The sequence below is a fragment of the Urocitellus parryii genome, unplaced genomic scaffold, assembly GCF_045843805.1.
Source record: "Urocitellus parryii isolate mUroPar1 unplaced genomic scaffold, mUroPar1.hap1 Scaffold_59, whole genome shotgun sequence".
NCBI lineage: Eukaryota > Metazoa > Chordata > Mammalia > Rodentia > Sciuridae > Urocitellus > Urocitellus parryii.
In genome coordinates this window covers 2,104,725-2,248,903 of record NW_027554094.1, presented here as the reverse complement: position 1 = coordinate 2,248,903, position 144,179 = coordinate 2,104,725, and the positions used below count along the sequence as shown (strand labels likewise).

General features: G+C 35.5%; 2 protein-coding genes and 1 pseudogene across 4 annotated transcripts; 2 read left to right on the top strand and 1 right to left on the bottom strand.

Annotated features, from left to right (window-relative positions):
- The first annotated feature begins 24,089 nt into the window (after positions 1-24,089).
- LOC144252775 (lysosomal cholesterol signaling protein-like) lies at positions 24,090-72,428 on the top strand. Its single transcript, XM_077794886.1, has 16 exons — positions 24,090-24,151; positions 34,751-35,247; positions 43,051-43,450; positions 45,158-45,323; positions 46,162-46,317; positions 48,074-48,157; positions 48,774-48,891; positions 52,490-52,574; positions 52,668-52,758; positions 53,735-53,945; positions 60,125-60,229; positions 63,109-63,245; positions 65,118-65,213; positions 67,310-67,374; positions 68,981-69,118; positions 71,668-72,428. Exons 2-16 carry the CDS (start codon positions 34,782-34,784, stop codon positions 71,963-71,965), a joined length of 2,616 nt encoding a protein of 871 aa, XP_077651012.1. The 5' UTR covers positions 24,090-24,151; positions 34,751-34,781; the 3' UTR covers positions 71,966-72,428.
- LOC144252774 (secernin-3-like) lies at positions 70,455-104,510 on the bottom strand. Of its 3 annotated transcripts, none has more exons than XM_077794885.1 (8): positions 104,433-104,510; positions 102,518-102,684; positions 99,309-99,490; positions 98,631-98,830; positions 92,779-92,991; positions 81,196-81,358; positions 80,072-80,252; positions 70,455-70,532 (listed from the first exon to the last, which is right to left on the bottom strand). In XM_077794885.1, the coding sequence occupies exons 2-8, from the start codon at positions 102,671-102,673 to the stop codon at positions 70,527-70,529; spliced, it is 1,101 nt and encodes a 366-aa protein (XP_077651011.1). In that variant the 5' UTR covers positions 102,674-102,684; positions 104,433-104,510; the 3' UTR covers positions 70,455-70,526. The 3 variants fall into 3 exon arrangements, with proteins under 3 accessions (XP_077651011.1, XP_077651009.1, XP_077651010.1); XM_077794883.1 differs by lacking the exon at positions 70,455-70,532 and adding an exon at positions 74,997-77,247; XM_077794884.1 differs by lacking the exon at positions 70,455-70,532 and adding an exon at positions 74,997-77,247 and having other exon boundaries at positions 92,779-92,988.
- A 52-nt stretch (positions 104,511-104,562) lies between these two features.
- Positions 104,563-140,618, top strand: LOC144252768 (corepressor interacting with RBPJ 1-like; annotated as a pseudogene).
- Positions 140,619-144,179: the final 3,561 nt, after the last annotated feature.

Genomic DNA, 144,179 nt, shown 5'->3' with positions numbered 1-144,179 from the left:
TTTTTTCCCAACCTGTGTGTCTCTACTCAAGATGAAGAGTTCCAAGCAGCTAGACTGCCTAATGTGTTCTGTGCACTCATAGATCTATGGAACCTTGAAAGTTTGCAAAGTATAAAGTAATACAGTTTGGAAAAAAAAGAAAACATTCCAGAAGTCTAGTTGTCTTACCTTGGGTCACATGTGGCTCCTTGGTTTCAATGGGATGAGATATATTGATTTACACCCCTAACAAGACTGCCCACAAAGGGTAAGAGGAAATTGAGTGTTCCTAGGAAGGGAGAATGGTTGCTGGCTGACCCCCCCAAAAAAAAATCAACCATGTGTATTACTAGGTGAGTGCTCTACCACTGAGCCACATCCCCAGCCCAACCATGTGTATTACTACTATAGCAAGAACAGACTGAGTTTCTGTATTGCACTGTAAAGCTCTATATGTGATTGAGTAGTGCCCCTCCCACCTCAAATGCAAAACCTCAGTAGGTGGCCTTATTTGGAAATAGAATTATTACATGTAATTAGTTATGGTTCAAGATAAGATCTCACTGGATTAGGGTGGAGTGTAAATCTGATAAGTATCCTTATAAAAGACAAAACAGGACACCCACAAAGACACACAGAGAAGAAGGAGATATGTAGATGGAGGCAGAGATTAGAGTGATACATCTACAAGCCAAGAGATCTGTGGAACAAGGAATGCTGGCAGCCACCAGAAGCTAAGAGAGAGGCATGGAATGTTTTCTCCCTCAGAGCATCCAGAAGTAACTTACCTTGTCCACACTTTCATTTTGGACTTCTGGCCTTCTAAGTGGTGAGAGAATACTTATCTGTTGTTTTAGGCCATTCTGTTTGTACTTTTTTTATGGTAGCCTTTGGAAACTAATACAACTCCTAAGAGCAATTTCTTTATTGCAGAACCCTAAGAGGTAAGATTATGGAAGTGAACGCTTATACCTTAGTATGTTTTATGTTATTATAACAAAATATACCTGTCACTTGATACTTTACAAATTAAAGAGGTTGATTTGGCTCTTGAATCTGGTGCCTGGAAGGTCCAAAGAGCAAGATGCTAGTATCTGGTGAGGACACCCACCAGCCTCACCCCCAGCCTATATCACAACATGGTGAATATGTAGAAAGGGAAAGAGCTGCATGCAGAAGGGCCAGTCTTGTGGGGTGGCCTCACTTTATAGCAACCTGTTCTGGAGAGACTTATTCAGTCACATGAGACCCAACCCACTCCTGCAGATGGTATTAATCCATCATGAGTGGTCATAAGGGTAAAACCCCTCTGGGTAACAAGCTTACAGCATAAGAACTTTTTTGGAAAAATATCACATCCAAATTATAGCACTTAGTGAATATATATATAGTGTTTGTGTGTGTGTGCGCGCGCACGCACATGCATGCGCTGCACTGAAGACTGAATCCAAGGCCTCATCCTTGCTAGGCAAGCACTTTTACCACTGAGGTATATCCCCAAACCCAGCAAATGTGTTTTTATAACATTGAATGAACGTTTCCTTAATGTATGAATGCTTTAGTGTATTTATTCCATAAGAGCCTCTATGCACTGGCATCTTTGAGGACCCGGAAAGACAGTGCGAACAATTTAGACTGAGTCACTGCTCATCACAGAGCTCACATTCAGAGGGGAAGCCACAAACAAGACATATCAGGATTGAGATCAAGGCTATGAAGAAAGCGAAACTAGATGATGTGATTTAGTGATGGACCGGGAGCAAAGAGCCAGTTTAGATTGGGTGGAGAGACAAGGAAGAGAGAGCTAAAATCTGAATCATTAGAAGTAGCATTCATGACCTGGGGTAAGAGCATTCCAGGCAGAGTGACCACTGATGAGTAAAAGGAACTAAACTAGGAGACTTAGGTAGAGACAGATCACTGTCTTTTCTAAAACATAAGGAAATGAAGGATAATAAGTAGGAGAGTAACATTTTCTGATTTAAACATGTAAAGTCAATCTGATGCTGTGTAGGAAAAGGGTCAGTGGGGTGCAAGGAGAAGGAGGTGCCTGGGAGACTGCAGCCATAGGCTAGGTGAGAGTTAAGTGGAGCTAAGAGCAGAGTTTACTGGGGTTGTAGAGAAGTGGACTCATTCTACATATTGGGAGGTAGAGTTTCATGGGACTAGCAAAGTATAACTTAAGTGGCTTCTCTGGGCTTACTGTTACTTGAAATTCTATTAAGGGTGAAAAAGAAATTACCAAGTCTTATATCTAGTAACTTTGCATGTAATTAGAGATAAGATGTATACCTATGACATATTTATAAAACACACACAGACTCAACGTGCCTTCTAGCGTGACAGAGGCAATAATGTAGGAAAGAAGGCTCCAGTGTGGGTAAAGTTAATAAGGAAAGCTCCATGAACTTGAGAATGGTCTTTAAAGACTCAGAAGATTTTAAAAATCAAAAGATAAAAAAATTTTTAAAAAAAGAAGATAAATAAAATTGAAGGAGAGCATTCCAGGTTGGATAGGGTATGAACAGAAGAGTGGAGGATTGTACAATACTTAGGGTGGGTGAATAAACTGATCTGATGGGAGTAGGGTACTAGTGTAAAGTGAAGAATGCCACCAAAGTTAGGTCAGCCAAGTAACCATAGATGACAGAGGGCTTTAAAATCTAGGACAAGTTTAGATTTGACCTTCCAAGTCAGAAGTCAGCAAACTGTTTCTGAGAGGGCCACACAGTAAATAGTTTGAGTCTTGCAGGCCATACAACAACTCAAATCTTCCTTGCAGTGTGAAGGCAGCCTTAGACAATACTTCAAAAATGAGTGTGGCTGTGTTTCATTAAAACTTTATGAAAACAGGCGGCAAACTAGTATTGGCCCTTAGGCTAGAGAGGTAGTGTCATAAAATAAAGCAGGGTTTTATTAGAATTTTTTAAGTGACCACGTACAAGCATAGTATACATTTTACAGTTACTGAGTCAGCATCTATTTCCCCATTCTCCTTCCTCGTGGTTTCCAGGCTTCCAGTCAGATGTCTGCTTCTCTCATGTGTAGGACGGAGCTGATGCACTTGCCGCAGAGGAGGAATCTCCGACTGTAAATCTCTCAGGTTATCCCATCCCTCTTTCACAATGTTGGCCCCTGCATCCTAGACCTAAGCCAACTAGTGCTTTCATTTGTCAGTCACAGATGTTGGTTCATGGAGAGCAGCTGGTTTAGTTTGGCCCAGTAAGTTTACTAGGCCTTCTGGGAGAAAAGCTTTCTCACATTGTGGAGGGAGCCACCAAATGGGACTCTCTTGCTCCTTCAGGAGAGTTCTATTGGTGCATACATCACTTTCATTATTGAAATCCATCTGAGTTCCCCATTAGTTGAAATTCAAGGATTCTACTGTCACAGCAAAATAACATGGAATGGGTAAATACTGAAGGGCTCCAGATCAGAGGAAGACCAGGACTGATGTGATAAGGAACAAGGTAGTGATGAGAAGGGGCAAAGGGACACTCTGGGCCACTGAAGAGGGAGAGTTAATGTGGGCTAATCTATATTAACATGGCCAGCATTTCCACAGTGGATATATGAGACAAAGGAAAATTTTAAGGAAGACAGAGAATGAGGGAACTTGAGACTACTCACAAGGAAATACATATAAAACAGAATTGAAATGTTGAAGATGAAAGAGACACTTATTTGAAAGCTTAGCCAATACTAATTCAACAGATGATCTCACCCTGGCAACAAAAGCTCACTATAAAAGCTTCAACTAGCCTGGCCCTGGGGGCACAGGCCTGTAATCCCAGTGCCTCGGGAGGCAGAGGCAGGAGGATCCGTAGATCAAAGCCAGCATTAGCAATTTAGCAAGGTGCTAAGCAACTCAGCAAGACCCTGTCTCTAAATAAAATATAAAAAAGGGCTGGTGATGTGAGTCTGTGATTAAGTACCCTTGGGTTCAATCCTCAGTACCAAAAAAACAAACAAAAAAACTTCAACCAGAGTTCATAAAACACTATGTAAAACCGTAAAACAAACATCTGTAAAGATAGAATAACTACCTAACTTTACAGAACTTTACAGAATTTTCGGGTTATGTCTTGGCATGGAAGATGCATCACATTAAGAACAAAAAGAATTGTGATTGTGTGTGTGTGTGTGTGTGTGTTTTGGGATCAAACCCAGGGCTTCACACATTCTAGAAAGTGCTCTACCACTAGGCTGCATCTCCAGCTTAAGAACAAAAAGGAAGAGAGGGAGGGTGGCCAGATGGCAGATTGTGAAACTAACTAGAGGTCAGTGTAGGACTGACCGATCTATTTCAGTTACACACATTTTAATATTTTGAGTTAGGAGACATGAAGTCCATTTACATATATCTTCCGGAAGCCCCAGTAGAACAACAGGACAAGTTAGAGAAACAGCTGAGAGAGACCCAGCCCCAGTTCACACAAAATCATTGAGCCTTCTCATGTTTCAGTGATGAAAAGGTAGATGGGAACAACTGAAAGGACTAATGGAAGGGCGCCCTGTGCTTAAAAGAAATAGTATTCAAAGGACAGAGGCAACTGTGAAAAGAATGATAAAGTAGAGGATGAAGCATGGCGTTGTAAAAAGAAAGACACGGAAAGTTTTCAAAAGAAGTAATGAAGATGTTACTTCATTACTTCATAGGAAGACCATTTCTTGGGGATGCAGGGTTCAGTGGCACAAAATAATAGTGAGAAACGAATTTTGTTGGGTGTCTGTAGTATGACAAATTGAATAAGATGTCATTTTTAATTCATGTCATTTAATCATGCAATAGGGCTTTATTGTTCCTATGTTAAAGTTAAGAAAGCATGAGGTAAGGTGTAGATTCACACCTATTGCATTAGTTTCCTTAGAGAGTACCTTAAACTCATTCTGAATTTTTTTTTTCAAGAGTGAAAGGAGTAGAATTTATTTACATGAGAAGAAAAGAAGTAGAGCTCTTATTGGGTGAGAAGGAACGTGAGAGCAGTTTACCCTAAACTCGTCTAATTTAAGAGTAGGGATTAACATATTTGAAAGGTCAGTATGAAAAGAGAATCCACAGGAATAAATGAACTTTGAAAGTGCCATAATGAAAACCTTTGGGGAGTAACAGGTTAAAATCATGGGAAATTTTAGTTTGTTTTAATTTTAAATTTATTCTAATTAGCTAAACATGACAGTAGAATACATTTTGACATTGTACACAAATGGAGCACTTCTCCTTCCTCTGGCTGAACATGGTGCAGAGTCACACTGGTTGTATAATCACACATATATATAGGGTAATAATGTCTGTTTTATTCCACTGTCCTTCCCATACCCAAACCCCCTCCCCTCCCCTCAGTCTCCTCTGCACAATCCAAAGTCCCTTCATTCCTGACCCCTTCCCCCATGAAGGATTAGCATCACTTATCAGAGAAAACATTTAACCTTTGGTTTTTTGGGTTTGGCTTATTTCATTTAGCATGATATTCTCCAGCTTCATCCATTTACCTGCAAATGCCATAATTTCATTCTTCTTTAAGACTGAGTAATATTCTACTGTGTATCTGTATCACATTTTTCTTTATCCATTCATCTGTTGAAGGGCATCTAGGTTGGTTCCACAATTTAGCTATTGTGAATTGAACTGCTATAAACATTGACATGGCTGCCTCACTGTCGAATGCTGACTTTAAGTCTTTGAGGTATAAACTGAGGAATGGGATAGCTAGGTCAAATAATGGTTTTATTCCAAGTTTTCTGAGGAATATCTATACTGATTTCCATAGTGGTTGCACCAATTTGCAATCCCACCAGCAACGTATGAGTGTACTTTTTTCTCATGGGAAAGTTTTAAATGTGCTAAAGCTATAAAGACAAAATATACATGGCATATAGTAAGGCTAACATGTACATTCATACTTTGAGCTCCTAAACACTTACCAATGACCGATGAAACATATAAAAGAGGAAATTTAAAAAATAAGTGGAGTCTTTTGGTTTCAGTTTTCACCTCTAAAAAGCTTGGAAATCACCACTCCATTCTAACAAGTAAAAAGCTGAATAAATTGAAAAATCAAAACTCTTCTTAGATCAATCAGAGTAGAATTACAGGTAAACTGCTACTTCCCAAATTGGAGAGACAGACAGATGGATATAGAAACAATTTACTAGAGCAGAAAGGTTTGCAAGAGCTAGCATTTAGGTAGGAATATCTGAGCTTTAACTGACAAATCACTGAAGGCAAGGAGTGGACAAAACTAAGAGCTAAAGACTCCAGAGGGACACAGTCATGGAGAGCCTCCATGCTTTTGTGAGTTTTTACCTCCAGGTGCCCACAGTAAATGTTGGAAAAATTCCCCTAGGGCTCCGGTGGGAGAAGAGAAAAGGTCCTATTTTGAATATGGCAGAACCCTCAGTTGGTACCAAGGTCTGCCCTCAGGAAAAGCTAGTTTACCAGAACCTAACCTGCTGGAGTTTTACTAGCACTTAACTAACCTGGAGGAAGGGAAAAACCCAAATCCAACCTACTCTAGTCATTCCATCCCACCTAAGTGGGGAGAAAAAAAGCTGAGGAAACACTTCTGAAGTTCATAGTTAAGAGGCATAGGCTCATGAAATAATGAGACTTCATCACAGGACCATGAGTGCCTCCTACCTACTTCCACCTTACCACACATTCCTAAAGGTCTACTTAGTCTATTCTTTTTACCCAATACATCATGTTTGGCTACCAATTAAAAAAAATTACAAGGCATACTAAAAGGCAAAAAACACAGTTTGAAAGACAGAGCAAGCATCAGAACCAAATGTGGCAAGAACACTGACATTATCAAAGAGGGAATTTCAAATATCTACGACAAATATACTAAGAGCTCTGATTGGTTAGCAGACAACATTGCAAGAACAGATGGGCAATGTAAGCAAAGATAGAGAGGTAGAAATCCTTAAAAATCAAAACATACTAGGGACTTTAAAAAGCAACAACACGCTATGTGCTGTGGCACACACCAGTAATCTCAGCAACTTGGGAGGCTGAGGCAGGAGGCTGGCCTCAGCAATTTAGCAAGCTCTTAAGCAACTTAATGAGTCCCCATCTGAAAATAAAATGGGCTGGGGCTGTAGTTCAGCAGTTAGGTGCACCTTGGTTCAATCCCCAAATCCCCAGTGGAAAAAACAAAAAGGAACAACATTGTTTTAGAAATGAAGAATGCCTTTGATAGACTTAATGAACAACATGACTAAGGAAAGAAATCTCTAAAATTGAGGATATGAGGATATGTAAATAGAAACCTCTGAGACTTAAAGAGAACAAAGAATAAACAATGACAACAAAATATAACAGACTATCCAGAAACGATGGGACAACTTCAAAAGGTGTAAATACATATAATGGGAGTGCCAGAATTAGAAGAAAAGATGAAAAGAATAGAAGAATTATTTGAAGCAATAATGACTGAGAAATTCCTAAATTAAGATCAGCTACCAAACCACAGAACCAGGAAGCTCAGACCACACCAAACAGGATAAATATCCATCTAAATACACCTAAATATATCATTTTTATACTACAGAAAAATCAAAGATAAAGCCCTGAATAAGCTTGGGGGTGGGATGAGAGTGGGACACGGGGAGGGATTACCACCCTGTCAAAAGAAGAGCAAAGATAAGATACATATTACTTTCCCCAGAAGCTACACCAGCAAAATAAAACTGAATGTTTAAAGTATTGAGAGAAAAAGACTACAATTTAGAAAAAAGACAACAATCTAGAATTCTGTGAAACTATCCTTAGAAAGTGAAAAAGAAATAAAGACTTTCTTGGATAAACAAAATCGGGGAATTTGTTGCCAGTAGATCAACTTGTAAAAAAAAAAAAAAATTAAAAGAAGTCCATCTACACCTAAAAAATAAATATTTAAAAAATTTTAAAAAAGAAATTAATATAGTTAGAAACTCAGATCTACAAACATATATATTTATAAATATTTATTTTTAAATATTTATTTTTTGGCTTTGGAGAACACAATATCCTTATTTTATTTTTATGTAGTGCTGAGGATCAAACCCAATGCTTCACGCATGCCAGGTGAGCACGCTACTACTTGAGCCATATCCCCAGCCCCAATAAGGACATTTTTAAAGGAAGTAAAATAAAAACTTTTATTTTAAAAAAATCTTTTCTTTTGAGATGGAGTCCCACTGTATTGCTCAGTGTGGCTTCGACTTCTGGGCTCAAGCAATCCTTCTGCCTCAGTCTCCCAACTAGTGTTTTGGATGTGAGGTATCCCCCAAAAGTTCATGTGTGAGACAATGCAAGAAGGTTCTAAGGAGAAATGATTGGGTGTAAGAGTCTTAATCAAATCAGTGATATAATCCCCTGCTAGGGATTAACTGAGTGGTAACTGAAGTGTTAGGGTGTGGCTGGAGGAGGTGGGAATTAGGCTGTGGCTTGGTGTATATATTTGTATCTGGAAAGTGAAGTCTATTTCCTGATCACGGTGATGTGAGCTGCTTCACTCAACCACACTCTTCCTCTGTGTTCAGCCTCACCTTGAGCCATGAGGAATGGAGCCAGCCTTCTATGAATTAAGATCTTTGAAACCGTGAGCCCTCAAATAAACTTTTCCTCCTCTATAGTTGTTCTGGTCAAATCCTTTGGTCACAGAAATGAAAAAGCTGACTAAAACATAGACTATTGGTGTGTGCTACCATGCACAGTTTTATTTTTCTTATTCTTAATTGACTTAGACAGCAAATAACATCACTAATGCATTTGATTATGTATAATTTATGTATATATCATATAAACATATGCTTATATATAAATGAAACAAATAACAGTCCATGATATAAGGGATAGAAGGGAGAAATTATTTTGCTATTGTACTTATACTATTTCATGGGTACCATAGTGTTATAGAAAAGTAAGTTTGGATTAGTTGTTAATGAATATTGCAAACTCTTGGGCAACCACTTTAAAAAGTTTTTTAAAGTATAACTTGAAGCCAGGAGTGTTGGCGCATACCTATTATTCCAGCTACTCAGGATGCTGAGGCAGAAGGATGGCAAATTGGAGGCTAGTCTCAGTAACTTAGTGAGGCTTTTCCTCAAAATTAAAAATAAGAAGGACTGAGGATGTATCTCAGGGGTAAAGCACCACTGTGTTCAATTTCCAGTGCTTCCCCCCAAAAGTACAATGGATATACTAAAAAAAAAAAATGCAGAGAAAATCGAATCATATAAAAAGGCTTGATTAAAACCACAAAAAACAAACAAAAAAAGAATTAAAGGCAAAAACATAAACAAAAAACAAGGACAACAAATAGAAAACAGTAACAGATTATTGATATAGTTAGTAGATTTAATCCAACTATATCAATAATCTCTGAATATCAGTCTACCAATTAAAAGACAGTGTACCAATTAAAAGACAAAATTGTCAAAGTAGATCAAACAACAAGACCCAGGGAGCTGACTTTAAATGTAAATATGCATATAATTTGAAAGTAACAATTAGGGAAAGATTTACCATTCTAACACTAATAAAAAGAAAGAGGAGTTGGGCATGGTGGCACAGTCCTGTAATCCCAACAGCTCAGGAGGCTGAAGCAGGAGGATGGCAAGTTCAAAGCCAGCATCAGCAACTTAGCAAGACCTTGTTTCAAAATAAAAATAAAAGGGGGTGGGCTGGGGATGTGGCTTAGCGGTGGAGCACTTGCCTCGCTCGTGTGCAGGCCTGGTTCCATCCTCAGCGCCACACAAAAATAAATAAATAAAATGAAGGTATTGTGTCCAGATACAACTAAAAAATAAATATTTAAAATAAAATAAATAAAAAGGGGTGGTGATGTCTCAGTGGTAAAGCACCCCCCCAGGGGGGTTAATCCCCAGTACCAAAAAAAGAAAAGGAAAAAAGAGGAAGTGGGTATAGCTATACTGGTTTCAGACAGAGCACTTCAAAGCAAGGAAAGCTATCAGGGATTAGAAAATGCATTCTCTAAGAAGACAGAATAATTTTTAATGGGCATGCCTCTAGCAACAAAGCATCAAAATACATGTGTCAAAAGCTGATAGAACTGCAAGGAGAAACAGATGAATCTTCTTTTATAGTTGGTGACTTCAACAACACGGTGTCAGAAATGGACAGATTTGACAGGCAGAAAATCAGTGGGATAAGAACAGCTTTCTAGGATTAGAAGTTCTGACCAGATGGAGGTCCCACTCTTCAGGCATGCTTTAGCAGCAAAGCTGCTCTCTCAGCACCTTAGCCATGGAATCCTCATCTTTCCCCGTTATTCCACTTTCCACACATTAGTTCAGGGCATCTCTATCAGAGGTCATGCCCAATCAGACCAGATCCTCCAGTGATAACTGACAATTGATCACAGTCTGTGCTATCTTCTCTGTTCTTTTTTTTAATTTTAATTTGTTATATATGACACCAGAATGCATTACAATTCATATTACATACATAGAGCACAATTTTTCATATCTCTGGTGTACACAAAGTAGAGTCATATCCTTCGCGTCTTCATACATGCACTTAGGGTAATGATGACCATAACATTCCACCGACTTTCCTACTCCTATGTTCCCTCTCTTCCCTTCCCTCCCCTTTTCCCCTTTGCCCTATCTAGAATTCATTTAATCCTCCCATCACCCCTCCACCCCCAGCAGCATATTATAAATCAACATCCTTAAATCAGAGAAATCATTCGGTGTTCGATTTGGGGGGATTGGCTAATTTCACTTAGCATTATATTCTCTAGCTCCATCCATTTACCTGCAAATGCCATGATTTTATTCTCTTTTAATGCTGAATAATATTCCATTGTGTATATATACCACATTTTTTTTTATCCATTCATCCACTGAAGGGCATCAAGCTTGGCTCCACAGTTTAGCAATTGTGGATTATGCTGATATAAACATTGATGTGGCTGTGTCCCTATAGTATGCTGTTTTTAAGTCCTGTGGGTATAGTCTGAGGAGTGGGATAGCTGGGTCCTTGATCCACTTTAAGTTGAGTTTTGTGCATGGTGGGAGACAGGGGTTTAATTTCATTTTGTTGCATATGGATTTCCAATTTTCCCAGCACCATTTGTTAAAGAGGCTATCTTTTCTCCAATGTACATTTTTGGATAGGTAAAGAAGAACTCAAATTAGCACTATTTGCTGATGATATGATTCTTTTAACTAGAAAACCCAGAAAATTCCACCACAAAACTTCCAGAACTAGTAAACGAATTCAGCAAAGTAGCAGGATACAAAATCAACACCAATAAATCAAAGGCATTTGTGTATATCAGTGACAAATCCTCTGAAAGGGAAACAAGGAAAACTACCCCATTTACAATAGCATTAAAAAATAAAATAAAATACTTAGGAATAAACTTAACAAAAGAGGTGAAAGACCTCCACAATGAAAACTACAGAATGCTAAAGAAAGAAATTAAAGAAGATCCTAGAAGATGGAAAGATCTACCTTGTTCTTGGATAGGCAGAATTAATATTGTCAAAATGACCACACTACCAAAAGCACCATACAGATTTAATGCAATTCCAATCAAAATCCCAGTAACATTCCTCATAGAAATAGAAAAAGGAGTCATGAAATTCATCTGGAAAATAAGAGACCCAGAATAGCTAAAGCAAGTTCCATTACTATACTAGATCTTAAATTATACTACAGAGCAATAGTAACAAAAACAGCATGGTATTGACACCAAAATAGACTGGTAAACCAATGGTACAGAATAGAGAAAACAGAGACTAACCCACATAATTACAGTTATCTTCTCTGTTCTTATGAAACTTCCACATCCCCAGCACACACACAAACAGAACTGTGTCTCTCCCCATAAGACCAGGGTATCTTTATTCTTGAAACAAAGCCTTTGAGTGATTTCAGTATGCAGGGTACAAAGCTAAATAGTAGAGGACAAAAACAGGGTTTATAATCTGCTCAGGAATACGTGCACGAGGGAAAATTATCCTTTTACAGGATGGAATTTGTGAGTAATCTGGCTTGTTGTATTCTTACGAAAATATATGTGGTAGGCTAAATCATAGCACTCCAAAGATGTCCATGTTCTTATCTTCAGAATCTGTTACATTACACAACAAAAGGGACTTGGAAAAAAGTACTCAAAGAAAATTCCTGATCAAATTAAGGACCTTGAGATGGAGAGATTATTCTGAATTTTCCAGGTGGACCTAATCGTATAATCGTTAAAAGCAGAAAACTTTTCTAGATTGTAGTCACAGGGAAATGAGATCATGGAAGAAAGGTCATGGGGAGGCAACATTGCTGGTTTTGAGAGTGCAGGAAGTGGGTCACAAGCCAAGCAATGGGAGTAGCCTCTAGAACCTAGGAAATAATTTTTCTTTAGAGCCTCCTGAAGAAACTGGCTCTGCTGATGCCTTGACTTTAACCCAGTGGAACAGATTTTGGACTTCTGACCTGCAGAACTGCAAAATAATAACTGTGTATGGTTTTAAGTCATTAAGTTCATTATAATTTATTATATCAACAATTGAAAACAAATATGCATAATATGCATGTTTTCCCAGATAGTGTATTCAGTGGTTCTGAAGAGTACACAGAACCTAACACCAAGTTCCTCTTAGGAGGAAGATCATGTAGGGAGCCTCAGTGAAAACCTTTCTGCTAGAATTGGGGTATTTTCTGGGGAGGCAGAAGAACAATTTACCTGGGTCACAGGCACATGTTGGCTCTAGCACAAGATACATAAAGCTACTGAGGCTGTCCCCATGGTGTGAAGGTGCCACTCCTCATTGATCTAGTCTGAATACCCAGTACAGAAATGCAAACTGTAAATGACTGGAATGTCTCATGGGGCTTGCAAAGAAGCTATCCCTTAGGGATGCCGGGGAGGTTGATAGGGACAGAGAAGGAACACTGAGAGTGGCAATAGCCCACCTAAGACTTTGAAGAAAGCAGAAGAGAATTCCAGACCTACAATTCATGAATTGTAGCTAAGCTTATGAGGCTTCTGTGATGGCCAGGGCTCTGCTACTGCAAGAACTCTGGTGACAGATGAGATCTATACACACTGAGAGGCACAAAATTGCCTCCATGTAGAATGCTAACCACTGGAGGTCATAGCACAGCATAGATGACAGCCAATGATTTGAGGGGTGGGGGTCTAAGATATCAGAGCCTCATATTCCTGGGCTGTTAAGGGGTATTGAACATGGAAGTAGTAGAAATGTGACAGTGTCAGTCCATGCCTTTTTACTGAGGAAGCTGACTTGCGGGGTGCGGGGCGGAGTGGGGGGGAGAGTACACAGAGTAGTGAGAAAGAAAAGTGCCATCACCTAGCCAGCCAAGGCAGCCGGTTCAACCCCCTCATTCACCCTCACACCCAGAGACCCACCCTAACCTGCTCAGAGTTTCAGTAACAGCAGTGATACTTGTTCTGGTGAACAGTGGGGAACGCTGCTGCCTGGGAGGAGAGGAATCTTCCCTTGGGCCCACCCAAATATTGGAGTTACTTGCTAAGAGGAAAACAGGTCTTTCCACAAAGGGTGTGGCTACTTAGCCCATTGCAGCCTCATACAAGTTACAGCTTTGAAAACAGATAATTCCATGTCCATGGAGATGCCGCCTTTGCTAGGATGATTTTCAATCTTATCCTATGAGTAAGTGGAAAGTATCATCAAGATTTGGTTATGCTAATATAAACCATAGTTTCAGAAGGTAACAGCTGGCCAGTTACGGTTGAGAAAGCTTATGCTCATCTTGAGAGAGTATGGAGGATTCTGCATGGAGGCCCTCTGATTCTGATGGGACACAGGACAGTACACAAGTAAGCAACTGGGTACCTAAGGCAATCCTGGGAGCATGTAGAAGACAGTAGGGGATAAATATTCACAACGCAGTGCAAGAGCAGGAGCTGGAAATCAACAATCAATTCCAAAGTTGAGTCAAGGACTCTAGGGAAATGGTGGGTGTGAGTATCAAAGCAGGAAAACAACTCTTCCTAATCATCTGTGGGAACATCTTCTAGAAATTGTTCAAATATTGCTTTCTTTGAAATGATCGGTTTTTTTTAATTTGACCTCACATGGAGCTGTGAAGTGACTTTTGCTCAAGGGCATCTTCAAGGCCTTGACAGATATTACTATATGATAAGCATATCCCAGTTAGACATTAAACAAACATGTAATATGCCTACCTACAGTGGGAGTGATAACTAGCCCTTAGGCCACGTGTGCTATAGGCCTTATCTCTTCAGTATGGAAAAATTTATATTTCCATTAGCTAATCCCACTGTGCTATCTTCTCTGAATACATTTTATAGATGTTTACATCTCTTTGTACATTCTAATTTTATTTCATTTTACATTAAGGGTTTTTTATCTAGATTATAGCAGAAACTACAAAAGCATTTTTCTCTGTGTTGGGCAGGAACTTTCTGCATTTTTGAGTGTATGTAGAGTGGGGTTCTAATAACAAATGGAAATTTGAAAGATGGTACCAAGAATAACAATTTTAAAAGTCATTTAACTCTTAGAAGAAAATGTAGGTGAATATCATTATCACCTTGATGCAGGGAGGAATTTTTTTATTCTAATTTGTTATATATGACAGCAGACTGCATTACAATTCATATTACACATATAGAGCACAACTTCTCATATCTGGTTGTATACAAAGTATATTCATATCATTCGTGTCTTCATACACGTACTTGGGGTTATGATGTCTATCACATCCCACCATCTTTTCTAGCCCCATGCCCCCTTCCTTACCCTCCCCTCCCTTTGCCCTATCTAGAGTTCATCTAATCCTCACATGCTCCCCCTCCCAACCCCACTATGAATTAGCTTCCTTATATCAGAGAAAACATTCAGCATTTGGTTTTTTGGGATTGGCTAACTTCACTTAGCATTATATTCCCCAACTCCATCCATTTACCTGCAAATGCCATGATTTTACTCTCTTTTATTGCTGAGTAATAGTCTATTGTGTATATATACCACATTTTCTTTATCTATTCATCTACTGAAGGGCATCTAGGTTGGTTTCACAGTTTAGCTATTGTGAATTATGCTGCTATAAACATTTAGTATGCTGTTTTTAAGTCCTTTGGGTATAGAGTGAGGAGTGGGATTGCTGGGTCAAATAGAAGTCCCATTCCCAGTTTTCCAAGGATTCTCCATACTGCTTTCATTTTGGCTGTACCAATTTGTAGTCCCATCAGCAGTATATGAGTGTGCCTTTTCCCCCACATCCTTGATGCAGGGAAAAAATTTTTAAATAAGATGCCACATGCACAAATATTAAAGAAAAGATTATTTAAAAGCTATATTTTATAAATAGAAACTCAGGAAAAATGGGAGGAATTTTGATTGTTTCTCAAAAACTTTAGTTTTAAGAGATGGTGAAATGACTGCACTGATATTCTGTTACATGATTCATAATATGCTCAACGTATTGACAGAAAACTAGTTCTCCCTTGATGTGAACTTTGTGTCTGGGATTTGAAAAATGGCACTATAGTGAAGATGTGGTATATATCCACAAGACATAAAGAGAGTGGTTTGTTGTGCTTTGTTTTGCTCTTCTCCACAAAGGACAAACCAAACAAATGGAAAAAGTTACCGAAATGGTTTTCTGAAGGAAGATGCCAGATTCAATGTGACTTTTTTCCTATAATGAGAATACATTTATCCCCAGAGAGTACTAAGACTCTAGTAAAACTTTCTGTGCTCCTCTCATACAAATACTACTTGCTTTTAAGATTTATTTCTACTTTTCAGTTTGTTACCTAGATGAGTAGCTCTTGACCAAGAATTTATATTAGAAACATCTGAGAATATGAAAAAATAAAATACAGACCATGGACCCAACTGCAGTGATATTGATTTAGAAAGTCTGCGTGGGGTTCTGGCATCTATATTTTTAAACATTATATTCCCCCAAAGAGGCTGAAGCAGGAGGATTGTAAGTTTGAGAATAGCTTGGGCAACTTAGTATACCCTGTTAAAAATAGAAAGGGCCGAGGAAGTAGCCAAGTGGTACACTTAGCACCTGCCTAGCAAGCGTGAGACCCTGGGTTCAACCAGTAATACACACACACACACACACAAACACGTTTTCCCCAGATGATTCTAGTTGAAAACTGTTGTGACAGACCTTTGGATTCCTGACTGTGATTAAGAATATTGCTTAAATCCTCAATCTTTATGACTGATCTTCACCCCATGTTCTTCCATGTTCTTCCCATTTTGGCCTCCCGAGGCTCTTGTCCAGTAGCCACACATGCAAGTCATACTGAACAAATAATGTGTAGAACAAGCAGTAGCCTGGTAGCACCAAATCACTAGCATGTAATAACAAGATGAGATCACTAAAAAGATGAGAAAATGCTGAGAAAGTACAAGAATGATAGAGTGCCTGGAAGCACATTAAGACTGAGGCCTGAAGAAAAAAGAACAGAACAGCTATCGTTCTGTTGGGAGGAAAGGTCTAAACTCTAACCCCCTGTTGTTTCGGGAAACATTCCTCATATAATATAATCCCTGTCCCTGCTGTCTCTTTACAGGAGTTTTCCATTGGTCACCTATCCTCAGTGGATTGTTGCAACACTGCTCTTATTTCCAAGATCTGGGGAGACAAATTTCCCTTCTTCACTTACTTTGCAGTTATGTTCACTAATGTTCTACATCATTTGAAATGAAGGCTTTCTCTTCTCCAACCTTCATATACAAGCTAACTTCCACGTAACAGAGGTCACACTCGTTCCCTGCTTACCACCTTCCATAGTAAGGAAAGGATTTTGGACAAACATAATTCTCCAATTTTTAACACTTGCAGCTGGATGGGTGAAATTCCAATGGTTGAGAAGAGATTCAGAGAGGGTCTTCTCAATTTTATTGGGGTCTTTGTATGTAGTTCAAAGATTTCTTAAAATGTTCCTATTGCCCTCAGGGATGATCTAATTTTGTCACTAAAACAAACAAATCAATTCACTATGGTAAATATTGGGTGTGATTTTTTTTTTTCCTGTTGAGGATTGAACCCAGGGCTCTATCATTGAGCCTTAGCCCCAGCCTTGGGCCTCAACTTTTTATACTAGACCTAGGTGGGTTAAAAAAAAAAGGAAAATTGTTGATCAGTTATTGAGGCAACATATGAAATGAATTTTTTAAAGTGTTTTCTAGGAATTTAACCAAATTTTAACATCACCATAAATATCATCTCCATAATGAATGCATATAATAAACCTATGTGGGAGGGTCTGGGATAGGCCTTTAGGACTAATAATAAGCCAGACTTGAGGATATAGTTAACCAGGCTACTACTAGCTATATAGTACAGAAACCTCAATTAACACTGCATGAGAAACTCACTTTTATCCACTTTATTCTCCAACAATAATGACTGCCAAACTAGTGACTAGGCCTCTTTGTGACAAGGTCTGGGTAATTTTCTTGCAGCTCAGAAGCTGTAAATTTTCTTTCTAGTTTCAATGTTTTGGAAAGGGTTAGGGAAAGCATGCATAAGAGAGTAAAGGAAATATACATAACCTTTGGACTTATAGAGACATTTAAATATTTGTACAATTAATTATAGAAACACTTTATCATATTTAGTCTATATTACAACCAATGATGATTCCTCAACATTTATTCTGTTTCAACTACTGATCTGGTTCCTCTGTTGCCACACAGATAATTGAGTTCTGATTCTTCTTTTCCATCAGTTACTTTTACCAAAAGTGAAAGAAACAGGCCAAGAAAGAGCAGGTGTTTCCGTTTTTTAAGTGATTCTCTAAATACAGAAAACTTCACAAACCTTTTTTGGCTTGTATTCCAAGAGTTAGGAAGTCAACAAGTGCCTACTATGTGACAAGCACTGTTATAGGCACTTAGAATACTATGGAAATCAACAGATAGAGGACCTGCCCCTTCAAGGAGGGAAGAAGACTGGAACCCTTGAAATATATACTCTACAAAAAGAATGTTTCTGACGTACTGGGCTTAATTGTTGGACTGCGCATGTGAGAGCTTTCTTTTCTCTCCCTCTTAGCTAACTATTCATTCACTAGCTCTACACATATTCTAACTAGAAGTGGCTAAAAGCCTACTTATTCCAAATCAACGTTAAAATCTGAGGTTTTTTCCACTTCCTCTTTCTAATGTACAAAATTGGTTATTTTAAGTATTTTGTTTTTTTTTTTTTCTTTTTCTTTTTTTGGCGCTAGGGATTGAACCCAGAGTTGCTTTACTACTGAACTACACCTCGCCCTTCTTATTTTTTGAGACAGGGTTACTAAGTTGCCTGGGGCCTCATTAAGTTGCTGGGACTGGTTTTGATTTTGCAATCCTCTTATTTCAGCCTCCCAAGGGGCTGGGATTACAGGCCTGCACCATCACATCCAGCAATATTTCATTTTAGACACTATTCACATTAGAAAATGCTCTGCAGTTACAAGGTCACTTCACTAAAGAATGCTTATTAAATTTGTCAGTGAGCCCACTTTTTCATGAACAAGCTAGAAGAAACAAGTGTATTTTTTGTCTTTCATTTCCTATTTCAGATCTCTGACCTTAAAAAAAAATGTGGTATTAAGAAACTAAGTCTTGAAAGAGACTGGCTGAGCCCCCAAACTTACCATGCTTCTATTGAATAGTTTCTACTCTTTGTCTTATCTAAGTAACTGAATTAGCTTATAATTTCATCACATAATTCTGTTTTGTTTCTCTTCTTAATGTCTTAAGTGCTGGCCCAGTTAAAAGCCTCTGCCTATTTACCCATATTCAAACATTACCTAAGTCGATAAAAAGATCAAAGTCAGAAGCAGTGGCACATTCCCATAATCCCAGCTACTCCAGAGGCTGAGGCAGGAGGGTTACAAATTCAAAGCCTGCATCAACAATTAAGTGAGACCCTGTCTTGAAATAAAAATTAAAAGGGCTGGGATGTAGCTCAGTGGTAGTGTTCCTGGATTCAATGGCCAGTAATACAAAACAACATCAAAAACATAAAAGGCCAGGAACAGTGGCACACACCTGTAATCCCAGCAGCTTGGGAGGCTGAGACAGGAGGATCACAAGTTCAAAGCCAGCTTCAGCAACAGTGAGGTGCTAAGCAACTCAGTGAAACCCTGTCTCTAAATAAAATACAAAAATAGGGTTGGGGATATGGCTCAATGGTTGAGTGCCCCTAAGATTAATCCACAGTGCAAATAATAATAATAATAATAATGAGGTGAGATGGTTAGGCTCCACTTTCTTTCATTGCTTTTGTGAGAATATTTCAGTAATAAAATTGAAAGGAAAGAAAAAACTAGTAGGCATTTCTTCAAACACACATATTATTACAAATATTAAGTTAAAAGAAAATTTTCAGGGTGTTACCCTGACAGATGAGAAACCAAATTATTAAATTAAAGCATTTATAATAACAAAAAGAAGTCAGAAATTTGGAAGAATATTTAAATAAGGCTATAAACAAAAAGCACAAGTGAAAGCTAGGAAAAAATAAGAAATCCACTTATTGTAAAAGAGCTATATCTCCACTGCTTATATCAAATAGCTCCCACTAAATAGAAGTACACTTCAACTTCCTAGATATCTAGTGGAAATCAGTTTTATTCAATCATTCAAAAACATTTCTGAATGTCTATCATATGTCAGAGAAAGCACTAGTCTAAGTGCTAAGGGTACAAAAATTAACAAACACAAAGCCTTTGTATAATATAAGTTTATGCACTTCACTGTATCAGTGCTCTTAAATTGTTCTGTTTTATGGGTGAATTTAGTTTACCTACCTGTTTTAGTACTTGGTAGTGATTTAGAAGAATTTTTATTAAGTATTGTTTAACATTTCCATATAACCAAAATATATCCTTTATGACTTACTTCAGACTTTTTCCTGATAAAATTAATACACATTTTTGATAGAAATTTTGAGAACTTTTCTACACAGAAAAAAAATCATATGTACTCTTGTCATACAGAGATAATTACTATAGGTATTTTCTTTTAGAATTTTTTCCATGAATTGATTTCAGGTAACAGAAAATTCAACTCAAACTTGTTTAAATAATGAAAATAAAAAATGACTGGTTCACACAAACGAAAGATCCCCAGGTAAACTTGTGAGGCTACTTCACATGTATAGTATGTCATCAAGTTCCCTATTACTTCCTTCTCTCTGTTGTGCCAAACTTGGTATCTGCATCATTTTGAGGATGATTTCTTTCACGGTCCCAAGAAGGCTGTCAGCATCTTCCTCTTGTCCAGCAAAAAAGAACATCAATATTTTCTGCAAAAGTCTTAAGAGTCATTATGTTGAAGTACATTAGGGTAAATGCCCACTCTGACTTAAATCACTAAGTTCAAAAGCATGCCATGTACTGATTGGATAGGCAAGGTTACATTACCACTTAAGGTGGAAGGATGTCAACTTCTCTGGGAACATATAGATACCTAGAGAAAAATGGTACTGTTGTAAGGAGGAGGAGAGTTTTCCAGAAACTAAATATTTCAGGATGAAATTGACCAAAAGTAAACTGTTACATTGTGTACATGTACAAATAAATAACAATGAGTTCCACTAATTTGTGTAAATATAATAGTCCAATAAAAAGTTAAAAACACACAAACACACAAGAAGCTGTTTTAAAAGAAACTTACATCATATTAGATATATTCAAACAACACATTTTAAGACATTCTTTTACATTTCTATTCTTCAATTACACTTAATTGCCACTTTTTCATGGAAGATCATCCTCAAATTTTCATTAGGTAGGGCTGGGGTTATGGCTCAGCAGTAGAGCACTCAACTAGCATGTGCAAGGCGCTGGATTCCATCCTCAGCATCACATAAAAATAAATAAATAAAATAAAGATATTGTGTCCAACTACAACTAAAAGTATATTTAAAATTTTTTTTCATTAGGTAATACTTAATTTTCACCATTTCATTAGAAATGCTGAAAATATCTATGGGTTAAAATGTTAATATTATTAAAGGAAAAAGGTACTAAAATCTCATATGTATTATAATCCCATTTTCCTTAAATAAGCTGCATGTGCACAGAAAGTGATATAATATCATTTATAATATTAACAGGTTATTTATAGGTATGATTTCACTTCCTTCATTCCATTCTGTATTATCTGAATATTTTATAATGGTTATTTACACTTTAAAAATCAGAGAAAAATCAGAACTACTTCATTTTGGAAAAAGCAAAATTTTATCAGGAATCTATATGCACATCACATTGTCTCAACATATACCTACATGACACTTATCATTGAGTCAAAACACTTGTTTTATTTCTCCTCTCAATCAGCTGGAGTTGAAGGCAACGGGTTCAATGGCTACAAATAACTTATTTGTAAGTAGTGGAAGTTAAGATAAATTTATAGTTCCTATTCATTGGTCTGCATAACTTTGAGCTTTTCCTCACTCAGTTAACATTATAATTAATAGAGATCTGCATTACACAGAATGATTAGTAGATTTGATAATAAAATCAAATGATTTTCTTATGGCTTTCACCACTAATTGCTTACATAAACATGACTTTTCACTGAAGTCTGTCATCTTTTTCTTCACTTTGTTCCTACAGTTTCCCTCCACAAGATATTCTTGGAAAACTCAATCAGTCCACACAGATGTCTCTTCAAACCACACCTTTAGTGCTATTCTATCTCTTGAGCTTCTCTTTTTTCTCTCTGGGTATCTACCAGAAATGTTTATGCACATACACCAATGCCTTCATAAGTAGTTAGCTCACAAGACAGTGAGGTCTTTCATTCTAATTCTCACCCCTAGTCAGTTGGGTGTTCTAATCCCATAAGGCCTCAGATGGAGCAAATAACTTCGTCAAGAAAAAAGACGACACAAGATTGCTTCCCAAAGTTTTAGATTTTAGGTCTAAAACCAAATTCACCCTCCTTGTAACTGTTTTAGGAATATTTCTTCCTTTCATCTTCAGATAAAAGAATTACAGAAAACAATGGATTTTAAAACTGGAAGAGATATTAAAAGCTCACTACACCAATATCTTCTCTTCATTGCAATACATGAGGAAATACATAGTTTAATTAACGCCTTCTTCTTTGTTAGCCCTATTAGTCACATCAGTTCTCATTTTAGAATATTTCTTAAGCCAATTCCATTCTTTTCACTGCCATCATCCTAGAGTAGGCCTTCATTTCCTTATGTCTTGGGTTTTCCCCAAATCACCCTACTGCTTTTCTTGCCTTCAGTCTTTCAACTAATCCTGGGAAAGCTTCCAGATCACACATCCAAAAGTAGTGTGATCATGTTTCTGTGGGGGAAAAATTTGATGGTTTCACTGTGGTCAAAGAATGAAATTCAAATTCTAAGGCTAATCTAAGGAACCTCCTACAGGTTGATGCTAACTTTCTAGGCCTATCTTCTTAGTAGTCCCCTAATATTCAAAGCTTAGTAAGTATTTATTTAATTGAATTAATCTCCAAACTTTCTAAATAGAGATAACTGTGGTATTAAGAAGATTTTTTTATTTTAAGTAGCCAGGTTCAAGGGAAACATAAAAGGATGTTAAAATGAAAAACACAACGAACAAAGAAGTGTAAGAAAGTAGGAGCAGGATGCATGCCTTTTCTATAGTTTCAATAATGTTCATTTTCTCGAAGTTTCATACCCTTTAACCTATGATCAACTTACTGAGTCATTTCTCGGAAGCCACAGAGTTTTATATCTTTACACTGAAACTGCAGAGATGACAGGATGACAAGAATGTCCTTAAGTTGCCAGACAGAACAGTTTTTAAAAATGCAAAGATTAAAAAAAAATGCTGTGGAGATATTAAGTGGGATCAGGTTATAAATCTTTTAAAATATGAAATAATTTTGATTCTCATGGCATTAGCCAAGTACTGGGCTTCTTCAGTTTTCAAAATGGCACACTGTATCTGAGGACCTTGACTTCAGGCTCAGAGGTTAGCCTCCGATACAGGCAGATTCTTCTCAGTATATTGAGGGAATACTGCCTTTATGTTTCCCCCAAATTAGAAATACAAGCAGTTACTAATAAGGCCCTTATTCTAAAATCAAACACAATGCTAAAGCTTTACACTTTAATCTGATTTCGAAGGTCAAGGTCACACTTCCTTAGGAAAGATGGGAGGCAGGATTCGACACTGATCGGAGTCTCAGTCCTTGCTTTTATGTTCTGTGCTATGCAAAGACTACACTAACCAAGAGGGGAACTAGCAGATCTCAATACACGAGACTGACGTTAGCCAGAAAGACGAGACAGCTCCGCAGTCGACCAGAGGAGAGACCAGCAACCCCTGGAAATCCCCCGCGGCGACCGCCATCTTCTAGGGGCCGGGCCGGAAGTCGCGCGGCTGCAGACTGTGGTGGCCGGGCGGGGCCTAGCGCGGGGGCGGTGTGGCCCTGAATGAAGCTGGAGACTGGGGCGGGGCCTGAAGCGGGGGCGGGCTGTGCGGTTAGTCTAGGGACCCGGGGCGGGCCTGAGGAAGGGGCGGGGGCTGTGCGACTGGAGGCTGGGGCGGGCCTGCAGGCGAGGCGCGCGCCAGGTTGCTCGAAGCTGGAGGCCGGGGCGGGGGCTGAAGGCGGGACGGGGGCGGGGCCAAAAGCCGGCACCGGGAGGGGCTGACCCGGCCACAGTGGCTTACCCCACCTCACTTTCTCGAAACGTGCGGCCGCACTCTGCCGAGGAGGGCTTGGGGCGGGAGATGACGGTGATTTCCTCGCTGCTTGGCCCTCGGCAAGCACCGACTCCCTTCTCGCGGCCGCAGGGCTGCAGACGCAGCAGGTGAGCTAGGGCCCCTGGGCGCGGACCCGCCTAGCCCTGACTCTGCCTAGCGGGCACCCGATGCTCCCGCCCCCGCCCTTCGGGGCTGGGCTGGTGGACGGCGCCCGGCCCTCCCTCTGCAATCGGGCCCCGCGGCCAGCTGCCTGCGTCTGCTCGCCTCTGCCTCTCAGCGCCTGCCTTTGGCCCGAGTGGGACCACCTGGGAAGGCTTGCGCAGGAAGGGCGGCTTGTTCCCTCCCGTGGCAGAACAACCATTCCCAGTGTGGACAGCTCCTCACTGCACGTGTATCCACCCTGTCATTCTCCGACTCTTCCTTTTATCCCGCGGGTGGCCACAGTATCTGCCCTCCTGAAAGCATCTGCTCAGGTACCTAGAGCATTTTAGTTAACCATGACCTTGTGACTTCCATGCCCTGCAAAGTTGAGCGACCACCTTTTTCTTACCCGTTTGCCTTTTCCATTTCCACTGCTTTCCCAGGCGTTGGGTGGCAACTGCCCTCTGGACAGTATTTAGTTAGGGACTCTCCGCACTCCTTATCTGGAAGGGCTAAAGTCTGTCCCTGAAGATAAAGGAAGATGGAAATGCTCAGCGCTCCACACCATGGGTTCCCTAGGGAGGATATTTGGTCCCCAGCAAGTAGGTGGGAGTGGATGAATGGTATGACTGTTCGTATTGTAGAATTCTTTAGTAGTTTCTCACTGTATTGGGCTTTTCCCATGGGATAAAGGATGTCCGTGTTTGAGAAATAGCCTAAGAGTTTACAGCTTTATCTTTGATGTTAACACACACCGTTTTCACTTAATAATTATTTGCAATTTATGTGGTTTGCAGAAGTTTTCTAAGTCAAATATGAAGGAGCCAGACGCAGTTTGTATACATAATTTCTCCAGTACCTGGTCCGGTGAACCGTCTTGTACTGTGACAGGTCAACTTGTTTGTTCTGTAACAAGCCTTATTTTTATAGATGAAAAGACTGGGTGTAATTTTTAAAAACTTCCCTTGCTATGGTTTCTGTTCATTTTTAAAATATGCTTTTGGAAACATATTTTCTTCACGTTTAAAATAGATTTAAGATGAGCCAGGAGTGGTGGCACAAGCCTGTAATCTCCCTGCTACACGACAGGCTGAGGCAGGAAGATTACAAGTTTAAGGCCAGCGATTTAGAGAAACCCTGTCTCAAAATAAGAAATAAAAAGGACTGGGATGTAACTCAGTGGTGGAGCAATCCTAGGTTCAATCCCTAGCACCTCTAAAAGAAAAAAAAAAGATTAGGATGGATAAAACTTTTAAATCCTTTTGATTGTTTTGACTTTTCCCTCAGCAGGTGTTGCTTTTATAATACTGGAAAACATTAAAAGAAACCTCATAGGAAGGAAGAAGTTACTTTTCAAAGTTTTTTCTTTTAATTTTCAATTAATTGAAAGTTAACTCTGGACATTGCTACAATTTTTTGACCATCAGAGAGAAAAATGAAGAGCTCCCTTTACTGTTAGCAGCTATTTAAGATCAAACTAAATTAAATTCAACCTCCCTTAATTTGATTATAAAACAGAAGCTGATAACTTCATGACATATGCTATCCTCTAGTTTAGTTGTAGGATCTTTAATACCTAGTATGTTTGGAGAACCAGGAATACATTTTATTAACTTTGTTACCATTCTTATTAGGACTATAGCTTCTAATAGCAATTGCTACCATTTCTTAAAGGCCTACTTTGTGATAAGCTGTGCATAAAATAGCCCATCTACCCAATATCCCTCTGAGAGGGTTTTTACTGTCATTTTACAGTTGAGGAAACTGAAATTCTGGGAGGTAGAGTCACTGACCCAAGGTGTTGGTAACTGTTATGGTCCAGAATCTGTTAGATTCTTTTCACTGAACTACTGTTAGTTACAATTGTTTTCAAAAAATATTGGACTACATTGATGTTTTTGTGGTCCAAATAAGAGGTTGTGGAGCAGTATGACTTATTAATGCTCCAAACAAAGAGAACTTTTGAAAAACATCAGAAGACTGGAATAGTTTATCACCTTCTTTACAACTGCCTTTCCAAGTCCACGTTTCTTAATGGCTCCAAATGTTTAACATCTTTGTTTACCAGCTGCTTCAAGTATGGGTATTTGTACCAATGAATAACTTTCCCAGGATATAATTTGATGCTCATTTGGTAAACTTCAAGTACGTGAGTGTTGTCAGGTTTGTTTATATTGAACCACTCCTGTCTAATCCTGGTAGAAAAATACTTGTCCTAATCCAGATTGAATGTAAGATTTTAAAGTGGTTTGGTTTATACAAGGATAGGATAGAGAAAACTCTCTTAACACATCCCCATATATCACCTGGTGATCTCTGGCCTGCCATGTGAGTCTTTTAATGTGCTAAGGATATTTGATAACTTAACCATGCAGGGTATTATAAATTTCAGGAAGCATGAGCCGTTTTACTTTCTGCCTTATATAAGGCCACTTTAGATGGTAAACCCAGAATAATTACTTAGAAATTGGCAATAATTATCAATTAACTTCAAATTACTAATAAAATTACTAATAAAAGCTGTTTAACTTGAGTCATCCAAACCTCTTCTTCATTGTGTCCCTGGCAGCAAGAGGAGAGTCTGATAATTTTTTGTCATATTAACATACAGAATTTGTTCTTTGTTGAGCATTTTTGGAACATCTTCATAAAGTTTTACAACATATTTGTGTTCTTTAACATTTTATGAACATCTTTAGAACATTTTAGAGCACATTTTGTGTTCTAGGGCCTGTTGCTATAGTGAAAAAAAATTAGAATATTTTATTATTCAGAAAAAAATTCCAGGGGGGGACTCAAGATGGCGGCGAAGGGAAGGCATCACCGCAGTGAGCTGCGTAACTAATCGGGAGAAAGTCGATGTGAAACGGCTAAAGGATATCTTGCTGGGAATTTCAAGTGAAATTGAGGTGCTCCAGAATCTAGTTGACAGATTTCCACCGGGTGAAGTTCGGCTGTGAGAGCTCTATTTCTCCGCACGGAGGGCCGCATAGCCTGACAGGCGTTCGCCCCGCGGCTGAAGTCCGTGGCGGCAGGGGGCCGGAGCGGCGGAGCAGCGATACGGATTCCGGGGGCCACCGCCAGTGGTACATTGGCAGCCCCTAGTGCTGAGTTCCGGCTTTGAGACAGAGGAGAGAAGCGGTCCAGCTTGGTTCCAGATACCGGTGGTCAGACCACAAAGGAGGACAGCAGCCGCCATTTCGGAGAGATGATGTAATCAACTCCATGTTCTACTGATCGCAGCCCATTCAACCACGGAACAGGTGACATAAGGCTGGTATTTGCCTGCGTCTAGCAGACAGAGTTCTTGCTCAGGCTTGGGACTGGGGATCTTGTGGAGAATACTACTAGGGGCTCGTGCCAGGCAAGGCGTGCGCCAGGCACTGAGCAGCTAGAGGCTGGTTTCCGGGACTAACCGAGCCCAGGTCTGAGGAAACTGCGGGGTCGGCCTGCGGAGGCCAGCTCCAAGTGGAGTGTGCGCTGAGCTTGGGCCGACTGAGTTCTGACTCCCGGAACAGTTTTGGCCTGGGGCTGGGGAACCCGCGCGGCTCGCTGGAGCCAGCTCCCAGCGGAGAGTGTATCGGGATCGGAGAGGCGGGGTTCCGGCTACCTAAGCTGCATTGGCCCAAGGCTAGGGAACCGGCGGTGATTGCTTCTCAATCAGGGTCCTGCTGGGAGCGGTGGGGGCAGAGTGGAACTTCCACCTGTGCCCAGAGTAGAACAAGTGACCCGCCGGCGTGGTATCATGACACCCCAAACGCAGCTGGGGCTGAAGAGAGTTGCTGCCCACGCCTAGAATAGGACCAGCGACTTCGCGGCGCGGTAGTCAAGTAACCTCATTTGGAGTAGGGGCTGTGCAGACCTGCCATCTGAGCAAGTAGTGCAGGCAGGCAGACCTGCCGCCCAATGGCAAGTCAGGCCAGGTAGCTTGCCAGCGTGGTGGACACGTAACACCCAGGCAGTCGCGTCACACTGGTCGGAGTGGGGGCGCAGCAGGGTTGCCGCCCGAGTCCGGAGGGGGCTCAGCGAATCGCTGGAGAGGTAGTCAGATACCCCCCATTGGGAGTGGGGGCTGTGCAGAACTACGACCCACCGGCCTAGAGGTCTGCCAGCGTGGTAGATGCGTCACACCAATTGGAGTAGGGACCCACCAGAGTCGCCACCCACATCCAGATCTGGACAAACGACCCCAGGGTGTGGTAGTTACGTTACCACAATTGGAGTGGGGGTAAAGTAAAGCCGCCTCCCGGGCCCGAGGGGGGGGGGCAGACCTGCGACCGATCAGCGAGGTAGACAGACCACCATAATTAGAGGAGGAGCACAGCTACTACCAGCCCAGCAAGGGAGGCTTCCCAACTATACAAGAGCAACGTAAATAAATAGGGGGTAAATTTCAAAAACACATCAGTTGCACCAAGCAGAAAGAAACGCCAGCAGTATGAAAAGACAAGGAAAGAAGGGACCACAAGCAATGCAGGTCAACTCAACTTTAGAAGAGGTAATAGCTGCAACAGATGGAATGTCAGATAAAGAGTTCAGGATATATATGCTTCAGATGATCTGGAGTCTCAAGGAAGACATGAGACAGCAAAATCAGTCAATGAAAGATCATATTGACAAACAAATCCAGGAAGTAAAAGATCAACTTCACAGGGAGATAGAGGAAATAAAAAATAAACAAATAGAAATACTAGAAATGCAGGAAAAAATAAACCAACTTAAAAACTCAATTGAGAATACTACCAGCAGAGTAGATCACTTAGAAGAGAGAACATCAGACAATGAAGACAAAGTATTTCAACTGGAAAAGAACATAGACAGCTCAGCAAGTCTGCTAAGAAACCATGAACAGAACATCCAAGAAATATGGGACAATATCAAAAGACCAAATTTAAGAGTCATTGGGATACAGGAAGGCACAGAGCTCCATACCAGAGGAATACACAGCCTATTCAATGAAATAATACGAGAAAACTTCCCAGACTTGAAGAATGAGACAGAATCCCAAATCCTAGAAGCCTACAGGATGCCGAATGTACAAAACCATAAGAGATCCACACCTAGACACATTATAGTGAAGATGTCCAACATACAGAATAAGGAAAGAATTTTAAAAGCTACAAGGGAAAGGAAGCAGATTACATTTAGGGGTAAACCAATTAGGATAACAGCTGATCTCTCAACACAGACTCTGAAAGCTAGAAGATCCTGGAATAACATATTTCAAACACTGAAAGAAAATGGGTTCCAACCAAGAATCGTGTATCCGGCAAAATTAAGCTTCAGGTTAGAAGATGAAATTAAAACCTTCCACGATAAACAAAAGTTAAAAGAATTCGCAGCTAGAAAACCATCTCTTCAAAAAATCCTTGGCAAAACATTGCAGGAAGAGGAAATGGAAAATAACATTGAAAACCAACAATGGGAGGTAGGACAGTAAAGGGGGAAAAGTAGTCAAAGAGGATAACAAATCAGGTTTAGTAACATCAACAAACAAATATGGATAGAAGTACAAACCATATCTCAATAATAACCCTAAATGTCAATGGCTTAAACTCACCAATTAAGAGACACAGGCTAGTAGAATGGATCACAAAACAAGACCCAACAATATGCTGTCTATAGGAGACGCATCTGATAGGAAAAGATATCCATAGACTGAAGGTGAAAGGTTGGGAAAAATCATACCACTCATATGGACAGCGGAAACAAGCAGGCATGTCCATACTCATATCTAATAAAATAGATTTCAAGCCAAAGCTAATCAAAAGGGATAAAGAAGGACACTTCATACTGTTCAAGGGAACCATAAACCAACAAGACATAACAATCATAAATATATACGCCCCAAATAATGGTGCAGCGGTGTTCATCAAGCAAACTCTTCTCAAGTTCAAGAGTCTAATAGACCACCATACAATCATCATGGGAGACTTCAACACACCTCTCTCACCACTGGACAGATCTTCCAAACAAAAGTTAAACAAGGAAACTATAGAACTCAACAACACAATTAACAACCTAGACTTAATTGACATATATAGACTATACCACCCAACATCAAGTAGTTACACTTTTTTTTCAGCAGCACATGGAACCTTCTCAAAAATAGACCATATATTATGTCACAGGGCAACTCTTAGACAATATAAAGGGGTAGAGATAATACCATGCATCTTATCTGATCATAATGGAATGAAACTGAAAATCAATGATAAAAGAAGAAAGGAAAAATCAAGCATCACTTGGAGAATGAACAACAGGTTGCTGAGTGACCTATGGGTTATTGAAGACATCAAGGAGGAAATTAAAAAATTCCTAGAGTTAAATGAAAACACGGACACAACATATCGGAATCTATGGGACACATTGAAAGCAGTCCTAAGAGGAAAATTCATTGGTTGGAGTTCATTCCTCAAAAAAGAAAAAACCAACAAATAAATGATCTCATACTTCATCTCAAAATCCTAGAAAAAGAGGAGCAAAACAACAGCAAAAGAAGTAGAAGGCAAGAAATAATCAAAATCAGAGCTGAAATTAATGAAATTGAAACAAAAGAAACAATTGAAAAAATTGACAAAACTAAAAGCTGGTTCTTTGAAAAAATAAATAAAATTGACAGACCCTTAGCCATGCTAACGAAGAGAAGAAGAGAGAGAACCCAGATTACTAGCATACGGGATGAAAAAGGCAATATCACAACAGACACTTCAGAAATACAGAAGATAATCAGAGACTATTTTGAAGCCTTATACTCCAATAAAATAGAAGATAGTGAAGGCATAGATAAATTCCTTAAGTCTTACGATCTGCCCAGATTGAACCAGGAGGATATAGACAACCTAAACAGACCAATAACAATAGAAGAAATAGAAGAAACCATCAAAAGACTACCAACTAAGAAAAGCCCAGGACTGGATGGGTATACAGCAGAGTTTTACAAAACCTTTAAAGAGGAACTAACACCAATACTTTTCAAGCTATTTCAGGAAATAGAAAAAGAGGGAGAACTTCCAAATTCATTCTACGAGGCCAACATCACCCTGATTCCGAAACCAGACAAAGACACTTCAAAGAAAGAAAACTACAGACCAATATCTCTAATGAACCTTGACGCAAAAATCCTTAATAAAATTCTGGCGAATTGGATTCAAATACATATCAAAAAAATTATACACCATGATCAAGTAGGATTCATCCCTGGGATGCAAGGCTGGTTCAATATACGGAAATCAATAAATGTTATTCACCACATCAATAGACTTAAAAATAAGAACCATATGATAGTCTCGATAGATGCAGAAAAAGCATTCGACAAAGTACAGCATCCCTTTATGTTCAAAACTCTAGAAAAATTAGGGATAACAGGATCATACCTCAACATTGTAAAAGCAATATATGATAAGCCACAGGCCAGCATCATTCTGAATGGAGAAAAATTGAAGGCATTCCCTCTAAGATCTGGTACAAGACAGGGATGCCCTCTCTCGCCACTTCTGTTCAACATAGTCCTCGAAACACTGGCCAGAGCAATTAGACAGACGAAAGAAATTAAAGGGATAAAAATTGGAAAAGAAGAACTTAAATTATCACTATTTGCAGATGATATGATTCTATACCTAGCAGACCCAAAAGGGTCTACAGAGAAGCTATTAGAGCTAATAAATGAATTCAGCAAAGTGGCAGGATATAAGATCAACACGCATAAATCAAAGGCATTCCTGTATATCAGCGACAAATCCTCTGAAACGGAAATGAGGACAACTACTCCATTCACAATATCCCCCAAAAAAATAAAATACTTGGGAATCAACCTAACAAAAGAGGTGAAAGATTTATACAATGAAAATTACAGAACCCTAAAGAAAGATATAGAAGAAGACCTTAGAAGATGGAAAAATATACCCTGCTCATGGATAGGCAGATCCAACATCATCAAAATGGCGATATTACCAAAAGTTCTCTATAAGTTCAATGCAATGCCAATCAAAATCCCAGCTGCATTTCTTGTAGAAATAGATAAAAGAATCATGAAATTCATATGGAATAATAAAAGACCCAGAATAGCAAAAACAATACTAAGCAGGAAGTGTGAATCAGGCGGTATAGCGATACCAGACTTCAAACTATACTACAGAGCAATAGTAACGAAAACAGCATGGTACTGGTACCAAAACAGGCGGGTGGACCAATGGTACAGAATAGAGGACACAGTAACCAATCCACAAAACTACAACTATCTTATATTTGATAAAGGGGCTAAAAGCATGCAATGGAGGAAGGATAGCATCTTCAACAAATGGTGTTGGGAAAACTGGAAATCCATTTGCACCAAAATGAATCTGAATCCCTATCTCTCGCCATGCACAAAAGTTAACTCAAAATGGATCAAGGAGCTTGATATTAAATCAGAGACATGGCATCTGATAGAAAAAAATGTTGGTTATGATCTTCATTCTGTGGGATTGGGCTCCAAATTCCTCAATAGGACACCCATAGCGCAAGAGTTAACAACTAGAATCAACAAATGGGACTTACTCAAACTAAAAAGTTTTTTCTCAGCAAAAGAAACAATAAGAGAGATAAACAGGGAGCCTACATCCTGGGAACAAATCTTTACTCCACACACTTCAGATAGAGCCCTAATAACCAGAATATACAAAGAACTCAAAAAATTAGACAATAAGATAACAAATAACCCAGTCAATAAATGGGCCAAGGACCTGAACAGACACTTCTCAGAGGAGGACATACAATCAATCAATAAGTACATGAAAAAATGCTCACCATCGCTAGCAGTCAGAGAAATGCAAATCAAAACCACCCTAAGATACCATCTCACCCCAGTAAGATTGGCAGCCATTAGGAAGTCAAACAACAATAAGTGCTGGAGAGGATGCGGGGAAAAGGGTACTCTTGTTCATTGTAGGTGGGACTGCAAATTGGTGCAGCCAATTTGGAAAGCAGTATGGAGATTTCTTGGAAAGCTGGGAATGGAACCACCATTTGACCCAGCTATTCCCCTTCTCGGTCTGTTCCCTAAAGACCTAATAAGAGCATGTTACAGGGACACTGCTACATCGATGTTCATAGCAGCACAATTCACGATAGCAAGATTGTGGAATCAGCCTAGATGCCCTTCAATAGATGAATGGATAAAAAAATGTGGCATTTATACACAATGGAGTATTACTCTGCATTAGAAAATGACAAAATCATAGAATTTGGAGGGAAATGGATGGCATTAGAGCAGATTATGATAAGTGAAGCTAGTCAATCTTTAAAAAACAAATACCAAATGACTCCTTTGATATAAGGGGAGGAAATAAGGACAGGGTAGGGACGAAGAGCTTGAGAAGAAGATGTACATTTACAGGGTTGAGAGGTGGGAGGGAAAGGAAGTGAGAAGGGAAATCGCATGGAAATGGAAGGTGATCCTCAGGGTTATACAAAATGACATATAAGAGGAAAGGAGGGGTAAGACAAGATAATACAAATGGAAGAAATGATTTACAGTAGAAGGGGTAGAGAGAGAAAAGGGGAGGGGAGGGGGGATAGGAGAGAATAGGACAGACAGCAGAATACATCAGACATTAGAAAGGCAATATGTCAATCAATGGAAGGGTAACTGATGTGATACAGCAATCTGTATACGGGGTAAAATTGGGAGTTCATAACCCACTTGAATCAAACTGTGAAATATGATGTATTAAGAACTATGTAATGTTTTGAACGACCAACAATAAAAAAAAAAATTCCACAAACTAGAGAATGCCTGAAAGAGAACATTGATCCATGAAAGGTTAGGGAGCTTATTTAAGTACAAGATACTGTTTTAGTGATTCATTAAACAAGAACTTTTTTTTTCAGTGTTTCTTGTGTGCCAGATACTATGCTAGATGTTAGGGACACAGCAGTGAACAAAGACATGCTTAGTTCTTTCTTCTGTTACACTTAATGTCTGGTGAGGGAGACAGACATAAGTTCTATGTCACTCTAATATATAGTATAATTACAAAATGAGAAAAAAGTGGTTAAAGGTAAGGATAATCATTCCATTTGAAAGAGACTTGACTTGGCTAATTAATTATATGGTTTAGGAGGATCGGTAGGTGTTAATTATGTACAGAGTGGTAGACAGGTAGGTAGGGAATGTTTTAGAGTGGTTTTGCATGTGCAAAGTCGCTGTGGTACAAAGGAACTCTTGGGCCAGTCAGTATGTGTAGGTTGATGGAATGCCATCATTTTTTCATAATTTTGTCTTTCATGCTCTCATATTCAATCTAAAGTTATATTTAGCTTTGTTTAATTCACCAGATGTGATCATAAGGACTTTACTTGAATAGGCTCACGTTTTTGTGAGGTATAGACTGTTATTGCCATTTCACAGATTAAGTGAGGCATACAAAAGTTAAAATTATTGGTTCAAAGTTGATAAGTGATGCTATACTGTATTCTTTTTCCTTATACTCAATTATGATCACACTCTGGAAGGGACTCAGAATGACTCCTTGGTCATCCCCTGATAATTTCTGAAATTTCCAGAGAATCTGGATGCAAGTGGACAACAACAGAGACTCTGTGGATCCCATCTCTTAAATACTAGATACCTCAGTTGTGGATCACTGGAGAGAAGAGCCTCAGGGCATCACTGCAGCTGTAATATTTGTGCATCTTATTTAACATATGTTGGATAGGAATGTAGAGTAGCAATACAAATGTTTGAGCTGATCTACCTTAGAGACTAAAAATGTTAATGTTAGTATCCTCCCCACCTCCACTTTATTTCCATTGTATTTTTCCTTGGTGATCGTTGAAGGAAGTATGTATAATTATTTAACCGTTTAATAAGTAAATAATTCTAAATTTGCAGTATTTCCTTTCACCTAGAATTCTTCATATTGTTACACTGAATTTTCTTTTCTTTTCAGAGATCTGACCAGAGTTGGAGAGTGAGAGAAAATGGATTCCTTTTCTAATTTGCCTACAGAGAACTCAACCATTGCCATCAATGTATCTGAGACTTCATCTACCACAGTAACACATGGATTCAATTCCACTAATGATTCACCTTCAATGTCAATAACAAGGCTTTTTCCAGCCTTACTAGAATGCTTTGGCATAGTCCTTTGTGGCTACATAGCAGGAAGGGCCAATGTCATAACATCAACACAGGCTAAAGGACTGGGAAATTTTGTCTCCAGATTTGCACTTCCGGCTTTATTATTCAAAAACATGGTTGTACTTAACTTTTCCAATGTAGATTGGGCATTCTTATACAGTATCTTAATTGGCAAAGCTTCTGTGTTTTTCATTGTATGTGTATTAACCTTACTGGTTGCCAGTCCTGATAGTCGATTTAGCAAAGCTGGACTCTTCCCTATTTTTGCTACACAAAGTAATGACTTTGCATTGGGATACCCTATAGGTAAGTTCTTTGTTGTTTTTTTTTTCAATTTTTAAAAAATTCAGGTGTTTAAGGAGGTAACAAATATAAGGTTTAAATCTAAACATTTGTTAGTAATAGATTCTTATTCTTGAATTTAAGAAATCTTTCATATTTTTATCTTAAGTATATCATAAATTAGGATGGATTGTAATTTTCCCTCAACATAGGAGTTTAAGGATCCTTTAAACACCTACCTAAAATAAATGGTCATATCCTCATAACCTTTGTAAATATTCTTTCTAGTAGTATTCTATTTCTTCTTAAAAATCACATATGAAAGAAATATAATTTCCCAGAAGGGCTCAAATTCTGATTTAAATCATGTAAAGAAAACTTACATTTATATAAAAATAGTCGTTACTAAGTATTAGCATTAGAAATTTATGCTCATTAAGAGTGATATTTTTCCCTTCTTTATTTTTCTTACTATATATATATGTTTGGTTTTACTTTAAAAATTGTTTTGAAGCTTTTATTTTTTTCAAAATTTCAGAGTATTTTCATTGAAGTTAAATTATTATTTAAGAACAGAAATGGTAAGGGTATTTTTATCTTTCCATCTCTTTAAGCAGCCTAATTTTATGTTTCTATATGTGTATGTTTTCCTGAAAAACAATAAATAAACCAAATTGAGATGTTGGGGTATCTTGGAAGGAAACGTACTCTATTTTTCAGAACACTCGGTCACCAAGAAAAAGTACACCTACTAGCTTCTTTTTTATATTTTAAAATTAAAGTTATGTGTATTTTGATCATGAATCGCAATGTGCAGACATGACTTGTATGGATATAGTCATTCATTCACTCGTAAAGCACTGTTATATACCAGTGACTGTGCCTGCTGCTAAGAATACCCCTGTAAACAAATAAGTAGTGTAGAGGCACAGGAATGAGAAGATGCCATTTGAGACAAGGTGGTCAGTTAAGGTTTATTTGATGACATCTTCTGAGCAGAAATGTGATTGGAATTTTAAAGTATACAACTGAAATCTACCATTAGCTTTTTTAAAAAAAATTATTTTTATGGGTGTAGATGGACACAATACCTTTATTTTTATGTAGTGCTGAGGATCGAACCTGGGTCCCACCCATGTTAGGCAAGCGCTCTACCGCTGAGCCATGATCCCAGCCCCTCTACCATTAACTTTTAAGTTTCTTATCTATTCATTTCATCCTCTCTTCCCACCCCCAATTTATTTCACCACTGGTACCAAAGAGACTCTAGTGAACTATACTTCATACCTTTTTCCACCTTTGACCTTTCTCCATCTCACTTACCCAAAATTTAAAAATACCAAAGAAATCAAATCATGAGTAAAGCAGGAGCCTTAGTAGATGGAAAACTAGAATCTTAGGTAACTGAGCTATAAATAGTAACAAACTAAATAGGTGTTCCTTTAAGGTTATTGAATTTTAAAGGAAAAGATTTTTGGAAATAGAAGATCGAGGAGTTAATGTGTTTGACCATTTCCTTAGAACTAATAACAGATTAGTCAATATATTTATGATATAAGAAATTCAGAAGTGGCTCAGTACCATGGTTTATATATTTAATGAATATTGCTTATCTTACTTTGACATCAATTAGAAGTATATTAGTTTCATATAATCTCATAGATTAGTAAACCCATAACTAAACAAAACTAACATTTGTAACTTTGTAGTTTACAGAGTACTTTCTTACACTTATCTCATTTGAATAGGGCAGATACTATTATCCTCATTTTCAAATAAGGAGATAAGCTTACAGAGATTGTTTTATTCCAGGTCACACAGCTAACAGGTGACTGAGATCCAAACCTAAGTTTTCTGATTCTAAGTCCTGGGCATTCTCTTATGCCACATAGTTATATAACATGCCAAGTTTATCTCAGAACACCCAACCAGCCCTTGTTATACATTATTTTCAGAAAGAATCAAAATTCTTTGTCCCTATAGTATTCCTAAATTTTCCATGAAATGAGCAGTAATGAAAAAAAGATCTATTAGATGAATTAATCAAATTTTTTATCAAGGCAGAATATCTAAATAAAGAATATAACCAGCCATTCTCATCCTGCTCTTCTTGTGTCCCATGTTGTTTTAGTGAATCTTGTAATAATCATGTTGGGCATGTGCTTGCCCAAATTTCTTTGATGTTATGCCAATTTTGGGTTGCAATTTTTGTATTTTATTTTATTTTTTTTACTCCCAAATAATAAGAACTCTTGTAACATTAGGTTGTAGTCTATAATTTTACTAAAACCCAATAACATAGACAACTTTCTCATATGCCTTCAGATTGGAAAATGTGATACTGAACTATATAGACATATATCTGCTCCTGGGTGAGGTTGTTTATTATTTCTGCCTGTGTCCATCTGCCTTTTGGCCTTGTACAGGGTGAACAGAGAAGCCTCTCCAGAGAGAAGACCTTTCTGTTTGTTCTGTAGCCTCTCCCAAGAATTCCCACTCTCTTGTTCACAGAGGAGCATCAATTGGGAGTTCTAAAAAGATGTCCTTTTTAAGACATTTATTCCATATCTGTCCAATTTATAGGTGACTTGAAAAATGCTAGCAAGGAAAAGGCAGATAAGTTAATGAATAAAGAAAAAGGGTAGTCACATTTGCTTTTTTGAATACCATGACATTTATAATGGTCTATAAAATTACATTAAAGTGATTTTTCTTTTTTACTCAAGTGACAGAATAGTGCATTATGACAGACTTTTTAAAAAGCCCACTGTTGTTTATAACAATTATTTTCAAAAGTACTTTAAAAATCCAAGTGTAGAAGAAACCAAGAATCTACCAAGGTGAAATGTTGATTTCAGCAAATCAGAATGGTTCCCTGCCTCTGTCATTAAAAGATACTAATAGGGCATAGTTAAGTCCTATAATTTATTCTTCAAACAATGCTGATAGCATAAGTACCCTGACTAATCATAATTATGCCCTAGTGCTTGAGCTGTAAACAGAAAGGAAATGAAGCATTTAACTATATGCCATTATATAATAGAATGATCTTGTCAGAGTCTTTGTGTTATTTGCTAGAGATTGAAACCCTGCAGGAATCAAAATAGGAGCCACAGTAGGTGGCTAATTTTATCTCTTAGTTCTTCAAAGCTATATAATAAGTCCTCATAATGGGATTCCTCCCTCCCTCCACGAGCCTTATTTATAAGCATTAATTAATTAGAACTTAATAGTTGATATAATGATTATAAATCTAATTTTAGTTACTGTAGGTTTCCATGTTCATATGTAATTTCTTTTCAGATTTAGAAACCATCTTCAGATTGATAACAGAAAAGCAATGCCAATTTATAGATAAAGATATAATGTTAAATAATTATGCAAGTGAATGGCTGACATAGACTAAAATTCCCATGTTGAACCCTATTCTTCTAGTAATTTAATAAGCATCTAATTACAATTTTTGCTCCCCCACTAGACTATACTTCTTTTGCCTTTGAACACTTGTTCAGCTGAGCTTAAAAACCCCAATTGTAACTAGCTTGTAAATATTCATAGTGTTAAAAAATACTTATAGGATTTCAGTTTGGAGGAATAAGTTCAAGAGATGCATTGTAAAACATGGTGACTACAGTTAATGTCTTATATTTTTTAAAATTGCTAAGAGTAGATTATAAGTGTTTTTATAACAAAAATGATAAGTATGTGATTAGCTCCATTTAGCCATTCCCCAATGTATACAAACAACATGTACAAATAATTATGTTTAATTTTTATTTGTCAATTAAAAAATAGATTTTCTAAAAGCAAAAACAGCTGGGCACATTGGCACATGTTCATAACACCAGTTACGTGTGAGTCTAAGGAGGTTTGCAAGTTGAGGCTAGCCTCAATAACTTAATGAGACCCTCTCTCAAAAACAGGCTGGGGAATGTAGGTCAGTGGTAGAATGCCCCTGGGTTCAATCTGCAGAACTCCTCCCAACACACACAAAAGCAAAAAACATGAAAAACTGATCTAAAAAGAAATGGATTAATTGATGTTGATTAGATAAAAAATTATTGTGTGTTACAAAATACATTTTTGCTAGTCTGAAAACTTTAGCATTCATTGATGGGAAGTTAATCCCATTCAGCAAGTATTTTCAGATTTGTTCAGCACTGTGCTGGGGACTGTGGGTCATAAAATGATGCCTTTAAGGAACTTAGAATTTGCCAAGGTGGTACTAATATGGAACAAAATACCATAGCATTCCAGTGGAGAGATTATTGATGTAAACTGAAGACTTGGTGGAAGAAGTAGCATGAGAGACTGGCTTTAAATAGCAGCCAAGACTCAGGACTAAGAAAGGAAAAAGAGGGTGCTGGGTGCAGTTGTATGTAACCCCAGTGACTAAGGAGGCTGAGGTAGGTGAATTCCAAATTCAGTTGTGGCAACTGGGCTGTTTATGTCAAAAGAGGTTTTTTTGTTTTGTTTTGTTTTGTTCTTTAATTATTTATTCTAATTTGTTATACATGGTGGCAGAATACAATTCATTTCATATTACACATATGGCTCAGTTGGTAGAGTGCTTGCCTCGCATGCACAAGGCCCTGGGTTCAATCCCCAGCACCACAAAAAAAAGGCTTTATAGTTGTTGTTTTTTTTAACATTTATTTTTTAGGTGTAGATGGACACAATGCCTTTATTTTTTATGTGGTGCTGAGGATCAAACCCGGGTCCCGTCTGTACTAGGCAAGTTCTCTACCGCTGAGCCACAATCCCAACCCTATAGTTCTTCTTGTGGACAGTGAGAACCGTGGGATAATGTTGACTTTTGACAGTTATGATTTGTTAACAGTAAATAAAATTGATGAAGGGAGTAATTGAAAAAATCCAAAATAATGTATTTTAGTAATACATTAGGTAGTCTAATTTTGAGACTTCTAACTAGTAACAGTAGTAAGAATCAAGCAGAGAAAATAAAGAAGATCCTGCCAAAGAAGAAAGTAAACACGGTGGTTCCTCTAATCTGCCAGGAATATGTTCCAGGACCCCTAGTGGATGCCTGAAACTGAGGGTACCAATGTTTTAATCCTATACACACATACCTACCTAAAAGAAAATTAAATTTATAAATTAGGCACAGTAAGAGATTAACTATAATAACTAACAATAAAGAACAATCATAATAATATTCTTCTGAAATAAAAGTCATGTGAATATAGTCTCTCTTTTCTTTCAGAATATCTCATCCTACCACATACTCACCCTTCTTGTTGTTGACCTCAGGTTACTGAACCTGAGGAAAGCAAAAACACTGTTTGATGATTGGGCAGCCTTAGGTAATAAAACTGGTTGCTCAAAGTTGCATTGAGCTCCTAAAACAATCAGAATCTATTATGTGATGAGGACTACTAATGTACCAGGAAAGTAAATTTCAGAAAAAGGTCATTAATATAAGTGGCTTTGAGTAGATCATACAACTGTAAGTTGTTAGAGGAAACACCTTTGCATTGTAGTGTGCCTGCTTAGGGAAAATTCTTATACTCAGATTTAAAACAAGACATTTCCAAAATATCCACTCAAGTTAAAAACTGAGTGGTGAGCAGGTATCTTTCTCTTAGCGATAGAATGTTTAATTAGAAGTAAAATGAACCTTATGAATCATGAAAGAAAACCACTAAGAGTTATAAAGCTAGCATAATTTAGAATTCAGTGAAAATTATGAAACTTTGTATAATCAAATATCTTTTAACTTCTTCATTTTGGAGATATAATAGAACTTCCTATGTTCTTTGCTGAAAAATGCGGGGTGGGGGTGAATTTTATACAAAGAAGATTTTGGCTAATGAGAGCAAGGTGAACTTCTAAAGGTTATATAATCTAGTTACATAACTTTAACGGGTCATGCACATGATATTAACTGAACTTATGTATCCCGAGTAAGTAAACAACTATGTTTTCCTGCCTGTGTCACTTTATCTTAATATAAACAGAGAAACCTAATCTTTACATTTTTCCACAAGATTGAGTCTCTCCTTGGCGACTGGCTGTCCACGTTTTATCTTTTTCAATTTCAATTCTGTATCAGTTTTTCTATTTGGGACCTACTGCCAAAAATGTGCCCACAGACCAAGTTATTTATTCCATGACTCTAAATTGCCCTAATAATCCCAGACCAGGCCACCAACCCTTAACTCCTCCAGGAAACTGTTAGAAGTCAGATCCAATCCACTTAACTCCCTCCAAGGAAACACATCTTATATAGTATCAGATTCTAAAGTCATCATGGATACTCAAACCCTTGGGAAAATTCCTTAAAATTACCTATAATACACAGCACACATACTTTGTCTTATTCTATTTCCTATAACTCTAACATAGCCAGACTTTTTCTTGAGCCTTATTGTTCTTTAATGAACAAAAGGTGAAATAATTAGTTTGTACTTGAGAACATGCTATATGAGAAAAAAAGATTTTGTTTTCCCAAGAAGGTATAGTTGAATGTGTATTTATCAAATGTACATTTATGTAACTCCACTTCATTACTCTCACAAACGTTTGTTAGATCCAACTTTCTGTCCCTACTTGCTTAGTGTCTTCACAGGTTTTCAGTATTCATTGCCTTTCATTCCCTCTCAAATGGAGGATACTCATTACCCCATAGCCTACATACCACCTGAGCCAGAGGTAGGTGAGACTGGCATCCTCACCTGGCTAGCTGCTGTGAACCACTGCTAATCCATTGCTCCCTACTCTGTTGTTGACAACTATTTTGAAGTTCATGCTATCTGTCCAGTCTGTTCATCCTCATTGCTTTCATCTTCTGACTTCATTCTAGCCATCTCCCCTCATTCATTGAAGACTTTACTGTCCTGCTTGCTGTCATCTTCTTTGTCCTAAGTCCTGCTGTTCTCTTGTTTGACTTTAGCATCCTTGTGAACTTCCCATCAAATTCTCCGCCCTCTAGATCCCTTGGCCTCCTCATCTCTAATGATAACTTTACTCCTTGTCAGTGAACAACTCCCGTGGCCACTTTCTGGACCTAGTGATCTGGAAAATATTAAACTCAACTCACTATCTGACCTATTCTGAATCCTATACTTCCAACTGCACTTAATTCTCGAGCTTCATAAGGGCCTCCAGTCCCTGACCTCTCTACTTTCAGTCAGTCACCTCCCATCTTTACTTCTTTTCCTATACAGTGTGGACTCCATTACTTCAGTGCTCATTTTTAGTTCCTTTTCTCTACACCTTCCTCAGTCCTCTGAAATCTGACTTATGCCTCATGACTCCAATGAAGCTGCTCTCTCCAGGGATACAGTCAATCACTTTGTTGCTATTACTACTTAAACATTTAGTTTGATACTAGATTTTTATTTTTATTGTTTCTTTTAAAACTTTTACAGTTCTGCCTTTTTTATGTTTGTTTTTGAAGACTAATCTTAGATCCTAGATAGTAAAAATTAATTATGTTTTACTAAAAATAATTTTAGGGGGCTGGGGTTGTAGCTCAGCGGTAGAGCACTTGCCTAGCATGTGCGAGGCCCTAGGTTTGATCCTCATAACCACATGAAAATAAATAAATAAAATAAAGGTATTGTGTCCAACTACAACTAAAAAATAAATATTAAAAAAAATTTAGGTTATCATTTTGTAAACTAGATTGCATTTAGTATAATAATTTTTTATTACTAAAATTGACTTTTCAAAAAATAGGATAATGAGGTCATTTGGAACTCTTTAGATAACTTTGCAATATGCTAAAATTAAACAGAAAATGTTATTTGCATGTTTATATATTTCTATGGTAATCATTTTAAGATCAATATTTTTGTTTTGCAGTTGAAGCTTTATATCAAACTACATACCCAGAATATCTTCAGTACATTTATTTGGTGGCACCAATATCTCTTATGATGTTAAACCCAATTGGGTTTATCTTCTGTGAAATCCAGAAGTGGAAAGATTCTCAAAATGCTTCTCAAAACAAAGTAAAAATTGTGGGACTTGGATTCCTGTGTGTATTACAGAACCCAATAGTATTTATGGTCTTCATTGGCATTGCCTTCAATTTTATTCTTGATAAAAAGGTGCCTGTATATATGAAAAATTTTCTTGATGGACTTGCAAATTCTTTTTCTGGAGCAGCCCTATTTTATCTTGGTCTTACAATGGTAGGAAAAATAAGGAGACTGAAGAAGTCAGCATTTGTTGTACTAATTCTTCTCATCACAGCTAAACTGTAAGTTTCACTTATTTAACTTGGGAATTATACTTTGTAAAAACCTTGTTTAACCAATTCATTAGGATGTGTCTGAAATTATTTTTTTCCTTTGACTATTAATCCTTCCTTATAGAATAGTTGTGATTTAAAGGAGAATGGAATATTGGTGCATTTTGAAAAATGGTCTTTCATTTCCTTATTCCATGTAGGCTATTCTTTGCATTTTACTGTCAGATATTAATAACTGTTTCCCTTTAGCTTTTTTATCCTGCTTTTATATAGTTTGTTAATTGTCTCTTAATGTCCTAGTTAGATCTTATTTTTCAAGAAATTTTGCAGGATTTCTGAATCTATTAAAATCCTAAAGGAAGAGGCATCCTAGTTATGTAAGAACAATAATTTTTAACAAATTTTTTTCATGAATTTGGGAAAATATTCTGTAATTCTGAGTTTGAATGAACTTTCTAAATAGAGATGTTGATGAATATTATTGGATATCTGATCCTAACCTGTCAAAAAGTTCTTCTTAGCTTCTTAGTTTTCAATTTATGTGTATCATTAGCCATGGAGTCACACTTCATGGTGCAGGTGACATAATTTGACTACAATATTAACTCAGAGTACTTGAGGCATACTTAACTATGGGACTCAGCTCTTGTATAGGCAGTTAAGTTCATGAAAGTGGTGCAATAAGATATGTATTTATATTTGCAAAGTAAAGTTCTGAAAATCATTTACACTGCTGTTATGCTCCTCAGAAACAAAGTATTAAATAAAATTGTCACAGTAATAAATATTGTTCTAATGATAACAGTATTATCAACTTCAACTTAAAAGTAGAATTTAACTAGTCCAATTAAATTTTTTCTAGTTAAATTCTTATTAAGTATATGTATTTTTTTCAATTAAAAAATTAAATGAGTAGTTCTTTATTTCATCCTGGAGCTTCTCTCTGGGTGCTGCTATAACAATGTTATCAACCTCGGTCTTGCTGTTTTCTTAAAGGAGAACCCAATTATTTTAGTCACTGGTTTTATGCTCTTCAATGAAATCTTAAAAGAATTTGTTTAATAATTTATTCTTCACCAGATCTGTGTTTCATTAATTTTTCTGCTCTACTTCAGTTGTTTGAGTTCCTTTTGCTGAATGTACATAATACACACATACACACACACAATCACACACACACACACAAAGAATTAATTGTAAGATACATATTTTTTCTACTGGTTTTAGAATTTAATCAAGCAGTGTTATTACCATTTAAACTCCCAATCATTTAATAGAATTCAGGTTATTTTCCAAAAAGTAATTTAGTTATTTTCTTAATATTTTGTTTATTTAGTTATTTTCTTAAAAGAAGTTCTTCCCCAAAATGATCAGGTTTTTTTCTTCTAATATTTCAGTGAACCAATAGAGTAAGGAAGATAGCAGCTATAATTGCAAGTTTTACTAATATTTTTTTGGTATAGAAATAATGTTTTCCCCTCATCCCAATGTTTGAAGTATTTACAGAATGTTGTAACTCTTGAAATGGTTCCAATATGAATTCTTAATTCTTTCAATAAAATGTTCATAAGTAGGCATACATAGAATATATGCAAATAGATACAACTCTGGGAAAGAACAGAAAAATAACCTAATGCCAGTTCACTAGCGCAATCTACTATTGAGGGATAAGCATACCTTGATACCAAGTAAATTATGCATTTCTTCTTTCTTCAGCTTGGTGCTGCCACTTCTGTGCAGAGAAATGGTGGAACCCTTGGACAAGGGTGACAGTGTAGTGAATCACACAAGTTTATCAAATTATGCATTTTTGTATGGTGTCTTCCCTGTAGCACCAGGAGTGGCTATCTTTGCTACACAGTTCAACATGGAAGTAGAGATTGTATGTATATACTACTTTCTAAGTTTGATTGAAATCCAGAAAGCAACATTCTTTCTATGATAATTTGATATCTCTAAGCTACCTCATTGTAAATAAGGAGGTATTGTGTAACATTATGTAACAATAGTTATTTAATCCAGGGTCTTTAGTCATCCTTGCTTTCTTACTATTCTTTTTTAGTTTCAAGTATTCTGTTTCCATACTTATACTTAAGCCTGAAAGTTATTTAAAGAAGGGTAGCTTTGGAAATTCTGAGGAAAAAAATATATTATATTCATGATAATTTATCACCAGATACAAAATACCACATAACCTATAGCAGTAAATATCTAAAATTAATTAACATCAAATTATCAGTGTCTAAGAGTATTGTGTCTACAGCATCAAAGATTTTGAAATATGAAAGAACTGAATTATTTATTGAAAGTCAATTCTACTATATAATCTGAAGAATGTATGTGTGGTTATTTTTCTCTTTGCAAATTGCTTTTTTTGTCCTATATTTTATGAAATAGTATGTAAGGAAACTATTCATGAGTTTAATTATATCATTAAAAGGATCACTTTTAGAACCTAAAAATAACAATGGAATTTCTAGTACTTGTGATACAAATATTGATTTAACCTAGGTTAGAAGAGGGACCAAGGGAACTTACCTATGGTTTCTTTTAAAGACTTTCAGAAAGGTAAAATATGTTATTAGACAATATGCTGGATTCTATAATATCTTTTTACTGATTTATTTTTATTTCAGAAACCTTTAGTGTGTTGTGGGTATTTAAAGTTTAAAGTAATTGAATGAGATCATGACTCCTCAATTTGATCTATTTTTTTACAGATAACCTCAGGGATGGTAATAAGCACATTTGTGTCAGCTCCAATTATGTATGTTTCTGCCTGGTTATTGACCTTTCCCACTATGGACCCTAAGCCATTGGCATATGCCATCCAGAATGTTAGTTTCGATATAAGTATTATCAGCCTGGTCTCCTTGGTAAGTATGTTTCAGTGTAAAATTGAATGGAAACCATAGAACAAGTTTGAAAATAGCTTAGTAATAGAAAAAAGATTTAAAAATTAGTTTCTTAGGAAATAAAATAAAGTTAAAGCCTGCCCATAAAATGGAATATCAACCTTTCAATTAAATGAGTTTTGTCTTTTCATTTGGGAGAGTTGTAAGAGTAGACAAGGTGTGAGATTTAGTCAGACCTGGATTTGACTCCTGGCCCTATCACAAATTAGCTGTGTATCCCTGGAAAGTTAACTTAATCTCTCTAAGCTTTAGTTTTCTCAGCTATAAAAGAAAGATAATAATTTCACATATCTCCATGGGTTGTTTAAGGAATAAATGAGATAATAAATGTGATAAACATGCTGTGAATGACGACTTACCATATAAATACTAGCTGTTGTAGAATCATGAGGTCAGAAGAGATCTTTGGGGCCCTGTTCAATTGCCGATTTTATGTTAGTGACAATTTAGATTACTATTCAAATTGGATATATCTAGTTCAACTTAAATAATTAAGCATTTGACAACTACAATATCTTGTAGATCAACTTGCCTCTTAAATTCAAGCAATATTTTCAATGATAAAGGGGGTGGGGTGGGGATGAATATGTATATTGGCAACAAATAAATGTATGGCTAACATAGTTTTTAATAAATTTGACATGTCACATATTGTAAAATCTATGCCCACTGAGAAGAGAATGGTGATATAAAATCTATTGGCAATGATGGGAGAAAGAAGGAAATTGACTAGCCTACTTACTTGGCCACTATGTGGATAGAATAGAAACCCAGACCTGGGACTCAGGGCATAGCCCAGTGGTAGAGCATGTAGTTAGCATGTATAAGGCTCTGGGTCAATCCCCAGAACAACAAAGAAAAGAAACCTAATCCTTTTAAATATGAAAAATGCAAGATGATAATTCTCAGTATAGATAGTCTGTTTAAAGAAAGACAGCTTAGAATTTTGAATTTAGCTACCTTATCAGCCAGTGTGGTAGAAATAAAAAAGGGAAAACTTAGGATCTTATATTATTGTTATTATTATTATTATTATTATTATTATTATTATTACATCTCCACTAAAACTTCTTTCCCAAATAATTGGCTGTGACCCAGTGTCCCCTCTCAGCCATGGAAGATAGGCATAGTTAGAACATGGCTCTAGTCAAAGCATTAGTTTTTAAAGATCACGTAATTTTAAGATGGTTAATTACTATGGGAGATTCCCATGCTTTTCATTTTATTTTTGATGTAGTTATTTACCTTAATACTCTATTTGGTACTAGGTAAAGAAAATAACATTGGAATTTCTTTCTGAACTAAGATAAAGAAGTTTTTGTTTGTTTGTTTGTTTTGTACCAGGGCTTGAATCCAGGGGCACTACCAGTGACTTACATCCCCAGCCCTTTTTCGTTTTGAGACAGGGTCTCACTAAGTTGCTTAGGGCCTCGAAAAATTGCTGAGGCTGGCTTTGAACATGCAATCCTCCTGCCTCAGCCTCATATAACTAGTTGCTGGGATCACAGGTATGCGCCACTGTGCCTTGATAAGAGGATTCTTTAAAGATAATCATCCCAGGGCTGGTGATGTAGCTCAGTGTAATACTTGCCTACTTTGCATGAGGCCCTGGGTTTGAGCCCCAATGCCACCAAAAAAGAGTTAATCAATATGTTATTTAATAAGTAATTTTAAATATTTAGAAACATGAATAACTTTTGAAACTTTTGTCTTCAAGATCTGGTCTCTGGCTATTCTTCTCTTGAGTAAAAAATATAAGCAGCTTCCTCATATACTTACAACCAATTTACTCATTGCTCAGGTTAGTATATCTATAGATATTTAGAATTTTTCAGGGCTATTCTACTGCTCCTGAGAAAATTAATGTTAGGTTTTTCCAGTTATAAAGTCATAAATACTATTAAATATGATCAATTAAATTTGATCATAATTAGTTTATGCCTAATATATTAAATATTGCAATAGGCCTTGAACTTTCAGTTGAGGCTAATAATAGCATTTGATAATAACTTTGAGTTATTAATAGAATCAATTGAATCATTAAAATCTGAACTCTCACAGTCTTATTTTTCTAGTTAGATCTTTGCATGTCACAAATCATAATGGAAAGAAATTTAGCATTTTCTATATAAATCATTACTAAATTTAAGGTTAGTATTTAGAATATATTCATTATCAGTTTCAGTTAAACATGTACATTGTTAAAGGCTCTATATACAGAAGTTTTTATTACAAAGGTTGAATTTTTCATATAACTAGTTGATAATTGGTCAGAAATAATTTACAATGAATAATTATATTTGCTGTGAATAAAACTTATACAAATATAGTTGATTCAATAGCTATTTTCTATAATAATGTTGAATTGTACGATTTGCTTAGCTATTTACAAAGTCTTTTAATAATTCTTTCTTTAGTCTATTGTCTGTGCTGGAATGATGATATGGAATTTCGTTAAAGAAAAAAATTTTGTTGGACAAATTTTGGTGTTTGTTCTATTGTACAGCTCCCTGTATAGCACCTACCTGTGGACAGGTAAGTTGATCATGAATGGATGGATATTGAGGTGTGCTTCCCCTTCCCCCATGTTTAAAAGGCCTCAGCTTCTAGTGATCTACTTGAAGTCTGGTAGCACAGGATCAGGGCGTTCATTCAAGCAGATATGCCCACTAATATGAGCAGTCTACAAAGCTGGTTTCTGTTCCCTAATGTACTCTATTTCTCCCTGGGCTCAGAGCCTTTTCCAATAGCATGGCCCTTTTTCTTGGAGTCTTTGGCTGTATCTAGGCCACTATCAGCACAGCTCCCCTTTGGAGACACCAAGGGGCAGGTGCTGAAGGCAGGTGGAGAAAGTAGAGAAAGAACAGAGGTGTGTGTATCTCAGAGCTTATTACTAGAATCCCATTGACCTGCAAAATTGTGGCTCTGATTTATGCAAATTAATTGCCTTTTGGAGTCTTAGTTTCTTCACCTGTAAATCTGGGTTATAGTATTTTACAATTATTTTGAGGATGAAACAAAAGTATGGATATTTATGTCTGCTGGGTGCTAAGTGCTCAATAAATGGACCTATATTAATTATTAAATAGAAGAACAAGAAAAGTAGGAGAATAAAAGAATGTGGAAATATGAGTCAATAAGACTGTTTCTCATCTCAACTGGCTCCAGAAGGGTATTTAAAGTGTTTAAGCACATTGCTATTCTTAAGTATAACATTTATTTGGATGCCAGCATTTTGGTTGTGTATTAAAAGTTCTGTCTGGCTATTTTGTGTTATTACCACAAATTTGAACCTGTAAAATTGTACATAAAAGGAAATTGCATAATGGTTAAGAAGAAAGTGTCAGAAAGAGGCTTCCAAGGACAGACCTTTGGTTTCATGCCTTCAGGATCAAAAGCAGGTCCCATCCAAGTTAACAGTCTTTTGAAGTGAAGCAACAATGAGGTGAGGAATTGTAGAATGAAAAATTCAGTACAAACAGAAGATAGTTTGTACTTCTTAGAGAGAAGTACACCTTGCATGAGTTTTCATGAAATGTCAAATTAAAAGAGCCTATCGACTATACTTGCAAATATAGAAGCATCAACCTGATCTCTAATACCTAGGTTTATTTAGGTAAAATTTAGGATGAGAATAAGAATAGCAAATAAATCAATATGTTAAAAAATTCCCAATTCTCTCTGAAACCTTCTTCAAGTATGCATGTTAAAATTTATCCCAAGAAATTATTCTGAATTCCCTGACCCTGAAGAGGTGCCCTTTAACCTTCAGATTATTATGATATTAGAGAATTTTAGATCCCAAAGTGTATATTTTACTATATATTTTTTTAGTTGTAGTTGGACACAATACCTTTATTTTATGTGGTGCTAAGGATCGAACCCAGCACCTCACATGTACTAGGCGAGCACTCTACTGCTGAGCCATAACCCCAACCCCCCCAAAGTATATTTTTAAATCTACTGTTCCGTTATTTTCAATTTTATTCATTTGCATACCATTCTCACAATTTTTGCCCTGTCTACATACCACATTTTTTTCTTCTTAAAGTCAACTTATTTTTTTAGTTCAATCAATTGAGCTTTATGTCAATGAAATCTCAGATTTCATATGCTAATTACAATTTTTCAAATGCTCATTAAATGCATAGCTAGTCAAAAAATCTCCATCTTCCTGCTGCTTTAGTTTAAACCCTTCATTTTGCAAATTAGGAAAACAGGCCCAAAGAGTTCAACTGATTTCAGGCAGGGGATCTCACAGCTCCCTCAGTGAGAAGCAGGACTATATTCTGCCTTATTGTGTATGCTTCCTTTCATAAGGCAGAAACGAAAAACAGAATCTTAAGGAGTGCTCTTACATAGTAACACAGCACCATTCGATGATGAATTACTTGTTTCCTTGGCACTTTGAAAACCTAAAACTAGAGAGTATATAGATATATTGATGAGGGAGTAGTGGTAAGAAAAAAAAATTCTCAAAGACCTTTAGGTGGATAAATATTCATTCTAGCAGTGTTATTTAATCTGTATAATTTCAAATCTAGGTATGAATTCTTTGTATACAACTATAAAAGCACAGCAAATTCATAGATTAGAGTCAAGCAAAACTACAAACCCAGTAATCTTTATTAACACATTAAATAACATAACAAAGGAACTTGTGTTACTAATGTAATTAATAACTTGTAATGTAAAATGGAACTCAGTTCCCTGGTATTTTAATTTGGCTTGAATTTATTAGGTCATGACCTGGTTATCTTACTACTTTTCTTTCCTCAAATTACCTCAGAACCTTCATTTGGACTGGATATTGTGATATCATTTGGCTTTCAGTTGTTGCAAACTTTTTGGGAAGGCGGAGGGGTGAGAGGTACTAACCAGGGATTGAACTCTGGGGCACTTAACCACTGAGCCACATCTCTAGCCCTTTTATAAATTATTATTTTTTTAAATTTCCAGACAGAGTCTCAGTCAGGGCCTTACTAAGTTGCTAAGGCTAGTATTGAACTTGTGATCCTCCTGCCTCAGCCTCCAAAGCTGCTGGGATTACAGGTGTATGCCATTACACCCAGCTAACTTGTTACAAACTTAATATAAAACCAAATACAAGCTCTGAAGTCATGAGACTATACTTGATTATAAGGATGGCATACAGATGATTATCACTGAAAATAAGCCAAAAGACTTAAAATTTCTTTTTTTTTAAGTTATAGACACAATACCTTTATTTTATTTATTTTTATATGGTGCTGAGGATTGAACCCAGTGCCCCACACATGTGAGGCAAGTGCTTAACCACTGAGCTACAATCCCATCCCAGGACTTAAAATTTCTAACTGATTTTTTTCCCTCAGATCCTGAAGCATATATGATAGCAACCCCAGGGAGACCTACAGATCTGAGTTTGAGAAACAGGGAATTGAAGAATTTACCTTATGTCAAAAGGCTTAGTTTCTAGACTGGCTCTGCCCTCTGCTGGCTGTCTGACTTGGGCAAACCTTTGTTTCCATGTCTAAAAAATGAAGGTGTTAATTTGAAACAGAGGTCTCTTCTAGCCCTAAAGTCCTAAGATTCTTATAGCTCTGTAGAATTTATTAAGCAAGATGTAACTTGTATAAATGATTGGGTATAAGGTATAAGGAAAGTCTAAAAACTTGAAAACATCCGTGTTTGTATTAAGGTCACACCATGTTTGTATTAAGCTCCATCAGCACACTTAATGTGAAGCATAACTTGTATAAGAATTGCTTATAGTTCTTACCACTGACATAGTATGTTTTCTGTACAGCTAATTTTCTTTCAATCATATTTAGAATGCAATCATATACATCCAAAGAATAAAATGATCAGGGCTTTTGGGGAAAAAAAATCCTACTGGATAAAACAAGATTTGAGTAAAGAAACGATACAGGAGAGAATTCAAATGATTTTTATTATTCATTTTTAGCTGTAGATGGACACTGCACTTTTATTTTATTTATTTATTTTTATGTGGTGCTGAGGATTGAACCTGGTACCTCACATGTGCAAGTGTTCTGTCACTGAGCCACATCCCCAGCCCTCAAATAATTTTTAAATTAGGGAAACATCAAGAATAATGATCTCTCTTTCTATCTTTATTTCTTGTTCTTAGGCCTTCTAGCAATTTCTTTGTTTCTTTTGAAAAAACGAGAAAGTGTACAAATTCCTGTCGGAATCATCATAATATCTGGCTGGGGGTAAGTTGGTAGTTTTTTGTTTGCTTACATGTTTCCATATGCACAGTTACTATTCATTCTCTCTTTCTCTCTCAATTACCCTTGTTATTATAGAATTCCTGCTCTCCTTGTTGGTGTTCTTTTGATAACTGGAAAACACAATGGAGATAGCATTGACTCAGCCTTCTTTTATGGAAAAGAGCAGGTGGGAAGAGTTTATTAGCAGTTCTGTTCTTGAGAACATCTCATTTTAGCTTGTTAATGTACCTAATTATACTTACATTGAAATTAACTTTAAAAATCTATTCTAATTTATTGCAGTTTATACTGGTGATCCTATATCACCTTGTCACACCTCAAATATGATGAACGTTTTGCATGCTAAGTCTGTATTTAGCTGAAGAATGCTTGAGCTTAATTGATTCTTCTTAAAAACTCTTATGAATTATGTTTTCTTTACTGGAGAAAAGAGTGATTAATTTAAAGCCATTTAACAAGCTAGTAGTTATAGTAAATGTCAAACTCTTGATTCTTAATCCTATCAAAAATATAAATTTCAGAAAACAATGTGTCTGGGAAAAAGTGTACTTGAACAGCTATAGAATAGGAGGCTTATGAGCCTGCTGAATTCTTCAGGAAGGCCCCAAGAATGTGTTTTTAAAAACCTCCCTGAAGATTTTCATTTGTTATCCTTTTTTTTTCCTGTTCTGTAATTTTGAATTTGAGTTTTTATGAGAATAAATAAGATATACATGTAAAGAACTTTGACTAGTGCTGGCATATAGTTACTGCTCATAAGTATTAGCTGTACTTATTCATTTTTACTATCATTATCATAAAATTTCTCAACTGAAGTATACTTGAACTACATAAGCAAAAATTCAAAATTAAAGTTATAACAAATTATTCCAATTACTTGTAAAAGAAACCAGTGGCTATGTTAATCAGCTGCTGTACAACAAAGCATCTAGAACACTTACATGATTATAAACAGACTCTGATTTCTCTTCAAGTACATTCCTTATATGCTGTTACCCATTCTTAAGAACCACTGTTCTAGAGTATTTACAACTGTGCAGATGTATTTTCCATCAAAAAATGCTCTTAATGCATTCTGCTAAGATTATCAGATGGGATTATAAAAGTGGCCTAATGTCTTTTTTTTTTTTTAACATCGTCAGATGATCACCACAGCAGTCACCCTGTTCTGCAGCATTCTAATAGCTGGTATATCACTCATGTGCATGAACCGCACCACCCAAGCAGGACACTATGAAGGTTTCAGTCAGTCTCAGAGCCACAAAGCAGTGGAGCCTGGAAACACTGCTTTTGATGAGAGTCCAGCACCAACAAATGAACCAGAACTTTTTACAAGTTCAGTACCAGAAACAAGTATGTTACGTGCCTTTATAGCATACATCCTAATTATTTTGCTTAAGAGAGGATCCCTGAACTATTCTGAAAATCATAGGTATTTGCCAAATTAAGAACCTGAATCACAGTCAATAATCGGAAGAGTTTACAAATTATTTCTGAAAGTATGTTTGTGAGAACAATCTTTTGTTAAAAATGTAGGACTTCCTGAGACCTGAGAGCTTAGAAAGTTTAGAAAAAAGTCACAATGGAAAGGAATATTCTTCCTAGAAATCTACACACATATATATGTTAATTTAACAACATTTTATCAACAAAGTGAGCTAAAGGAGGCCTACTAAGAGGCTGGGTTGATAGTAGAAATTAGGCATCTGCAAACTAGAGCCCAGACCAAATCACACCCACCATATAAAAATGATTTTTACACTTTTAAAAGGTTGAAGAAAAATTAATAAATATTTTGTGACTACTGGAAATTATATGAAACCTAAATTTCATGTCTGTAATTTTATTAAAACAGCCATGCTTATTGATTTACGCATTGTCAATGGCTGCTTTCATGCTGTAATAGCAGAGTTGAGTCATTGCATCAGAGACTGGCTTGTAAAGCCTAAAATATTATCTAACCCTTTATGGAAGATGTTTGCCCATTCTTGGTATAAGTAAAAATATGATCCTAACTAGTATATGTGTTAGTAAGAGTCAACAATTGTTACAGGATTTGTTTCAATTCATGAAGGGAAGTCAACAATAGTGTATGCATTTTGGATGCACTGATGCGTGTGGAAAGTTCACAGATAACGGACATTGTGTTCAGAAGAATAAATGATGGTTTACAATATTTTGTTTAGATAGCTTGTGGAGTAGAAAGATGAGTAAAGTATAAGAAGAAAGAGTGACAACAGAGATAGAAGATAATTTATTCATCTTCAAAAGGAAGAAATGAGAAAGTTTCATTGCACAGCACTTTGTCATGAACTGTGTTAGTGCTAGGAATGTTGCATTTAAAATGCTGCCCACAAATCTCGCCATTTTACATTTCCTTTCTTCCTTCCTCACCCGTTCCAAACTGGAAGTAAATAAAAGAGTGATTAAAAACTTACCCTGGAGCCATATTGCCTATGTTCAAAGCCTGACTTCATGATTTACTACTGTCTGATCTTGGGCAATTTCCCAGTGTTTCACTTTCTTTATCTAGTAACACCTACCTGTAAGAATGTGATTGGAGCCAGGTACAGTGGCAACCTATAATCCTAGCGGCTTGGGAGTCTGAGGCAGGAGGATCCCGAGTTCAAAGCCGGCCTCAGCAACTTAGGAAGGCCCTAAGCAACTCAGTGAGACCCTGTGTCTAAATAAAATGTAAAAAAGGGCTAGGGAAGTGGCACAGTGGTTAAATGCCTCTGCGTTCAATCCCCAATATAAAAAAAAAAAAGAAAGAAAGAAAAAGAATGTTACTGTATAAAATGAGTGAACATGTATAAAGTCCAGCACATAGTAAGTATGAGTAAGTAATAGCTATTATTATAACATTTATTAATTTTTTTACAGAATTTTAAGTGTACTCCAGATATTTTATATGACAAACTATGGCAAATCAACTCAATTGTATTGAAACAAAGAGAGTAACTCAACAAAATTATCAAAATATCCAATAATATGAAACTTTTGCATTTTGAATTAATATGGCTTGATGAAGAGCCTCCCAAGAGGCACACAAGAAAAAACACAAAGATACAGGGCAGATCCTGTTTTCTGAAGACAAGACATCCTTATCCAGGAAAAACAGTTTCCTATAGTTCTCCAATATCGCACCCCTGTACAAAACCCTCTGAGCGGGGTTCAGGCACTTGCATTTCTCCTGTTGGAAAACACTGTGGCTACATCCCTGAATGCCAATAATCCCAAGGGCACCCACATGCAGGTGTAGGGACCCCAAGACTCTGGAGGTATAGGACTAGGTACTGATAACATTTTTTATTATGATTATTACTGTTATTGTTATTTTTGGTACTAGGTATTGAACCCAGGAGGGCTTTACCACTGAACTATATCACCAGCCCTTTTTACTTTTTATTTTGAGTCAGAGTCTCACCAATTTGCTGAAGCTAGCCTCAAACTCGCAATCCTCCTGCCTCACCTTCAGAGTCCCTGAGATTTCAGGTATGCACCATTGCACCCCGCTTATTATAACATTTCATTATAAAAGGAAGACATCAAGGTTCAAGACTAGCCTCAGCACACTAGAGAGCCCCTAAACAACTTAGTGAGACCCTGTCTCAAAATAAAAATGGCTAGGATATAGATCAGTGATAAATTGTCCCTAGTTAAATCCCCAGTACAAAAAAAAAAAAGACATTCATACAGTAAGGAATTCAAATACAATTACAATTATAATTCAAATACAATTAAAAAGGAATTCAAAGACAATTAAAAGAGAAGCTAAACTCTTCCCCTCCCTTGCCCTTGGCTCTACTCCCCAGAGTTATTTTATGGTTTATTTATCACAATTCATAATGTTCCACAACTTCTGCAAAGGTAATGAAATATGAGATAACAATTTTTCTTCTTAGATAACTGTAAGAAATTCAGTAAAGCTTGAACTCAGGGTACATATGGGGAAGAGATCAAAAAAAGTTGGAAAAGTAAGCAGATACAGAGGGCATTCTGTGTCATCGGAAAATATGAAGGTTTTGTCCTACATGTAAAGGGTCCTATTAGTAGTTTTTGCAATAGGCTAGGCCAGATACAGGGCAGAGGGTGGTAGGTGTGGGATGGACCGGATAGGTCAGACTCAGAAGCTGTACTGATGGACTTGCAATCAACTGGACTGGTGAGAGCTAATGGAGGACCTGAGTATAACTTCCAGAAATTTGGTTTTAGTGAATGTGTGATCATCCTTCAGGCCTTCCAGGCACATCTTCTCTTTCCTTCTCAGGTATTTTAGCCTTTCAGAACAGGCAGTTCTCCCTCCGCAGGGTCCTTCATCTACACCTGACCTTTATTCCCCACTGTGGCCTCCAGTCTCTCTGCTAGATTCTTGTAATTCCTTCCAAACTGGGCTGCCTGTCTCCCATCACTCCCTGCTCCAATCTGTTTTATATGAATTGGCAAAACCTTCCTCACAGAGCTCTGGTCACATAGACTCCTGATGCAGGTCTAGGAGGACCCTGCAGTTGGACAAGGTTCACACTCCTGAACATGGTGCTCAAGATCTTCCACAATCCAGACATGCCCTGCTCTGGCCCAGTTCTGCCCCCTCTCCTCTTCAGCTTTCCCCTCTCTCCACTACTGAGCTTTCCATGCTTTTCCCCAAAATGGCATTCATTTTATTACACCTCTTTTCTATTATATTATATTATATTATACCTCCTTTTAAATATATAATATATATTTTATATATATTATACCTCTTTTCTATTATATTCTTTTCTATTATTCTTTTATACTTCATGGCCTTTAAACCCAAGCTCACTAATTTCTTTCTTAGGTAATTCATGATTATATCAGAATTTCATTCAAGTTTCTTGACCACTTTCCTTTTGAAAGCTGAAGTTCAAGGATTGAATATTTAAAAGCTGACTTCCATGGGCCTAGAGTACTGTTCTGATCATGCACAACTTCCTTTCCTACTTTACTTTCTTGAAGAATCTTTCAGGTATCCTACAAACCCATATATTGATTGTTTTCTGACAGAGCTTGAAGACCATCCCACCTACAGCTGGCTGTGTCTTTCTTTTCCACAAGTGTTTTAAAACTGGCTACCAAAGGCCAGACATCTGTGGGAATTGCTGAACTAAGAGTTTTAGGCCCAGAGACTTTTGCTGCTACATCTTTACCTATTATTTAAAAATAGCAGATGAACTGTATAATAGCTTTTCTTTAAATCCATTATTATCATCTCCAGCAAGAAAATAACGTGAACCTATAGTATAAATAAATGGAGAGCAAGATGATAGCTATACCTTATCTAAGAAACCTTCTGTGATGTTTATACTTCCCTCTTATTTCACTATTTTATAATTGCTTTTTAAGTTGTTTATATAGCCCACTAGACTAGACTATAAGTGATTTGTCTATCTGATAGACTGGCTGGATGTGGTGGTGCAATCCCAGCTACTCAGGATGTAGCAGGAGGATTGCAAGTTCAAGGCCAGCCTCAGCAACTTACCAAAACCCTGTCTCAAAATAAAAAATGTTTTGTGGATGTAGTTCAATCCCTAACACTGAAAAGAAAATTAGCTGATTGAAACCTTCAAGTTTCTGAAGAAGTATGGACTAGATAATGTATTTTCTTTTCTATTATCCTTTGGTTCTATTTTAACCTTGAGATAGCATCAATATCTTAAATTTAGCAAGGCCATTTTTGACTGCAGTTTTGTTACTTTTAAATACTTTTAAGAACATCATTGAAGAAATTAAGCATGTTGTCAATGAAAGGTTATTCTTGGGAATTATTCATTTTTCTAGCATATTAAATTTTAATAGTTTATTATTAAAGTTATTATTCAATTATAATTCATGTCAAGGAGCACCATGTCTATGTAAGTGTGAAAGGTTTTAAAGAGCACAGTGGATACAACAATTATTAATTGGGCATTATGTAAAATTGTGGATGTGTAACCGACGTGATTCTGCAATCTGCATTTGGGGTAAAATTGGGAGTTCATAACCCACTTCAATATAATGTATGAAATATGATATGTCAAGAGCTTTGTAATGTTGTGAACAACCAATAAAAAAATAAATAAATAAATAAAATAAAGAGCACAGTGTACAGTTCTATGACTATATGGAAGAAAAAATTACAGCTCTATAACAGATATCTCAGTGTGACTTCTATAAGCCAACCTGCCTATAAACCTGCAAGAGATTTTCAGCAGTATATATTTGAAAGAAAAACATATATCATTGTTTTTACTGCATCATCTAAACTAATAGGAGACAGATTCTTGAAAGAAGTGATTTCAAGCCTAACTTAGAAAGCAGGAGAAGATTTGATCAGCCTAGGTCTTTTATTGTTTGTTTGTTTGTTTGTTTTAATTAGTTACACATGACAGTACAATGATCTTGACATATACAATTGAATCAGATGGGATATAATTTCATTTTTCTAAGTGTACAGGTTGTAGAATTACATTGGTCATGCAGTCACTTATATACCCACAGCAATAATAATGTCTATTTTATTCTGCTGTCCTTCCATTCCCCCCTTCCCCTCCCCTCCCCTCCCTTCTCTCTACCCAATCTAATGTGACACAATTCTTTTTTTTTCCCTCACATCATCATACCTGTATTCTGTATAATGAATATGCAATTCCCTTTCTCCCTACCTTTCCCTTCCACCTCTCTTCCCTAACTAGAGGTAATTTTCTTCTCATGCTCTTCCTCCCTACCCCATTTTGAGTCACCTCCCTTATGTCAGAGAAGACATTCAGCATTTGTTTTTTGGGATTGACTAACTTCACTTAGCATGATCTGCTCTAATTGCCATCTATTTCCTGCAAATGCCATGATCTTGTTATTTTTTAGTGCCGAGTAATATTCCATCGTGTATAAATGCCACATTTTTTCTATCATTCATCCATTGAAGGGCATCTAGGTTGACTCCACAGTCTAGCTATTGTGAATTGTGCTGCTATAATTATTGATGTGGCTGTGTCCCTGTAGTATGCCATATTTAGGTCTTTTGAGTCAGCCTAGGTCTTGATGGGACTTGTGGAGGGTGTGAAGAATTTTCCTGAAAGAAGGAAATGCTTTTTGTTGCTTAGGATGGGTAGCTGGCTAGGAAAAGAGGCCAAGTCATAGGCAGCTATCCATTTAGACTGAGTTTGAATTTTCCACAGTTACCAATAGAACGCTAGTATGTATTTTTGAAAAGTGATGAAATAAAAGCTGTGTTTTAGGAAAGTGAATTTTTAGTTCCCAAAATACAGTAGAATTAAAACAGCAATGAATAAATTTTTTCTTCTCTCATATAAGAAGACAATATATAAAGATGATGATCATTCATCCTACACTTTTTAAAATGTTAATATTGTACAGCACATTTGAATACTTTTGATAATTGTCATGTGAAAATATTTCCATGGAGGCAGCATGAGTAGGTTTTGGGTGGTTTGGTTTTGTTTGGAATTTCTTGAACTTGTCCATTTCTGTTGTGGTTGGGCTCTACTCTCACATTATTTTTCTATATATAGGTTGCTGCTCTTGCTCCATGGGAAATGGTGAATTATGCTACCCATCAATAGAGCCAGCAGCAAACACAAGCACCAGTGGGCCTGTGATTCCTTCATTTGAGAAAAGTAAGTGCCCTGGGATATGAGGAAGGGCATAAGGAACAGAAGAGCCCTTGTCCTTCTGTGTCATGAAACCTCTACATAGTATTTCTTCAGCAGCTGTAATACTACAGAACACTATTTGAGAACAGATTCTCAAATAAAATAGGAAAAAGATGTGAATAGAATAATAATCGTGCAGAGAAAACATTTATTTTAAAAAGATAAAGTTCTTATAGTATCACACGCGTGTATGCATGCACGCATACACGCACACACACACACACATGCACACACACTTTCCAATAAATTTAACTCAAGAGATAAACCCAAGAAATTTGCCCTAAAAGCTATTATTATTTTGGCTTTTTTTCTTATTTTAGAAGCTGAGACTTTCCCCTATCACTAACCCTTATGACCAGGACTAATTAATTAGTGCTTAATTATATTGTGCTTTAAATATAACTTCTTTTAAAAATAAGAAAAACAACTTTAAAAGTAATAAACTTTTGGCATGTAAACTAAGAGACTAAATCACTTTTTTCTGAATTTTAAATTATTTAAAACTGAACATATTTATATAGAATTGGAATTGCAGTGCACTTTCAGTTGATTTTGCTCTTTGTGATGGAGAATCTGTCAATTACATTGTTGCAAAAGGCATTTTTAAAAGTTTTTTAGTTATAGATGGACCCAGTACCTTTATTTTTATTTTTAATGTGGTGCTGAGGATCGAACCCAGTGTCTTCCACATGCAAGGCGAGCACTCTACCACTGAGCTACAACCCCAGCCCATGGCATATGTCTTTATATAATAAATGTTGGGAGGATTATAAGAAATTATGGGTGCAAATCACTTAGCATTGTGTATGGTATACGTGGTAAATGTTCATTAAATGTAATACTGGCAACAGTTGTTATTCAGGTGGCATTTATATTTGTCTGCTATCTGTTGGCTAGGAATGAATCTTAAATAGTAGCAGAACTTCGGTTTCCATAGAAAGAAATATCAGATTATCAGCCTTCATTAAATTTTCTAATAGGACATCCAATCTCGAATTCAGTTAAATTGTCTTAGTTTTTATTTATGTGCTTCTTTTGTAAAGTAGTGTTTCTTTATGTCCCAAGGTTTGCTTTCTTAATTTTTTTCTCTCTACCCAATATCATAGTAAAGTCATTTTCTGCTTCTCAAATTATCCTTAGTCTTTCTTTAACTATCATTTTCTTCATTACTAATACTGATTCATGAAAACTTTTATACTATAGGGACTTTCAAAATTTTCTGATCATGTTTTGTAAAAATCATATTAAAAGAAAGCCATCATATATGGACATCATCTAACCATGTAATTTAGTATCATTCCTAAGCCTGAAATTTTAAAAAAAGCCTAAAGGAAATTAAACCATAGACAAATGAGAATTTCTAGAGCTTTACAATATAATTCGTCCCCCATTCCCTGCTGTTGCACAAAGGCAAAATAAATATTACATTTAGATTGCTATGTGGCAACAATGTGGGAAAAGGCAAATGAAAAACTAATAAGATTTATTTTATGCATTTTAATAATGTGTGTACATAATATTTTAAAACCAGTTTTTTCATAATATATATACACACATATATAAATATAACTCAAATTTTCTACACATAAGTTATTATGTTAGCTTTCTATTACTGTGACAAAATTTCTGAGGTAATCAGCTTAATAAGGAAAAAAGGTTTATTTTGGCTCATAGTTTAGGAGGTTTCAATTCATGGTCAAGTGACCCAGGTGCTTTGGGCCTAAGGCAGCACAGTACATCGTGGTGGGAGCATGTGGCAAAGAAGCTGCTCATCTCATGGCAGCCATGAAGCAAAGAGAGAAAGAAAGGAGGGGCTGGAGTCCCAATATTTTTTCTTCCACTGTGCCTTACCTACCTCCTAAATGTTTCACAACCTCCCAACAGTGCCTCAGACTAGGGACAGCCTTTAATACTGGGTCTTTGGTGGACATTCAAGAGTCAAACTAGAGCAGATATATACAAATAGTTATTATTAAAATAGAATCATACTACAGAGATAGTTTGGTGACCTACTTTCTTTTTACTTAGCAAGACTGTAAACTTTCTCCCTACCATTAACTATTATGCTAGACCACATTTAGTGGTTGTATGTGTCCTTTCCCAAAAAGTGGCCTTAAGAAATAGATTTTTATTTTTAGGGTAAGAGCTATAAAATTGTTTTTTAATCTTTAACTTATATAAGATTGTATGTTAGACTAGGCATGTATTATGTAAAAATTTTTCCTTTTTCTTTAGTACCATATACAAAGTGGAGCTGAAGTGGAAAAACAAGTTTCTTTTGAAAGATCCCTCACCCCTGTTTTAGGACAGAAAAGAGTCAGTTTTGTGATTTGAGTTTGGTCTCATATGTGAACAAAACATAGCATATAGACCTAGTTGGTACCTTGTAAGGCCTTTTGTAAGGCAAATTTTAAACTCAGAAAAGGCAGGAGTTAATTGTAAATTTATTTCACAGTTAGTCAAAATAGTGTATTCATGACTACTATGAAGATTTAATGCAGGTGAAACATGAGTTATTAATTTAGCCTTTTAAAATTTTATGTATAATTATAAAACATATATTAATATATAATTATATAACAAATTATGTAGATAGAAAACATTGGTGAATGGAATAAAAGGGAAATATTACATACTAGTGGTTTTTTTTCAGATAAAAACACTCTCCAACTAAAACTCCTAAAACAACATGACGGAGCTTTCCCCCGATTTCATCGAAAATTACATACTGATTCTTAGCTGAATGTGCTTTTTTGTTGTTTCTCTTAGGAAGTCATTATAAATTTAAAATGCATTCAAATAAAAAGCTCTGATTACAAATTGTTGTGCTTACTGTTTCATAGATGATCACTGTGTGAGTCGCTGTAACTCCCAGAGCTGCATATTAGCCCAGGAAGAAGAACAGTATCTGCAGAGTGGAGACCAGCAACTGACTCGACATGTCTTGCTGTGTTTACTTCTCATTATTGGCCTATTTGCTGTAAATGTTTCTCTGGTTTTGTTTGGGACCTGTTTCTTTAAATGTCTGGCAAAGGTTTTATTTAGGCATCTGGGACCAAAACTTAGTTGCTACTTTTCAAGAGTAGAGTGGCTAGGCTATCTAAATTCTAATCTAGTTTAAGTGTTTTTTGTTTTTTTAGTTTTTTTGGTGGCGAGGGGAGAATCATTCATATTTCTCTGTTGCCTAAGTGTTCCAGTAGCCTATTCTATTAGAATTACTTATTCATTCTGTGCTCTGAACGTAAATTTGGTAAAATCAGATAGATATCTCCATCATGTGTCCAAGGGCCAGTTATCCCTAACATGCTTGACTGACCGAAGTGGACAAATGCCTACATTATCACTCACAAGATATTTCTCATATAAATTAACTTGAAAGAATAAGATTTAATTATGGAAATCAACCTAACTACTTCATGCAGTAGGGAAAAGAGGAAAAATGCCCATCAAATTACTGACATCTGGGGCTGGGGATGTGGCTCAAGCGGTAGCGCGCTCGCCTGGCATGCGTGTGGCCCAGGTTCAATCCTCAGCACCACATACAAACAAAGATGTTGTGTCCACCGGGAACTAAAAAAAAAAAAATATATATATATATATATATATATATATATATTTATATATGTATATATATAAATTCTCTCTCTCTCTCTCTCTCTCTCTCTCTCTCTCTTTAAAAAAAATTACTGACATCTAACATTTTTGTGGGGAAGGGGGTGCTGGAGATTGAACCCAGGGTTATCACACATGCTAAGCACAGGCTCTATCACTGAGCACCACCCCTGGCCCCTGCTTTTGAATTTTTAACACATTTTTCATGGTTCTAATAATACATATATTTATAACCTGGTTTTTCACTTATGTCAAGCATTTTCAAAGTGTCCAAAATTAATACTTTAAATGGCTCCCTAGTAAACAATAGAGAGCTATATAATTTACTCAACCACTTCTTTATGAATTGTTTCTAACTTTTCAAAATACTCTAAAAAACATCTCCATGCATTATATTTTCTAGTGATATATTCCCAAAGTTGAGAAACCTGGATCAAAGAGAATAAATATTTCTGTGATTTTAGACGTATTCTACTAAATTGTTTTTCAAAGGGTCGATAGTATAGATTTATAAAGTGCTCTCACCAATATTGAATATTGTAATTTTGGGGGGAGGGATTTAACCCAGATATGATTTCTACATCTCCACCCTTTTATATTTTATTTGGAGATAGGGTCTAGCTTAGTTGCTGAGGCTTGTCTTGAACTTGTGATCTCCTGTCTCAGCCTCCTGATCCACTGGGATTATAGGCATGCACCACCGGGCCCAGCTAGTTATTATAATTTTTTAAAGGTAGTTTAAGTGTAACCTGCCTAGAGGTGGGAGATAGGCCATATAACCTACGAGCCCTTTTCACACAGAATGCTTGTTACATAGTATGATATCAGCCAGCTACACTTTATCTGCTGTTTAAGGACAAAAATTAAAAAAAAAGAAATGCTTCCAAGAATTCCTGCTTAGTGATATAATTATTTTCATTGTGTAGAACTAATTTTAAAATCAGTCCTGTCTTAGGCTAGTCGGCAGTCCTGGTATATTATGTAAGTCTCTGTATTATGACTCATGTCTTCTTGCTTCAAATCTGATCAGAATAGATGCTGTTTGAAAGACATCTGTCAGAAGAAGTAGTTGAAACCTCTTGTTTGAAAGACAAAGCCTCTGTATTCTCTCAGTGTTTTTCCCTTTAGTCTCTCCCCCCCCCCTAATTATTAGGTAGAAAAGTTATTGTACTGTGCTCTGGATGGAGAGAAATGATTAGCAGGCTTCATTTTAAAATACTCTTTTTTTTTTTCTTTATAGAATCTTTCCAGTTGTTTATGGTGGCTATTCAACCAAGAGCCTGGAAGACTATACGTTGAGTTACAGTTTTTCTGTGCTGTGTTTAACTTTGGCCAGGTACTTATTTACTGAAACTTTGAGGGGTTTTTGTCTTCCTGGATGAGTTGAATGCAGAGAAGGGTATGCGGATGTTGTTGTTTTCTTCTAAATCAATAGGGTTTAGTTTGTTTGCCAGCTGCTGGTATACATGACAGCTGACAGCTGCTGCCTGTCTTCTAGTAGAGATGAATTCTTATATTGGTTAAAGTCATCAGAATGTACATTGAGTGTTTCAACCAGCAATACCAAATAATTTTTTTGCTTTGGTTTTGAGATAAAGAATCATAATTTAAGCAGGGACAAGATGTCCTAAGTTCTTTTTAAACTTTTTGTAATCTTAAAAACTCACTTTGAGAAAAATAATTCACCTTCCTTTAAAGGATTTATCCCCTTAGATGGACAAATATTATTTCATTTACATTTTAAACAACAGATACTTAAATCTTTACTTTAAAATCATGTGGTGTGTAAATAAAACTTTAGTCAGGGGTAATACTTTTCTTTCCTTGATAGTTATTTGTGTGCCAAAAATTGCTAAGCATTTTATATTCATTATCTCATTTAAACATCACAATAATACTTGCAACATAGATGTTATCATCCCCAGTTTAAAACATAGAAAACTAAAATTCCATGAAAAAGTGATGTAAAAGGTACTATTGTCTATGTTCATGACACTATTAAAATACATATTTAACAATACGTTTTACATATTGGAAAATATTTTTAGGTGCAAATTTCAAAATTTGATCTTTTCATTAACTGTGGGTGTCGGGGTGGTGGTGCTGGGGATCAAACCCAGGATATTGCATATGCTAGTCAAGTGCTCTATCACTGAGCCACATCCCCAGCTCAGCCCCTTACTTTTTAATTAGAGAATACTCATCCCTCATCCAGAGATTGAATATCAGTTTGAAAAAATATTGTATTTGAAATCAGTATGTTGCCTACTAAATGTAAAATAATTTGCCAAGAGTTAGTTAAGACTTGTCAATAAATGCTCCTGCAAGATTTTTCCTAACATTAATTTCTTGAAGTATTTCCAGTTTGTTTTGCCATTATTGTGGGAACAAAATGGTTATATCTAAAGGTACAAATTACCTCGGTTATTTGTGTCAGCTTATTACAACAAATATGAACTTCCCAAGATCTACTTGATAACTATATCTTACATTGTGATATTAAGATCTGACTTTGTATCCAAGAATTATAAAATACTAGATTGAAAAATCTCAGTCTTCTGTGGCATTATGCATTCAGAAAGCCAATTCAAGCTTAGCCCTCCTAGTCCTGGGGCTGAGAAAGCTTCATTGCACTGCACTTTGTCATGAACTGAATTAGTGCCAGGAATGCTCCCACACAAGTAGTTCAAGGGAGTGAGAGACACACAAACCTCACTCTCATCCAGTCTTCCTCTTGGAGAGGAGGAGAAAGATATTCCCTTCTGACTGCTTATAGTTTGGGGTAAAGAAAATCGGGCCCTTCATATAATGTTATATTGCCTTCTCCATCCCACCTTCCACCAACCTGCACCTCAGTATGCTTCACAAATGGCAGCTGAGCTCTCTTTCTCCCAGGCAGTCCTAAATTTCCTGATCTGGGGCTTATATCTGGTGCCAGTTTGCCTTATTACTCCAATTCCTTCAAGCCCTTTCCCTAACCACTAGCCAGTACCACTTCACATAAATTCTGTTCAGTTATTATTATTGGATATTGCAGCACTTGTTAATTATGTAATTTATGAAGTTTCAACAAAAAAACAATAAATACCTAAGCACAGTGGGAGATTTTTTTTTCAAAACAAGAAAACAAAGACATATAATTCTTAAATATTTTTATTTTTCTTTAGTAAGAAGTCATAGGAATATGGTTGCTCAGCACTAGTTTTTATCACCCATCATAATTAGAACAGAATGATTGGGAAGAGGCAGCAAACATGTCTGGTTCCAGGTACTGAACTTTAGAGTACCTGCTTTGTATGCTCCATTTGAAATGTTGCTCTAATCACACTATAGGTTTGCCTCCTCAAGCACTAAATTTGGTGACTTCCTTAATTCCTGCTCTTACAATTTTATTGCTGCATTCAGAAAAAATAATTTTGTTTTCTTCCCTAGGGATTTATTTCCTTTGGAATCTTTGGATTGGACAAACATTTAATCATCCTGCCTTTCAAAAGAAGGTAAATTTAGTTTTGAAATAAATCTCTATATTCCTAAATTTGATGACAAAGCCATTATATTAAGATACTGATATTTTTATACCTTTAAACTGTTAGACCACCAATAAACACCATACAAGGGTTATCTGTTGATTCACATAGTTGTAAATAACTGCAGAGAAAATGTTGGAAGAACTATTATAAATGGAGCAATATAATTTGCATTTTAACAAAAACTGATGGACTCTGATTTTGATCTATGCCATTAGCTACATAAAGTTAAATAAAACTTGAACATATCTTTAGAAAGGGTAGTATTAAGTGGTGCCCCCAAAGGAATATATTTGATTGTCTTTCACCTTTGACAACAGGATTCTTCTATCAAACTAACTTATAGAAAACTCAATTTTTCTTTCTAAATTATTTTATTGGCTTAGTAAAGGGCTTCTTTGAATTAAGATCAAGAATTTTAAAAAGTAACAAGTATTGCAACTTGTAGGTGGGAGGAAAAGGCAGAGGGACAAATCTTTGTACTTCATTTGCTTTTAAAGTCAAAATTAGTAGAAATTAGAAGTGCTAACAGAATTCATCCTACCTGCTCTATGAATAGTGCCCCAAAACAGTATCTTTTATTCTTTCTTTCTTCTCCTTCAGCATCAGCATCAGCATCATCTTATTCACTAAGATTTCATTGTTAGGGTCATAATCATTTCATGAAGGAAAAGCGTAGTAAGAAAGTTATTGAACTTAGTTATCAGCTTCATAATGTGAACTACTCAACAGTTCAATTGTGTGAGCTGGCCAAAACAAAACCAGTCTGTACTCCAGAGCCCAGTATTTTCCTCTGTGATACCAAAATTTCAAAATGATTGAGTAAACTATTTGATATCTAAGTTATCTTTATGTTTCAAAAATACAGTATAAGGAATATTTCTTAGTAAAAACTGAAATGAGCCAAAAATGTCTAGAGGATTTATAAAATAATTAGGTCACTCACCCAGCCTTCTGTGAAAAGGAAACTAAATGCAGAATCAGTTGTGTTGTAGATGAGATGGGAAATTTGGTGACTGGCTTTGGAACAGCCATTTTGATAGAGCAGAAGGGATTCTCTCTCCGTGCTTTTCTTTCGTTAAAAATAGCCTCCTTCGGCTGGGGTTGTAGCTCAGTGGTAGAACACTTGTCTAGCACATGTGAAGCACTGGGTTCAATCCTCAGCACTACATAAAAATAAAAGTAAAATAAAGTTTTAGAAAAAAAACTTTAAGAAAGTGAATATTTTTTAAAAAAAAATAGCCTCCTTAGTCAGGCATGGTAATACACATCTATAATCCCAGCTCCTGGGAGGCCTCAAGTTTGAGGCCAGCCTGGGCATATTAGTGAGAATCTGTATCAAGACAAAAACATTTCTTAAAAAGGGGCTGAGGGGCTAGGGATATAGCTCAGTTTGGTAGAGTGCTTGCCTTGCATGTAACAAGACCCTGGGTTCAAGCCCCAGGACCACAAAAAATGGTGGGGGGTGGGGGGACTGAGGATGTCACTCAGCAGTAGAGCATTTGCCTAGGTTTTCACAAAGTTCCAGGTTCAATCTCCAGTAAGAAAAAATAAACTCCTTAAATTTGGTTTTCAGACTTGAATTTCTATGGAACAATAAAGAAACAGCAGAAAACAGAGATTCTCTTGTTTCTGAGGAAATAAAAATGACCTGTCAACAATTTATCCATTATCACCGTGACCTCTGTATCCGTAACATCGTCAAGGAAAGAAGGTAAGCAAATTGCCATTGTAGATCCAAATAATTATATTTTAGATTAACTATTTTTGGATTTTAATAGGCTAATAGTTATGGGTCAATTTTTAGTTTAAGAAGTAGCATATGAAAGAGACATATTACTTTGATTTTACTATTTTAAAATATCATATAACTTCTGATTTCTACATAAAATGTGAGAACTTTAAAACAAACCCGAATGTGGTAGAATATTAACATTCACTTCATGTTGGCCATTAGTGTCTCTCACAAAGCTTTGAAATACATTGGATTCAGAAATGGTTTTATATTCCCATTTTCTAGTGTTATATTATTATATTGTTTCATATTGCCAAGAAAACAAAATGAAGGCAGGAGTGGTGGCACACTCCTGTAAGCCCAGCAATTTGGGAGGCTGAGGCAGGAGGATCGCAAATTCAAGGCCAGCCATGTTAACTTAGTGAGACCCTGTCTCAAAATTTTTTAAAAAAGGATGTAGCTCTGGGGTAAAGTGCCCCAGATTCAATCTCTGGTACCACAAATAATAATAATAATAAAATTTCTGCCTCTTAATTAATTCTGCTGCTTATATTTCACCTCAAGTCCTAATCTTCCTTTGGTATATGACATTATATCTTCAAGGTATGGAATATACTGCAGCAGGAAATGACCAACTTTGAATAAACAAATTTGTAGTGAAAATATTTTTGGTTGTCATGCAAGAAAAATAAAACATAAGGAAAGTAACATGTGTATAACGGAAAATTATATAGGAGAGTTTATTTGCACCTATTATGCCACTATATTTAATATACATGCCATTATAATCAGAAGGTAGCCTAGGTTAGATGGTGGAAAGGGGAAGCATTTGGGTGTAGGTTAATACTAGAATTCAACTCCTGAATTGAAGTTTCTTGGCTGTGTGACAATAGGCAGGTTCAATTCTCTAGCCTTAGTTTTCCTTTTCTTAAAAAATCCGACTCTCAATATTGTTTGAATTAGGTGACAAAATGTCTGTGATATGCCTAGCCTAATGGTAAACTATGGAGAAAAGCTAATGTTCTACCCTTAAAGGGCTGAGCACAATTATTTCAAGATATTATCCGCATCAACAACTTGTTTTTCAACTGCTTTTCAAAATTAAAAAAGAAAACTCTGTTGTTATCTCTGTCAGGCCTGTTGTGATTGCCAACTGTCGGGAAGTGTAGCTCTTACCATTTGCAGGGCTGCCAGGCTGCCTTGGTCCCAGATGGTTGAATGGGCACCAGCTGGTAGTGTTCTGGCCTGTTCCCTGTCCCTTTCCAGGCTCTACTGCCTGTACAGCATCACATTCTCTGACACTCTGTACATCTCCATGGGCTTTTGTTACAGCTGCCTGATCACAGTCTTCAAGAAACTATTCAATTGGTGTCTGGGACAGAAGGCATTAGGACTATAAATTAAAAGCCAACAAACAGGAAGAAGGCTCAGACAGGGGTTGTAACATTCAGGCTTCTGTCAAAATGATGTTTGCAGTTGCAAAGAATTAAGTTAAGAGTTCTTATTACTAAGTTAAAATATTGTAATCTGGGGTTGGGGATGTAGTTCAGCGGTGGAGTGCTTGCCTAACAAGCATGAAGGCCCTGGGTGACATCCCCAGCACCTCAAAACAAAACATACTGTGATTTTTACATACTTGAGAAACATTTTCGTTTATTAACCTTTTTTATAATTCTTATATGATACACATATATTTTATTTATGATAAAATGTTTTTAAATTCTTGTCACCTGTTTCTCATTTCATCTCAGTCTTCATTCGCTATTTCTCATTGTCAAGCACTTTAGGTTTTACAGCTTGACTGATGCTTGTGGACAGATTTTTGTTGTCTATTGCATATTTGTACAGAATTTATGTAATTGGGTTTGGTTGGGTTTTTTTTTTCATTTCTCTTTTCCTTGTTTATTTGAACACATTTGAAGGACCTCATATTTGCATTAAGAAGACAAAATTTAAGTGATCAAGAAGTAGATTTATAAAGCACATTTTAAAAAATCTTAAGATTTGTAGCAAGACAGATCTCACTTATTCTTTCCTTGCTCTTTAATGAAGCAAATCCTGACAAACACAAAAGTGAGGTTGTCTTGGTTGCTGATGGAAAGAAACACTACTTGTGGGCACGATAATAAAGTTTGATTTGAGTAGTTTAATAAAAATAGTCACTTCTTAAGAGCTTACAAAAAATATGTAATGTTCCTGAGACAATTAAAATTACTTAGCACAAATAAGAATATAAGAAATTATAATATATTTAATATTCAGACATTACCTATGTCCATTTTTTGTTGTTGAAGCGTTTCTGTTTTCACAAGCATTATTGGCATATTTTATTTTTCTCCAGGAGTCTTTCTGGGGTCAGGAAAGTTAACAATTCCTTTATATTCAGAACAGTTTCATTCCTGCCATGCTTTTAACTATCGTGCCGTCTTCCCTTGTTTCCTTCTATTTTTTCCTTGCTTGTCCTCTACCATGCAGTGCTGATACCAGGTTTACAGAACATATGGGTGAATCATTCCTTTGACATACAGGTGTGGTGCAAAGACTTCTGCTGGGACCTTCTGTGGCTGTGACCAGGTGAACTGGCTAATTGAAGTTGGCCTTGCCTCTGACCGTGGTGAAGCTGTGATATATGGAGACAGACTGGTGCAAGGGGGAGTCATCCAACATATTACCAATGAATATGAATTTCGGGATGAGTACTTGTTTTACAGATTTCTTCAAAAGAGTCCTGAACAGACTTCTGCTATTAATGCAGACAGCCCCCAACAGGAAAGCTATAAAGAAATTGAGCATTCACCCCCATCTTCACTTTCTCCTAAGTCCTAAATGATAAAGGAGAGAATCCTCCATGGAATCATATTCTAGTCCCAGATCCAGTATTTATCTGTGTGATCTTGGGAAAGTTAGACCCTCTCTGAGCCTTAGTTGCCACTTCTGTAAAATCTGACAAGATGCATTCCCCCCGCCCCGTGCTAACACTGTGGTTTTAGTATGGAAAACACATAGGAAAGTGACCTAGGAAAAAGAAAGAAACAAAAGGAAAAGTTCTGATAGTGAATATAATAATTACTATAAATAATACTAATGTGGCAACATTATAAAATGATTTCTTCCTGCAACTGTTTGCTATAACTTCAAAATCAATATCCAGTTGACAATTCCTTTTAATTGCCAAATTTGACAGATGTTCTGCTGGTGAAATGGACATAAAATTATGGTAACTTTACATTTATTAATGGCACTTCCTAAAAAAAATAATTTTACTGAATCTAATAAGAGGTTCTTATTCCTCCCAGCCCCCGTCCATTTCTTCGAAAAAACTCATTAACAAATTAGAATCACTGCCTTTTTTTTTTAAATAGGCTTGTCTCTTCTTGCTCTTATAACCAAAGTACTAATCTATGTCATTAGGAAAGGAATAAAAACCTCCATAAATATTATCATCAAAATCCAATCTCTAACTTTTGTGCTACAGATAGTAATTTGTGCATATTTATTTAAATATTAAAAAATTATTGTCATGTGATGTATCACTTATTATTTGCACAAAGCAACATAGTACAGAATAATAACCCTACTACTTTTCTCCCTGCAGTGAATAAAAAGGACCATATATATAGGCCAAGTCAAGAATTAAAACTTCTAGACATAGCACCCTATGACTACCTTTAGAATTCAGTCTATGAATTCTATGTATTAAAAAAAAATCTGTTTTTTAAATTTTTAAATTACTAAATGTTGCTATCTTAGTCCATTAAGGCAGCTATAACAAAACACCACAAACTGGATAGCTTATAAACAACAGAAACTTATTTCTTATAAGTCTGGAGGCTGTGTAGTCTAAGATTTAAGACATGGGCAGGCTCAGTGTCTGGTGAAGGCCTGATTTCTGGTTTACAGCTGGTGCCCTTTTGCTGTGACCTCACATGGTAGAAGGGAAAAACTCTTGTCTCTTCAGCCCTGAGAAAGGGACTGATGCCATTCATGAGGGCTCTACCCTCACGACCTAGTCACCTCCCAGTACTATCCCACTGGGGATTACATTTTAACATATGAATTTGAGGGGATGCAAACATTCAGACCATAACAGATAAAGTTCATCTTCAGAAAATTAAAGGGAGTTATTCACATGATTTTTGAACATCTACTTAATTATTAGGTGTCAGTTTAACTTACTTAAAATATGTTGAAATGTTTATCTCATGTTTAGTGTTTTCTATATAAAGCCGTTTAGAAAATTATTGCCCTTTTAATGCAACAGATATATAAATTTTTTAAAAACCTGCATGGAAGCCTAGTGTATTTAACAAGTAAATTTTACTTTAGTATACCATTAACCTATACAAATTTCAAGCTATCATTAGAGAATGGGCGTGTTTTTAAACAGAACTGTCTTGTGGGGGAACTTTTTCTAAAAAAATATGACCACGTTAATACTCTTTGAATGCTCAGGAGTAAGCATAAAGCCTCACTGCTGTTCCAATAGAGATGTAACTCACATGCATGCAGGCAACTCAAACTCAAGTGGAGAAATTTTTTATTTATGAACAAGTCATACAAATAAGTCATACTGCATATGTTCTGTTATTTGCACAAAAGGATTCTGCAACCTCTTTTTCCATGGGAGACACTAAAAGAAAATCCTAGATCAGAATGATCTGCAGTTTCAGATAAAGGATTTTAAGAGATGTTTTTAGATTAAGGATATGTTAATTTTATTAAATGAAAATATTTGTAACTGTTACTTTCTCACTGACAAAGCAAGTTTCTCAATAAACTACCTATTTTAACTTTCACTGCTGTCATCTTTTCTTTGGGCAACTGCAATGATACAGATACTATCAAACGGGTCTTTAATCTAAGTTCTTAATGTTTTCTTAAATGAGTTTCTTAAGACTGTCCCTTTCTTCATGACCCATTAGGTCCTGTGCATAGGAACTTCCCCAATTATGAATTCACTAAACACCTTTTATGAGTGAGTTAATATGAAATTAAGAGTGCCTTACATACATTTCATGATTTTTCTTAAATATTATTTTTAGTTGTGGTTGGACACAATACCTTTATTTTATTTATTTTTATGTGGTTCTGAGGATCAAACCCAGCGCCTTGCACATGCCAGGCAAGCACTCTACTGCTGAGCCACATCTCATGATTTTTCATATGTAGAGTCACAGCTGAGAAAATTATCTGGTACAATTTTGATTAAAATCTACCCCTTTTTACTAATCTTCAGCATAGTCTATTGTTATCTTAACTCTCAATGAACAAGTCCATGCCTAACTTGTGCTTTGCTTTTAATATTTTTAGAATAAGATAAAGTATATTTTGGTACTTGGAGAATAATGATTAGTGACCCAAAAGTTATGCAAAAGAGAAAAATTCACTATGTAGAACTGTTTTTGGAAAATTTTACAAGAAGGAACTAACTTTCCAAAATTCTAGGCTACATATTATTTCTAGGACAACATTCTTTTTTTAACAATAAATATATAAACTGATATTTTCATCAAGATCAAACAATGTAGCTTTCTGTAAAGTACTCAATTTATTAGATGACTCCCTTGGTTTATAACATAATTTAAGGGTTGACCTAATAAAAAGCTTAATTCAGCAACTATATTTTTTACTCTTACAATAGATAAAATTTAATAAAACCTTAAATTTTTTACAATATATCCCAAGGCATTAATCACCCCCACAAGTACTCACAGCCCAATTGCATTTATACAGTAAAAGTCAAGCTATATTATATTAATTTACACTAATAATTACATACATTAATAATACATTAATAATCCTTGTGTTTTTAAACATTTTGTTGTAGATAGACACAATATATTTATTTTTATGTGGTGCTGAGGATTGAACCTAGTGCCTCACACGTGTGAGGCAAGTCCTCTACCACTGAGCCATGGCTCCAGCCCCAATTATCCTTGCTTTCATATGGGGATATATTCCCATTTCTAATATGGAAAGAAGCAACAGCTTGATTTGAAACTTATCAAAAGCTAACAAGTTGTATAGATAAATTATCTAGATAATTTCTGCAACCTTGCTTTTTATAGGCAGAGGACTGTATAAATTTTTCCTGTCAGTATCTGAATATTCATTTTGCAAATATCTATTAATAAGCATTTATTACATGCCAGACACAATACTGAACACTGCACATACAACAGTAAGAACAAATATGATTCCTAGTTTCATAGAGCTTAGTTCTACTGTGTTTAAAGTTCTGTGCAAATGTTTAATGTATAATTAATTTGTGATCAGGATAGCGTGTGGCTCCAAGAGTATTTAAGAGAGACCTGACCTTGTGGTTTGAGGAAAACTTCCTTAAGGAATTCCTGTCTTGGCAAAACCATTAAAAGAACTACAAAAGGTGAGAACACGGAATGAATGTTCCATGAGGAAGGAACTGGGCACATTCCAAGACTTGAAAGGGCAGCATAGGTGAAACATAAAAAACAATGGTGAACGTGTAATAAGATAAAGACAGAGGACAGATTAATTAGCAGGCTCTTGGTGGTATTTGTTAAGAGACTTTAACCCAAGAACAATGTCTTTGAAAGAGTTTTAGACTCAACAATAAGAAAATGAACAAACAACTGATTTCAAAATGGGCAAAAGATCTGAACAGACACCTCACCAAAGAAGATGTACCCAGGTGGCAAATAAGCAATGAAAAGATGTTCAACATTTCATGTCACTAGGGAATTGCAAATTAATACGAGAAACAACTGCACAACTATTAGAATAGTAAAAATTTAAAACACTGACACAAAAAATGCTGGGAAGGATATGGTGCAACATTGCTGGTGGGGATGCAAATGGTAGTGACTCTGGAAGACAGTTTGGCGAATTCTTACAAAAACTGAACATGGTCTTACCATATGACCCAGCAGTTGCACACTTTGTAATTTACCCAATGTAAGTTGAAATTTTACATCCACACAGAAACCTGCATATGGCAGTGTGTAGATTTACTCATAATTGCCAAGACTTAAAAGCAACCAAAATGTCCTTTAGTAATGATACATCCAGACAGTGATACATCCAGACAGTGGGATATTATTCAGGCTAAAAAGAAAGGCATTATCAAGTCATGAAAAACACGGAATAACTTAAGTGTATGTTACTAGTAAGCAAGAGAAATCAATCTGAAAGAATACCTACTGTATGATTCCAACATTATGGGGAAAGCAAAACAGAGAAAACTAAAAACAAAATAGTGGTTTCTAAGAGACAGTGGAAGGCTAAACAATTGGAGCTATAAGTTCACTGGTAAGCCAACTCTTGATACAGAGTGTGTTTAAATGAAAGTGTATTTTCAGAATTAATACAATGACAAAGATTTAGTGTGTAAATCTAGAAAATTCCCATGTTAGCACTGGTTAATATTTGCTTAAAGCGTAAGAAAACTCACCACTTCATATTTTTTCCGTTACTAAAAAAAACTTAAAATAATTGATAAAATGATTTGAGGGTTCTACGAAATTATAAGTATAAATCCATGCATCATATTAATGTCTTATGCTTTATGTAGAATTGAATACTTAATTTTTTTTAGTTGTAGATGGACACAATACTTTTATTTTATTTATTTGCATGTGGTGCAGAGGATCAAATCCAATGCCTCACACATGAGAGGGAAGTGCTGTACCACCGAGCCTCAGCCCCAGCACCTGAGTACTTAATTATTGTGACAAAAAAAAAGTTATTGTGGCTAAAAGAAATAATTGCCTGGAATAACACCTAGCTACCTCATGATATATGTTTGGTTTTCTTTGTCAGTATCTCAGCAAAACTATATGAGTTTTAACAATTGAACTATCACTTGAATGCTATTAAAGAATAATAGCTAAGTAGGTTTACCTCAAGACAATGGATTCTGACTTTGAGGGAGATTTCCACCATTTCTATGATTGCTATGAAGTAATATTTGCCTTATAAATTCTAATTTCATTCTTTGTACTCTGAGGAAAGAGATTAGCAATTTTATCCATATCAAGATGCTTGTTTTGGAGGACTGACTCCATCTTTTTGAATAGTTCTTTCTCCAGCTTCCTCATGTTATCCAGTATTGTTCCTAAACAGTATTTATCCTAAACAATGAAAAGTACACAAATACACATACATGAGTACATGAATCTATCCAAATTCCAACCCACCCTCACAGACAAGATTTGTTCACTGTGGTTTCTACTTCTGGATTAGTTACCCCTCCTAATATGTAAATATAGAAGGAATGAATCTCTATTTTAGACTGAATGAAATCCCTGCGTTCAATTATCAGCATCAAAAACAACAACAACAAGGGCTGGGGTTGTGGCTCAGTGGTAGACATTTGCCTCACATGTGTGAGGCACTGGGTTCATTTCTCAGCACTGCATACAAATAAATGACTAAAGGTCCATCAACAACTAAAATATATATTTTAAAACAGCAACAACAAAATCCCTGCACATAACAAAGTTAACATTCATATTTTTTGCCTCTTTGATGCAAAACACACAAACATAAATGACCCAAAAGTCAACTGAGAGGGGCTGGGGCTGGGGCTCAGCATAGCGAACTTGCCTGACATGTGTGAGACACTGGGTTCAATTCTCAGCACCACATATAAATAAATAAAAGAAAGGTCTATCAACAACTAAAAAAATTTTTTTTAAATCACCTAAGAAATAAGCTATGAAAAAAAACCCAGCCAAGTCATTTAATATTTATACCAATAAATATAGAAGATTTTCTATCTCACTAGTAATCAAGAAATGTAAATTAAAACTATCAGTAGGACTGAGTCTCCCTAAAACAAAAAAAGTAGTTATAGAGTCAGAACTAGAACACAGCTTATTGATACCACCCTCAAATTACATTATTTTTCCACCACTTTATATTGTCAATCAACAATTAACATCTTTTAAACAGTAACAGCTTCTAATGTTTTTAAACATTTATTTATTTATGTATCTTTAGTTTTAGGCAGACATATTATTTTTTTTAATGTGGTGCTGAGGATCGAACCCAGTGCCTCATGTATGCTAGGTGAGCACTCTACCACTGAGTCACAACCCTAGCCCCGAGCTTTTCATTTTTATCCCAAAATTACTTTGTAATTCCAATCAGCAATTTAATTTACTTTAACAAATATTTAATACTAACTCTATAAAGCTCACCTCCCAGAAGCAGTATAATGGGGAAAAGAGAAGTGAAAGCTCATGAGAGCAATTATGAGCAACAAAGGCTGTGTGGAAACTGCACAGGAGGAGTAAAGGGAAGTTCCTGAAGCATAACACTAAGGGACTTGAGCAAAGACCAAAGAATCAGAGTGCACATCATTGTTCACCACACTGTTCTGAGTGTGTAGAATAAGCTAAGTACATAGGAATGATAGACACCTCAGGCCCAGTCACTTGGGCCCCAGTCAGCATATTAAGTGGGTTCCTATTACTTGCCTCTCATTTCACACCACTAAGCTACAAAACAGTATTTAGACTGTAGACCAGATGTGAAAACAAACTGGTCCCCAATAAAGCAGAATCAGCATTAAGAATTCTTAGCAAATAGGAAGTCTGGCAAAGTGCTTCAAGCAAAAGCAAAATAGTGAAGTGGGGGGAAAAAGGCAGATAACTATGCAAACATATTACAGGCAAAAATGAGTAATTGCCTGGAGGAAAATTAATTTAATTGATTTAAATGTAGACAGATGTAAATGCCTAGATCTTGAAAAAGTTAAAGGATTATATAGCAAGAAAAATTAGCAAGTGGTAAAAATAGCCAAGAAAAGATATAGGATGGTTAATCTTTTCCTTCATTGCACGTTGTCAATTGATAGTTGCCTTTAGACAGCACTTGTACTTTCTTTTTTTCTTTTTTATTTCTTTCTTTCTTTTCTTCTTCTTCTTTTTTTTTTTTTTGCAATGCTGGGTGGGGATCAAACCCAAGGCCTCATGCATGCATGCTAATGCATGCTAAGCAAGTACTCTACTATTGAGCTACAACCCCAGCCCCATTTCATTCTTATGGGGGGGGGGAGTTGGACAGGCAAGGGATAGGGAAGGCTGAAGAGGTATATTTTATAAAATTAAGTTTCAATCTATGTCATAAAATAAATACATCTGCTTATTTCTGGAGATTTCAGGTGATATGTTGCTCTTTACAATGTTCACATTTTTAAAATAATAAGCATATATTATCTTTTTTAAAAACAACTTATTATTTTAAGTCTATGTGGCCTTCAATCACTTCCAATTAATTTTCATCTGCAGTTGTAGGATTAAAATTTACTGCCCTTTAGAGTCTTTGTAATTTTTGGTGTGAGATACTAAGCTAATTACTAAACCTCTCTCCTAGTCTTGGATTCCTTATCAGTAAAATGGAGATAACAATAGTACCTATCTCATAAAATGATTGTGCAGATTAAATAAAATAATCCATATAAAATGGTATATGATAAGTGCTTAATAAATGTTAGTTATTATTATGTTTAATATACTAAATTTCTCTAAAATAGTCACAACATACATATTCTTAACCAAAAGTAAAAATAATACAGCTTTACTATAGTAATAGCATCTACACTATTTCTTTTTTTTTTGGGGGGTGGGGGTAGAGGGTACCGGGGATTGAACTCAGGGGCACTTGACCACTGAGCCACATCCCCAGCCCTATTTTGTATTTAAAGACAGAGTCTCACTGAGTTGCTTATTACCTCGCTGTTACTGAGGCTGGCTTTGAAATCCAATCCTTCTGCCTCAGCCTCCCAAGCTGCTGGGATTACAGGCGGGCACCATCATCTCCAGCAGCATCTATACTATTTATAATCCTACTTTTTACATGAAGGAAAGAAATTGGTTCTTCAATGTTTAGAATTCAGATTGAATCATACTTTAAACTATTCTAATGATACAACAGATAATATAATAATACCTCATTATTATTTATTACTTCCAAAGCCTGTTGGTGGTTTTGGTAGAGTGGGTGTCTTCTGTCAGGCTTACTCTTTAAGTGCAGCCTCTTTTTAACTGGATCTTCAAGTTCAAATGTTGGTGAACTGGTATCCAACAGTTGTGAAATATGTGGCACAAATATGAAAGGCTTAAAAACTGATCTAGAAGAAAGAGACTTAATTAAATTGACATGTCAAAATGTTTAAAAATTCAGCATTATTCTAAGTTTTCCAAGATTCTCTTAGAGAAGTTTCTGTTAATGATGCTACATAAGTAAGTTGTTCCTGTCATATTAATTATGCTATGCCCAAATCCCAGTGTACAGTGTGATCTCATTTATAGCAGGGGCAATGCTTAATTTAGGGCTGCATTCATACCGACCTACTGAGAGCACAGCACATATACCATGTCAGTGAATGAACAGTTTTCCATTTCCTAAGGTAAGAACAATTCTCAGTGTTATAGACTGAGGATTATAACTTGGAGTGAAAATCAGTACAAGTGTTAATGAAGGGACACAGGTTTCACACTCTAACTTCTTGAAGTATCTTTAACAATATGAAAGTCTATAACATTAAGGGATAGCAAGTACAAAATCATTTCTAAATGTAATGTGGTGTTAAATTTGGTAAGAGATACAAATGACTTGAATCAAGATAGTCTATAAATAAAGTCCTAAAGATATAACTTGAACTACTGATAGTTTAAGTTTTATATGTATGTGTTTTCTATATGTACAAAAGTAAATCTAGCACAACTACATTACTTATTCAATTTACTAACTTATAAATCATCTAATGTCATTAATGTCTGAAATCTGAGTAGAGAAACCTATCTACCTTCTTTTCTTGACAATGTTAAATATATTTGTAGGAAAGAGGAGTACAGATAAGGGTAAATACAAAACTATAAGCCTTTTCTTCCCATAAAAAATGAGAACAGTTACACATTTATGGAAATTGCAATCTAAAATTGGCCCAGAAAATCCACCAACAAGTTGTCTTATTTATGTAACAAAAATTTAGTCTCACAGAATTATCAACACACTATGATTCTTCCCCATACCATGACCACTTGCTAGTTCACAGTATTTTGTGACTTTACCTCTCAGGATCAGGAGTCCCCGTAAAGAAGTGAATGCAAGGAAGGTTGGAATCTTGAGGTAAAACAGAAACCATGCTTGCAGTGGTCAGGAATTCTCCCTCCATATTAATGCCACTTGGTTTATCTCGGAGAATTTCCATCATTGTTTCAAATGTTATGTTTCCTAGGGAAATAATTTTAAAATCCATTAAATATGTTTGCATATATATATTTTACAATTACAAACTGCTTTCTCTACTGATAATATAGGAGATATCGATTTTGGTATAAATGAGATATCAACTATAAACAAACTCTGTTTCAACAGCACATTGTCACAGAAAGATATTTTCTTTTAAATATAAAATATGCAAAATCTCAAAAACATTCTAACAGGTAAAAACTTTGTAAGCAAAAGCAATCAATAGTATAAAAATACATTCAATCCTATTGCACTAACAGAATTTTTAAGGCATATTTAGTAATGAACTGATGATATTTCAATAACCTATTATCTGAGCCTGTCCATTCAATCAATAAAAATATTGTATTTAGTTTCCAATATTATAAAAAATTATTTTTATAAAACAACACATTATTTTTCCTATATTAATTTCTGTGTCTGACATTAATAAGCTTACATTAAAGTGTGGGCTAGAACTTGAAAAAGAATGAAGATGACAAAACACATTATGGTTAATGGAATTTGGGTGTGCATAATCCTGCTGGGCTACTTTAAAAATTAAACGTCCATGTGTGAGATGAAACATGTATGTGATGATATATTGCATGTGATTATACTGTTTTATGCTTTTATATTTAATGTGTATTGTTTTTCAGAATTTTTTTTGAGGAAAATAGAAAAAATTATTTTCTATCTTTAGTAAATATAACATGTCCCTGGTTACACAGAGTTTCAGAATTCAGTATTTGGAAAGCATCACAAAAATTTTTTTAAAGTCATTGATGTTTTCAGACAGCTCTGTTCCTTGCTATACACATTTATAGTCAAAGATGTGGCTCAGAACTACCTTACAGTAACAACAACAACAACAAAAAAACCCTAACCTACCTATATAGTTATTATGGTTTGGATATAAGGTATTTCCCCAAAGTTCCTGTGTGAAGGCAGAAATGTTCAGCAGTGAGAGGATTAGATTGTAAGAGTTGAAACCTAATTAGTGGATTAAGCCACTTGATGGATTAATAATTTGAATGGACTAGTTGGGCAGTAACTATAGGCAGGTGGGAATGACTGGAGGAATTAGGTCTCTAGAGGTGTACCTTTGTATTTGTCCCTGATCCCTCTCTGTCTGCTTTCTGGACATCATGAGTTGAGTAGTTTTCCTCCATCAGCCCTTCCACCATGATGTTATGCCTCACCAAGAGCTCAGAGCAATGGAATCAGCTGAGACCTCTGAAACTGTGAGCCAAAATAAACTTCCTCCTCAAAGTTGTACTTGTCAAGTATCTTGGTCACAGCAATTAAAAAGCTGACTAACACAGCAGTCCTACAAAAATAGTTTGTTTTTCTTCTGACCTATCATTAATTTTCTTCTGCAAAATTTATCACTCCAAATTCCTCCTAAATCAAATTCAAACTCCTGAAAATTAAAACTTACTATTAAGCTCAACTGAAATGACCTTTTCCTCTCCATCTATAAGCATTACTAATCTTTTGTTTATTTGTTGTAGCCCCATCATTAGATTATACATTCCCTATAGAAAAGGATGATATTTCCCTCTATTTAGTTCTCATTTATTTAAAAAAAAAAACATTTTGGGGCATCTGTTAAGTGCCAGGCACTGTCATAGAAACTAGAGGTGTATATCTATATAGAGATATAAATATGAAGAGATATATCTCTTCATGAATATGATCCAATTTCAACTAAAGTAACAACAGTTAACAAGTCATTGACAATCTCTCCTAAAAAGTTTCAGAATAGGCTTAAAAGTTTTCCTTTGAATATAAGAAATTCTCATTATCAAAAGAAAACTGACACAAGAAAAGACTACTACTCAAAGTAACACATTTAAAATGAGAATCAAAACTTCATGGTAAATAATGGAGTAAAAAGGATTGATTGAACTTTTAATGTAAAATAAAAATATTACAGAAATAAATTTATATAAATATAAACTTACAAAAAACAATTTAGTTTTAAATTTTAACATGCTAATTCTTAGAACAAAGAATGAAGTATAATTTTTCCAACAAAATTTTATGAGAATACTTTATGACTACTGCAGGATGATCATAAAGACAATTTTCACAAAAATATTTGAGGATTACATCAAGTTTCTTAACCCATCATTTCCCAGCATCCAATAATGGGTTGTCACTCTCTTAATCCTTTAATACTGAAGTCACTGTCTTTGAAAGCACTTGATCATATTACCATCCTTAGTTTTCTCTTCAATTAATAGGTCTAACTCTACCCATGTGTTATTTGTCATTGACTTTGTATGAGACTTTTCTTGGGATAAACTGAAAAAATATTATAAAATTCATTGGCAAAAATGAACATTCAAGAATTTCCAGAAATAAAAAAAATTAAATCAACTAAAAATAAAATAAAATATATGATTATTAAAAAAATTGCCAGGATAATTCTGAAAAAGCAGAGTAATAAGGAGGTGTTTTTCATGTCACATAAAAAAACAGTATTATAAATACTCTCATATTGTTCTCTAGCTCATAAAACAGGTTTTGGGGGGCTGGCGATATTAGCTCTGTAACTCAGAGGAAGAGTACTTGCCTAGCATGAATGAAGCCCTGGGTTCAATATATAGCACTGAAGAGAGAAAGAAAGAAAAAGAGAAACTGGGTACCATGGGGCACACCTATAATCCCGCTACTTGGAACACAGGATTGCAAGTTAGAGGCCAGTCTGGGTTAACTCAGCAAAACCTGTCTCAAAATTAAAAGAGGGGTGGGGTATAGTCAGCCTAGCATACTTGAAAAATGTTCAATTCCCAGGACTGCAAAAAAAAAAAAAGTCATGTTCTGACTGTTTCAGGTATTCATTCATGTTTTTAAACAGGGAGATTTCCACTACTCCAGTTATTATAGTTATTCCTGGAAGAAGGTAAGTTTAATTCCAAGTACTCCAACACAGGTAGCAGTATTCTTTTAACCACTCCATTATTATGCCTCCAATTTATTAAATACATCAGTTTTTTCTTACCCAGAAATAGTACCAGGTTATTTTTTTTAAAGAGAGAGTGAGAGAGAGGAGAGAGAGAGAGAGAGAGAGAGAGAGAGAGAGAGAGAGAGAATTTTTAATATTTATTTTTTAGTTCTCGGAGGACACAACATCTTTGTTGTTATGTGGTGCTGAGGATTGAACCCGGGCCGCACGCATGCCAGGCGAGCGCACTACCGCTTGAGCCACATCCCCAGCCCAGTACCAGGTTCTTAATAACAACAATGAACATGGTATATCCATATTGTAACAAGTACAGTTTGTTTGTTTTTTAAGTAATAAAACATAGTGTCTGCCATCAGGTATTTCAGATAACTTATGTGGAAATATTTAATTGTTTCCTTAAAATCAGTTTTTGGTTTTGTTTTTGATTGTACCCAGGGGTGCTTAATCACTGAATCACATCCACAGCCCTTTTTATTTTTTATTTTAAGACAGGGTTTTGCTACATTGCTGAAGCTGGCTTTGAACTTCCTATCCTCCTGCCTTAGTCTCCCAAACTGCTAAGATTACAGGCGAGCATCACCATGCCCAGCTAAACATAGTTCTAAAGACTTAAATAACTTTCACTTAACATGGTTAATTGACCACAAGTTTTTGTTTGTTTGTTTGTTTTCCTCTCTCCCCAAACTCTACAGTTTTGGGGCTGGAGATATAGCTCAGTGGTAGAGCACACGCTTAGTATGCACAATGCCGTGGATTCAATCCCCAGCACCAAATAATAAACACAACATTTTACAATACTTACCAGAAAGAAATTTTAAAATGAAGTAACTCACAAAGATAAATAGAATAGGGAAAGCAAGAATCTCCCCACACCATTCCCCTAACATGGGGATTAAAAGAAAAAGCTTCACTGGGAGCAGTGGTGCATGCCTATAATCCCAATGGAAGGCTGAGACAGGAAGATTGCAAGTTCAAACCCAGAGTTTAGCAATTTAGCAAGGCCCTAAGTAACTCAGCAAGACCCTGTCTCTAATAAAATACAAAAAGGTTTGGAGATGTGACTCAGTGGTTGAGTGCCCCTGGGTTCAATTCCGGGAGGGAAAATGGAGGGAAGGAAAGAAAGAAAAGAAAAAGCTCATAGCAAGTCTATACCCAAAATATGATTTTTGTGATACTTCAAAAGAAAATTAACTTTCATATACAATAATGTAATGTTCTGTCATCAGTTAATCATGCAACTTACCAACAATTTTATGGTAATGAAAATAGATTTACACAAGTCCATATTCTATCTGGTTTCTTCACAGTATAACCATGACTTCAAATTCAAACAAGAAAAATAACTTACTGAATTTATAGGTAACTTGTTATAGGAGTCATAATTTTCTGTTAATTTTGAAAAACACAGGAAGAAAAAAGGGTGTTACCCAAAAAAGCACCTTTAATGTTAAAACTCGGCAATAAAACAAAAGCCTACCACCCATACTGATCTACTACTATCAGATACATAGCTCCAATACCTAGTGAGATTTAAAAATGATTCAAGTCTAAATTCCTATAAATGCAAGTTTTAATAAAAAACAGTGGCAGAACATAACACTGTGATAATACAAGTATTACAAAAATGTTTTCTGTATTCAAAACCTACAATTCTCAAAATGAAAGGAGGATTTACATGATCACTTGAGTAGGGTAGCTATAAGTAATCCACTAGCAAGCATTGAATAAGTACTGAGACTGCAGTGGCAGGGTTCAGTAAAATAAATGCAAAACACAGGGTGCAATTTCATTGCAATTTAAACTAGTTATTTAAAATACATGAGTGAATATAGATACAATTTGGATATACATGCAGCACAGTTAATAGCCATCAGGTAGGGATGGTTAGAAAGGAGAAAGGTAGGCTCTTCTATCTAGAAAAATTAGCCATAATGTACTAGTGGACAATTTTCTATGAAAGAATTGGAAATACATTTATTCTTTTGGCAAAGCACAGAAAGCTAGATGAACTATACTTCACACTTGAAAAAAATAAGCTTCATGTCAGATGCATATATTAATATATTCATGTATAACTATCAAATCTACAATTCAGTATTTTGTAGTTAAATATAACAAGTATTATGATGCACTGGGGAATTAATGTTTTATTATTTCTATTTGGTTTTCTTCCTTTTGTCCAATTACTCTAAACCTTACATTCTTGACATTTTCCTTTCCATCTTAATTATGCATTGTTGCTCTTCATTTTTAAAAATTATCTGCTAATTTTATTTCCTTGACTTTATGTTTACTGCCTGAAAAATATACACAACAGTGATCTTTGCTAAACTACCTAGAAGTTACAATTTAATTCAATTCAACCCAATAATGATTCTTAATTAATCATTTCAACACTTATTAAGCACACACAACATAGTAGTACAAGACATTGAGCTAAGTATTAAGAGAAAAATAAAGGTAAATTTAAAAAGCCCTTTTTTCAGTTTCATAGAGAATATAAATGAAGAGCACAAATACATATAGTTTTCTCATTTGTAAAATGAAGATAATATCTACTTCATATGGCTGTTTAAAAAGAAAATGTAAGTGAATAACTTAATACAGTACCTAGCCCTGGATAAGTTTGCAATAAATGAGAGTAGATACTGCTACAACTTTTTTTAAATCTACTTTTATAATAAGTCTAAAATTGAAATATTTAGTATAACATTCTGTATCATTTTTTATATACCTATCCCTATGGAAAAATAGTTTAAATATACTTATAAAATGATAAATTAGCTGGGCATGGTTGTACACACCTGTAATCCCAGTGGCTCAGAAGGCTGAGGCAGGAGGATCAAAAGTTTAAAGCTATACTCAGCAACTTAGCGAGGCCCTAAACATCTCAGGAAGATCCTATCTCTAAATAAAATACAAAAAAGGGCTGGGGATGTGGCTCAGTGGTTCAGCACCCCTGTGTTCAATCCCAGTACTAAAAATAAATTAATTAATACATAAAATAAAATGATAAACTAACATTAAGAAACTTTGTAGAAAATATTTCAAATTTTGACATTGTTTTAGAAATTAAAATATAAGATATTAAATACTTTGAAAAATAACTAATGTGAAATTAATTTGTTTAATGAATACTTGAAAAAAGCAAATATCAATCACTGACTGATCCATCTGAGTAGTTGGTATCTGATTGATTTATAGAACCATTTTATTCTTTAAGTGAAGGAGGATAGAGCAGTCACATGTTTTTTTAGTAAAATGACTCTTTTAGCTATTATCTGCTACTCAGTAATCTAAATAAAATTTATTCTGCCAGAATTATTTGGTAGCAAAGGGGAAAAGTACATTAAAAGTTATTTTTTAGGAGTTAATAGTGACCCAATATAAAAAATGGGAAAAAGATACACTAATAAGTGGACAATTTATAAGAAAATTATAAATTTTCAATAAATATCAGAATGTCTAATCTTACTAATAAAATAATATATATTGAGATAATAATATGCCACTTTTACCTACAAAATTTATAAGGGCTAGTCAGGTGCAGTGGCACACACCTATAATCCCAGTGTTTCAGGAGGCAGAGGCAGAAGGATTATGTGTTCAAGATTAGCTTCGGCAGACTAACCCACAAAATTACAATTATCTTATATTAGACAAAGGTACCAAAAACATGCACTGGAGAAAAAATAGCCTCTTCAACAGATGGTGCTGGGAAAACTGGAAATCCATATGCAACAAAAAGAAATTAAAACCTTATTTCTCACCACTCAAAAAACTCAACTCAAAATGGATCAAGGACTTAGGAATAAAACCAGAGACCCTGCATCTAATAGAAGAAAAAGTAGGCCCTAATTTCCATTATGTGGGATTGAGCCCCAACTTCCTTAATAAGACTCCTGTGGCACAAGAATTAAAATCAAGAATCAATAAATGGGATGGAATCAAACTAAAAAGTTTCTTCTCAGCAAAAGAAATAATCTGTGAGGTGAATAGAGAGCCTACATCTTGGGGGCAAATCTTTACCGCTCACACATCAGATAGAGCACTAATCTCTAGGGTATATAAAGAACTTAAAAAGCTAAGCACCAAAAAAACACAAATAACCCAATCAATAAATGGGCCAAGGACCTGAACAGACACTTCTCAGAAGATGATATAAGTCAATCAACAAATATATGAAAAAATGTTCATCATCACTAGCAATTAGAGAAGTGCAAATCAAAACCACTCTAAGATTTCATCTCACTCCAGTCAGAATGGCAGCTAGTATGCATACAAACAACAAGTGTTGGCGAGGATGTGGAGGAAAAGGTACATACATTGCTGGTGGGATTGCAAATTGGTGCAGCCAATATAGAAAGCAGTTTGGAGATTTCTTGGAAAATTGGGACTGGAGCCATCATTTGACCCAGCTATCCACTCTCCTGGGTCTATACCCAAAGGACTTAAAACAACTTACTATAGGGACACAATCACATCAGTGTTTATAGCAGCACGATTCACAATAGCTAAACTGTGGAACCAACCTAGATGCCCTTCAGTAGATGAATGTATTAAAAGAAATGTGGCATATACACAATTGATTATTACTCAGGAATAAAAGAGAAAAAATCATGGGATTTGCAGGTGAATGGATGGACTTAGAGAAGATAATGCTAAGTGAAGTTAATCAATCCCCCAAAAAACAATCCTGAATGTCTTCTTTGATATAAGGAGGCTGATTTATAGTGGGATAGGGAGAGGGAGCATGAGAGGCAGGGATGAACTCTAGATAGGGCAGAGTTGTTGGAGGGGAAGAGGGGGACATGGGGTTATAAATGATAGTGGAATGTGATGATCATTATTATCCAAAGTAAATGTATGAAGACACGAATTGATGTGAATATACTTTGTATACAACCAGAGATATGAAAAATTATGCTCTATGTGTGTGGTAAGAATTGTAATGCATCCCACAGTCATATATAAATAAAAATTTAAAAAATAAAAAGAACTATTTAAAAATGAATAAAAATAAGATCAGCCTCAGCAATTTAGCAAGGCTGTAAACAACTCAGCAAGACTCTTGTCTCTAAATAAAACATAAAAAAGGGCTGGAGATGTGGCTCAGTGGTTAAGTGCCCCTGGGTTCAATCCTGGGTACCCCCCACAAAATTATAAAGGTTAAAAAATAAGTATTTAGAAAATAGGCACTCAACTATTCAAATATTGCTGGTGTTAATTTAAATTGATGTATCTATTCTGGTGGCCACTGTGGCAGTGTGTTTCAAAAACTTTAAAATATATATACATCTTGACTGCACATTCTTCTTCTAAAAACTCATTCTACTAAAATAACCATGGATATGAATATAAGTAGGCTATGAACACTTTATATGATTTTCAGTAATGAAAAACTAAAAATTACCTAAGTAACAGTTATTTGTTAGCTAAAGTATGATTCATACAATCATTCTTTATTATGTAATGATCAAAATACTACTACATAAAAATTGAGGCAATATCAAAATAATAAATATGTATCTATTTAAAGGAAAGTTCTGCAGATACTAAAATAGAATGATCTGTATTATATACTACTAACTTTGGAAAGTTATATGTACAAAAGTATAAATGGCATGCTACCATTTCAGTAAAATACATATACATATTTGTCTCATTAAACCTGTTTCATCTCTGGGAGAATATATAAAGAACTGCCTATGGGGGAAAAAACTAAGTATTTGGGGACAGACTACAAATGTACCTTTAAATTTTCAATCATGTGAATATATTTATTTTTAAAAGTAAAATAATATCATGGAATAATAAAAGACATGTGAAGGAGTTCTACTTTGAACTTCACTATGTAAGCTCGTATCAGACCAACCCTCCCTAATATAAACTTGGAATAAAAATGCAATGAACAATTAACCTGAGGGCTCTTTACAACTAACAAAGGCAAGAAAATTTGGAGGTGATGTGGATGAGAGGATGATGCATAGGGTGAGTTTCCCAATTTTTTTATGACTGCAACTTATAGGAAGTCCACAGTCAGTGCTGTGCTGGCTGCAACAGATAACCTTGGTATTTCTGACCTCAAGAACCAGAGGTCAACCACAAGCACTGGAAAGTGAAGGGCAAATCCCATAATGCAGAGAGTCAGGCAGAAGAAATTCTAAATTCTCTGTTCAAAACAATAACAAAAAAAGAACACATCTGCCCAAATAACCCAAATATTCATCTGATCCCTAAATAATCATGTGGGGCAGAATGCAAGAAATGGACTGAAAGTTGAGCCAATGATAGTTTGCAGATTGAGTATAATCAATTAAGATAAGTATCTGCTAAAACAAGTTATCCATTTCTTATTAGGTAATTTTGGTGTTCTGTGGATTTTAGGGAATTGGTTCATTTCCTCTGAGTTAATGAATTTAGGAGCATAGATTTATTTGTAGTATTCCTTTGTTAGTTTCCTAAAGTTTGTGGAGCCTATAATGAACTCTTATTTCTGACACTAGTCATTTATATCTTCTTCCTCCCCAGAATTAGACTTAAACCAGCCCCAAAGGAAAGACTACTATAGAGCGATCCTAATAAGTCTTAAAAATAGGCCTAAAGGAATGAAATTACTAAAATTCCAATAGTGTTTCAAAGAATACAAAATTGCAGCATTCATCAAATAAAATCATAATGCCCACCATCCAATCAAAATTACTAGATCCTTGAAAATGCAACTCCCCCTCCCGCAAAAAAGATGAAAATTTGGTCACCGGAAGACAGACTCAAAAATTATGGAGATGATATTGTTAGCAGACAAGAATGCTAAAATTTCTATTACATTGCTATATGACGAATATGCTCAAGGATTTAAAGAAAAACACAAAGGTAATGAGTAGACAAATGAAAGATAAAGAACCAAATGAAATTTGTAGAGATGAAATACAATATTGAAAATGAAAACATCACTAGATGAGATTTAACAGCAGATCAGATAATACACAGGAAAAGTCAGAATACTTGAGGACATTACAGGAGAAGCTATTATAGTATAGATAGAAACTTCATTCTTTCATCAGAATCCCATGTAATTTAAATGTTTTCAGTGCAGTTACATGTAGATTTATTATAGTACATTTTCCATTAGATAGGTAATTTGAGTAAAATCTGAATATGTATTGTATCAAATATTCACATAGTAGAGTTAGAAATACACATATGCTGAGGTCTTGTATGGTTTACTAATTCCAAACCAACATTTGTTTCTCAGCCCCACACAGGTAGCCCACAAAATAAATGTGGTTGAGAGTTCAATCTCTCATAAGAGACTGTATTGACTTATAGCCTGAGAAAGCAGGAAGCGCAACTCTAGGCTAGGAATCTAGGCAAGAAGTACAGTAGTATTTTTTAGATTTGTACCTTGGGAAAGAGCCTAGCTCCTATTTTCCAAACAAGTCTTTGACCTAGCCATCTATGCTTTCATGGATGTTAAAACTCTAGCCTGTAAGGCTTAGCTCCAATGCAGAATCCCCCTGCCCTTTGACCCAGAGATGAGGAGGACTGTCTGGGGGTGGAAATATTCCAAATCTTGCTCATATTATAGGTTTTCTCTTCATTTTTAGAACCTGGTGATTTCCTATTCTTGTATTTGAACTTAGTTATATATGCTTTTAATGACTATTTTAATCAATATTTCTGAAGTTTTGAAGTGGGAAGGAGGGAATTCTTGTATCTGCTCAGTTTGTCTTCTCAACCAGAACTTCTAGATATAATTTACAGTAATAAAATAACCAATAAGAGTACTATCAAGGGGCTGTAGCTGTAGCTCAGTGGTAAGCACTTGCCTTGTATATGTGAGGCACTAGGTTTGATCCTCAGCACCATGTAAAAATAAATAAACATACTGTATGTTTATCTACAACTAAATAAATATTTTTTTAAAAGAGTACTATCAAAAGATAAATACAAGAAGTAGCAGCAAGAGTCAAAGAAGCATGTTTCCATGTTTCAAAAAATTCTGAGATCCAGGTAGGGTGGTGCACGCATGTAATGCCAGCAGCTCAGGAGGCTGAGGCAGGAGGATCACAAATTCAAAGCCAGGCTCATCGACTTAGCAAAGAACTGGGAATGTAGCTCAGTGGTTAAGCAGCCCTGAGTTCAACCCTGGTACCAAAAAAAAAAAAAAAATCTGAGAAGTAACCACAATTTTGTTTGAAGAATATTAACAGAATTTTTTTTTAAAGTTTCTAAGAAATGAAAATCTGAACTTTCACATAGAATCATTACCTTCCCACAATTATAAATTTTACACATCTCAAAAAATAGCTTACATCATCATACTGTTTTCAGTTTTAATGACTATATTTTTATTAAATATAATTCCTAAAAACAGATTTATCACTCCTACATTATATCCACAAAAATGTAATTTGTTATTTTGACATTATTAAAATGCTAAAATTACCTTTGTGTTTATTCAGAAGCTTGTAGCCCTCACAGTATCTGCCTGATGAAGTCATCATCTTGGCTGTGTCAAGATAAGAATATGTTGCAGCAAAATCAAATTCCTTTTTACCATCCCACCATCCTTTCTGCTTAGCATAGTTTCTCATGTCTGGGTGTTCTTGGTCAATCTTGGTTGTTATAGAAAGCTGATTAGAAATATTACGAACTCCTTCTATTTTCAAAGAAAAGGGAAATGAAAACGAAAAGTTATGTTTAACATTAATGTTCCATCTATACATTATAAATTCTTAATCACTATTTAAATGTAAACATAGACTTCTAAATTTTGTACTATGTTCATCTATTGCATATTCTAAGAGACAATTTTTAGAATTAAACTTTTTATGTTCAGATAATTGTAGATGCATATGCAGTTATAAGAAATAATCCAGGGAGAAACTGTGTTCCCTTTACTCCATATCCCCCAACAAAAACATTTTGAAAAACTAGAGTATAAAGTCACAATCATAATACTGGTAATGATACAGTCAAGAAAAAGAATGCTTGTACTACCACAAGAATCCTTTATGTTGCCCCCTCTTAGAGCCATACCCACTGTCTCCCACCCGTAGCATACATGAACTCCAGGCAACCACTAGTTTGTTCTCTTATTTCTCTAAATATTAATTCTAAAAATCCTAGCTTTTTTTTTACTCAACATAATTCTCTTTTTTTAATATTTATTTTTTAGTTTTCGGCGGACACAACATCTTTGTTTGTATGTGGTGCTGGGAATCGAACCCAGGCCACACGCATGCCAGGCGGGCGCGCTACCACCTGAGCCACATCCCCAGCCCCTCAACATAATTCTCTAAAGATTCATCCAGCTTACTGTAGGTATCAACAGTTCGTTCCTTTTTATTGCTGAGTAATACTCAAGGATGTGGATTTACTATAGTTTCTAACACTATTTTTTTTAAATCATAAATACATTGCTTGCAAAGATATTGTGGCACAAGTCACAAATAAAATTTTCCACTAAAATACAAAAGAGGAAAAAATAATAAAAGTCTGTTCACAATAAATTATATAGCTGATGATAAATGAAAATTGACCCAACCACTCAGGAGAATCACAAGTTTGAGGACAGCCTAGACAACTTAGGAAGACCCTGTCTCAAAATTTTTTACAAAGGGCTGAGAATGTAGCCCAGGGGTAAAGTGTCCCTGGGTTTAATCCCCGTACCACAAAAATAAATGTTAATTAATTAAAATTGATAATGTTTTGAAACTGATTTAAAAGACAGCTGCAAAGTAAAAATCAACTAAGTAATTATTCTACTGAAGTAATACTTGGGATAGTCTCACTATAAAATCAAGACTTAAGTCAAAATAGAATCAAGGATAGTGATGAAGTTTCCATCTAAGAGATGATTCCCTATAATCCAACAATTCAGTTTTTTTAAATCAACATATATTTTAATTGACACATAATAATTGTACATATTTATGTGGTACAGTGTAGCATTTCATTACATGTATAATAATGTCTAATAATCAGACCAAGGCAAATGGGTGTATATTATATCAGACATTTATCATTTCTTTGTGTTAGGAACATTCAAAGACAACAATTTAGTTCTTGGGCTCATTTAGAAATAGAAAAACTGGTGACAAAACGTACAACTGGATAATGATACCCAGTGAAGGTGCTTATTTTGCATGACCTAATGAGACTTTTTCACAGAATGTTGAACTGTGTTGAACAGAATTCGTTTGTCTTTTCATGTAGCATATTTGATAAAATTAAAAGTGCTTAATGATATAATAGGGTCAATTAACACAGTCAGAAAATAGTCTAAGTTAAACTTTATATATTAAAAAAGATAAAATACATAAAATAAAACATAAAACAATATATATAAAGCAAAATATATAACAAAATGTCCAACAAAACAACTGGCAATGATCTGTTTTGAAAATAATATCCAAATCCTCCAAAGCTCAAGTCTTCCTTTATGAAGCCTTTCTGAACTCCCCCAGCTTACAATGACCTTTCCTTTCTTTAATATTCACAGCATCTATGTGTATCATTCATACAACAATTAACATTTTTACATGTATATATTATCTCCTTAGTAAAACTAGGAGATCCTCCTGGATCTCAAACATAATCACATGATTATGTTTGAACACAGGTTGTGCTCTAGTGAAAGAACACTGAACTGAAATCAGGAAGATCTCAATTCCAAGTTTTGCATATACCAGTCTCTTACATCTCTGGATTTCCTCACTTGAAACAAATAAAAGGAATATATGATCAAAACAAAACCATGGGAAAGAAAAAGCAAAGCATTCTAAAGCAAACAACTTGTGTTGTTCTACCCAATGACATAAAATTTTGTTTTACTATTATATCATCGTACCCTTTCTTTTTTTACTGATAACATTAAAATTAAGCATAATAGTGGGATTTATTATTACATATTAATACATGCACATAATTTAGTCAATTTCATTCACCAGTACCTTCTTTTCCCTCTCCTCTATCCTCCTCCTTGTCCCTTTCTTCTACTCCACTGGTCTCCTTTCTATTTTTATGACAACCTTGCCCCTGCCTTTTATTTTCTTTAGCATCCACATACGAAAGAGAATATGACCATTGAGTTTCTGAGTCTGGCTTACTTCATTTAACATAATGTTCTCAAGTTCCATCCATTTTCCTTTAAATTACACAGTTTCATTCATATTTATGTCTGAATAAAACTCCATTGTCCAAAGTACATGTATGAAGGCACAAATTGGTGTCAACATACTTTATATACAACCAGAGATATGAAAATTGTGCTGTATATGTGTAATAAGAATTGTATCCGGGGCCGGGGATGTGGCTCAAGCGGTAGCGCGCTCGCCTGGCATGCGTGCGGCCCGGGTTCGATCCTCAGCATCACATACCAACAAAGATATTGTGTCCGCTGAGAACTAAAGAATAAATGTTGAAAGTTCTCTCTCTCTCTCTCTCTTTCTCTCCTCTCTCACTCTCTCTTTAAAAAAAAAGAATTGTATTGCATTCCGCTGTCATTTATTTTTTTAAAAATCAATTTTAAAAAGCTCCATTGTATATATATGCCACATTTTCTTTATTCACTTATCCATTGATAGACAATGTTAAGGTCTGTAAACAAGTCAAAATAACACCTGGTATTTTGCCAGGGGAATGTTAGAGTTCGTAAACAAGTCTGGATGGTGCCTGGCAAAATGCCAGAGGGAGTGGTTTGAAAAGTAACAAAAGCGAGCCATTAAGTGTGGAGATTCCTTATTGGTTGACTGATGTATCTACTTTATACTAATTAAGATAAGCTGTGCAAAATGTATAAATAGCTCTGTTGTCCTACAATAAACGCTCCTACTCCTGCTGTATCAATCTACAGAAGTTATTCGTCACCCCCCACCCCCCCACCCCCGGCTATTTTGCTGCAGCCGGACTGCAGCAGATCTGGCATTTTGCCAGGCAGGCACCATCCAGACTTGTTTACGAACTCTAACATTCCCCTGGCAAAATACCAGGTGTTATTTTGACTTGTTTACAGACCTTAACATTAGACACTTACAGACAGACATTGGTTCTATACCTTGGCTATTGGGAATTGCATTGCTATAAACATGGGTATGTATGTATAGCTATGCTGACTTTAATTCTTTTGAATAAATATTGAGGAATATCATAGCTGCATCATATGATCTTTCCATTCCTAGTCTTTTGAGGAACCTCCATACTGATTTCCATACTGGTTATACAAAGTCATAATCCCATCAAGATCCCATAAGTATTCTTTTTCTCCTTCATTCTTGCCAGCATTTATTATTAGTTGTATTTCTTGATTACTGCCATTCTAATTGGAATAAGATGAACTCTTAGGGTAATTTTGATTTGCATTTCCCTGATTGCTAAAGATGTTGAAATTTTTTTCATATATTTGTTGACCATTTGTATTTCTTCTTTTGAGAAGTGTTTAATTTTTTTCCCCATTTATTGACTGGGTTATTTTATAGATTTTTAAAGTTCTTTATATATTATGGATATTAATCCTCTGTTGAAAAACTAGCTAGCAAAGACTTCTCCCAGTTTGTATACTCTCTTCATGCTCTTTTTTTACTTTGCTGTACAGAAGCTTTTCAATTTGATGCAAACCCATTTATTAATTTTTGGTACTATTTCCTGAAGTTTAGGAGTCTTGTTGAAGAAGTTGTTGCTTGTCTGTACCTATATGTTGAAGTGCTGACCCACTTTAAAGTTGCCACGTTTCTGGTCTGATTCCTAGGTCTTTCATCCATTTTGAGTTGACTTTTGTGCAGGGTGAGAGGGAGCTCAACCTCAAATTCAGGGTGAGTTTCATTATTCTACATCTGGATATTCAGTTTTTCCACACATTTGTTTAAAAGGCTATCTTTTCTCCAAAGTATATTTTGGGCACCTTTGTAAGGATCAGATGAATGTATCTGTGTGGGTCTGTCTCTGTGTCTTCTATTGCATTGCTCTATGTGTGTTTTTATGCCAGTTCTGTTCTGTTTTTCTTACTAGCTTTGTAGTGTAATTTAAAATTGGGTATTGTGATGCCATCAGCATTTTTTTATTTTCTTTGAGTTGCTTGTGATATTCTGGATTTTATATTCTTCCATATGAATTTTTGGACTGTTTTTTCTAGTTCTGTGAATAATATTATTGGTATTTTGATGGACATTGCATTGAATCTGTAGATCACTTTTTGTACTACGGCTATTCTGTCTCTCCATGAACATGGGAGATCTGTCCATTTTCTAGTGTCTTCTTCAATTTCTTTCTTCAGTGTTCTATAATTTTCATTATAAAGGTCTTTCACCTCTTTGATTAGATTTATTCTTTCTTTCTTTCTTTAGGTTATTATGCATGGGATTGTTTTCCTAATTTCTTTTTCAACGGATTGATTATTGGTGAATAGGAAAGTTACTGATTCTTGAATATTGATTTTGTATCTTGATACTTTGTTGAGTTTGTTTATTAGTTCTAGAAGTCTGGGGGAACTTTTTAGATCTTATAAGTATGGGATAATATCACCTGCAAACAGTGATAATTTGACTTTTCCCTTTACTCTTTGTATCCCTTTTATTTTATTTCCTTCTCACATAATTGCTAAAATTTCAGAAAATGTATTGAAATATATATACTCGTGAGAGTGGACATTCTTGTTTCACTATATCCTTTCTAACCACCAACCCAAAGACATCCATCTCCAGCTCCATTCCCCTTTTCTCACCTCCATACTTAAGCATGAAAGAATTTTGGTGTTCAGCTCAAAGTTAAAAGAGGACAAGATAGCAAGGGGTTATTAAAAGAAAAAAAGCACTATAAAATAGCCAAAAACTGATGCACATAAAATATACACACATTATATGAAACTCATATAGCCAGAGATAATGCTACCTTTTAACCTTTTCAAGAATGCACTTCATAGTACATGTTCTTTCCAATTTTTAACTTTTCCCCTACAGGTTACCCTTTATTTTGCTGGAATATAAATCTTCAAAGACAATGAAATGCAATATCTGCAGTTAAGGGTATATTTTATTAATAGTAAATTAAATCACACAAAAAAGTTGTCCATCTAGATTAATTACCACAAGAGCAAGTTATTAAAGCAAAGTCATTCCTTATGTTCTTCGTCTTCTGCATGTGCCCATTGCCCTACTGCTTTCCCCTATAGGCCGAAGCAGTAAGACCTGCCACAAGAAACTGAGCAGATGTGCCACCATATTCTTGGATTTTCCCCCCTTTCAGAATTGTGAGCCAAAATAGATTTGTTCCCTTATAAATAAAAAAAAAAGTTTTCCATACCTTTTACTTTTTCTGCTGCCCAATGCTTCCCTGCAGTCTCCAGAATCCAGGCTTCATTCCTATCAGCTATCAGGAAACTGTTGTGATAACTAAATTCCATCCTGCCCTCTGTACAGTTTCCACCCTGGCCATATTTCTCTAACAAATCAACAATGACCTTGAGGGCTTTTTCAGCTGTGTCAGCTCTTTCAAGGCCAAGTCTAAAATAAAAATATTAAAATAAACTTTGTTTATTTTTCTGAAATATTTTCATGCTCATATGACTTTGTGTTTACATTCAAAGCAAAAATTCTTTCAAGTTAACAAATAATATGAAATCTAATTTTTAAACTTTTTGACTTGGTAATTTATCGGCAAGTTGCTTTATATCTGAAATTCAGATATCTCATTTGTAAAATTATGATAGTAATACATATTCCATAAGGTTATTGTGTAAATTACACAATTATATTAGGTACTTCCAATGAATCATGATTTCCCTCTCCTTCCCTTCTCCCAATTAGTGATCTTTGATAGCCATGAAATTGCATGCTGAAACTCTAAAACATTTTTATCTTTGATACTATGAAGTATCAAAGTCCAAAAAAAGAAAAATTGAAAAATAAAATAGGTAAGAATTATACCAAGATTTAACAATTAGACAAGTTCTATAATGAAAAAATATAACACACAAATAACCTGACAAGGTCCATGCCCAGTAGTGCTTCTTCATCACAAACTTCTTCTCTTCCCCATACAGCTTCATTCCCAATGCAAACTCCATGCTCACTGGCTCCCATTTCTGCCCCCCACAACCAAGCAGGGCAACTAAGGACAACAGCATATGTTTCTGGAACTTGATCAATTTCTATATAAGTACACTGTTAAAAAAAAAGTCATAGCCATAACCACAAAACCAAAAAAAGTTATCAAAATCTAGAATTTCAAAAATCATTCAAAAGATACACCATTATCAAAGAGGTCAATGAAATATAACTAAATTGAAACTTTTAGTAATAAAGGCATTACTCTTAAAAATATTCAGAATTAATGCTAAATCATTTATTCATCCAAATAATGGCTGAGTATCTCCTACCGTAAAGTAGTCTGCTAAAAGAGATCTTAGTTATAAAGACTTAATCAATACAAAGCTTACTTATAACAAACTAAGACTTCTACATTAAGACACAACAAAATATAAAGTACAAGGGTCATGAAGAGAAGTGAACATGAGGCACTACAGAAGCTCAGGAAAGAATTCTAGTTGTAAAGTCTTGAACATTTTTTGCAAAGGAAGATGTATAGGAATTGATGATTAAGAAAGGAATTCTCCAGCTGCGGTTGTGCCTCAGCAGTAGATCACTCGCCTAGCACATGCGAGGCCGTGTGTGCGAGGGCCTGGGTTTGATCCTCAGCACCACATAAAAATAAAATAAAGATATTGTGTCCATCTACAACTAAAAAATAAAATATGAAAAAGAAATGAATTCTCAACCTCAATGTCCAGTGTTTCCTAATTAGGCACACATATGGTAACCCCTAAATACAGGAGTATTATCATAGAAGTCTATATCACTTGTGGAAGAAGTCCATCAGGTATGTCTGCAGCAGTGGAAAGAATGAGAACCACTGGTTTACAAGATAGCCAGATTTAAATATAGAGATAAAGTGGAACCGGTATCCCAGATGAATAAACAGTTTCAGAAAAAGAAAAAATATATAGCCTAATATATAGAAAATGTCTAATATATCTGAGTGTTAGAATGTCACAGAATTAAAATACAAAAAGTACATAACTTAGCAATAAAATATAAAGTGAAACTTTCACTAAAGTTCCATAGTAAATTATTTCTTCCATAAAAATTTTAAAGGATCCTTCAATTCATTTGTATACTATCAAGTGACTGAATAAAATGCATGTTGTTAGTGCTATTGCAGGGCTTAATAAACCTTTTAATGAGTCATAAACCTTTATCCAGAATCTGGATTAACTTTTCTTATTCTACACCAATCAAAATCTTTTTTGTCTAACAAACTTCCTAGTGAAGCTTTCCTTGATCCCTAGTCTGAATCACATGTTTCTCCTATGCTGCAATATGTTGCTTCTACTTAAATTTATCATTTAATTTATAGTGGAATTAGTTGCATATACCTCCTATTCCAACTGTAGACTCTGAATTCCCATCAGACAACATCTGAATCTTACAGCTGACTTTAAACTCCTTGCTCTAACATGCTTGCATGTGAAAAGTATTCTAATATTTCATCAAAGAATAATTTTCATTAGTTATTTCAATTGCTTCCAAATCATTGAAATAAAAATCAGAAGCCTATTTCTAATTCAATTATTTTTCATATTTAAATTCTTGAATTTTAACTTCTATTATCTCTTCCAAATTGCTAGTTAATGATAGTAATAGGGCTGGGGATGTGGCTCAAACGGTAGCGCGCTCGCCTGGAATGCGTGCGGCCCAGGTTCGATCCTCAGCACCACATACCAACAAAGATGTTGTGTCCGCCGAAAACTAAAAAGTAAAATATTAAAAAATTCTCTCTCTCTCTCTCTCTCTCTCTCTCTCTCTCTCTCTCCCTCTCTCCCTCTCTCCCTCTCCCTCTCTCCCTCTCTCTCAAAAAAAATGATAGTAATAACTGTTTTATGATATTTTTAAAGTAGCATATTGCTAATAAAACATGTATTTCAGATTTCCTGTTTTCTGGGATACTTTGGTTTGCAATTTGAAGCAATGAAGATCTCTGACATGCTAGAGGGCTCTGCCTGTTTTTTGTGTCAATTCATGGCCTTGGTGATTTGTCTATAAACTATTCTAAATTCTGGCTCCTGGTCAGAATTAGACAAATGCCTTTTGTGAATAACATGCCACCCCAGAACTCATCTAGGAACGGGTTGTCTTGTAAGCAGAGTGATGCCTGACCTCTTAAAATTCATTTATACTCACCTTCTGTGGCATCAAGAAACATGAACACCCATGGTATATTCTCATTGAAAGTTGTCACATATAAACCAGTGTTTTTAAATATTAGAGGTTACACCTAAAATTATTCTCTGATCAAAGGAAGTTTTCAATCACTGTTGTGTAAAAAGAGTTACGAAATAATAGTGCTACATCTGGAGAAACAATCCAAGGGCCAGTGGGAAACAAAATTCAACATCATCTCAAATAGAAAGTTGGGGACCCTTCTAAGAGTGTCAGATAGAAGCAGTTTTTCCCTTGGTGGACTGTCTAATTTTTTAAAGAGAGAGAGAGAGAGAGAGAGAGAGAGAGAGAGAGAGAGAGAGAGAGAGAGAATTTTTTAATATTTATTTTTTGGTTTTCGGCAGACACAACATCTTTGTATGTGGTGCTCAGGATCGAACCCGGGCCACATGCATGCTAGGCAAGCACGCTACCACTTGAGCCACATCCCCAGCCCAGGACTGTCTAATTTTTATTGCTTGGTATTAAGTGGAGAAATTAAGCTATAGATTCTGGTGTTTAAGACAACCTTGGTACTCTGGCGATGTGAGGACTGCACTGCCTCTTAGAAGATGGACTAATATCTATGGGTGTTATCTTATACTTTTTTAATGACATTCTTTTAAAAATGAGTTTCTGGGCTGGGGTTGTGGCTCAGTGGCTGAGCACTTACCTAGAATGTGTGGGGCACTGGGTTCAATTCTCAGCACCACATTGAAAAAATACATAAATAAAGGTATTGTGTCTATCTACAACTAAAAAATATTTTTTTAAAAAACGAATATTTTTTTTAAAAATGAGTTTCCTCTGTTGTACATATTTATGCACTCTTTGTGAGGTGAAGGTGCTTCCCAGATTTAGACTTGGAATGAAGGCAATTTTTAAAAATAAAGATTTGAATATCTAGAAAATAAAAACATATATTTTACCTACCTTAAGAGGTTCTCTGTTATCATGAACTGCAGCAGGAAAATAAACTACCTCTTGTACTTCATCACAGAGTCTGTCTGAATTTTTTCCAAAAATAATCCTCTTATCAATTGTTGCTGGAGGTAATGCCACAAATGTATCACAGGAATAGGGCTCCATTTTCTAAACAACTACCAATCACATAGAAGTTTTTAAATAACAAGAGAAAATATTGTTAAGTATATACAAAACAAATACTCCTACTCTCTGGCCAAGGGATATTATTACCATGTCTAATAAAGGGTGTTCATTAAAGCTTTAAATATCATAAACTATAATACAATAATCAACATGACTTAAGAATCAACCATGAACTACAAGAATCAACAAGAAAATAGCAATGTGAACTACTTTCTTCTAGTTGATGGGTCAAATTTATTCTCTAAAACCTTTCTCTCCTAAAGTCTCCCCTGAATTTCTTTTCATTATTCCTATATTCGGGAATCTCTACACCTAGCCTACTGTTATAAAGGCTATATTCTATATATTTGTGCACCAGTCCTCTTATTGGCAATAAAATCCTTATGAGGCGAGAGTATGCCTTAATTATCTTTGTATTGTTATCATTGAAACTTACAGGGGGAAAAAAAAAACATGTTTTCAGTATTTTCTCGAAATAAGAAAGAAAAGGTTTCCTTTGACCTAAGGAAGAATATGCAGAGATTATAATATTAAAAAGACAGAAATTTTGAAACAGATTCACTACTTCAAATATAAAAAATGTCAATGAAATTCCAATTGTCAATATTTTATGGTGGAAGTTCACAAATATAATTTGTAAATCCTGATTGTAGAATTTCATATGTAGATTGTCTTCACTAGAAATTTGTAAAATTTAAATCATCAATTTTAGTAATATACTTAAGTATTCTATACTTTATTTTGCTTTCAGAATAGACACATTGTTTTAGCTGTTTATTTTATAATGCCCAAACTCCTGAAGTTTTTCTCTTCTCAATGATGAGAAAGAGGTCACTATCCTTATTGTTCTTTTCTTTGAGTATTTCAACTTTTATATCTTGCATCTCCTTCTATTTGTGTTCCAAAGTTGGTTCCACCACTACATAACTTTGACAAGCTATTTAATTGTTCTATGCTTGCAGGCTCAATAGTAGAATAAAAGATTAAACAGAGTTATTACGGGAGATTTCAATTAGACAAGTTAAGCATTTTGCTTAACATGAAACATAGTAGATCCTCAAATGAAAGATGTTATTATCTGGCAGAAGAGTAAATTACACCACAAATAGTCTAGTCTAAACCCCGCTAGAGGACTTGGTTGATGTGTGCTCTATAATAATAGCAGCCACATCTATTCAAAACCCTGGAGTCCTGACGTCCATCACGCTGCACTAGGAGATCTCAACTATCCAAGAGGGGTCGTCAGGGAAGCTAGGTACAATTGCTGCCTAGTTAGAATGGTACTTGGCCCATTGAGGACATGAAACTTGGACTCTCACACCACTTATCACTCAACAAATGTTTGCTGAACATCTTTCTGCACTAGGGAACGTACAGCTGGAAATAACTAGAAACAAAAGGAGCTCCCGCTCTTGTAGAGCTGACATTCTATTTTATAGCTTTCAAAAAGCATCACATCGTTTGAACCTCACAATCGTACTCCAGTTAAAGCGAGAATTACTCTCTCCACAAGACAGGTGAAAAACCCGGTGCACAAAAGTTTTTGCAACTCGTGTCAGCGTTCAACGAAAGCAATCTGACAGCTGGTAGAAAGAGCCGCCACCGCGGACCCCGTACACTGCGTGAGACGATCAAACGGCTGTGGCCGCGAGTCCCGCGGTCAGGCAGCGCTGCGCCGCAGCTAGTCCAGGGCTCTGGCCTCCGCTGCGCACGTTCCTCCCTCTAGCAAGCCCCTCACCTGGCCTCTGCGCTTCCAGAAGTGACAGCTGAAAGTAGCGGGAGGAGGCGCCAGTTGACGGAAGCTGTCACCTTTGACCTAGGAAGTTCCCGCGGCTGCTGGAGGCGCAGTTCCGGTTAGGCTGCAGAGTTTGTTTACGTTGCTCGCTGACCGGTTGGTTGCCTTCCTCAGCTCGGATGCCAAGATGGGGAAATCCTTCGCCAACTTCATGTGCAAAAAGGACTTTCATCCTGCCTCCAAATCCAATATCAAAAAGGTGAGTAGAAGAAACCCAAAGGGATCTGGCTTACGGCCACTGGGTCCCCAGGGGCTGCTGGGGTGAGAGTGGTGATGTCGCTGGGATGCCAGGATATCACCTCCTCTCCAGGCCAGAAGCCCAGGTGCTCTCGCCCCCTTTTCCTCACTGATGAAGCAGGCGCTCTACGTTTGTTCTACATCCAAGACGAGTTGGGATGCTCTCGTTGGCTCTGTCGGTCAAAGTGTAAATCCATAAAACGTGGAGCCTGCGCTCACAGTTGCTCAATACTTGCCTTAACTGGTTCGGGTTTGGTCTTTTCGAATCCGAGGTTCACGGCTCCTTAGTTTTCTCCTCTACAAAGACTACTGTTTATTTAAGATAGATCGTATAAAAGAAATCACCCTCATTGAATATTAGCGTTTTAAATAATTAATTACAGTCGGGGCGGTGACGCACTCCGGAGGATCTCAAGTTGGAGGCCAGCCTTTGCAATTTAGCGAGATCCGCAACTTCGCGAGACCCTGTCTCAAAATAAAAAAAAAAAAAGAAGAAGAAGAAGAAGAAGAAGAAGAAGGGGTTGAGGATGTAGCTTAGTGATAGAGTACATCTGGACTCAATCACTGGCACCAAAAATAAATAAAGCAAAATTAATTTATTAGAGGCTGGAGTTGTGGCTCAGTGATAGAGCACTTGCTTAGCATGTGTGAGGCACTGGGTTCAATTCTCAGCACCGCATATAAATAAATGAATACAATCAAGGTCCATCAACATCTTAAAAAATATTTTTTAAAAAATAATTAATTAGGGCTGGGGATGTGGCTCAAGCGGTAGCGCGCTCGCCTGGCATGCGTGCGGCCCAGGTTCGATCCTCAGCACCACATACAAACAAAGATGTGTTCGCCGAAAACTAAAAAATAAATATTAAAATTCTCTCTCAAAAAAAAATAATTAATTAATTAATTAATTACAGTTTGGCTAAGCTCAGGGCAGAAAAACCATAGCGAAAATGATTGTGGTGAAAAGCAAAAGGATGAAGTAAAAAGTCAGGGCTTTGGAGGCAGACGAGGATTCTAACCATTCCAGCATAGTCGGTATTAGACCTTGCATAAAATATTTATATATTTATTTGTTTATTGGTATTGGGGATTGAACCAATGGGCTACATCCCAACCATTTTTTATTTTGAGACAAGTTCTGCTAAGTTGCTAAGGATCTCTCTCTACAAGTTGCTGACACTAACCTTAAACTTAGCAATCCTCCTGCAGTCCCTGAATTACAGGCATTGTCACACAAAATAGTTAATATTCCTGATCCAAAATTTCTTAATCTACAAATAAAGGATGATCAGTATCACTTGCTTTGACTTGTAAAGTTGTGAAGAGTAAATGAGATGGTGTATCTCATCCAGCCCCTAGGACTGTCCTCCATAAATATTAACACCTCATACCATTGAACTGCCATCCTTTTCTTTATACCCTGCATTCTTCCTTGAATGTGTATCTACTTTCCTAAATCTCTATCTGTGCCTTTGGGGGGAAAAAATGAGATAGTGTGGGTAGAGGATTTGAAACAAAGTGAGTGCTTACTACTGTGTGCATCACATACAGGGGGTACTAAAATTGTTAATTGACTATACACACAAAGTTGTGAAATGAACTAGGCTTTTAATTTTATATATAGCATGTTTTATGTTTTTGAGTTTTATATAGCCATGTGAATATGTACATATATATGTAAAGTATGTTACCACCATGTAAATAGAATTATGTTTTATATACTAATGCATATGCATTAGAAAATCTTTGGCAGAACAGGGCATAATAGTGCACACCTGTAATATCAGTGGCTTGGGAGACTGAGGCAGGAGGATCACAAGTTCAAAACCAGCATCTGCAACTTAGTGAGGCCCTAAGCAACATAGAGAGACCCTGTCTCTAAATAAAATTTTAAAAGGGCTGAGGGTGTGTGGCTTGGTAGATAAGACCCTTGGGTTCAATCCCTGGTGCCAAAAAAAAAAAAATCTTTGGCAAGGGTTGGGGTTGTAGCTCAATGGTAGAGCACTTGCCCAGCACATGTGAGGCACTGGGTTCAATCCTCAACAGCACATAAAAATAAATAAGTCAAATAAATATATTGTGTCCATCTACAACTTTAAAAAAATTTAAAAAGAATCTTTGGCAGGATATGCAATAAATGGATAACACTAGCAACCTGTGAATACAATTACTTGATAAAAAATAACTTTTAATAACCAAAACTAAAAAATAAATAACCAAAACTTATAAAGCATTCTATGCTTGTAAAGCATTCTAATCTATGTCTCATTCTCTTTACTATTTTTATGGTGTTGTGAATTTCACACAGACACCTTTACCCTAAGGTGTTCATGCTCCTGAGCACTTCTGTCTTATTTCTTTGGTTTTTTGTTTTGTTTTATGCTGAGGATTGAACCTAGGGCCTCCATCATGTTGGGCAAGCACTCTACCACTAAACTAAATCCCTAGCCCCTGTCTTATCTCTTTGTTTCTTTTCTTGTATCTTTCTTTTTTTCCTACAATTTCATTTCCTTTCCCTTTTTTCTCTTTCTCCAGTTCTCCTCTCTTAGGGTATTGGTGACACCCAGTAGCATTGGTGGCCATTGCATAACACTACTTCTAATGTTCTGTACTAATGGGTTATCTATGTTAAACATATTCTATGTAAAGAAATGCTTTTTTTGCTCTCTGAAATAATGTAGGGACCGGTACAAGGTGCTGTTGTACCACACATACTGAAAGCAGTTCTCATGTTTGTGTGAAAGTATAGCTATGTTGAATGGTTGAATTTTAGGATTTATATCAAGATACAAATCATATTTTCAGATATTATTTTGTGATGATGTCATTATTACTAAATTGGACTGTCATAAACAATGCCATTTTATATTTAATTATGAAAAAACAAACTTGCTACTTAACTTAAATCCAACTATTTAATTTACTTTTTTACTTTACTCATTTAGGTATGGATGGCAGAACAGAAAATATCATATGATAAGAAGAAACAAGAAGAATTAATGCAACAGTACCTTAAAGAACAAGAGTCATATGATAATAGGTGAGATATGCCCCTCTGCCATTGTTTATAGAATAATCAATTACAGGAGACTAATCCCTTTACTCTCATAGATGGTCACTTTATTTGACTTTACCCATAATTCACGTAAAATGTATTTTCTACGACTCATATAGTTTCTGAGAAAAGCTGGGTGTGGTAGCTGCTTCAGAGGTGTGGCAAGAGATTTGCTTGAGCCCAAGAGTTTGAGACCAGCCTTGGAAAATAGTGAGACCACTGTCACAAAAATAGATTTAATAAACAAAGCACAGTGGGGCACATCTGTATTCCTAGCAGCTCAGGAGGCTGAGGCAGGAGGATTGGAGTTGAAAGCCAGCCTCAGCACCTTAACAAGGCTCCAAGCAACTCATTGAGACCCTGGCTGTAAATAAAATATAAAAAAGGGATAGGGTTGTGGCTCAGTAGTTGAGTGCCCTTGGGTTCAATCCCCTGTACAAAAATATAAATAAATAAATAATAAAAATAAGTAAACCAATCAATAAAAATCAAGTGAACTGTAGAACACTCCTCTGTTTATAGGCATTGGGTTGCTTATACTTTTGAGCTATTGTGAATAATGCTGTGTAAATCTTTAGAGGTAACTGCTCAAGTTCCTGTTTTCAATTTCTTTAAATATATTTTTAGGTGGGGCTGGGATTGTGGCTCAGCGATAGAGTGCTCGCCTAGCACTGGTGGGACTGGGGTTTGATCCTCAGCACCACATAAAAATAAAGGCATTGTGTTATGTCCATCTACACCTAAAAAATAAATATTAAAAAATAAAATTAAAAAATAATAAATATATTTTTAGGAATGGAATCACTGGATCATATAATTCACCAAATTCTTTTCTGTAGTGACTGTGCTATCTTTTTTTTTTATTAGAACTTTATAGTTATATATAGTAGTTGGGGGGCTCATCCCAACAAACTCATACATGCATGAAATTTTAATTCAGGTCATGATCCCCACTTTTTCCTCCCATTTCCTTCCCCTCTCCCATTCTCCTTCCTCTACTATAATTCCATTTGCTTATTTATTTATATTTGATCAGTTCTTTTTACTTATGCATAATGGTGAAGTTCCCTGTTGATTTTTGTTTGTTTGTTTGGTATCAGGAATTGACTCAGGGGCACTCAACCACTGAACCACATCCCCAGTCCTATTGTATTTTATTTAGAGACAGGGTCTCACTGAGTTGCTGAGCACCTCACTTTTGCTGAGGCTGGCTTTGAACTCATGATCCTCCTGCCCCAGCCTCCCAAGCCACTGGGATTTCAGGCATGTTTTTGTTTTTTAATTTATTTTTTATTTTTAATTTATTTTTTATTTTTTAGTTATAGGTGGACACAATATCTGTATTTTATATTTATGTGGTGCTGAGGATAGAACCGAGAGCCTCACCATGCTAGGCGAGCGCTCTACCTCTGAGCCACAACCCCAGCCCCTCCCGGCCACAATTTCTTAATCCATCATTTATTGGTGGGCACCTGGGTTGATTTCATAATTTAGTTATTGTGAATTGCTCTGCAGTGAACATGGAGGTGAATTTATTGCTGTAGTATGCCAATTTTAGATCTTTTAGGAAAATACCAAGGAATGAGATAGGTGGGTTATCCCTAGTTTTGTAAGAAATCTCTATACTGCTTTCCTGAGTAGTTGTACTAGTCTACAGTTCCACAAAAATGTACAAGTGTACTTTTTCCTTGCCAGCATTTACTGTTTGTGTTCTTGATCGCTGCTGTTCTGACTGGAATAAGATGAAATCTTGGTGTAGTTTTGATTTGCGTTTCCCTGATTGATAGAGATGTTAAACATTTTTTCATAGATTTTTTTGACCATTTGTGTTTCTTTTTTCAGAAGTTTCTGGTTAGTTCTTTGGCCCATTTATTGATTGAGTTAGTTGGTTTGAGTTTTTGTTGTGTTTTTTTGGGGGGGTATTAAGTTGAATTCTTTATATATTCTGTATGTTAACCCCCTATTGGAGACGTCACTGGTCAAGATTTTCTCCCATTCTGTAGCTCTCTCTCCATACTTTTAATAATTTCCTTTGCTGAAATGCTCTATTTAACTTTTTTTTTTTTTTGGTTTTTTGTGTTCAGCAGTAACCATCCTAGTAAGTATGAAGTGGTATCTCATTGCAGTTTTGGATTTACATTTCCATAATATTTAGTGATGCTGATCTTTTTAATTTTCACTTTTTAAAAATATTTTTTAGTAGTAGTTGGATACAGTATCTTTATTTTATTTATTTTTATGTGTTGCCGAGGATCAAACCCAGGGCTTCGCACGTGCTAGGCAATTGCTCTACTGCTAAGCCACAACCCAGCCCTTAATTTTCATTTTTTAATGGTGTTAATATAAGACAAAATTTACATACTTGTGTAAAGATATGTTGACTTCTAAGTATATTAAGAGTTTTTGGGGCTGGGGATGTGGCTCAAGCGGTAGCGCGCTCGCCTGGCATGCGTGCGGCCCGGGTTCGATCCTCAGCACCACATACCAACAAAGATGTTGTGTCCACCAATAACTAAGAGTTTTGGCATCATCACCATAATCTAATTTCAGAACGTTTCATCTCTGAAAAAGAAATCTTATACCTATTAGCAATTACTTCCAATTTCCCAACCTTGTCCTTCTTCTACCTCTCAGCCCTAAGTAATTGCCAGTCTACTATCTCTATAAATTTGCCAATTCTGGACATGTCCTGTACATGTGGCATCTTGTAACTGATTTCTTTTTCTTAGCATGTTTCATGGTATGACATGTATCAGCACTTAATTCCTTTCTGTTGCTGAATAATAATCCATTGTATGGATGTCTGTACCTATGTTCCTTTGCTTCTCTTTTTTTTTCCATAACAGTTGTTTATAGAATCCAATGGAAGTAAGAGAAGAATCTCAATCATGTAGCATATCCATTTTGATTGTCTTTTCCAAGTATGAGAGGAAATTCTATTTCCTTGTTGGCTTTCTTCTTTATAATTAGCACTTTACCTGTATTTTTTTTTTATATTTATTTTTTTAGTTATCGGCGGACACGTTGTTTGTATGTGATGCTGAGGATCGAACCCGGGCCGCACGCATGCCAGGCGAGCGTGCTACCGCTTGAGCCACATCCCCAGCCCTTTACCTGTATTTTTTGAATTAAACTTTAACTCAGGCATACAATTTGTGGCTGAGGATTTTTTATAAAAAGCCAAACATTTCTTTTTGTAAATGGAACCTGAACAGGAAACTTTCAGTGTTAAAATGGAACAATAAAAATAAGATTTTTGAGGTACAGCAGGCACTGATTCTATCATATTAAGTTGCTTATTGGAGAGTTTTTTTAAAATGAGTCTTTTTTCATTGGCCTCACTAAAGAATTTGATTCTCTCATTTAGATTCTTACAAGCATTAATTGGCTTTGACTTTCTCAAGAAAACCCAGACTCATTTTCAAAACTGATTCCTCACAATTAAGAAAAACTGTTGGCAACCTTGTCCTTGTCCAACTGTTTAACTTAATTCCAACTCTGTGATGACCTTCAGGATTTCAACAGCATTTCAGAATTTAAGAAAAGTCCTTTAGAGTGACCGTAGAGCTTTTCCTCTTTTTTGTTGAGAGGACCAGAATATTTCAAGTAAGAAGACGGTTTCAAAACTTACAGCCTATTATTAAAGAAATAGTATTGTGATTTCCATTCACATATTCTAAAGAAACAGTATTGTTTGATTTCCGTTCACATATTCTAAATGTCCTCTAATCAGTGGGGTAAAATTTTAGAATTTGAACTCTAACAAAAAAAATATTTATTTTTATTCTCTTGGGGTTCCTTTTGGGGTGGAAGGATAAAACTGTTAAGTTTATTTCTTATGTCATTTAGATTGCTTATGGGAGATGAACGTGTAAAGAATGGCCTTAATTTCATGTATGAAGCCCCACCAGGAGCCAAAAAAGGTACTTGCCCTGTTTCCTTAAAATATTTTATATGTTTACAACTACAGATTGAGAACTGCTGGGTGTGATAGCACAAACCTGTAGTGGCAGCTACCAGGGAGTCTCAAAACAGGAAGAGGCAAATTCAGGACCAACCTGCACAACATAGTGACCTCCATCTCAAAGAAATTAATTAATCAAAATTTTTAAAAAAGATTGAAAACTGCTAATAGACTTTTTTTAAGAGAGAGAGGAGAGAGAGAGAAATTTTTTTTGTTGTTGTTTTTAGTATTTATTTTTCAGTTTTCGGTGGACACAACATCTTTATTTTATGTGGTGCTGAGGATAGAACCCAGCTCTCCACACATGCCAGGAGAGCGTGTTACCGCTTGAGCCACATCCCCAGCCAGCTAACAGACTTTTTAAAAGTATTCTTTGTTTTTAAAGATTGTTATCATGTCAGGTGCAATGGTGCAAACCTATAATCCTTATCTGGGAGGCTGAGACAGGAAGATCACAACTTTAGTAACACCCTCACTTAAATAAAAAGGACTGGGTTTGTAGTTCAGTGTTAGAGCACCCCTGGCTTCAATCCCCAGTACTACAAAATAATAAATAAAAAATAAATAAAATTGGTTTTCTGAGGAGATAATAAAGAATAATATTATAACCAATAAAGTAGAATAAATATTAAAAATATTGTTCTAGTAATTTTTCATGAGGTGTCCTTTTGGGAGGAAAAAAAATCTCAACACCAGCAGAAATGCATTTATTCTTTTATAATGTGGTTATATCTTTAGTCTTTCCTTCTAAATATACTTGTGTATATAAAATACAATATTCACTATCTGTAAAAAGCATAAAAGTTTCAAAATTAGCAATTAACAATTAGCAGTTAACATGTTTGTTAAATATAGTATTGTTAAATTCAGTATTGTATTTTATCCTTTCGTCCTTGATTTTTATCTCATGCAAAAAGAAAGAAGTCAAACCAGTACAATCTTACAAATTATAATCAAATAACATATCATAGTGGTAATATACATTTGATTTTTACACTGATAATTTTAACTTGTCTTACTTTTTCCCCTCCTGTATTTTTGATATGCAATCAAGAAAACAAAGAGGTAAAGCACTATTTACTGTTTTAATTTACTTATAATTAATTTTGATTTTATGGAGAAAATTGAAAGACTTTTTAATGAATGTTTTAGAAAGAAGAAACAGAAGGAGAGACAGAATACAAATTTGAATGGCAGAAAGGAGCTCCATGAGAAAAGTACGGTCTGGTTTGCTTTTAAGATACAATATATATCACTATATCTGCAATCCCATCTTATGTTATTACCTTTATATGCGTTAGAGAAAGTAACTAATATGAAAACATTTTTATTGAACTTTCTTATGCAACCAATCTACTTTTATCATAGTCTTGTTTTATATTCTTGTTCTTTTTATTTATAAATTACAAACTATAAGCCTAGATATTTGATAACTATTTTGAAATATTAAATAGACTATAGTTCTGTATACTTATTGAAGTAATAACACATTTCATATTGTTTTGAGGACTATAACTTTTTCAAGTTAACTACCATTGAATTTATTAAATTATTCTTAATATTTTATTTATACATTTTCTCTATTTAATAGATATGCCAAAGATGACATGAACATCAGAGATCAGCCCTTTGGCATTCAGGCAAGTGACATGTATTTTACCCTTTACGAATAATTTTTATTTAGTAAATATCTACATAATTATCAAAAAGGTGTTCACGCTGAAAAAGAACAATATGGTTTGTATTGGTATCAGATGATGGTAGGAATAAGGAGAAAACATTAAATGTGGTAGACTGACCAAAAATGTGAATCAAAATTACTAATAAGAGTTATGGGGAGGCTGGGATTGTAGCTCAATGGTAGAGCGCTCGCCTAGCATGCGTGGGGCCCTGTGTTCGATCCTCAGCGCCGCATAAATTAAATGAATGGAATAAAGGGATTGTATCCAACTACAACTTAAAAAAATAAATATTAAAAAAAAAATTATAGGGCTGCAGTTGTGGCTCAGCTGTAGAGCCCTCACCTAGCATGTGTGAGGCCTGGGTTTGATCCTCAGCACCACATAATAATAAATAAATAAGATAAAGATATTGTATCCAACTGCAACTAAAAAATAAATACTTAAAAAAAAGAGTTATAATGATGTTGGTGTCTGCTCTTTTCCAAGAATTTAGAGAATTAGGTCATGACCAAGAAAAGATTTAAAACAGTAATTTGTTTAGAATCAGGGCAGCCTGTCACTAGAGGGAATCCTTATAAAGAAAATGTTGTTGGAACCTTTCCTTGCTTGTTCATTTATGTATTATCTGTAACTTAAACAGCAGAGCTGAGTCCTTACAGTTGGCACAGAGGTTGGGCCTGAAAAGCCTAAAATAAGTTCTATTTGAACCTTTACAGGAAAATTTTGCCAGCTCCTGGTTTAGAAATTTGAAACTTTTAATTTTGACTTATTAAAACTAAGAAATTTTAAGATGATATTGTTATATTGCAACCAACTAAGAAGTAAAAAACAATAGGATTCAGCTTAGGTGTTAGGCAGAATTTATAATAAGATTTTAGTATTTGTATTAAATTTACCAAACTTAGTTTTGTAGTATCTTTTCCTACAGATCTTTTTAAAATGTGAGTAATTTAACTTGAATCCTGCCAAACATTGGTTAGATTCGTAGTATTTTAGTAACCAAAAGAATATTCATTCACTTTTCTCAGGTTCGAAATGTAAGATGTATTAAATGTCACAAATGGGGTCATGTCAACACAGATCGAGAATGTCCTTTGTTTGGTCTTTCTGGAATCAATGCAAGTTCGGTTCCCACTGATGGCTCAGGTAGGCATTAGACATGATTTTTTTTAGAATTTAGGTAAATAAGGAAAGAAAAATAACATTTTTTTCTTTAATCTGAGTATTTTTTGTTTTATTTGAGTTTTATTGTTTTAGACTAAGGCACATTACCAAAATATGATTATCATTGAGAAATTCTGTGTTGAAAATAAAATGCTTTGTAATAGAATTAAAATGTAATTTTTCCAGCCAAACGCCCTATGAACTTGATTTTTTAAGGTAAGATAACAATAAATACTTTATCAGGTTAGTGGCCTAAAATTAGAAAATAAATAGTTGATTCTCATATTTAGATTCTCCTGATTTTTAAAAAAGTCTGGAGTGAAAGCCTCAGCAATCATTTCTCTTTGGTTCATGGAATTAAAAACAAAACTGAGTAAAAAAAGATGATAAATATGTTTAAATTGGGTTTATATTGGAAAATTATTTATCTTACTACGTATTATTTTCTAAAAAAAAATTTGTCCACTTGGGTTTGCATCATTTTGGCTCTTCATAAAAAGGATACTAAAACTGTGAAGTTTTAGCTTAAGTTCATCATTATCTTACTACTATTTCATTGAGATAGCCATACTAATTTAATCCTGTCTCAGAATAAGTCATAATAGAAATACCCTACTTAATTCTATAACCTTCAATGAGTAATTTCACTTTTATGGGCTTCAACTCCTGATTTTTTTTTTTTTTTGGTACAAGGGATTGAACCCAAGGGCACTTTATTACTGAACTACATCCCCAGCCCTTTATAAAATCTTTTACCTGGAGGGAGGGTTCCACTAAGTTGCTGAGAGTCTGACTGAATTGCTGAGGCTGACATCAAACTTGAGATCTTCCTACCTGAGCTTCCCTAGTCACTGGAATTACAGGCATGAGCCATCACACCCAGCTCAACTCCTGATTTTACAATAAGGATGATAGTATGACTCAGATTTTCAGCACTTTATAAAGCAGCTATAGAACTCTTTTTTTTTTTAAAGAAATCTTACATAAAACCCTAAAACATAAAAGCACTGCTATTTATTGAAACAAGTCCTCTGGGCATTAAGTCCCCTTCTTTCAGTCGCAAGGCCTCCAGTCATCTCTTTAGAATCTCTATGGCTTTTGCTGTTCACCTCAATCTTGAGCCTAGGGTTCACCCTCATTCAGCTTTCAACCTTTTGCATCTGTTCTTACTTTCTTCTAGAAAACCACGTTCAAAAAAGTTCATCTTAATATTAGGAGTTTAGGAATTTGATCCATCGTTATTTTGGGCATTTCCCTAGTGGTGGTATAGATGTTAGAATTGGTGAAGGAAGCATACCTATAAAATACTGTGATTGATTTTTGAAAAATCTTTATTCCTGTAAAATAAGTTCAGAAACCACCTTTTAAGGAGAAGGAGAACTAGTTGTTCAGTTGTAAGACAATGTTAATACAGTCTTTGTTCTGGCAAAATACCTTATAAAAGAACTTACCAGGGCTGGGGATGTGGCTGAAGTGGTAGCACGCTCGCCTGGCATGCGTGCGGCCCGGGTTCGATCCTCAGCACCACATACCAACAAAGATGTTGTGTCCGCCGAGAACTAAAAAATAAATATTAAAAAATTCTCTCTCTCTCTCTCTCTCCTCTCTCACTCTATCTTTAAAAAAAAAAGAACTTACCACTGATACCACAATACAGATACTCTTAATAACCCACATAGCTAATTCTCCCTCCTTCCCTGCCCTCTTCCAATTAGTAGAAGGGATAAAGGCCCCAAAGGAAATAAAACCCCAAAGAAAATGGAGTGGAGTAGGTCATACATCACGAACCCATTTGGCTCAAATATTTTTGACACTTCCCTTTCTTAGTCCAGAGATTCATTGTTACATCTTAAAAGTATATTCTGTTTTCAAGATAGGGTTGCTTCTTTCTCATCTTTTCCTTCATGCCAGTCTTATAGTTTCCTTACACCTACATGATTCATGGGTTGTTTTGAGACAGGCAGAAGTAGTAGCTGTCTTTCTTCCCCAGCCTCATCTTACTCTGATCCTGCTTCTGAGAGAATGAGTAGGATAGACTCCAGGCTTAGCCCTTTCTTTTAATAATCAGTAGGCCTGCCTTGTCTTGAGTCTGTATTAGAAAGTATGCTAACAACAACCCAAAGAACTTGTGTATTAACCTATTTTTAAAAGTATTTAAAACAAGAGCTGGGGTTGTGGTTCAGTGGCAGAGCACTGGCCTCGAACATGTGAGGCACTGGGTTCGATCCCCAGTGTCACATAAAAGTAAATAAACAAAATAAAAGTATTGTGTCCAACTACAACTAAAATATTTTTTTAAAATAAAGATATTATGTCCATGTTTAACTAAAAATATTTTTTAAAAAAATAAGTATTGAAAACAGTAAAACCCCACAGTCACATGCCACACAGTTAGTAAATTCCTGTTTAATGCAGCTGGTTATTGACTTTTCTTTAGCCCTCCATTTGTATCCATTAACCTTATGGTAATTCAGTGTATGCAATTCAGGTTTTTGTATGCCATTCATTGGGGTATTATTGTAGAACTATTCTTTTCAGTTAAGTGAACTTTGTCCAAATAACATGAATGAAGTAGAAAAATACATAACTTGTTGAATCCTATTGTTTTACCTATATTTAACCATATTTAAGAAGTCTACATATATTGACATATGTTACATACAATATATTGTCTGTTTTGCCTGTGAAATTTGGTAAAGACTTGAAAGAACTGTATACAGGGTGTTGGAGCAAATATGGTAAGATGAATATTTAAATCCTTTGTTAATAAATTGAACAGCCATTTTGAAGGGCCATAATATATATCAGAAGTATTCAAAACATCATTTGGGGCATGCCTGTAATCCTAGCTACTCAGGAGGCTGAATCAGGAGGATTGCAAACTTGAGGCCAGCCTTAACAATTTACTGAGGCCCTGTCTCAGAAAAACACAAACAAAAATCCACCATATCCTTTTACCTTCCAGTAGTTAAAAGAAAGCAATAAGGTATACCCTCAAAGATTCACAGTAGTGAAAGATTAGAAACAACATGTAGACTTCTCAAGTATGGTTAAATATAGGTAAAACAATAGGATTCAACAATTTATGCATTTTTCTACTTTGTTCATATTATTTGGAAAAAGTTCATTTGACTGAAGAGGAATTCTACAATAATACCCCAATGAATGTCTATCAGTAGGGGGTTTATTCAGCAGTTATTTATGAAGCAATTATAAGTTCTGTGATGAAAATGTAATTGGAATCTGTGATCAAAACTAACTGGGGAGTTACTATATTAAGTGGTCAGAAAGGCCCCTCTGAGGAAGTGATGTTAAGATGAGACCTGAATGACAAGATGATTACAGCAGTGTGAGATCTGGGAAAAGAGCATTTGGCGTATCAGGCAAAAGGAACAGCCTTTCATACAGAGGGACCATCAATCCTGATAGGGCACATACTTAGTGGCACTCACCTAGTGGTTAAAAACATTGACTAAAGGGCCTGGGGTTGTGGCTCAGCGATAGAGCGCTTGCCTAGCCATGTGTGAGACCCTGGGTTTGATCCTCAGCACCACTTAAAAATAAATAAATAAAGGTATTGTGTCCAACTACAACTAAAAAATAAATATTAAAAAAATATTGATTGAAGATGACTCCTTAGATGCCTGCTTTAGAACTTCTACTGTGCTGCTTCTTAATTGTAACTTTAGGCAAGTTATTTAACATCTCTTGCTGATATGTATAAAACATAATAGTACCTACATCTCATAAAGTTGTTATGAAAACTAGATAAGTTAATACATGATGCTTAGAATAGTGCCTGGCATGTAATAATCACTTCTTGAGTATTTTTTTTATTAATTGTGGAGTATCTCCCGCAAATGGAATACTCTACAACCGTATGTAATATATATACATAAGTAATATAGCTAGAGATCTATGTTGATTTGTAAGGATATAGGAGGATATATAAAGTGTAAAAAAAGTTAAATGGTATCAATTAAAAGTATGTAGGATAAACAAAATGTCAGGCATTCCATAATTAAATTGGCTTTCAAGGATGAAGTTATTTTTAAAATCTGTATGACTTTAGATGCTCTACCTTTTATGATAAAAGGATGACTTACTGATATAAGAGCCTCTATTTTTAGGGTTGTCGGTGTAGCTCAGTGGTAGTGCATTTGCCTGGAGCCTCTGGATTTGATCCCTAACCACCCGCACCCCCCAGAAAAGCCCTATTTGAAAATTAATTCTTAGAACCAGTTTATTATTTATTTTTCAAACACTTGTTTTTAGCAACTATGTATTTGACATCCTACACATTAGCCAATAAGTTTTTTAAACTTTATGTTCTGGTTTATTGAAGGTATAGACTATTCCTAATTTCCAATCAAATCAGAAACATTAACATATCACATAAGAGACAGTTGGGCACAGTGGTGCATGCTTATAATTCTAGCAGCTCAGGAGGCTTAGGCAGGAGTATCACAAGTTCAAAGCCAGCCTCATAAACTTAGCAAGACCCTGACTCTAAATAAAAAATAAAAGGGGCTAGTGACAATCTACTCAAAATTAGAATACGATTTAAGAGTCTGTTTAATAGAGGAAAGCATTGTTAAATTAGGTAGTTAACAGAGTAAGAAGGACTAAAATGATCTCTGAAGAATTAAAATTTAGATAGGTAGAAAGAAAGTTTGACACCTCCCCCCCCCAAAAAAAAGACCTGAAGAAAAACATAAGCACAAAAGAATTTAACTTGAATAGAATAAAATTTGAATGGCTCTCAAGATGGGATGGAGGGAATTTGTCCATTCATCCTGCAACCAGTGTTTCCCAAGCTTACCTACTGTAAGGAATCACTTAACACAGCTTGTTTAAATATTGGTTCTCAAGCTCCTGCCCCATAGGGGCTATTGAATAAGAGTCCAGAGAAAAGTCTGAGAATCTTATCCTCGGATAATGCTTATGATCTGTTGTTTGTCTTTGGAAGGCAAATAATATAGAGGAAAATGAAAGAGAAATGTGTTGAAAGAGCCTTTACATAAAAAAGGGGGGGGACAAATTTTCAACATTTCTAATTTTTAAGTATTGTAAAGAATCTAAATATCGTGCAATAGGGGAATGGCATGATATTAATTAAACTAGGTGTGGTATCGAAGGCCTATAATCCATCTACTCAGGAGGCTGAGGCAAGAGAATCACAAGTTGGAGGCCAGCCTCAGCAACTTATTGAGACCCTGATTCAAAATAAAAAATGAAAAGGGCTGGGGATATAGTTCAGTGTTAGAGAGCACCCCTGATTTCAATTCCCAGTACTCCAGATAAAAAATACTAACTGAATTTTCATTGGAATTAGTTAAGATGTTAATTTGATGAAATTACAAGCAATATTATTTTGTATTAAAATTTTAAAATAAACTTAAAATTTAGCCTTTTTAAGCACTAAAACTCTTCAGAAAGCTAATGCTTTCCTTTCTATTCCCATGTTAAGTTTATTTTCAGAATATTAGAACAGCTAAAGGAAGCAGAGTTATGGTTGTGGTGCAAAGGCTGTGTTCACAATGAGAAATACCTAACAGACTGAATTAATTCTTTGCCTTAATCTTTATATCTTTAAGATATTAGGGAAACTTTATCTTTATATCTTTAAGATATTAGAGAAACTTCCATTTCCAGTTTTTTCTTTCAAACTGACAAGGTATGAGAGTAAAAACTGCCATATACACAGGGTATTTTAATTTCTTAAATTCTGTATCTGAATTGTCTAAGAATATCTGAAGACATTGAACTCTGTTAAAATTGTGAAAGGAATAGGGATTCATTCAGTTGTAAAGCCCTTGCCTAGTATGCACAAGGTCATAGGTTCCATCTCCAGCACCACAAAAAAAGAAAAAGAAATCAGTAGCTTTCACTATCTAGGCTATTACATAAGGTGAAAGTTACCAATCTGTTTCTGATGTACCATCAAGGTTGAAAACCATTATCTTAAGCTGTTTATAAGAATAATTGAAGATTTGGGAGGATAGTACCTTTTACTGTATATTTGTTTGTTTAACTTGTGTTTTATTTATCATAAAGTCATAAATTTATCCTAAGGAAATAGTCATGAATATGTCCTAAAGATTTAGTCACAAAGAATTGTGTATGATAGTGAGAGACAATACTAAAATATCTAGTAAAAAAAAAAAAAAATTCCCTCATACTGGGGTTTGAACCCAGGGGCATTCTACCCACAAGCTATATCCCCAGCCCTTTTTATTTTAATTTTGTGACAGGGTCTTACTAAATTGCTGAGGCTGTTCTCGAAACTTGTGTGTGATTGTTCTGCCTCAGCTTACCAATCTGGGATTATGAACATGAACCTGGACTGTTGAAAGGAAATTAAGTGAATTATGGAACATTGTTATAATGGAATTCTGTACAATGCAGCATTTAAAATGATAAAATTTCTTAATGATGGGGATATTTTTTAAAACATTTAGTGAATTTTTTAAAAATAGGTTATAAGACAGAGAAGTTACAGTTGTATATCTGTTTATGTGTATAGGTAGACACAGAAACAGATATTTTAAAGAAAAGGATTGGAAGGAGATAGACCAAATTAATAGTGGTTGTGTTTGGGTAGTAGGATTACTAAGATTTTTAGTTTTATCTTTTTGCTTATCCATATTTCCAACAGTGAAGATAAATTACATTTATAAATTTTTAAGTGAGCATTTCTTTAAAAGAATTAAAAATTATACATAGAAATAAATTATTTTAAATTGTATTGCTCCATTAATGCCTCTAAAGTTTGACCTGAATTTAGCAGTAGTACTTAACTAAAGCTAATAGAAACTCTTAAAGTTTTCTCAAAAACAAAATCAAAACTCTACTATCTTAAATAGAAAAGTGAGTAATAATGATGTAATATTCTGAACTTGAATGCAATGAAAAATAAACTGACCAATTTCCTAATCCACTTGGTGATTCAAACTAAAAAAAAAATCTTTTCATTTAAAAAAATCACCTATTGAATAATGTCTCACCAGTGAATAGAGATTATTTTTGCAATAAGGCAATTTCAGTAGATGTGGTTATCATGGGATAATCACACCCCTGGGGTACAGCCTTGTGCCTGTAATCTCCCAGGAGTGTAATTATTTCATGATAACTGCACCCCCTGGTGTTACATTATTTCTATTATGAAATTCTTAGTTTAGTATATAAAGTAACTTACTTTGATCACTGGAAACTGCAAGGTGCTGTTAGAATGCTCCAGCTGTGAGGTTTACAGAGACCAGCTATAAGATTTACTTCTCCTTTACAAAGTTAAATTAGGCAATCAAAATGCTTCTTTGGGCTAAGCTGGTTTAGAATATCTTTTCTACTGAAAAGATCATCTTACCTTTTTCATCCACTCCAGATACATCAAAATTATCCTTAAAACTTGTAAGCTTCAGTGGTAACTGAATTTTTATAAAATATTCTATAACATAATTAAATGACTAATTCATATCTTTTATCTATACTCTGTAGAACTTATTTTTTATCACTGACTCTTAACATCTGTCAGTTATTTGTGTTTTTAATGTATATTGAAATTAAAAATCTTTTTCTTTTTTCTTAAACCACAGTGGAGTATTTCAACAGAGCAAGTGATTTGTTTGTTTTTTCTGGTACTAGGGATTGAACCCAGCCAGGGCCTCATGCATGCTAGGCAAGTGCTCTACCACTGAGCTGCATCCCCAGCCTTTTTATTGTATCTTGAGACAGGGTCTCACTAAGTTGCCCTCAAACTGAGGCTGACCTCAAACTGAGCAAGTATTTTTTAAACAGCTTTATTGAGCTATAATTTACATGCCATCAATGCAATGGCTTTTAGTGTATTTACAGAGTTGTACATCCATCACTATAGTCAATTTTAGAACATTTTAATTTTTCTAAAAAAGAAAGAAAGAAAATCCCTTGACCCTCACCCTCCAGTCCCCAGCTGTAGGCAACCACTAAACTACTTTCTGTCCCTATATCTTTGCCTCTTCTGGACATTCCATTCTTCCATGGAATGTGTTTTCCCATTATGCTTAAATGCCCAGATATTCACACACACATACACCAGTCTTATAATAGCCCACCAGGATACAAGTTTATATGTAGGCACCTATAAAACAGGTAAATGTGTAAGATTTTCTTCAAAGAACATAAAGCAAAATTCTATTTTTAAACTCCTTTATTCCCTAAACATGGATTTTGTATCTCTCTCCATGTTTGACTTTCAGATCTTTTTCTTCAGGAAGCAAATAGTTAGCTCTAAATAGTTACTCTATAGGAGAGCTAGACATGCTGAAGCACTTCCATTGCTAATATTTTATTAAAGATTATTACACCTATATTTTTATACCTCATGAGAGGTACTGGCATGTAATTTTTCTTTCTTGTTTGTATTTGGTTTTGGTATCAGGATGATGTTAGTCTTATAGAATAAGTTAGGTAATGTTCCTTCTGTTTCTGTTATCTAGAAGAGATTATTAATATAATTTCTTCTTAGGGCTGGGGATGTGGCTCAAGTGGTAGCGCACTCGCCTGGCATGCGTGCAGCCCGGGTTCGATCCTCAGCACCACATACAAACAAAGATGTTGTGTCCGCCGATAACTAAAAATAAATAAATAAATAAATATTTAAAAAATTCTCTCTCTCTTTCTCTCTCTCTCCCTCCCTCCCTCCCTCCTTCTCTTTCCCTCTCTCTCCCTGTCTCACTCTCTTTAAAAAAAAAATATATATATATATATATAATTTCTTCTTTAAATATTTGATAAAATTAACTAGTGAATCCATCTGGGCCTGTCACTTTTTGTTTTAGAAGGTTATTGATTGATTGTTGGCTAAATTTCTTTACTAGATAGATGCCTATCAAATGACCTTTTTCTCCTTTTGTCAGCTTTGGTAGATTGTGTCTTTCAAAGAATTGGTCCATTTCATGTAAATCAGATTTAATGGTATAGAATCATTTGTTGTATTCCATTATTACCCCTCTAATGTCCATGGATCTGTAGTGTTGACCCTCATTTCATTTCTCTTTCCTTGGTTAGCTAGAGCTTTATCAATTTACTGATCTTTTCAAAGAACCAGCTTTTGTTGTGATTGATTTTTCTCCCTTGTTTTCCTCTTTTTATTTCTTCTCTTCTTATTTTGAATTTAATTTGCTCTTCCTTTTCTAGTTTTATAAGACAGAAGATTATGTAATTGATTTGGGAGAGGTGATGAAGTTTGAACCCAAGGCCTCACCCATGCTAGTCAAGTTCTGTTCCACGGAGCTACACTCCAGCTCTACATATTGATTTTAAATCTTTCTTCTAATACATGTATTTAGTACTATAAATTTCTTTCTGAGTTGGTTTTTGCTGTGTCCTACAAAATTTAATAGGTTTTATTACAATGATTTCTGACATTAACTACCCAGAAATAGGCCAGACTTCATAGGTTAACAGTTCTCCAAAGACTATTCTCAATTAAGACACCAGCTACAAATTTGGGAGTTCCTAGACCACCCACCAAACCTGCTACAAATCCACGCTTCCTTCTACCTGCCTAAGGTTTGATAATTCACTAGACTGACTTACAGAACTCAGAAACTAACACTATACTTGTGATTACAATTTTACTATAGTAAAAGGATAAAAATCAGGGTAAGCCAAAAGAAGAGGTACATAGAACAAGGTCTGGGAAGGTCCCAGACACAGTCTTCCAAAGTCTCCCTGTAGAGTCAGTACCTGTCAATCTTCTTGTACATTAATATATAACAACTTTTATTAACCAGGGAAGCTTATCCAAGCTGTCTAGTTTTTATTGGTCTTTATTACATAGTTGTGAATGATCAAAATCATTAGCCATGAGATTTAACTCTTCTATCTCCAGCTCTTCTTTCTTCCTCAAAGGGCTTCTCTCACCTAGCTCAAAGTCTAGCCCTCTAATCACATGATTTATTTTTCTGGTATGGTCAGCCACTATCTTGAGTCAGCTCTTTTTTTGTTGTTTTGTTTAGTATTTTTTTAGTTGTAGGTAGACACAATACCTTTATTTCATTTATTTATATGTGGTGCTGAGGACCGAACCCAGGGCCTCTCACCTACTAGGTGAGTACTCTACCACTGAGTCACAACCCTAGCCCTTGAGCATGATCTGATCATGTATATTGAAATTAAAAATCTTTTTCTTTTTTCTTAAACCACAGTGGAATATTTCAATCATGAGTCACCATCATGAGGCACATCAATAACATAAACTATCAGGACCCACCAAAGATACTCTTATTACTCAGGAAATGTCAAGAGTTGAGGTTCCCTCAGAACTGGGGACAAAGGCTAGGCATGGGGACCAGCCCAGCCATTCAGGAAGCTGCGGCATGAGGATCACAAGTTCAAAGCCAGCCTCAGCAATTTATTAAAGCCCTGTCTCAAAAAATAAAATGTGTTGGGGATGTGGCTCAGTGGTTAAGCACCCCTATGTTCAATCCCTACTACTTTAAAAAAAAGAACTGGGGACAAAGACCAGCCCAAAATTGTTATACAGCAGTTGTATTGTCTATTCTTAGTTGAAAATATTTTTTACTTTTTCCTGAGACTTCTTTGATATATGTGTTTAGAGCTCTGTTATTTAATCTCAAAATATTTTAGGTTTTTCTTTTACTTTTATTAAGTTGTGTTATATGGCCCAGATGTGGTCTATTTGGTAAATGTTCTATATGAATGTGAGAAAATATATATTTTTCTGCTGTTGCTAGGTGAATGAAGTATTCTATAAATGTCAATTAGGAAAAAAATGTCAACTAGATCCAGTTGATGGATCAGTTCAATATATTCTGATTTTTCACCTGTTGTATCTGTCAGTTATTGATAGAGGGATGGGAAGTCTCCAGCTATAATAGTGGAGTTGCCTGTTTCTAAAGATACTCATCAGTTTTTGCTTTACACATTTTGATGCTCTGTTAGGCACATACACATATTTGGGTCTTTTTGGAAAATTGACCCTTTGACCGTTATGTAATACTCTATTTAGCCTTGGTATTTGTCCTTGCTCTGAAATCTGTTTGTCTAAAATTAATATGGCGCCAGGTACAGTGGTGCATGCTTGTAATCCCAGCTACTCAAAAAGCTGAGACAGGAGGATTACAAATATGAGGCAATCATACTTAACAACCAGAGCAACTTAGCAACCCCCAGTCACAGATTTAAAGAATAAAAAGGGTGGCTCAGTGGTTTTAACGCAGTGGTAGAGTTCTCCTGGATTCAATAAAATTAATATATATGCTCCATCTTTATTTGGTTATTGTTAGCCTGGGGTATATCTTTCTCCATTCATGCACTCTTTTGCTTTGTTTTTATTTTTGTTTTTTGTGGTGCTAAGGATCGAACTCAGAGGCTACCACATGCTAGGCAAGCACTATTACTGAACTAACCCCATCCCCCATTCTTTTACTTTTAATTTGTGTCTTTTTTTTTTTTCAGTACTGGGGGTTGGGCCCACGGGTACTTAACCACTGAACTACATCCCCAGTTCTTTTTTGAGATAGGGTCTCACTAAGCTGGCCTTGTCCTTAAGATCTTTCTGCCTTTGCCTCCCGAGTTGCTGGGATTATAAGTGTGCATCCCCCAGCTCCTGTGCCTTTATGTTTAAAGTAGATTTCTTTTGAATATCATACAGTTGGGTCTTTTTTTTTCTTATAGTCTCTTAGTTGGTATGTTAAGATTCTTTATATAAAAGTGATGATTGGTATACTTAATAGCTTTCATTTTTTTAACATTTATTTTTTAGTTATAGGTGGACACAGTATCTTTATTTTACTTTACGTGGTGCTGAGGATTGAACCTAGTGCCTCACACATGCTAGGTGAGCACTCTACCTCTGAGCCACAACCCCAGCCCCTAGCTTTTGTTTTTTGTAATTGTTTTCTATTCATTGCCCTCATTCATCGTTTCATTTTTGTTCTTTTTCTGCTTCATCTGGTTTTAAATGAGTATTTTATATGATTTCACGTTTTCTCAACATTTCAATTATACTATTTCTTGATATTTTTTTTAAATTGGTCATCTCAGACTTTGCAATATACACGTATAACTAAGTCTACTTTCAAAGAACACTCTACAACTTCCTGAATAGTGCAGGTGCCTTTTAACAAAGTACCTAGTTCCTGTTATATAATAGAGTTCTTCCTTCCTATCCCTTAAACATTGCTGTTATAATTTCATTTACTCATAAGCTATAATTATTTATTTTTGCTATCTTTATTTTGAATCAGCAGTTATCCTTTGGATCAGTTAAGAATATGAAAAATGGGTTGGGAATATACCTCAATGGTAGAACACTTACCTAGTATGCACAAGGCCATGAATTGATTCCCAGCACTGCAAATAAAGAAAAAAATTGAAAAATAAAAGATCTGATTGATTTTATTTGACCTTCATTTATTCTTTCTTGAACACTCTTCCTTATGTAGACCTGAGTTTCTGACCTAGGTTATTTTGTTTCTCTCTGAAAAACTTAAAGACAGGTGTACTGACAGCAAATTCCTTGTTTGTCTGTTTATTTTATATTTTAAAGAAGGTCTTTGTTTTTATACTTTTGAACAATAATTTCAGTGATACTGAATTCTACATTGGTGGGGTTTTTTCTTTCTTTTTATTCATTTATTAGTTCTAATCAGTTATACCTGACAGTAGAAAGTTCTTCAATTCATTGTACACAAATGGAGCAGAAATTTTCACTTTTCTGGTTGTGCATGAACTCAACCTATACCCTAAAGATTTAAAAAGTGACGCAACCACTTCAGTGTGTTGTGTATATGTACCATCATTCCATTTGAAAAATAGATACCTTCTTTATCTATTCATCTGTTGAAGGGCATCGAGGTTGCTTCCATAGTTTAACAACTATTCACAATTGCTAAACTGTGGAAGCAACCTCGATTCTGTCCCTCCTTCCTTCCCTTCCTTCCTCACACTAGATAGCATTAATCCCTTTATGAGCGTTGATCCCTCAGAGACTAAACACTTCTTAAAGGTCCCACTACCTCTCAACACCATAACACTGGGAACCAAGGCTCAACATGTGTATTGGTGGGGTCAAACTATATTCAGACCATAACAGACAGATATTACAACTACCAAAAAATTGACTTAAAAATAAAGAAGTTAAGCACCAATTCTCTCCTTTATAAAGTTGATCACAAGTGCTTATACTTGATTGTGGTTGATTTAATTTTTTCCTTTATATGTAGATGATTTTATGTTGTTAAATATTTTATGCAAGAAGAAGCTAGGTAGTCGTTGAAAAAAAAATGTGGACCTATTAAAGAGATTATCTAGGCTGGGTACAATGGTGCACACCTATAATCCCAGTGGCTCAGGAGGCTGAAGAAGGAGGATTGTAAATTCAAAGCCAGCCTCAGCAACTTGGCAAGGCCCTCAGCAACTTAGCAAAACCCTGTCTCAAAATATTAAAAAAGTCTGGGGTGTGGCTCAGTGGTTAATTGCCCCTGGGTTCAATCCCTGGTACCAAATAAAAAGAGAAGTTTATCTAGTAAAACTTGTCAAGTCATATTGTGGCAGAAGTCAAAATGATACTCTTTACTAGTACTTTAAATTTTAAGTGACACCAGTGGTTAAGTTATTTCAGACTATTTGTATATATTATTATAAGTTAGTGATTAAATTTGTTAAAGTGTCTGTTCCTTGAAATTCTATTGATGTGAACAAATTAATTACAGTCCTGTTCTAAATGACTCTGTTCTGTGTTAAAGGTGTGTGTGGGATTAGAGGAGGCTACAACTCCCACATTCTCAAAGGGGTATTATGATTCTCAGATAACAATCATAATTCTCTCTTACATATTTCTTCCTATTAACATCATTGCATCCTTTCAAGGTCTTCCAGCCTCAAGTAATAGAAATTAGTTTGAGATTACCCAGGAAGGAAAAGGAGAATGAATGGAATTCAGTACACCTAGTAAAACTAATTCTTCTACCCAAATCAAACATAATAAACTTAATATTAACCTTCATCATGTTCCAAATGCTTTGCTTTTTACCTTTTCTAAATTCTATGAGAATTTGAAAATCTAACTCAAATTCTATTTTATTCCTGAAAAATCTTAAGTTTTTCTGAGATAGGGCCTGTGTCTTATTTATTTTTGTATCCCCATTGCCTTAAACAATGTACATACTTAGTAAATAATAGTATAGTTGGTGAATAGAAAGGCTTTGCTAATAAACATCATTGTTGATCATCTCCTCTTAATTATATATATATATGCATATATGAGTATATATTAGGGGTACCAGGGATTGAACTCAGGGATACTCGACCACTGAGCCAAATCCACAGCCCATTTTTGTATTTTATTTAGAGACAAAGTCACACTGAGTTGCTTAGCACCTCCCTTTTGCTGAGGCTGGCTTTGAACTCTCAATCCTCCTGTCTCAGCCTCCCTAGCCACTGGGATTATAGGCATGTGCCGGCTTCCTCTGATTATATTTTATAATAGAAATTATAATTTGTTTTACTTATGAACTAATTTTCCCCAAAATATTATAAGTTTAAAGGTAAAATCCAAGTTCTTGAGAAGTTCTAGTAAGATGAAATAACAAGCCCTCACTAACACACAAATTTAAAAAAAAGAATTTTCTGTGTTATATACTAGGGATACATAAGTTCAAATTCCCTATACAGGGCTCTCCTCAGTTATATACATACAAAATATATATGGGTATAGCCAGAGTCTATAGTATCATGGTCACTCAGTAATTACTAGTGACTGAAAAGATCATGTGTAACTTTTTTTTTTTTTTAATAAAATACACTAGTCTTAAGTATAGGGTTTAAGTTTGGCAAATGTACACACCTGGTAACAAACATACCTGACAAGATAAGGAGCATTACCATCACCCTAGAAAATTCCTATCTGTCCCTTTCTGGTCTGCCTCCTCTAATCATGAATTTCTAATCCCATCTATTAGTCATACCTGGTTTTTTATTTGGTTTAGTTTTTGGTTTTTTGTTTTGGCACTAGGGATTTAACCCAGGGGCACTTTACCACTGAGCTACATACCCAGCCCTTTTTATTTTGAGACAGGGTTTCACTGTGTTGCTTAGGGCCTTGCTAACTAAGTTGCTGATGCTTGCCTGGAATTTGTGATCTTCCTGCCTCAACTTCCTGACTCATTGGGATTACAGGCCTGCGCCACCATGATTAACTTTATTATTGCTGGTTGTATCACCACTGTAATATTTGCATATAAATTAAGTTGAAAACAAGTTATAAAGATATAATGAAATATGTGTCAAATATCTTCATACTGATTCTGTAAATCAAGGTTGATTTTAATAAATAGTAATTTTTACTAGCATATAATAAGGACAGTTTGATATTTTTTTGCCTTTGTGTATTTTTTAGACACATGGACTAAAATGAAATGTTTGATTTTCCTTTATATTGTGTGTTTTAATAGAGATCAGTTAGTTGTCTTCAGTATGAACTTGGGATGAGGGCAATAAGAAATCCTATTGTTTCCAGCCTCCTCAAAGATGAACTGGCAGTGTGTCAGGAAAATTCCCAGTATGGAGCAGTTTTATTACAATTCAGTACAATTGGTTCTTGCATAACCTTTAGAAAATCATACATAAAACATTCTCATCTATATAAATAAAAATCACCCACACACTTTATTAATAGCTTTGTTCACTTTTTTCCCTGGGAATTATGCTGCATGTTCCTACTGTGCCCCTTTTTTAGTCTTTTTTAAAAGACAACTTTCTATAAGCTTTCTTAAAAGCAAAATGGTTACAGTAATATAAGTGTGAGGTAATTCTCAATAATTCCCACAAGACCTAGATCTCCCTCTTAATAATGTACTATAAATAGTGTTTCTAAGTGTCATAGTCAGTTTAACCTTAGGAAAGAAAAAAGGACAGAAGATTATGCTTTCATGGAAATGATAGTCATGTTTTCTTTTATTTGTGATAATATATGATGATTTACTTATTTGTATTCATTCTGGGGATTGAACCCACAGTCTCGTGCATGCTAAGCAGATGCTCTGCCACTGAGCTGTATACTCCCAACCAACCACTGGGTGTTTGGGGGGTTTTGTTGGTAGTGGTGGTTTGGCTTGCTTGTTTGTTTCTAGTGTTACTAGGGGTCGAACACAAGGCTTCAGAATTGTCAGTCAAAAGCTCTACCACTAAGCTGCATCCCCAGTGCAGGGGGGTTATTGATCTTATTTATTTATTTACTTATACATTCTTGGAGATTAAATCCTAGGTTACTCTACCACCCAACTTTATCCTCAGCTCTCTTTATTTTTTTTATTTTGAGGCAGTGTCTCTCCAGCAGTGTCTCCAGGTTGCTCAGGATGGCCTTGAACTTGTGATCTTCCTACCTGGGCCTCCTGAGTAGCTAAAGTTATGGGGCATGCAGCACCACCAGCCAAGGAGTGTTATTTTAAAATACACATTTTCAAGTTTATGCTGCTGTTCAACTAAGGCCGCAGTAAATACATGGTAAAAGGGGTTACAGAACATACTAAGTAGAAGTCTTACTAGCCTGATTTGCTTAATTGGAGATATATTTGGGGGCTATCATTTTCTGGAATACAAACTTTTTGGAAAATTTTCTATATATTATTCCAAAGGTAATAATGTAATAATAAACCTGTAGATCCAACTACCAATTTACAGAAAATTAAGGAGCTGGAAGAACATGTTCAACAGTATTACCCTCCATAATGTGGGATATTTAACAGGACAGATTACCTGGTTTCTTCAACAAATGAATAGCAGGGTGAAGGGAAGGAGCGGGTAAATTTTTTAAGATTAGAAAACTAGATACAATTGGAGAAATTTAAATATAAACTGGATATTAGATGGTTTTTTAAATTATCAATATTGATAGGTATAATAAAAATAATGCAATGTTAAGAAATTGTCCTTACTGATTCATACCAAAGTGATATCTGAGATTTTGCTTAAAATACTTTTCCAGAAAAGAAATTTGGATGTAATAGATGAAACAATAATGGTAAAATAGTAAATGCTTGAAGCTATGTTACATAGGTTTGAAACATTCTGTACCATAAAATTAAATTTAAAAGACATAGTTGGGCTAGGGATATAGTTTAGAAAAAGATTGCTTGCCTAGCACACAAAATCCCTGGGATCAATCCCCAACACCACTGAACACACACATATATTGGAAAGGGAAAAATATAGATCACCACAGTAAAAGTGAGCAAAACTGTATTCACTTTCAGAATAGCAGTTTAGTTTAGCAAACAACATCCCTATAAATTAACATGTAAAATTTGGGGGAAGGATAAAAAGGCATTTATAATGAAGCCTTACTCAACCTACAATTCATCCTATTTTCTCTTATACCATTAAATTTTTAGACAATACTTCATTTAAAAAGAATAATGAACTCAGAATGGAAGATACATCTGACAGTGGGAATAGTAGATGGACCTAACTCTGGCAGCGGAACACAACAAGGGTCTGTCTTGTCTTCCACCTTAGTCTCCACCTTGTACCATTTGTGGCATTCACCTGGGACTGCTGTCTTCTAATTGTGGAGGAGTCAGATTTGTGGCCTTTCCTCATAGCCAGACCTTTGGCTTTGTATATTTATCTGGGATAAAATACCTATTTTACTACAGAACATTTTTGACCTTCTATTGCTCATTGCTTTTGTTCAGTTTTATATATTTTTTAAAATATTTATTTTTTAGCTTTAGGTGGACACAATATCTTTATTTTATTTTTATGTGGTGCTTAGGATCGAACCCGGGGAATTGAGCCAAGGGCCTCAAACATACTCTAACACTGAGCTACATCCCCATATACACCCCACCTCCTCAGACAAGGTCTCGCTAAATTGCCCACACAGCTCTCAAACTTGTGATCTTCTTGCCTTGACCTCTCAAATAGCTGGGATTACTGGTATGTACTAGTGAGCCTGGCTAAAATAAATGTCCTTAATGAGTAGATTCAGCCTCTTACAAACATACTTTGTGCAGCTTAATTTACCTTCTGAGAATTTTTTCTTTCCTGAGTTACTGATTGCATGGTATTTTTCCTGGGAGAACATAGTCCACGTCTAATTAGTATATAGAACTGAACACCATAGCACTGGTACTTTGACACTTTACAGTATTGCCATATTACAATAAGAAAAGTTTGCAGAATAAATTAATATTGAGATTAATTCCTTCAATGGACTTGCTTCCTAAATCAGAAATTGTTTTTTATGCTATAGAGGCCTAACCCAGTGTGGCTGAATGATGTAGAAAGCCCTTGCAAGTCTACGTTTTATTGAAATCTCTAGAATTATTCTGCCATAGTAAATTTAAGAGTTAACTAAATATTCCTGAGACCCAACTCCATTTGTAATTTAAATTAAGATATCATACATTAAAAATGTAGTTATTTTTTGTATTTGAACATTTGCATAATCTATTTTATTAGCATATCTGTATTATCAATGAATTTTGAGTTCTCAGCCTAGTGTCATTTCTGTCAATATAACTCTACATAGCCACTGCCATAGTGACATGAAAGTATAAAGATGTCTTGCTAAATATATCTTAATTAAACTTGACTTGTCACATCTTCTAAACACAGAGACTTAAACCTAGAACTTTTGATGCTAGGAGATTTAAGTACAAAAATAAGCCAGGCATGGTGGCGCACTCCTGTAGTTCCAGTGACTCCGGAGGCTGAAGCAGGTAGATCACAAGGTTGAGAACAGCCTCAGCAACCTAATGAGACCCCTAAGCAACTCAGCAAGATCTTGCCTCAAAATAAAAAGTAAAATGTGCTAGGAATGTGTCTCAGTGGTTAATAACCACTGGGTTCAATCCCCAATACTGGGCTGGGGTTGTGGCTCAGTGGAAGAGTGCTTGCCTAGCACACATGAGGTACTGGGTTTGATCCCCAGCACTACACATACACACACACACACACACACACACACACACACACAAAACCAACTAAATAAATCCCCAGTACCCAAAAAATAAAGGTGAATAAGACTAGATTTGAAAAATGTTACTACTAAGAACAATTTTTAAGAATTATAGACTGTTATAAAATAATCATAAAGATTATATAGCTACTGGTAAAAATGAATTGTTACTATTAATTGAGTACTGTTTGTCAGGCACTTCACTAAACACTATTTACAAAGTAGTAATGTATGCTGTTTTTGTACTGCACAAAGTTCGGTTGGGGTTTTAAGAAATATAAATGCCATAAGAGTAATAGTTGTGTAATCTGTATAATCTGTCGCATTGATAAAAGAGAACATTTTCTTGAAGTAGTTGGAAGTACTGTAAAAAATGCATGCTTTCTAAAACATTAAAATTATCCATCTTGTGATGAAAACTAATGAAATTAGTGGTAACCTCTCATCCTAATGACCAAGCTCTTTGGCCCTTTACTAGAGTGGTTTTTATCTTAATTCTTAGCATATTTGCTTTCTGAATTTATATGACATATAATAAAGTTAACAGGGAATTGTATTTTTGACAGTTCAGAGGACACATTTTCTACTTTCTAAAAGTATGTTCCTACATGTGAAATTTGAGAATCCCACCAATTCAATTGTTTTGGGTTCGGGGTTTGGGGTTTTTGGTTTTTGCTGTGCTGTGGCTCAAACCCCCGTCTTTGCAGATACACTAGGTAAGCATCTACCACTGAAGTACATGGAGCTGTTATTCATTCATGTGAAGCCATTAATTGTATGAGCACTTTTATGCCATTTACAGACAACTAGTAACTAATACTTAAATTTTGAATTTTTTAAATTTTTAGTTGTAGATGGACACAATACCCTTATTTTATTTACTTTTTTTGGTGGGGGGAGGGAGGTACCAGGAATTGAACCCAGGGGCACTTAACCACTGGCTGAGGCTGGCTTTGTACTTGTGGTCCTCCTGTCTCAGCCTCCTGAGCCACTGGGATTACATGCCCCAGCGTATTTACTTATTTTTATGTGGTACTGAGGATCAAACCCAGTGTCTCACATGTAGTAGGTAAGCACTCTACCACTGAGCTAAAACCCCAGCCCCTGAAATTTGATTTTTATTTAAAATTTTATTGTCAATATATGCAACCATTTTGTAATTTTAAAGGGTCATTAAAGTAATCCATAGGAATTAAATATGAACTCTCCCCATATGTCAATGATAGGCAGTTTCCTCCCTATTCTCTCCTTCACAGCTAGAGTAGCCATTCAGTTTTTCTTGATAACATGACTAGAATGGTAAAGCCTAGAGAGCAGTACCCTTTTCCACCCAGTTTTACCAAAGCTGCTATTGACAAATGAACAGATTTGGATAGATTGCCTTTTGTTTTTTTTGTTTGTTTGTTTTAAGTTCTTTTTTTTCTTCTTTTTAAAGAGAGAGAGAAAGAGAGGATTTTTTAATATTTATTTTTTAGTTTTCGGCGGACACAACATCTTTGTATGTGGTGTTGAGGATCAACGCAGGCCTCATGCATGCCAGGCGAGCGCTTGAGCCACATCCCCAGCCCCTTGATTGCCTTTTGTTTTCCATGGTAACAGATAGTTACCATATTAATGATAAATAAGTGGTAAAAGACCAATAAAGAAGAGAAAAGGGAAAAAATAGACAAAATTTTTAATCAACAAACTAGAGAATCTGTTTCTGAATGTTTCTCTGTCTCCTACCATTTGTTATGAAGTCCTTGTCTTCAGTAACTGTCTCAGTCTTCCTTGTATTACAGACATGTGGCCCAGGGTAGTTCATTTAAGCTAATGTACAGAAATTTGGGTGTAGTTACCATGAAATGTTGTCAGTTTCTTAGCTACAGGGAAAATAAAATGGAACAGGAATATAGAAAAGAAGGAGCTGGGGTTGTGGCTCAGTGGTAGAGGGCTTGCCTAGCACATGTGAGGCACTGGGTTCGATCCTCAGCACCACATAAAAATAAATGAGTAAAATAAAGGCATTGTATCCATCTACAACTAAAAATATTTAAAAGAAAAAGAAAATTAAGAGTGAAGAATCTCTTCTGCTTTACATAGCCTTATTTTAAGGGAATAGGACAGACCTTTCAACTTTTTTTTATAATGTATATTCTGTTAGTCCGTATCACAGGACCAAAAAGAAACTCACTTTTCAGTTTGGGATTTTGCAAACAGTAGCTTATGAAAAATATAAAATATGCACACCTATACCTATCCTAAAATTGCTTTTATCAACCCAAATCTAATAACTAGAAATTTCAAAATCTGGGCATATTTTATAAGCGAGATTAAAGAGCCTAGTCGTTACTCAGTAGACATGGAGGCAAGACTGTTGATAATATCAACCCCACAGCATTGTATTCAATATTGGTGTTTGATAAGCAGGGGTAAGGAATTTTCTTTTGGAAAGTAGGATAATAAATTGTGTATGTACCTGTAAAAATATCTCTTTTAAGTGAATTCTTACTGAGAGAGTAACTATTAAAAGTTTAATTGTAGTTTGTCATTTTGTTTTGATCTTATACTAAAAACTTCCAACCAAACAATATGTAAATATATCTTTTTCAATATGACAAAGTTGCATAAGAGAATCCCCTTGCACGTAAAGAAAAATGCAATTATTTTCTATTCTGAATCTCCAGACTGCTGTTTTAGAAAATCATATCTGATTATTTGCTCAGCAGAAGATTATTGAGTTGATTTAGCTGTGATTTTACTTAACAAAGCTTCAACTGCATTCCTACTGTGGAGTCCGAAAAAGGTAGAGAGATATAAATGATACATTCAAACTGTGATTTTTGTGAACAGGGCCATCGATGCACCCCTCGGAGCTAATAGCGGAGATGAGAAACAGTGGGTTTGCACTGAAACGAAATGTACTGGGGAGAAACTTGACCGCAAATGATCCATCACAGGTAATGATCTTTTTATCAGTAAGCTGAAAATGTCTATAAATCTAAATGTGATTGCTTGTGAATTGCTACTTAATGTTTCCAATGTGCATATATCCATAGGAAAGTCACATAGAGCAAAGAAAATTCCTAAAATGTATTTTGATTTTGCCTCTTTATTATTTTAACCTAAATGAGAAATTGTTTATAAACATATATTTTAATAAATGAAACGGCTCCTCTGTGTTTATATGGATAAAATAACCGAATGAGTGTTAAGATTGTTTTTCCCTTCCTGCCAACTCACCCCTGACATGACATTAAATTGAACTAATGGTAAGAAATATATAGGCAAACTCCTAAAAATTACAGAAAATATTTTAAACTTTTTTAATTTATTAAAGTTAGAAAATAGTTGAGTTTGAAGGGTTGTATTAGTATGTATTCGATAACATACAACTAATATTATAAAGGCTAAAATTATGGATATCTGTGGATATTTTGACCTTCCTATAAGATTCATGATCTTTTTTTTTTTTTTACAGTGTTGGTAATTAGCTACATGCTAAACAAGTGCCCTACCAGTGAGCTGCACTCCCAGCCTCTCATGATCTTCTTGTTTTTTAAATTTCATTAAATTATTTTAAAGATAAAATATTTAAATAGGAAAATGCTGAAATTCAAGAAATCTAAAGATTGTTTCTGTGTTCATTTTTTCTTTTCTTCCTGATAAAGTTTTCTAATGTTAGCAAGGCAGTTGTACTAACATCTTATGATCCACTGTAACAGGTAGACTACAAAGAAATTTTTAAAATTCCATTTGCAGCCAGGTACAGTAAGATATATCTGTAATCTCAACGGCTCACAAGGCTGAGACAGGAGGATCACGAGTTCAAAGCCAGCCTCAGCAAAGGCAAGGCACTTACAACTCAGTGAGACCCTGTTTCTAAATAAAATACAAAAAATAGGGCTGGGGTTGTGGCTCAGTGGTTGAGCATCCCTAAGTTCAATCCCTGGTACCAAAAAGAAGAAAAAGAAAAAATTCCATTTGCAGTTCCTAGTCCAAAATACCATATTCATCTATAGTATGTCCCTATTAAAAAAAAATCTTGTTTATGTTTTCTTTCCTGATAACTACTTGTCTGAAAATTTAGCAATTTGATGTCTTTGTTGACTCAGGAGTATGTTGCAAGTGAGGGTGAAGAGGATCCAGAAGTGGAATTCTTAAAGTCACTCACAACCAAACAAAAAGAAAAACTTCTCAGGTAATTGGAAAAGTATATATTTAATAGATTTTATGTGTGCATGTTTGTGGTGCTGGAGATCTGAAGCAGGGCCTCATGCACTACAAGGCAAGTGTGCTACCACTAAGCTACACCCCCAGCCACACTAAGAGCTCTTGAAGCTATTTAATATGCATCGTGTTGATTTATTCTTCAGCCAAAGTAATACAATTCTGTTGTCTTTTTTTTTTCAATAATATAAGATTGTGTACTTGGATAATACCACAAACTATTGCACTTTTCAGTATATTTAATTTGAAAATTGACTTATTTGTAGGTTTTACTTTTCAGAATAGATTTGTGTGTATCTTTGCACAGTTTTTCTTAGAAACTATTTTTGGTGCTGGGAGTGGTGGCACACGCCTGTAATCCCAGCAGCTCAGGAGACTGAGGCAAGATGATCCCGAGTTCAAAGCTAGCCTCAGCAAAAGGGAGGCTTGCTAAGCAACCCAGTAAGACCCTGTCACTAAATAAAATACAAAATAGGGCTGGGGGTGTGGCTGACTGGTTGAGTGCCCCTGAGTTCAATTCCGGGTACCAAAAAAAGGAAGAAAGAAAATGTTTTTGCCCATGTGTCTTTGTTTTCTTTCTACATCTTGTAAATTTTTGAGAAATGCTGAAAGAATGTTTAAGGTACATGTAAACTTTATATTAGACTACCTTTGGATTAATAAATCTAAGAAATATCTGCTGAGTCCAATAGAGGGAGCTCATGATGTTCTCAGGAAGTAGAGTTTTAAGAATGGCTGAGAAAAGCCAGTGAAGACACTTACCTCAGAGAAACTCAAACATACCATATAAACAAGAAGTTACTCTTCTGAGACTGCATATTCGTCTTTAGAAATTCTCAATGCCCTGATGGAATTGCTCTAATTATTTATAAAACTGAACAGTTGTTGAAAAGTAGTATGTGATTGTTTTGTTACATAAACCTAGAAAGGTCATCAATTTTTATTTATTTTTGTGGTACTGGTGATGGAACTCAGGAGTGGTTTACCACTGAATTACATCCCCAGTCCTTTTTGTTTATTATTTGGAGACAGGGTTTTGAGCCTCACTAAGTTGCTAGGGCTGGTCTTGAACTTGCCATCCTCCTGCCTCAGCTTCCCAAGTAGCTAAGATTACAGGCATGCACCACCTTGCACAGCTAAGGGTATCTTATTTTTTTTTTTAGTTGTCAATGGACCTTTATGTTATTTTATTTATATGTGGTGCTGAGAATAAAACCCAGTGCCTCAGACATGCTAGGCACGCTTTCTACCACTGAGCCACAACCCCAGCCCTAAGGGTATCAATTTTTAAAGTGTATTTTTATTTGGAATTTTTGGAGAATATATTCTTGAATATTGATAATGTAATATTAATATTCTTGAATACTGATAATGTAATATTAATATTTTCATACTTTAATACACAGAAAGTTTCAACAGGTTCAACTAATGTGTACACCATTCACAGGCTTTCAGATATATATAGATATTTCTCTCTTTTTTTTTAATTGTAGATAGACACAATACTTTTATGTATTTATTTTTATGTGGTGCTGAGGATCAAACCCAGTACCTCATACATGCGAGGCCAGCACTTTGCCACTGAGCCACAGTCCCATCCCTCACAGGCTTTCTTTAGATCAGAATTACTATACCTTTAGAGTACTAAATAATTTCAAATTCTAACCCAGTAAGAATTTAATAGTCATTTCCATTGATGAAGTACAATCAGAGAATTGACTTAATACATTTATTTACTTAAATATAATGTAAACATGCCTTGAACAATTTAAAAGAAAAAAATGATTTGCTGTTTAATAAAATAAGTTGTTTATATATGGATACCATTTTTTAGTAGCTTCTAAGAAAGCATATTATCCATTAACAATTTTATAGTTGGTGAAATGGCTACTTTTTAGTTTGCTACTATTTTTTCCCCAATTACAGGAAATTGGACAGACTTGAAAAGAAAAAAAAAGAAAAAAGATAGAAAAAAGAAAAAGTTACAGAAGAACAGAAGTAAACACAAAAAACATAAAAGCAAATCCTCCTCCTCTTCCTCTTCCTCCTGCTCCTCCTCTTCCTCCAGTACAGCTTCAGAAAGCAGTAGTGAGAGTGACAAAGAAAAGAAGAAAAGAAAGAAACACAAATGTTCAGGAAATAACAGTGATTCTGAAGAAGACAAGTCTAAGAAGAGAAAACTTCATGAAAAACTTTCTAATAGTCATAGTAACAAGGAAAAAGTCAAGGAAAAGTCTAGGTCTTTAAAAAAAGAGAGTTCCGGAGAGAATAGCAAACAGAGCTATCCTGATAGCCACAGGTCCAAAAGCCACCACCACAGCCCAGAGAAGAGAGGATCAGAAAAAAAAGAGGGGAGCAGCAGAAGCTGTAGCAGGGATGAGAGGAGTAGGAGAAGCCGAAGCCGAAGTCCTGGTAGTTATAAGCAAAGGGAGATAAGGAAGCAGCCACAGCAGAGTCCCAGTGAAGAGCGCAGCAGAGGAAATGACAGCAGGAGCCATGGCACCAGTGTATACAGAGGAGAAAGAATGCACAGGGAGCATCCCGGAGATAAGCACACCAAAGGGACCCACAGAGAAAGAAGCAGAAGTCGGGAGAGAATAAAGAGACCGCATGTAACAGTTACCTAGTAATAAAAGCATCTCCACTTTCTTACTAAACACTTTTAGTAAGGGCTAAATTATGTACTATTATCTTTGTAATAAATAAAGCTCTATTTTAATTTTCCATCTCTGTAAACTGTCATTTCAAATATAAAACCATAAGAATGAATTTTGCAAATATTTGTAAGTAATGTATTTTGAGAATGTAGAAGTATTTTCTGTTGTTAACTGTTTCTTGTGCCCCTGTACCAGATAAAGCTCCATATAATTCTGACATTTTCTTTGTTCTGAAACAAATTAAAAGAGTGACAGTACATTGAATGGTTATAATTTGATTTTCTTTTTGGTCAATTCAAATTTGTTATTACTTTTAAGATTTGAATTTGCTTGAAGCAAAGTGTAATCATTGAAATTCACTAGTGTGAATTAAACAAGGGATATTTATCAATATTTCTTTAAGGCTTTTAAACTCCTTTCAGGTGTTTTGTTCTACAGAGTAAGCTAATTACATTTGGATGATCCATTAGCTTTCTGTGCTCCCATAGAAATAACATAGAATTTTACCTCAAACTTAGAACAACATAATAAAAATCAAGGCAGAGGCAGGACTGTGTTCCTTCTGGGGGCTCCAGGGGAAAAAAATTCTGTTTGCTCACCTTTGCAGCTTTTTACTGGCTCCCTTCCTCCATTTTTCAAAACTAACAAAGGGGAGTCAAGTAGCAGACACTTCCATATTCGGCATTCTACTTTTTTAGGACCCTTGAAATTACATTGGGCCCACCTGCAGAATCCAGGATAATCTCCTATTTTAAAATCAATGGATTAGCAATCCTAATCCTCCTTTTCCATGAAACATAATATGTACAGGTTCTGGGGTTAAGACATGTATATCTGTGAAGGACCATCCTACCTACCATAGATGGCCTTTCTACTACCGGCATATAACTATTATCAGATTTTGCTTAAAAATATCAAGCATTTAGATTATGTCCCAAATGAAATAATATGGACTATTTCAATACATTTCATGAGTATAAGAATATAAGACATATTTAAACTTAACTGTAAATTCTCCTATATTTCAAAGGAAAGATTTAGAAAAAAGTTAGCACAAATCATAAGTAACATGCAATTTCAAAAACACATATGATGGACATAATATTAGGGCTCTACTTTTTAAAGACATCTGTCATTTAATACAAAACAAATATTGATTAGATGGTTTTGATAGTTGGCAGTCACAATTTCTTAGGTTCTGTAAGAAAGTAAATTTGAAAGAAAAGTTAAATAAAATCATTCCAAGTAGTCTGATACATATCTCTTATTCTTGTCTGCACACACAGAAAACACGTGTGCTACAATTTAAAAGAAACTAAGGTGGTAAGGAATACTTTGGTTATTTAGATTAAGAGAACTAGAGGAGGGGAGAGGAACCTGAATTCCTCTTCACTGTTCTTTCATAATTTACAGTTCATCTCAAAGACCCCATTCCTTCACATTATATATATTAATAACTGTGCATTTGAAATTGATAGACTAATAATTTACACCTTAAGTTCATCAGTGTTGTAGTGATTATTTTATCTTATACCTTCTTAGACTTTATAATTTTCATAATATCAAAACCTATGCAATACTTAGTGCTTTAAAAATGGTTTCTGAACCAATATAGTACTCATGAAGAGAAATGTTAAAAATGAATCTTGTAATTAAGAATGAATTAAAGAAATACATATTTCTTTTCACTTTGACTTTCACAAAAGTGCAGTCCACTTTTAACTTTAAAATAGCTGTTAGGTTTTTTTTTTTTTTTTGGTGTGTGTGTGTGTGTGTGTGTGTGTGTTTTAAATTTACTTATTCCGATTTGTTATATGTGACAGCAGAATGCATTTCAATTCATAGTACACACATGGAGCACAATTTTTTATGTCTCTGGTTGTACACAAAGTATAGTCACACCATTCATGTCTTTATACATGTACTTAGGGTAAGGATTTGTTTGTTTATTTTTAAATCTCTGATTTAATCTTCATTGTTAAGATTGAGAAACCATAAAGTGCTATTTCTTTATGAGAAAAATTTTCTTAGAGAAAAAGTCCTACATAGTTATGAAAGATGTCAATTTGCTGTTTGTCTTATAGCCTTGGTCACCCAAGTGTGTGCTAAACAACCCCAAAAAGCTAGCATTCTAACTTCGTAAACTTAAAAATGGAAGGGAAGCATTTTCACACAGTCATAACATAATAAACAGCTTTAAAGAGGTTTTATCTAGTGTACTTTGTGCACCCTAATGATATAGGGGGGGAAGTGATTTTTTAATAAAAATACTAGGCACCTAATTCTACTTTTGCTTTTGAAATGTAAAAACCAGAGATGAACCTCAAAAAAAGGGGGGGATCTGTCTAATTGTATGTGTAGAGATTCCTCTAAGTACAGAAGCCAAAGAAGAATCCTCCAAGTTTAATATGATTTAAGAACCCAAACAAAAGTCCTCAACAGTCTAGGTTCAGTGGCTACCCAGGAGGCTAAGGCAGGAGGATCACAAGTTGGAGGCTAGCCTGGGCAACTTAGCCACACTCCAGCTCAGAAAAGTAAAAAAAAAAAAAAGGCTGGGGTTTTAATCTATGCTAGAGTGGCCCTAGGTTTAATCTCCACTACAAGGCAAAATTAGTACTCCAAAGTGACAATTTTGTGAAAATCCATCCGGTGAGGTTGGTCATTCTTCTTACCCTTAATAGAGAAGTTCTTTTAAAGGAATCTGGGTACATGTAGACATTTCTTGATGTGTCCATAGGCCTGGAACTGCACTGAGAGGCATAGAACATGTTTGGGGGACATCCCCTTAATCCTTTTGCCCCAAGCCTAACACTTAACGTAACACTAGCAAACTGATTCCTGTAGGAGGTGCTGTCAATTTACAAATGACCAGGAACGATCAGGCTGCTAGGTTAGGACTTAAGTTATCTGAATGTCTACATAGTGAATTACTTATAATTTCTTTTAATAAATGACAAAATAGTAAGAGGTTGCTGCAGCGTAGCGGCAGGTCTGCTTACCTTGCAATGTGAAATCGATCTTGTTTTGAATCATACAGATGCAATCTGAAGAAAGCTTTTTATGTGAAAGGTTTGGACCTTTCTTACTGTTCTTCCATGAGACGGCTTGCTGACAGAGAAACAGATCAAGTCCCCACTGCTGGAAGCAGGCTTCCCAATTTTAATCATGGAACATTTTTGGTATGCTTTAGCCCTGAAGCTCAGAGTTCAAAATCCACTTGGCCCATATCACTTTTCTTACTTAACGACCAACGAGCCAAGACGCTGGCGGAGGCCTCTAAAAAAGGCCACATCCTCCACACCCTGTGCTTAAGACCAGGAAGAAAGCTGCATTTTTAGCTCCAGTAGCTAAAGGATACTAAAACATCTTATTTAGGTTTTCTGAAAAGAAACCTTTGCTATAGTTACCACTTCTTGAAAAGAAATAAAGAAAGGCATGCAATACCTGCGGGCCTTGGGAGCATTTTAAGATCAAAAGGAGAAATGCTTTTTAAAAGTTGTGAGGAACAAATAGAAACGAGGGAACTTAGCTTTGGGAAACGCAACTGAGAGCTGTTCTGATTGAGGCTCCTAAATCCCGGTTCCTGCTAGCAGAAAAGGAAGCAGATAACTTTTCGACACCTTCTCCTTTTCTCCTCCCTCACACCACACTTAACAGAACCCCAGAACCCCCAGAATGTAACAGTAATAATGAAGCGAGGTTCGGAATGAAATGCCAAGAATTGCTTGGAATGGAGAGAAATGCACGCTCCG

Excerpts from the sequence above, each read along its gene's own strand:
- LOC144252775 (XM_077794886.1), top strand. The coding sequence starts at position 34,782 with ATGGATTCCTTTTCTAATTTGCCTACAGAGAACTCAACCATTGCCATC. Across the intron at positions 43,451-45,157 it reads CTTCTCATCACAGCTAAACT|CTTGGTGCTGCCACTTCTGT; the intron begins GTAAGTTTCACT and ends TTCTTTCTTCAG. Across the intron at positions 65,214-67,309 it reads CTGTGTTTAACTTTGGCCAG|GGATTTATTTCCTTTGGAAT; the intron begins GTACTTATTTAC and ends TTTCTTCCCTAG.
- LOC144252774 (XM_077794883.1), bottom strand. The coding sequence starts at position 102,673 with ATGGAGCCCTATTCCTGTGATACATTTGTGGCATTACCTCCAGCAACA. Across the intron at positions 99,491-102,517 it reads ATAACAGAGAACCTCTTAAG|TGTACTTATATAGAAATTGA; the intron begins GTAGGTAAAATA and ends TTTTTTTAACAG. Across the intron at positions 92,992-98,630 it reads GGCAGCAGAAAAAGTAAAAG|AAGGAGTTCGTAATATTTCT; the intron begins GTATGGAAAACT and ends CTTTGAAAATAG.